The sequence below is a fragment of the Camelus dromedarius genome, chromosome 11, assembly GCF_036321535.1.
Source record: "Camelus dromedarius isolate mCamDro1 chromosome 11, mCamDro1.pat, whole genome shotgun sequence".
Taxonomy (NCBI): Eukaryota; Metazoa; Chordata; class Mammalia; order Artiodactyla; family Camelidae; genus Camelus; species Camelus dromedarius.
In genome coordinates, this window is record NC_087446.1 from 35728677 (window position 1) to 35842750 (window position 114074).

The 114074-nt window shown below is 38.4% G+C and overlaps 1 protein-coding gene and 1 non-coding gene across 6 annotated transcripts; one reads left to right on the top strand and one right to left on the bottom strand.

Moving 5' to 3' along the window:
* Window positions 1-27833: 27833 nt before the first annotated feature.
* On the top strand, window positions 27834-111076 carry MYBPC1 (myosin binding protein C1). Of its 5 annotated transcripts, none has more exons than XM_064491638.1 (38): window positions 27834-28092; window positions 44654-44695; window positions 47135-47176; window positions 47600-47641; window positions 48065-48106; window positions 48526-48567; window positions 48987-49028; window positions 49448-49489; window positions 50306-50347; window positions 56405-56443; window positions 56961-56996; window positions 58783-58896; window positions 61048-61196; window positions 61509-61626; window positions 63135-63186; window positions 65291-65347; window positions 70616-70782; window positions 71789-71921; window positions 73413-73537; window positions 74491-74596; window positions 75534-75700; window positions 77204-77366; window positions 78448-78554; window positions 78878-79011; window positions 84751-84910; window positions 85974-86078; window positions 86872-87060; window positions 87931-88065; window positions 92181-92348; window positions 94981-95069; window positions 97919-98114; window positions 100521-100660; window positions 103769-103928; window positions 104393-104529; window positions 106150-106336; window positions 108003-108070; window positions 109519-109561; window positions 110829-111076. In XM_064491638.1, the coding sequence occupies exons 1-36, from the start codon at window positions 28068-28070 to the stop codon at window positions 108065-108067; spliced, it is 3759 nt and encodes a 1252-aa protein (XP_064347708.1). In that variant the 5' UTR covers window positions 27834-28067; the 3' UTR covers window positions 108068-108070; window positions 109519-109561; window positions 110829-111076. The 5 variants fall into 5 exon arrangements, with proteins under 5 accessions (XP_064347708.1, XP_064347709.1, XP_064347710.1 ...); XM_064491639.1 differs by having other exon boundaries at window positions 108003-108061; window positions 110829-111075; XM_064491640.1 differs by lacking the exon at window positions 49448-49489.
* TRNAV-AAC (transfer RNA valine (anticodon AAC)) lies at window positions 55722-55794 on the bottom strand. Its single transcript has one exon. It is a non-coding gene; the product is annotated as a tRNA-Val (tRNA).
* Window positions 111077-114074: the final 2998 nt, after the last annotated feature.

Sequence of the window (114074 nt, forward strand, 5' to 3'; positions counted from 1 at the left end):
ATCTCCACTTCTCTTCTTTTGCTCCTTTCCACCTTCGCCACCACGTCATTCATGCCAAAAGTTTATTCATCTCACTAGTAGTCTTATACAAAACCCAACCACTAGCAAGAAGAGAAGGAAGAGGCCATAAACGTAGTGTAAGACTGTGGACCAGGGCTGTCCAATTGAAATAGAATGAAAGCCAGGGATATAACTGAAAATTTTCTCATAGCCACATGAATAAAGTAAAAAATAAATCAACAAAACTAATTTTAATCATATCTTATTAAAACTTGTGTATCCAAAATATTTAAATGTGCAATCATTAGAAAAATTGTTAAGGAGACATTTTATATACTTTATACTAAGGCTTTGAAATCTGGCGTGCAAGATGTACACTTACAGCACATCTCAGTTCTCACTGGCCACATTTCATGTGCTCAACAGCCACATGGGCCAGTGACACCGTACTGGGCAGTGCAGGTGTGGGCTCTGCACTCAAGACTAGGATTACACTAGGGGGTGTAATATTCGGAAGGTTACATAATCTCTGTGCTTCAGTTTTCTCATGTATAAACTGGGGGAAGTGTTAGTTCCTACCTCATTTAGTATTGGATTTAATGGGGAGTAAATAAACACTTAAGGCATTGCCTGATGCGAAGTTGGTGATTAGTAAATGTTAGCTCTTACAGTCGTCAGATATATGACGTTTTGCCACATCCTAATAGATCAAAGCTGTCTTTCAGTAAGGTCTTACTCTGGGCTTTCTAAATCAGGACTGTATGTCTGATATCTTGCAATGATGAAATCAGATGCCACTTCAGAATTCCTACCTCACTTCAAACAAAGATTTTCAGGGAGAGTTTGGTCCCAGAGCTGTGTTTTCTCAAAGCTGGATAACCTGTAATTTCACAAACTTCTTTAATAAGTTTTCCAATATAGTCGTTTAAAATTTTCCAAATAGGCGGTATCATATTTTTATTAGGAGGTAAAATTAGGTTCACAGCTATAAAATTATCCCAGCTTGCTTTTTGATGATCTCTTAAGAGATTGAAACCATGCTTCACTACAGTAAGATAGCTCTTGTCTTCTTGAAACTATAGCTCACAGCCACAAATCCACGTTAACATCACAGGATGCATTTCAGCGCGTAAGCACCATGATATATAAGCTGTTCTTTGGGCACTTGTATGATACCTTTTGAATAAACAATGGAGTAATTTCACAATACTTGTTTTGGGCCACTTTAAAAATACAGATCTTCCTCGACTTATGATGGAGTTATGTCTCGGTAAACCCGTTGTAATTTGAAAATATTTAAGTCAAAAATGCATTTAACGCAGAATATTGTATCTTAGCCTAGCCTAACTTAAATGTGCTCAGCACGGTTGCATTAGCCTACAGCTGGGCAAAATCATCTAACACACAAAGCCTATTTAATAATAGGGTGTTGAATCTTAAGTAATCCATTGAATACTGTACCAACAGTGAAAAACAGAATGGTGGTCTGGGTACAGAATGGCCTTTCAGTGTATTGGTAACCACACGATCATGTGGCTGATTGGGAGCTGCAGCTCCCTCCCGCTGCCCAGCATCGTGAGAGAGTATCTTACTGCAATTGAGACAGGGAAAAGATCACAATTTAAAATTCAAAGTACGGTTTCTACTGAATGCCTGTTGCTTTTGCACTGTCATAAAGCAGAAAAATCTTTAAGTCTGGCCATTGTAAGTTGAGGACCGTCTGCATATCTTAAAGGTTTCCACATCTCTCATTCTTTCATTTATTTATATATTCCTCATTCATTCATTTATTCAAGTGTTTATTCAACAAATATGCATTGAGGGCTCACTCTGAGCCAGAAACTTGGCTAGTTACTGAAGGGGTGATGGTAAGCAGAACACACAGTCCCTGCCCCTGCAAGCTTACAATCTAGTGAAGGAGAAAGACATTAATCAAATAATCATGCAAATAGATTTGCCAACTGGTATGATGACTATTAAGGAGGGGAAAAATTGCTTTGAGAGTCTATGAGGAAGGAATTTGATTTGTCAGGGAAGTATTCCCCAAGGAAGTGCTGATGGGGCTGAGGGCTGGAGTAGAAAGAGTTAACCAGGTGGAGAGGGAGGGAACTCTATTCCAATCAGAGGGAACAGCATGAACAGAAGTCCTGAGGAGGCAGGGGAATGGTGATGGGGAGAGATGGAAAGAGAGCTGTGGGTCTGACACAGAGGGAGGGGAGGCAGGCCGAGGTTGAGCTGGAGAAGTAGGCAGAACCAAACATTGCGGTTCTTAATGGCCACATTAAGGATTTTATATTTACGTGAAGAGCTTGGGAAGTTGTCATTGGGACCCCAAAACTTGGGGATGCTTTTCTTTGCTGGGTCAAACCCCTCTTTAATTCTTTGTAATTCTGATGAAATGAAAATGTCAGACTGGGATTTCAAAATGTAGAATAGATAAACAAGATTATACTGTATAGCACAGGGAAATATATACAAGATCTTATGGTAGCTCACAGCGAAAAAAAAATGTGACAATGAATATATGTATGTTCATGTATAACTGAAAAATTGTGCTCTACAGTGGAATTTGACACAACATTGTAAAATGACTATAATTCAAAAAAAATGTTAAGAAAAGAAAATGTCAGGCCACCAAGAGCAGGTGAAGGGCTATTCATGTCCTTTATTCCCATCAAGTGCAACCCAAAACAACAGCCAGTCCTCTCTTAAGCTGCTCTTCAGTTTTCCAACCAATTCTGAGGCTCCGCCTTTGTGTTTTACTCATAGTGTTTGGGAGAACAGCCAATAGAGGAATTTTGGCCACAGCTTAGAGGTAAATCCCTGAAAAGACCAACTGTTCCAGAAAAGGAAGTGAAGCTCTTACATAATTTAAGTCAAACCGATGGGTCTCAATTCTGGGTAGGAGGCAAAGAGGAAAGACATGATCAGATTTGCCTGTTGCAAAGGTAACTAGATACAATATGAAAAACGGTTAAAGGAAGTTAAGTGAGGATGCAGGGAGACAAGAAAAACTGTTGCTGTCATGATAATGTTATGACAGAGGTGATGTTAAGAGGTGATGTTTAATGCGAAGGCAAGTAGATGGAGGGTTGGGGTTAGCGGTCCCACAAAGAAGGTTGGGGTGCCAGAAGTAAGGAATGGATGCTAAGCTAACAAAACAAAAAGCCCAAGGATTTCCATTATGGGGTCTGTGGGAGAAGGCATAAGCATGACCCCCGTTGCCCCGAATGCTACTGCACCGCTGGGTCCCGGGTGAGTAGGTTATTGTTTCTGGGTTACATTTAATGATAGGTTTTATTTTCTTCAGCCTGGTTCAAGGAACATTATTTGTAATGCATTTTAACTTGCTAGTTTTGCAGGATGCTGACTCCTAGAAATTGTCATTTGTTGATAACATTGGGTCGCAAGATCAGCAAGAGACCACTCAGATATTATTTAGTTACCAAGTCTCTAACTAGCTTCATGTGATTTAAAGTGACCTTGGCCATTTGCTTTTATTTCATTTTTGACTTCTGGGTTTCCTGAATCTGCATTGTGCGTCGACTGCAGGTGCCTTTCCAGCTTGCACTCTCCACCTCCCTGTATAGTGTGAGATGGGAATTTGGAGATCTTCTAATTCTCTCTGCATGGCTTTGATTAATTTTTCTCTTAATTATTCTGGTATTGTAATTTGTAACTCATTGGAGAGAGACAAGAGATACTAGTTCCATCTGAAAGGTCATGATTTTAAAGTAGCTCAGGCTAACCGAACTCAGAAATTGAGTTTGAAGAAAGTGTCTTCATGGCTTAAAAGTAAAAGTTGCAGCTACTGCTTCAGTGTGAGATTCCAGGAGGGACAATGTTAGATGGTGCACTGGTCTATACTTTTTGCAAGAGAGGCTTGAGTTGACATCTAACACATACTTGGGTTGACCTGCACCCTAACATGGAAAGGAATCTCTGTCCAGAGCATCAGTAACACCAAGTGGAAAATTTAGTTAACTTGAATATGATTTCCCAACACAGTTCTATGCTTCAAGCAGACTTTTTTCGAGATATACATGCCCCTCCTTTAAAACAAACAAAACAAGGTAAACACCATATTGATTTCTTCCTTTTATTTAAACCTCCATCCTCGTAAGGTCCAACATTTTGAGTTCATTATAAAATGTTTTTCAAGTCACCTCTGCAAAGTCCTATAACAGAGTCCTGAAAATATCGCTAGGATAACAGCACAGTTCCTTCTCCAGGCAGAGTGACTACACAACCCTCTGTCTGAGTTTCCTCGTCTCTCAAGGAGAGTAACAACACATTGTGTCTGAATAGAATAGTTCCTATATATAGTAATCACTCAAAAAGTGTTAGTGATATTTTGTTATGATTATCAATACTACTATTATAAATGCTGCGTGACTGGTAGGAGACATTCCTGGCCCAGCATTCTCTTGAGATGATATCAGAGAGGGAGTGAATTGGTATTTGAGGGCTCCTGATCTGTCCAGGATGGATGAATGTGTTACAGTGTCCTTTCTGTCCTCACTTGAGACTCATGTGAACTTTAATCTCTGCTCTTATGATTTTCTAGGGCACACAGAGTCACCAAGTGGGCAGAAGTTTCCTTGAGATTCTAACCACTTGCTATTTAAACCTATGGATACAAAAAATGATACCCTCCAACCTTATGAGGAGCCCAACTTATCCAATTTGTTATCCATCTCAGTACCATAATACAAACTAAAGCAAAGGTGGCATGGCCATGGTAGGGTAAGTGACATGGTTGGTGTGACACAGTACCATCTCATGAAACAGGCCCTGCTTGGCTTCTATTGAAGAGGGTGATGTTCTGTTGGAGTTCAGCAGGTGCTCTGGTTGGCTGGGTGGGTCCGTGGATGTGAGTTTTGGTGTATTTGTGGGAGAGGGTGAGCTACGAGCGTCCTTCTACTCCGCCATCTTGGCCCTTCCTCCCCCTGCTCAACTTCTAGTTTGGAGAATGTTGGGCCATGTTATTCCTAGGTTGCATCGAAACCCCTGCCCCTTGCCCCTCACATGGGATGTGATTTATACCTGGCTGAAAGCACAATGGTTGATTCTGTTTGAGCCTGAATCTGCCCTCTGAAGATGGCTTATGGCCACAGATCTCCTGTCTGGGGTGCTGAAAGAGCTCATGATTTGCCCAGTGGGTGCTGTACTAAAGGTGTCCCAACTTTATAACCTTGATGGTTGCTTCAAGGCAGAATTTTGTAAATCTGTCTTGCTGCACATGTAACCATAGAGATAGACTTCTTGGCTTCAGGAAGACAAGCCAATTCACAGATTCCCTTTACCTATACTGAATTGATTCCCCATTCCTGTCCCAGGTTCCTGCTTCCAAGAGTAATCCTTTCATGTTATTCCCATGAATTAAGTATGGCTAGAGATGGGTCAAAGAGCTTCAGGTAAAATTCAGATTAATTTTGAAGTAAGGAGTGATTGTGATGGAATCATTCCTTTCAGCAGCTAGTGTTATATTTCTATATGTTATAGGAAAGTGTTCTGTACAAATGTCAATCCTACAGATCCAGGGGCAGGACATAAGGTGGACCTAACCAATCGGGAGATATTTTTCATGCCATCTCAAAGTAACTCACAGATGCCTGACAGCTGCAGCTGTCCGGGCCCCTCGCGATGGCATTGCTCTATGACTCAGAGGGATGTTTATGCCAGAGAATGCTGCCACTGCAACACTACCCCAGCGATGCCCCAGGAGAAAATAATTTGAAGCAGTGAGTGAGAGAGGAAGGTCCTTGAGCAGATTTAGTCAAACCCAGCCTCAGATCTGAGTGCAAACAGTGACATATGGAGAGGTGGAAAATGCATGGACTTTGGTGTTAGATAGACCTGGGCACTTGATATTCGATCAGTCAGACATTTACCCAGTTATTCGCTTATTCAGCTAATATTTATTGAGGATCTTCTATGTGCCAGACACTGTGCAAGATGCTGGGATATAATGATAAGCAGGACTGACTACGTAATTTGTGGGGCCAGTGCAAACAGAAGTGCAAGCCCCTTGGTTCAGAAAGTACTAAGATTCAGCATGGCAACAGCAGAGTATTAAACCAAGCAGGAGGACTGGGCGTGGGGCCTGGGGCAACTGCACTACGGAAGCCAGTCGTCATGATAGGCCGTAGAAGACAAGAGGCTTTGTGCTCATGGAGCTGAATTTCCGGGGACAAATTCTTTAATCACACCAATTAATCTAAAATCCTGACCCTAAAAGGACCATTGAAGAACATGAGCACAGGGCAGTGACTACCTCTCAGAGGGAGTATCTTAGCTTCGGTTGCCACAGTGCAATACCATGGACTGAGTGGCTTAAACTTCAGGGATTTATTTCCTTACAGTTTGGCAGCTGGAAGGTCAAGATCAGGATGCCAGCATGGCCTTCCCAGACTGCAGATGACCTTCTTCTTTGTGTCTTCACGTGGCAGACAGAGTGAGCACTGGCCTATCTTCCTCTTCTTATCTGAGGGCACTCATCCCATCACGGGGTCCCCACCCTCCTGATCTGATTACCTCCCACTGGCCGCATCTCCAAATACCATCACATTGGAGATGAGAACTTCAAGATACGAATTTAGGGGGAGACAGAAACATATGTCCATATAAGGGGGATTTAATTGGTCAAGGAGACCAGGAAAGACTTCCCCAAGGGAATGACACTTAGGATAAGCTTTGAAGGATGACTGGGCATTAACTAGCCAAAATGAGAGATGCTCTTTGAGGGACTCCAACATTCCAAAGCCCAGTGGACAGTAATGAGCCTGCAAAGGAGAAAGAGCAGAAAATGTCAACACAGGAGAAAAACAGGAGAGGCTTGAGTCATGGGAGCCAAGGGAAGGAAGTGTTTCGGGAAGCACAGAAAATCTACATGGGTGACCCTGGCAGGTGGTCTCATTTAACACTCCCGAAGTTTTAATGGGATTCCTGAAACACATCATTTTTATTCCTTCCTAGTAATTAATTGTCTCTACCCAAAAGCAGGTGCATCTTTACCCAGACAGGTGATCCACTTCTCAATCTTGGTGCATATTTCAGACAGGGAAGCTAAGGCCTAGAGAGTGAAATAATGATCTTCCAGGGACAGACATGTGCATACACATGGTGTGAAGCCACCAGGCACCACTTCCAATTACACCCCCATCACCTCACCCTCCACCTCATTCACTAGACCCCACCTTCACTGTGCTTTCAGTGCTGGGTTATAGCACAGTTTCTCCCACTCCATGACTTTTGTGATGCTGTTGCTCTGCTTGGAACACTCCTCCATTTCCACCTTCAGGCGTAGTTCATGACTCTTATTACTCATTTTTCTGACCTCAGTTTACTAATACTTACTTTAAGAGCCTCCTGCCCCCAAACTAAAATGTATGCCCCCTGTTTTTTCCCTTTCATGTCATCACCCATATAATATGTAAATAACAAGTACAAAATAGAATTCTCCTTATAGCTGTCCTTTTCTTGGTACCATTTATGCATCTAACTTGCTAATGAAGGCGCCTTGTTTTACCATCAACTCCTGGCAGGCAGGGACTGTGCCTGCGTTCCCTGCTGCATGTATACAAATCACCTGGCACGTTGAAGTTACTAAATGAATGAGTGTAGAAACGTGTTGGCCAAAAGCCAAGGGAGCCCAGTGATGCTCTTGTCCAAGCCTGACTTAGGAAAATGTTCTTAAAGATTTAAGCCTCATTTACAGTCATTTCTAAATTCCACTGTTACCATAGCAACCCACTATCAAAAGGGGAGTTTTCTGAAGCTTGTGCTCTGTCTCTTCATTGAGGGTGTGTGTGTGTGTGTGTGTGTGTGTGTGTGTGTGTGTGTGTAGAGGGGAGGCCTTATAGTCCATCAAACAGGATGTGACAGTCAAGAGCAACTTTGTTCTCTGAGAGCTCCTAGAACCCAGAATTTGCATATCCGTAGGTTGGATTCCTAACTTCGTGAAGGGGATGAGGCAGGTCTGGGGAAAGGAGTATAAACACTGAGGATTGATTATGGAGATATGTCCGTTTAGACACATCCACGCCAGACTCCTAACAAAGGATGGGAAAGGGAGCAGATTCCAAGTTTGCTGCCCGTCTGACACGCCTGAATATCGGGCCTCCTTGTGAACAGTGCTGGGCACTGCCGCATTTGTCTTCTGCACCCTGTGCTTGCTGATGCTCTTCAACCAATTCTGAAGCAGAGAAGTGGAAAACCCTATGACAAAGCTCATGTGGGGAAGAATCTTGGGTATTTTATTCCCCAGAGTTTATCCAGCAGTTCACACCATGCCTGGCTAAAAGTAGATACTCCCAAAGGAAGCAGTAATAGAGAGGTAGAAGAGAGACAGGAAGGTCAGTAAAGGCACGTGTGATTGAGCACCTGAGACTGGCCTTCTGGGAAGGTCTGGAGATTGAATCAAATGCATCTCAAAATTGTCTCCCTCCCCCAGAGGGGAGGAAGCTAGGGTATTTATCCTCCAATTCCCAACCATTTGGCCTGCCATTAGGTGAAGATGACTCCTGCAGGCATGTATGGGAATGGCGAGTGCCCAGGGGACGTGAATGGGCACCTACAAGGTCTGCTAGAGAGAGAGAATAAAGCAGAGTGCAAAAATGAAGAGGAGAAGATGGGCACAACTCTGTGTGTGTGTGTGTGTGTAGATTAATGAGATCTATTAATAAAAATTTTTAAAAATTAATAGAAACACCTCACAGTCAACCCCCCCACACAACTCTTCTATCTGAAATAAGCACTTCTACATTTATCAAATTATGAAGATTGTTACTTTTCAGCCATGAATTTTGAAATAGAGCAACACTTTATAAAATATTTATAAATAAAAGTGGATTCATAGAAGAGAAAATTTCTAAAGGGCTAATATAATAAATATATGAAAAGACATTCCACCTTACTGGTAATCAGGGAAATGCATATTAAAATAAGGAGATAACATTTTGGGGGGAAATTATTTGGGAAAATATTAAAAAGATGAATAATATCCAATGTTGACAAGGACATGGGGGAATGGAACTTGTCATACATTGCTGTTAGGAATTTGAGTTACATTTGGGGAAAGAAATGCAGTAATATACATTAAAATTACAAAACATGTGTACCCTATTGTTCTTTCTGGAGTCTCTCCTGAGTAAATAAAGGCACCAGAATATGAAGATATTTCTAAAAGGATATTAACTGCAGCATTGTTTGGGCAAAAATATCAATTCCATTAAAATGGAAATAATGGAAAATTTGTGGTATATCCATACTAGTAAAAATAATGAATTACTGCTGTATGAGTTGGCTTTGAGTGATAGTCATATTGTGAAATTAACAAATTGCATTGTAATGTGTGTATTTCAAACCATTGGTGTACAAAAAAAAAAAAGAAAAAGGAAAAAAGCATATGTACAAATAAAGCTGTATGAGACAGAAAATGGTATCTAAGGATGTACTTCAATTGCTATCATTCGATTACCTTGAGGTTGAGGTGGATGCCGTGGTGAGATTTGCAGTGGAGAGAGTATTGCGGGTGTGAATGTTTGTTTTTGAACGTTGTTTTCCATTGTATTGTTTGGCCTGTAGCGCAAAAACACAAACAAACAAAAAAGCAGGTATTTCTTTTGAGGTTTGAAAAGAAAATCAGATAGACTAAAGAAAAAACCCTCAGTGCTGATGAGACTATGGAGAAGCTGTTATGTTCACAGATAATTGGGGGCCTTAGGAATCAGTGGAATCATTATGGAAAGGTTCAGAGCAGCATAAACACGGGCCCTAAAATGGATGAGACTCACCATGGGAATATAACCCAAAGAAATAGCAACCTCTCTTCTCACATGATCTTCCTTCTTCTTTTTTTTTTTTTTTTTTAAAAAGGTAACAAATTTTTGTTCAGGTGCCCTATAGAAAACCCACATGGCCCCAAATTAGGGAGTTAATAAACAAACCGTAATGTACTAAGTCTATTGCAGTAGAATAGTAAAGGCCAGAACTAAGTATTTGCTGGGTCTGTGTTTGCGTTCCAGCTGTGCGGCTTGCTGGCAGCGTGACTTTAATAAGCATGTCACTTAACATCCTTGAGCTCTAGTTCCTTCATCTTGAGATGGAGATAACAATAGTATCTAACTCAGATCTGCTCTGAGGGTGAGATAAGATGTGCATGTCAAATGATGACTACTACTACTCAGTGACTTATAAAATGAATGAGTGAATGAATAGATAAATGGAGAACTCTGTATGGGACACTGCAAGTGCAAAAGTAGAATGGGACATGAGTGCTTTGTATTACTTACGTAAAAATTATTTACACAATGATTAAAATCAAAAGGTCAAAACTTTTATAAGTTTAGTAGTTGGTATTTTAACAGGGAATTATTTGCCTCTTTGATTTTTATTGTTCTTTAGCTGTCAAGTTGGTTAATTATGTAAGAGCTTAAATACATATATAATATTGCAAGTAAATCCAAGAAACAAAATTACTTAGCGGGGGCTCTTATTTGACAATAAAATAATGTTTTCTGGTGTGTGGGACGAAAGTTTATTATATCTGTCCCCACGACGGTTTACACACACACATGTCCCAGAATATCCTCATCGTCCCCAGGCTGCTCATCGAGCTTGTGGCTGGCAGTTGAAGTCTTACCAAAATACAGAGTCTTCTAGGATGTCTTGCCAGAAAGCCCAAGGTCTTGGCTGGCAGAGGCATCTGGAGCAGATTCACTTAGATGGAGATCAGAAAGCATGGAACACCCAGATATTGTGTACTTACAAAAACTCTATGAGCCTGGTTTAAACTAGAAGAAGCAGCCCAAGTCCTTAGCAGGGTGGATAAGGCCCCTCTGAGTCTGGCCCGGCCCCCTTGTTAGTTTCCATCCCAGGCGCTGCGCAGGGCCCCGCCCTGCACTCTTGCACCACCAGCCTCTTGCTAGTCCCTGAACGTGGCGTGATGTACATGCCCCCATGCCCTTGTCTCGGCTGTTTTCTCTGTTAAGAATGTCCTTCACACCCTTCAAGTTCCTCTGGAAAAATTTCCCCGATCATCCTCTTCTCTTTTTCCATAGAAGGTGAAACCACTGTCTGCTGTCCACAGCATTGGGTACATTTCTCCACCAGAGCACCTACCATCCTGTACTGTAGCTATTTGGTTCTATACTATGACACCCTCAGCCAGGCTGGCATCCCTACCCATTTTTCCGCCCTGCACGGTCACTAGTAAAGAGCGGGCATCCAAACCTGCTTGTTGACAAAATGAGGAATGAAAACGGGAAGAGAATTGCTTACTCAGTGATATCCAAGGACCATTTAATTCAGCACCTCACTATTACACAACCAACTGTAACAGAATTAAGTACAAACCTAGGTCATGTTCAGATACCACCCAAAGGGTCCTAGTTATAGGAAGTACAAAAATAACTATGAAAATAATTTCAGCTAATTAAAAAATTTTTTTCACCTGATTTTACCTCTGCCTTCCATGAGCTCAAACATGCTCAAAATATACACCACTTGTCTATTTCTTTTCTTTCATTCTCTCTTTTCCTCTTTTCCTTCCTATCTATTTCATTCATACAACAAATTTTGACCAAGTACCCAGTATGTACTTAGCGTCATGACACAAGCATTAATAAGGTGTAATTCCTGCAGGATTTAGATTTAGAATCTTGGTGCTATAGCTTAACAGTAGAATAAACTTTGGGGAAAACAATCTCTCTGAGCCACACGTTTCTCATCTTTTGAATTGACAGCTTTTCTTCCACCAAGCAAGAATTCTTCCTCTTTAAGGCTGTGGGAAGAAAGAGGATTCTCCTTGGCAGGAAAGGGAGCAAAGGAAAGTTGTGGATACTCTTACATGACTTTTTTTTTTGGTCCCATCACAAGCATGTTTGGCAACCTGCAGAAAAGAATGTGCCAGAGTCAAATGTGAGAGATGAACCAAATTAGGAGTGGAAAGGCACATGAAAGAAATAGCAACAGGTGGGTTAGCCAGAATGGAAAGGAGAAAGGGGTGACCCAGCCATCTTTATAAAGTATCTTTTCTGATATTGGATGTTACTAGTGTGACAGAATTTACACAGTTGAGGAGTGAATTCTACCTATGGCTATAAAGTAATCTAAAGTCTTTGGAGAAAAATGGTATTGCTTAAATATTTAAGCGCCATGTGTGAACATGAATTATTGGGGAATCAAACTGGGAACAAACACATCACTGGATTGTGCTAGAACATATGAGCAGATCTGACTGTGCTCAAAACATGGTCAAATGGGGTGGAGAAAATGAGAGACCAAGTGTGTGAGTTAGCTTATGTTTTCTCCAAGAGTCAGAATATGGGCTTGGAGCCTGACAACCTGAAGTCAGATCTCCTCTTTACCACTTACTAGCTGTGCAACCTTGAGCAAGACACAGAAACTTTTATTCCAGAGTTTTTTCATCTGTAAAACAAGGATAAGAATACCACCTACCACATAGAATTGTTGCAGTTGATGAATAGTAACCAGGAGTGTATTACATTAGCCCACTTGACGTGAGAGTTGAGAATAGTTTTCTTATTGTACGCCTTTTGATAAAACAGAAATTGAGCATTATAATTAAATCTTAATGGGATGAGGAAAGAAAGTGAAGCGGCTGGGAGAAACTCGCATTTGGCTAAGTAGTTACTAGCGTGGATAATACAGTCATAATATATTACCAGCAAACAGAGTACTGCAGGGTTTTGGCCAGGTATCCACTGACATCGTTAACACTTTGTATCTCAGAAGTTAAAACCGAACCCCAGGAGTAAGGCAGTTTGAGCCTATATTTATAACTGTCCTGGAAGTCTGTAGCTGAGATGAAAGGTCGTTACTTAATTTGGCATATTCGTCAAGTTCAGGCTAATGGAAGGAAGGGGTGGAAGACTTCAGCTAGCTGGCCCTGATCTAAGACAGGGCTTGGGATCGACGTCTTAACTTGTCACAGAGATGTTTTCCAGAGTGGATACTGAGTAATGTCGAACTTGGAAAGAAGTTAATATTATCCAAGTAACCATAGTGTGAGTTGTTTATTCTTTTCTAAAAAGTGTTTTTGTCTGTATTATTTAAAGCTTATTCTTCTGTCTCTGTCATAGGAAAGGCTTGACGGCTTCAGTAGTCCTGAATTGCTTATCTGTAAGGGACACTGACTTTGGCCCTGTCTTCTTGGTATTGCTGTTCTTCCTTTTCTAAATTCAACTCCCACCAGGGCAGTGCTATGAGGAGAAAGTTGGCTAAAACCAAGTGTAACTAGAGTTATGAAGATTTTTTTTTTTTTTACAATAGCTGTCACCAACTATATCAGATGCCCACTCCGTGTTTCATCAGTCCTATCAAATATTCTTTTAAGCTGACGATTATCAATGCAGTGAGAAAGCAGGGCTAATCATGGGTATGGGGATGCTATGACTTTTTAGGAGAAAGGCAGACCAAGAGAATGGAAAAGGCCTCATGCACAGTTGGGGTTTTTCACAGTTGCTTCAGATTCTGGGCACTTGAAACACTTTACTCCCCTCTGCAATAGGATAAGGCCAGGAGGAGTTCTTTGTTCAGGGTTCAAGTACTCTTGTGACCATCCCAAAATAACTCTGAGTGTAATACAGTAGGCCTCACGTAGCTAAACCCTCAAGTCTTTGACCTGTCATCATTGTCACCCCAATCGTTCTTTCCTCCTTTCTGAGGCAAGCCAGGCACTTGAATAAAATTTTCCGTCAACACTCAGAGTTGCATAAACCCCTTCTTTTTGCTTTTCCAAATCCACTAGGAGTCTCCCTGTCAGTTAAAGAGAAAAGTACATCAGCCGGACTTACCAAGCCCTTCTCTTCTAAACAGGTTTTCCTAGTGGCTTATACTGTTCTTTACTTGGATTTGAATCAGATGAAGTCCATCTTCCCAGTTGGTTTCATTTCAGCAAAGGATCTTATTTTCCTAATTCATCAGGTTTTGCAAGAATTGTGACGTTTTCAACCAGCCCTTTAATCATGGGGCCACGCGTGCCACCATTTAGCATGCATTTATTCCATCAGCCAAGTTATTGTGCTGAGTTGAGCATTAAAGAAATCTGATCATTTCCTTGGTCTCTATTTTGGAAGATGCTGGAGTTTTAGCCTTGGTGACAGCATGAAAACAATACTTAAAGTAGGTTAACAAAGAGAAGGGGTTGAGATGAGCGGGTAAAACTACAAATGTTTTGTTTTAAATTACCTCCAGATGCAGCTGGGGAATGAAAAAGAGTGTCTTTTAAACTAAGAGTTTCTAGAGTTTTTGTAATGCGACACAGAAAAGCAGTACCTAAAATATATATGTGAACAGAACAGTGTGAAATTGACACCAAAAGGAAGAAAATATACCAATAACATCAAATACTTGGATAATGGAATTGCAGGTGATTTTTTTCTTTTGTTTATGTGTGGAGTTTTACCCCCTCTTCATTTATATTTAATGTAATATAGTTAATCAGACTCCAATAACCAGCACTTGGTTCATTTTCTTAGTAATTACAAACAGTGCCACAGTAAACATCCTTTTACATAATCTTTATCATCTTGTACATGAAGTTCTGTAGAGTTAATTTTTAGAAGTGGAAGTTTCTACATTAAGCTGGGGAATGGGTTAGAGAGTGAACTTACCATGACCACAGGATGATGAGTTGTATATCCAACAACCAGGACACTGCATTGTCTGAAAAGACACAAAGTTTTGTTGGAAAAATGGAAAAGTTTTCAGTTTCTTCACCAGTAGATGGCACCTAATCTTCCTTTATATTGAGTAAAATCCCCCCTAACTTCAGTGCATTCCCAGCGTGTCACTGAGCCTGCACTAACAAAGCAATGATCACATCACGTACAAATGCCCCTGTCTCATTCCACTTATCCCATGTTTGTATTGTTCTGGTTCCAGGACTCTGAGACTTTAAGCCTGAGGCTCTAACTTGAGCAGGAAGAGTTTATTTTGGGATGAAGAATCTTCCCCCATAGGAGAGGGCCTATCAACCAGTGTCTCTGTTTCTTGGTCTTTTGAAACTGGGAAGTTCTAGAAGAGAAAACATTTTCTAAATCTGCAGAATTATCTCTTTCAGAAAATATCAGACTCATGTGTTGTTAGGATTTACTTAGTTTGTAGAGGGGAACACAGAGTTGTAGGGACATTGAGGGGTCATGATGAGAGCGATTTCAGTCAATAATTGCTTAGGAAAATGACCCTGTAAATCTTTGTAAGTATGTAGAGTTGATAAGGCAAATATATACAAAGTATCCATTTCATCAAACTTATAAATACACATGTTTAAAATGGCCAGAGAGGAACGAACAGTGAACCATAATTTTTAAAAATGTGATGACACATCATTTTGTTTTGTGTAGGTGTCAGTTTTCTTTAAAATAAAAATACCCAAAAAGCTCAGGGTAAAGGTTTAATATTTTCCTTTTTTAAAAAATTGTAAACATTTTTCCAACTAAAAATACATGACTTTGAATAAACTTTTAAGAAAAATACAGGAGAGAACTGGAAACTTGTGACTTGCCTTTTCTATAAATATAGAAATGTCCTAACAGAGTTCTTGTCTCTCTTAAAGAATGATACAAGCACACAAGATTTTCTCAGACTAGATAAGAAAGAAGAGCTTTTGGATTTGGTAGGAAAAGAAAAATACCGGTTATGATACATGTGGCCAGTTGGGCCATGAGCACTGTGAAAATCCCACTTTGGGCTCTCTGGGAACCGTTTTATACTATGATGCATAGCGTTTGCTTATCATCACGATAACTTGCAAAAATGTAGTCCTTAAAAAACATCCAGATCTTCTGCTTCCCCTTCTCCCTTTTCCTTTTCAAGCCCAGATGGAGAATGTAAAGATAGGATCTTTCTTAAAAGAATATTTCATAAACAGTTAGGTGGTATGGACCAGTAAAATTTAAGAATATCTTTCTTTTGTTCTAAGTTAGCTGAACATATCATTAGTTGACCCCCTTCCCCCAGAATATTTTGATATTGATATTGAGGGAAAAAATAAGTGGTAATTTTCAACTTAAAAAGCTATGTAATATAAAATTATTTGTTCCATATCTATGCAATATTCTTTTTTAGCTACAACATTGTTTTTAAATCTTCCTGTCCAGCCTATGTATGATACACCAAATTCTATCTTAGCCTAACTTGAATTTTTAAAGGAAAGGCAGATGATAACTCTGGTAGGTAATGGAGAAGAAAACTGTTTTTTTTTTTTATGTGGCTTATGAACAGAATATAACCTTTTATACTCAGCTCAGCATTAAGCTTTATAAAAATGATCACAAAACTGTTCACTGCAAGGTTCCTTTTCTATCTTTCCTGGTGGATTCAGTGAAGATTATTAGGTCATTGGCTACTTGACAAGATGCTGAAGTGTCAGTGAGCATTCTCAAATGAAAGAATAAGCCTTTTGAAATTGTAATGTTAGGGAATGAGGTGGTTCTCTAGTTATAGTGACCCTTCAGAAATACCTCCGTTGTATAAAGTCAGCTGCGCCTATAGGAATCCTTCCTCTGGACCAATTGACTACATTATTCAGTCCTCAAAAGTCTGACTGTGGAGGAGACCTGTGGTGACAATCTTGGCTTCACGTTTTAATCACCTGGGGGAACATTAGTAAAAAAAAAAAAAAAAAAAAAAGTACTGATGCTCAGCCCCATCTCTCCCAACCCAATTAAATCTGAATGTGGGTCTGGACAAGGCAGTGAAAGCCCTGATATGGGTATTTTTTCAAAGTTCCCCCGATTTTGATGTGTATCAAGATTACAAACTGCCTGTCTAAATCTAAAAGAAATTTTCCATTTCAAATTCCCGAAGCAACTTAACAGCATCTGGTTAGAATTTGAAGGGTTTTTTTCCTTCCTTCCTTAGAAGGGGACAACTGGACTGTGCTAATGATATAACCAAGACAGTTGGGGAGAGAAGAGAATGTGACTTATGTAAAGGCCCAAAGATACCCGCAGAAATTATTTAAAGGAAGTGAACTTTTCTCGCTGAGGGTGCTTCATGGCTATTGTTATGACATTGTGCTTGCCAGGATCTTTTTCTACTTTTAGAGAAAATTTCCTAAGAAAGGATGAAGCTGGACTGTTGGCTTCTCCAGTATCTTGTCCTATCCTCCATTTAGTAAGCTCCGGAGATTTTGAGCCTGTGAAACTTCCAAGAGGAGAACATTTCCGGTCCATGTTCTCCTAGTCCTCCTACTTTGGGTCATGGGGAAGCATTTTATCATTACTTCTCAGCTTTTCATGGCTGATGAGCATGAGAAGCAGTGCGCCATGGCAGTTGAGGGTGGGCATGGGAGACGTACCACCCAGGTTCAAATTCTGAATCTTTTACTTCCTAAATATTTTTTCTTCTTTTTTTTTTTTTTGTGGTGGTAGGGGTAATTGTGCTTATTTATTTATTTTTTATGGAGGCACTGGGGATTGAACCCAGGACCTTCTGCATGTTAAGCACTGCACTCTACCACTAAGCTATACCACCCCCCACTAAATATTTCTATATTTGGACAAATTACTCAATTTCTCTGAAGCTTGTTTTTCTCATCTATGAAATGATGATGTTAATTTTCAGGGGTATTGTAAGAATGAAATGCAATAATGAATGCAGAATGTAAAGATGAAATGAAATCGTGGACGCAAAATACTCAACATACTGCTTGACTCAGAGTCAGTAGTCAAGAAATAATAGATATTATTATCTTAACTATCTTTATCTGTCTCCACTTGACTGACTGGCAAAATTAAGCACCCCTCTTTACTCCCACTAAAAAAACATACTGACCGATGACCCTAGCACCCTGGAATACTCTTAAGCACACAGGCTTACTTCTCCTACCAGTCGAGTTATAGTCTTATCAAGAGTATTATTTGTTCCCAAACCTGTTAATGCTAGTTATACTTGTTATTGGAATTTAATTAAATACTAAGTAAACAGGTGAAATATGAACATGGAGAGTTGCTTCTATAAAAACTAGGTTGAATGCCTAAATAAACTCAAATTGCAAAAAAAAAAAAAAAAAGTAGATGTGGTGAAACAACTAACTGTAACAGATTTAGAATGGTAAAAATCTAGAAGAGTTATAGGCATGGTTTGATTTTGAAATGACTTTAAGTTTCGACTTGGCTTTTGAGAAACAAATATTGGAAGTCACATGGTTGTCATTTATGTGATAATGAGAGGAACCTCTAAGCAGCATGTGTAATAAAGAAAAAGACTTGGTCTTACATCAAAAGATTGGTGATTGAATGTACACTTGCAGAATTTTCATTAAAAATATTGAGACATATATTTTTTTCAATTATCAGACCTTAATCTACCATCTCATCATGTTGGATAAAGACCCTTTACTGAATCATTTTCCAAAGATTTCCCACTAGGAGAAAAGGAGAACAGGTGATTTTGTTTCCTCAGGGCAACCTCTTTCCAGTTAAAATTAGTATGAGATGGACAAGAAATTTTTTTCTCTTGTTTTTGTATGTTTACTACCCCCAAATTTAAACATAAGAATATTATAATGAACCTCCATTCTATAGGTAGAATGATCCATTATCCAGGTTCAACAGGATCTAGATTGTGTAGGCAGCATCTAGACTGAGAAGGAGAACATTACAACTTTTACCTGCATGGATTACCTATGCCTATTTTGTTCTTCATAAGATGGGCGTGTATAGATGTTCTCTCTGCGTCTAGTAGCTTTTGTTTAGCATTAAGTTTGTGAGATTTATCCATGTCATTTCTTCTAATTCCTATCTAATATTCCCTTGTGTGAATATATCACAATTTATCCATCATAGTGTTGATGAGCAATTGGATTGTTTGCAGTTTTTTGATATTGTGAATATTGCTGTTATTTATCGTATGTGCCTAAGGATACATTTCTGCTGGGCTGCAACGAGTGGAATTGCTGGGTCATATTCAGCTTTTGTAAATGGTACTGAGCATTTTTTCCCAGTTCGTTGTCCTAGGATCCATTTTAAAATACTTGCTTTACGGTATCAGCCCGGGAGGTTCAGACAGCACATGAGGATCAGAAGAATCTTTGTGGCAAAGTTCTTAATCTAAGAAGCTCTTGGACAGCAGGTCTGAACCTCCTCTTTCTTTAAGAACTTTCTGGAGAAAATTTTAAATTCCCTAACTGAGGTTAAAAAACAGACCCAAATTTCACGAGAGATGGCTGAGGTCCTGTGTAGAGGATCCAGGATGACATGCTAACTGTAGGATTCTTAAAATGCTATTGGAGGTTTAGGTCATTTATGAAAAATAAGTTTGGGATGTGACTCTGTAGATCCTCTACTTTGGAATATATCCCAGGAGGCAAGTTGTACACAAGCAAAGATATATGAATGTAACAGGAGACTTGACCTATGTTGCAATTATGATAATCTCCCTTTCTCCTTGAGAGGGGAAATGACCACAGTATTATGGTAGAAATTGACTTAGTAGAGCTTGGAGGATGGTGGGGTCAATGAGGAGTCAAATTTTTTGTCTTGGATGACTGGGTTAATGGTGGAGTTATTAACTGTGATAAAGAATATGGGAGAAGCAACAGCCATGCTGTGTGGCTCAGGCAACTTGAACTCTAAGAAGTCTTTCTATGTTGGTGAGGACACTCTTCTTCAACCAATGAAAGAAATCATTTCTGGCTTCTTAAATAGTTTCTTGGTGTCACCATCAAGTTGTACTGAAACAAAAATGGCATGAGCAACAGTGAGCTCTAGTCCACTGGGTGATATTAATCACGTTTTACTCTCTGTTGTAGTCCTAGCTCATGTAGTCATGCTATTGATACATCCCTCAAAGTTAACACACTGAGACTCTTTTTGTAGAAATTTCTCCTTCATCATCAGTAGGTGGACACTTTGTGTGGACTTGGCTAAATGGTCACTGCATTTTCCTCATTTTCCTAGAGCCCTTAAAAATGTAGCATTACACTGATCGATGGGTTTAGCGTAGACAGGAAACCTCCTTGCCACCTTCCATTTCATGCAAAGGGAGCAATAAACATCTCAGGATTGGAAGACATGTGTTTTCAAAGGAAAGATATTCACCTAAATTTATTTGAGGAAGTACAGTTTAATGGTTAGGACCTTGGATTTTTGGGAGACATACCTGCTTTCAAATACTGGCTCTACCTCTTACTGTGAGCTTTGGAAAATTATCTAATCTCCTTGTACCTCAGTTTCCTGGTCTTAAAATGGGGCTAGAAATGCAGCGTTTTATGAGTATGAAAGAAGATAATACATGTAAAATGCTTAGCAGAATGCCTGGGACACTGTAGATGCTTACTAAGTGATGATGGTGACTTCCCTGAATTTTCTAGGAGTCAGAGGAGGGAAGAAGCACACCTTCAACCAGAGAGGAAAATGAGGGCACTGTGCGACAGCAGCAATCATCGTCAGAGCAGCTGAGCGGGACCAGAGTCTTTTTCAAACCAAGGCACAGGGCAGAAAATAAATCTGAGCCGCAGAATCCCATCTCAGAGGCCCCAGCGCTGCAAATAGCAGCTGCAGCTGCAGACCAAGGGCTGGCCTTTACATGTCCACAGTGTGAAAAGACTCACAGTGATCTTTTCCATCACACCCACCCGGAGCCAGCACTCACACATAGGAGTAAACTCTGAATATTTAGCAGCCATTTTTAGTAGCGTATGGCAGACTCACTGATGATACAGAGGATGTATATGGGAAGTAGGGCTTGGTAAATTTTCTGTACTGATTAGATGTTCTCACATGTGCTATAGATGATTCTGGATTGTTTAGCTGCCAGTAATAACGCCTTCCATCTGTGGAACATGTGTCATGTCCAGACACTGGGCCAAGGACTTCACGTGTGTTAGCTCATTTAATCATCCTCCATCTCTGTGGAGCAGAAATGATTATTGTCCCAGCCTAGATCTTGAAATGGGACCAGTGAAAGATGAGGAAACTAAGGCTCAGAAGGTTAAATCATTTACCCAAGATATAAACCCAACTGTGTCCGACTCCAGTGTCTCATTTGTTAAAACTTTGCTGTGTGGTTTTGAAATGACAGTGTTATCTTGCTCATAAATTATTTCATGTGTTTATTTCTTTTTACCTCAAATAGTCCCCCCATGAGGAGGGGCACGGTGCCAGAATTGCTTATTTTGTATCTCCAGGTTTTCAATATATGGTAGGAAGTGAATAGAGACTTATTGATGGATTCCAGACAATGTTATGATGGAAGGGGGGAATGGGAGAAATTGGTCAGATCCCACTGATACAACCTCAAAGTTACTTTTTAAAAAAAGACGACTTACCTCTCAACCCATATACATTCTTTTTTCAGCTACAAATTACTAAGTGCCTGCTGCAAGTTACAGAGATGATTGAGATGAGATGCTACATCCAGAATTCCAAAGTTTACACTAAGTTCTGCAAATTCAAATGCCCACCTAAGCTAGGCTCTTTTTGTTTGTTGGTTGATTTTATAACCCAGTGGCTTTTTTTTTTTTCTTTTAAGGAGGTACTGGCGATTGAACCTGGGACCTTGTGCACACTAATGCATGCACTACACCACTGAGCTATTCCCACTCCCTAAGCTACGCTCTTAACACATGAATGAAGTGGCCCGAGAAGCAAACTGGGGTGATTCTTGCTGAGCTCCAGCTTCTTGCTTCTACTTGGACTCATCATTCTTGAAATGAAGAATAAAGCAACCCATTTTCTTTTTTATTTCCAGGAGAAGCCCAAAATTCATGTTCTAAATGATTTTTTTATTTTTTATATGAAGCAGGTGTGGAGGGGGCAGGCAAAATTCATTTGCAAACTGGGTTTAGCTCACAGGCTACCAGGTTGAGATCTCTGGTTTAAATAGATGCGTAGGTGAGGACAATAGTGGGTAGATAAGACTGTAGTTACCATACAAGGAGTATATATTGTATATGGAGAAGTCAGAGGTAATTAGCTGTATCATTAGGAAAGACTTTGTGGAGGAAGTCATCTTTGAGTTTATCCTTCGAAACTGCATCAGCTTTGGAACCACCATGGTGGGAGGAAATGCTTCAGCTGCAAGAAATAGTTGGAGCCAAGACCTGCAGACGGGAAATCATGGGTCAAGGTCAGGGACCTCTGGGTTACACTGTATTTTGTGGTTTTTTGTTTTTGTTTTTCTTTTCTTTTCTTTTCTTTTCTTTTCTTTTCTTTTCTTTTCTTTTCTTTTCTTTTCTTTTCTTTCTTTCTTTCTTTCTTTCTTTCTTTCTTTCTTTCTTTCTTTCTTTCTTCTCTTTCTTCTCTTTCTTTCTTTCTTTCTTTCTTTCTTTCTTTCTTTCTTTTTCTTACTGAAAATAAATTTATTGTACATATAACTGATAGTCATCAGAATTCAGAAAATTTGTGTTTTTCCTATAAACACTCTAAGTGTGGAGAAGATATAGAGGCTGAAAATTGTTAGGGTCCATAAATTAAAAGAGATTTTGAAGCAACGGAACTCCCAGTGATTGTAGCCTATTGCATGGTGTGTGGTAGGACATGAAGCTTAAAAGAACATCTGAGTCTTGGAAAAGATCCAGCAAAGGCACCAGGACTAATTTGGGAGATGAAGGGTATGTCTTATGAGGAGAGGCTTAAAAGGCTTAACATGCTTCAGCTTTAAAATAAGGCGGGTGAGCAGAGTTCTATTGATAGCCTGCAAGGCTTCCAGTATGAACTTGTACATGGTGTGAGAGAAAATTCAAAGTCGTACTAAGGAATGTCAAGAAGGCGGGTTGCTTTCTTTTTCATCTCAAGAATGATGAGTCCAGGAACATTTTGTGCAAGAAAGTTTTTAAAAGTAGAATGGATTTCCATAGAGTATTGGGGGTGGGGGAACATCTTCCAATTATATCACCATCCACTCACTAAAGTGCTAAATTTAAAGATCATTTATTCATAGTATCAATTTATAATGTGGGTAGAAACATCACTGTCTTGGTAGCTGCAAGTGCATATAGAATAAACTTGAGACACACATAGAAATGGGGTGTGGGGTAGGGGAGAATTCACTTAGCCATCACTTACTTAGAGATTCACCAAACCTTCACCACCTTCATCACTTGTACCTTCTTATTTCACATACAGTGAAGTGGTTTATGGCTGGAGGAAGTGGTAGACCTACGAATGCCAGTAATAATTCTGTGGGATCAGGCTTCAAATTTTAAATCACTTGATAACCTGCTTTCTTTTGTATTTTGACTAATTTCATTTTGGAGCCTGGACTTATGCTCTTAAGACTTAGTTAAAGCAAAACAAAACAAAATCTCCACCTAATATGCAGGGGGTAAAAATGGAAGAAAATATAACAATTTTAGCAATTTTTATCTCTAATTGGTTAAATTTTTAACATTTAATATACATTGTAGCTTCAGAAGTAGAACTCAGGATCAAAGCCAGAGATGGGTTCTGAAAGTCGTTCACACAGAATTACTGAGGATGTCAGAGGGGACTGGCTCACCAAGGGAGAGGATGTATACAGAGAGAGAGGTCCAGGAGCAGAATCTGGGGAAAGCTCCCCCACCCCCGCCTCTGGCTAAGGGCCCCGGCAAAGGGAAAGACGGAAAGCAGGGGGGGAGGCAGGGTCTGTCTACTGCCATTTAGATCTATGAGCCCTGTCCTCCTAATTACTTGTCAGTCGTCTAAACAGAGCCCTTTGGCTATTTTGTTCACGTCTTTTGCTATGGATTGAATTGTGTCCCCACCCCCAAATTCATGTGTTGAACCCTAACCCCCAATGTGGTGGTATTTGGAGATGAAGCCTTTGGGAGATAATTAGGTTTAGATGAGATCATGAGGGTGGAATCTTCATAATGGGATTAGTGCCCTTAGAAGAAGTATCACCAGAGAGCTTCCTCTCTGTCTCTCTCTGCCATGTGAGGACATAACGAGAAAGCAGCCACCTACCAACCAAGAAGGGAGTTCTCACCAGAACCTGACCACCCTGGCACCCTGATCTCAGACTTCTAGCCTCAGAACTGCGAGAAATAAGTTTCTGTTAAGTTTATAGTGTTTTGTTACAGATCCCAAGCTAATGCACCTTCAAAAAGATTTTTGGATAATCTTTACACGTATTTAAATTGATATTTTATGTTTACTATCATGTTTAAATAGCTGCAAAGAATGTAATTTCCAGCCTTTTGTAAAAGTTGACATTAAAAGTAAAACTGGAACCTCACTATTTTAAATTTCTCCCATAGAATACAAATGTCATAGTAATAGATACCCACCATAGTATGTTTTTTTCATTTTTCAGTTTTATTAGGTAGAATTGTTACAATTTGACTGCACATATACAATATATTGCATGTAAATACATATACAATATACTGCACATATTTTTTAATTTACATATATGTACTGGTCATTGTTTCCAAGAACAGTTTAGAGCTTTAGCTTTTTAAACTTACATAGTTACCAGAGGAATAAAGCCAACCACAAAATAAGAATCAACAGAATGCAGTAATCCAATTATAAAGGACAGTCAAATGTGCTTATACATATTCAAGAAATTAATCATCTAAGTTATAAATTATAAGTAGTTCATTTGTGTCCTTTTTTTTAGATTCCACATATAAAAGCTGTCATATGGCATTATTCTTTCTCTTTCCAGCCCACTTCACTTAGAATGATGATCTCCAGGTCCATCTATGTTGCTGCAAATGGCATTATTTTATTCTTTTTTTATGGCTGAGTAGTATTCCATTGTATATATATACCACACCTTTATCCAGTCATCTGTTGATGGATATTTGGGTTGCTTCCATGTCTTAGCTACAGTGAATAGTGCTGCTATGAACATTGAGGTGCATGTGTCTTTTTGAATTATGTTTTTCTCCAGGTATGCTACAAAGCTATATACTGTTTTGATTACTGTAGTAAGCCCAGGAGTGGGATTGCTGGATCACAGGGTAGTCTATTTTTAGTTTTCTAAGGCACCTCTGTACTGTCCTCCATAGTGGTTGTACCAGTTTACATTCCCACCAACAGTGTAGGAGGGTTCCCTTTTCTCTACACCCTCTCTAGCATTTATTGTTTGTAGACCTTTTAATGATGGCCATTCTGACTGGTGTGAGGTGATACCTCATTGTAGTTTTGATTTGAATTTCTCTAATAATTAGTGATGCTGAGCAACCATTCCATAGGTTGTCTTTTTGTTTTGTTTATGGTTTCCTTTTCTGTACAAAAGCTTGTAAGTTTAATTTAAAGGTCTCATTTGTTTATTTTTGCTTTTATCTTCATTACTCAAGGAGATGAATTCAAAAAATATTGCTGGGGTGGTGGGGGTATAGCTCAGTGGGCAAGGTCCTGCGTTCAAGCCCCAGTACCTCCATTATAAATAAATAAGTAAGTAAGTAAATAAATAAATAAATCTTTAAAATTAAAAAAGTTACTGCGATTTACATCAAAGAGTGTTCTTTCTGCCTATGTTTTCCTCTAGGAGTTTTATAGTATCTGGTCTTACATTTAGGTCTTTATTTTGAATTTATTTTTGTAGGTTATGTGTTCTTAATACAATCCTGGGAAAATTACACATGTCTACTTATTATTCTGATTTAAAATCTTACTTTAACCATCTAATACAGGCCATAGCCATTTATCCCAGAATTTGTCCATACTTATAATTGCTCCAATAATGTTTTGTCTTTTCAAAATCAAGTCTTTAATTACCCAAAAGTTCCTTGGGTCATAAAATATTTTCTCCATGGGTTGCAATATTTCCTGGCACATGTTCACTTCAGTAAAATGATCAGTGTATTAAAAACCCAACAGAGTGCCTGCAGAAGCCAGTGACAGTGTGGCACCTCTTTTGTGGCATGTGTGAAATGTGCCCATCACTGTATAAACATTCTTCCGTAACATGACACTTTGCCCTTACGTCCTTTTCTTATGTGGTATTCAGTGTGCTGGGAATGCTGAAAAAAACATTCCTTTTTTAGGGACTAGTCATACAGAATCACAATGTTAAAACTGGAAGAGGCTTCAGAGGTCATTTTTAAGCCCCTCATTTTACACAAAAGGGTACTGAGGCCCAGAAAGGCCACTTGGCTTTCTTCAAGTAACTCAGCCTGTTAATGATAGGTCCAGAAATAAAACTCAAGAGCCTGACTTCAAGCTCTAGACTCTTTAATTTATCTCATCTATTAATTGATACTCTCATAGTGGACTCAATGAAAAGAAATTGTTTTTTTCCTTTCAAGGCACATCTAACTTCATATTACCTTATGCTGTTTTCTGGCTGATATTTTAGCTATTTAGCCTCTTAAGAGCAAAAGAATATTTTAGACAGTAAAACAATGTGCTCTGTAGCACAATGTGGTTGAGAAAAGGCTTTCTTTGTAGAAGATGTCCACCGACCTTCTTGCCTGGCTTTCCTCTCCCTCCCTCCCAAATAACTAAAGTATGATGCCATTGAGTTCTAGGTTGAGTTTCCATCCTTATATGAAAAGTTAACTTGGCACAGAGTTTGGTAGAGCTAAGTCTGACCAGCTGTGCTGTCAGCCGCAAGGGAAATTAAATGAGACAGTGTGGCTGGTTCAGCAGAAATCAGTCAAAGTCTCTGGAAAACACTTACCTATAAAGGAATATAAGTTGCCATCTTTTCACATAAATTAATTTTAGTCCTGGTCTCTGAGGGGTCATGCATATGAACAAAGAAAGTAAGATGTCTTTTTTAAAGACAATTTTATCTTTTTGTTTCTTTCTTTTTTTTTTTTTATAATGGGGGAGGGTAATTTTAGGTTTGTTTGTTTACGAACAGAAGTACTGGGGATTGAACCCATGACTTTGCACATGCTAGGTATGCACTCTACCACTGAGCTATAGCCTGCTCTGGTGTCTTTTTTAGTTCGAGCACTTGGTAGTCCATATCTCTTCATCAGTTCCATGAGAGTTTGGGGAGAAAGTGGCCAAATCTGGCAGTTTACCAACATCTTGTCAGATTTGTGTGTGTTTGCCATCTTGAAACAAAACAATGGCTACTGGTCTAGCAGACATTCTTTGCCCATGCCCATATATTTTTAAGTGTACAATTCAGTGTTTATTAATATATTCACAAAGGTTTACATCCATTATCACTACCCAATTACAAAGCTCTTCCGTCATTCCCAAAAGAAACTTCATATCCACTAGCAGTCATTCCCAACCCCACATTCCCTCAGCCCTTGGCAACCACTAATTGATTTTCTGACTCTGTGGATTTGCCTGTCTTGGGTATTTCATATAAATATAATCATGCAATATGTGGTCTTTTGTGTCAGGCATCTTTCACTTAGCATAATGTTCTCAAGCTTCCTGCATATTGTAGCATGTGTCAATTCTTCATTCTTTTATATACACTGTAATTTTTTTAAAGGACATTTCTTGAAAAAAGGTAAATGCTAAGTATGCCTTAATAGAAATCTTTGCTATTCTTGGCAGAGAAAATGAGACAAGATGTTCAACATAGAAATTTGGCTTGACAAATTAGTATTAATACAGTAATTAAAAATAAGACAAAAATGTAAACCCAATAAGTAAAGAACTGACAAAAATAAAAAGCTAATGGGAGTATAACATTATCATCAATATAGAGACTTTTCTTTATAATCTTAGTGAAAATTAAGGTACATGTTAAATTAGTATATTATGATTTTTTAATTGGATTTCACTTAATTTTTTATCAGGCACACTTGTTACATTTCTGAGTTGACATACACCTCTGTCAGACGAAAGTGAAGAGCAAGAAGGAGCACGAGGCTGCAGCTGAAATTAGAAAGTTAGAGGTGTTCTCACAGCCACATGAGATGGACAGAAGATTCCTTTCAGTAGGCGAGAGAGCGGAGTGCAGACAACAGATGTGAGAAAGGTCCTCATAGCTGTCAAGTTCCAGCATCCTTGTGCTGAAGAAGGGGTGGTGCCAACACGACTGATGTTCAGAGGGAATATAAAAGCCCTGGACTTCTCCCCAACTGCTTGTCACACTGACCTGCACCATCTCTCGACTGCTCGTGGGGTTTCTGTCAACTAGTCCTGGAGGGGAGCAGACTCTTTGGAGAATAACATTTTACTGTGACCATGCCAGAACCCACCAAGAAAGAGGGTAAGACTCTAGATCTTTTCGTTGTACTTTTTAAAGCATGTTTGGTTAGGCATTTTCAAACAAATATCCAATTTCTTAAATAGACTATAAAGTAATAGAATCAGTGTGATTTAAGGAAAAGATCTTTTAGAGTAAACAGACCAGAGGGAAAATATAGGAAGAGTATAACCAATTGACAAATATCTGATAATGATCGTTTATGAAGGAATATTGATGAAAATGATCAAATTATAACTTTATCATTCAATTGCAAGGGATCTTTGAAGTGTAATTTGATGTTAATTGCTTATGATGAGCAGATTGCATTTTCAAGTGTATTTTCTTAGGTTCAATCACACATTTTTTCCATTTGTGGGGGGTGGGGTGGGAGGGGCTTGGAATGCTTTCTTAAATGGTTAATATGATCAAGATTTCAAGAAAGAATTTGTAACAGTACTTCCAGATTTGCTATGTTTTTTTCATGGAAAGACATTTAAAATATGCAGATGCAGGTATTTTTTGCTTTTAATAGTGTGGAGCTTCATTATTTATGTGACATTGTTAAATTCTTACATGGAAAGAGAACTAAACACCTGGGTGAGAGAGAGAATCTTTGGATATCCCTGGTAGATTGTGTTCTTGAATGAGCTTTTTTGTAGATAATTTCATAATATGTTTATAGCCTTTTAAATATAATTAAGCTGAAAGTATGAAAATATTCTTCACTAGAAGAAATTTTTATTCAGTAGTTTCTCCTTTCTATAAAAAGTCAATATTTTAAAACTACTAATTAATAACATAAATTGGAATTTGAAATTACTAAAATAACTAATGAAAAACATAAATTAACAACATAAGTATATTGAGTTTAATTTTTAATGGAAACATTTTAAAAAATAGTTCATTCATATTAGTTTTCATTTCATTCATGCTTACTGAATCTTTATTCTTTTGCTTCTGCAAATAAAACAAGAAAACCAACCAAATAAACAAAATAACCAAACAAAAACCCCTAAACATTAGCAGGGAACCAGGAAACATAAAAATGATATTCAGGTTTTTTTCCCTTTTCATTCTTAAAAATGCTTTTAACCATTATTTTGAAGAAGTTTGAAAAAGATGCTAGATGTTAAATCAAAGCTGAAATACTAACCAAATTATCAAAAGTTTTTGAAATATATTTTCTTTATGTAATTAAGTAACCAGTGTTGACAGGCTGTAGTGATCAGTTTACGGGTTGGCTTTACTTAGCGGTGGAGGGCATTGATGGATGAAGTCTTCCGCCCAAAATAACCACACCAAATGCATGCATTAATATGGGAACTTAATCCTGACTACCAGGCAATGAGTCCAGCCCCTGCTAAAGTGTCTTATTTATAATGCAAATGATTTACATGTGTATTAAGTGTCCTTTTTATTTGATCTGTCACTTGACTAGCCTCTTCAAGGCTTATTTGGATGAAATGCATTCTGTGTTTCCTGACTGAGGACAGAATACTGCTTTAATTATCCTGCATTTAGTCGATGAATTTGCATGTGTTATTTTAAAGCACACTGGAAAGTGACAGAAAAGCTGAGACACTAATAAGTAAGATGACTGTGCCTATAAATCTAGTTATTCTGATTGCTAGATGTGATAAACTTTTACTTTTTGTCTGACAACTCAATCTGATCCATTCTACTTGTAAAGACAATGAAATTTTAGAGCTACAAAGAGGAAAATATATCTTTAACTTGAGCCTCCTCCAAAAAAATCCATATATATATTTTTTTCTTTTTAAATAAATCAACATACATATACCAAAGTCCTAATGATCATCTTTTGCTCTAAAAGCACTGTTGGTATTCTGTGTAGGAGTTTCCCCCACCCAGGACAGTAATTTTATACTCAGATTCTTTGGTTAGTTTAAATATGGATGGTGGGGAATAGAAATAAAAAGAGGGTTACTGATACATTTAAAATCCTTTGCGGAAGTATAGGGATTTTTTTGTTGTTTCCTTACCAGCAGAACTGATTCTTAAAGGAACTGCACCTTGAAGAATTTTCCTAGTGAAAGCACTGCATTTTAATATTGTTTACATCAGAAGAGTAAGGAGTTTGGCAATTCAGGAACTATTTCTGGTCCTTGTACATTCTCCTACTGATTTCATTTTTACTGGGGTTGGTTTTGTTTCACATAAGCACCCCTCTGAAAGAAAGCCTTAAGAATAAAACATGCCACCAAACCAATTCTTCAGAGTCATTTCAAATTCTCTGCAGAAACATTCCCCATAAATAGGTCTTCTTACACCTCTTCCTTAGCTGCGAGAATCATGCCCAAGAAGAACATGACCACTTGCTGTGAATCTTGATAATCTACATTGGCTGGTTGGGCCCTCCTAGGATCCAGGAGGACCTAGCAACTCTTCAAGAGGCTGAGTTTTCAGCACCTGAAGGTGCAAGAGATGCCTCTGTCCTCCCAACCTACAGTGGCCTAACTCTGGGAGCTTTATGTTGGCTCTTGGGAGAGCTGGTCCTTCCAAGGAGAAGGGAGAGTGACAGGTGTAACTTTGGCCCTCAAGGAGGAACTCTAATGGAAGTAATTAATCAAGAGTCCTTGCTTAGACCCTTCAAAATAGTCTGGATGGCTCAGCAACCCCTTTCCAAGGAAGAAAGCATTATTTTTAAGGAATAACCACTTCCCATTGTCCTCCTCTTCACCTTCATCTGTTATACATTTATGCACTGGAGAAACACTATTCGTACAGTCAGTTCCAGAGGAAAGACCTGTCTTACGCTTTGGATTGATGCAGAACTTGAGGCCCAGTAAAATTAAGTGGCTCTAATCAAATAGCAAGAAAGGCTGTGGAAGAAAGCTTCAGATTTGTGGGAATCTCCCAGGATGTCTGGCTGCTACATTCATTTATGTATCAGCTATTAATTGAGCACTTACTATGAGTTAGTCACTGGGATTTCAGAGATAAATACAACATGGTCTCTGTTCTAAAAACTCTTATGGTTAATTGCCCCTCGATCCTACTGAGTAAAGAAAATCATCTTTCACTGGAATTTTCTCTTTTCTTGTCAAAAATTTTATCAACATGAATTAGAAAATTGCAATAGCCATTCTCCTGAGGTAGAATCTCTAATAGTTTAAAAATACTGTTCATGTCATTTTTGCCTAGAAATCATTTCTTAAGAATTTTATCTCTGTGGTATGTGATGATTAAAACCACAAAGCCTGGTTCGTTAATATACTCAGACAACTGTTAACTGTCAGAGTCTACAGAACCTAGAAAAATTCTCTTCTAAAACACCAAGTTCAGGCCTTAATGTGAATTTCAGTTTTTGTTCTGTGATATATCAGGCCCTATTATAATTTATGTACTTAATTTGTAGGGAAAAAGGCAAAAGTTCCTCCTAGGTGCTTGTGTGTCATTCAGAAAACCTTGGGAGAGTCACTGTAGCTCTCTCATCTTTCATGTAAGATCTCTTCTTAAAAACTCAGCAGGAGGGCATAGCTCAGTGGTAGAGTGCATGCTTAGCATGCATGAGGTCCCATGTTTAATCCCCAGTTCCTCCATTAAAATAAATAAATAAATAAATAAACGTAAGTACCTGCCCCCCCCCCCCCAATTCCTAAAATCTTCTTGAAAACTCAAACACATGGGAAAACAACTCCATTTTGGATCATAATTTTAAGGGGCCATTCTGATAGCTCCAGGAATCAAAAGTACAGCCTTGTTGTTACAGATTCTTTTGCTGTATCAACAGACAATGTCTATCTATTCTATCTTGGCCTATTTTAATAGGAAGAGGTGGGGACATGGTAACGGAGAATAACTTTTTTACTCCATAAGAGTTTTTCCTTTGCTATGTCTTTCTTGGTCCCTAGAGATTTCACTCCATTTTAAAGCGCTGCTGAGCCCCAAACCTATCTGAATGTAGAGCCGTATTCATCCTCTTTGCCCACTTCCCAGCGTCTCTCATGGCTTAGTCATCATCAGAAAAGGAACCCGGGTAATGGGAAGCCTCCCTCTCAGATTTACTTTTTGACCTTCAGTTTCCACCTGCATGAGACTGGATGGCCTCTTTCAAACACCAAAATAAACTTGTCTTTGGAGATGTCATCTTTCATATAGAATATTATTACCCTTCCCTCAAACTGGGGGAAAGTTCATTTGTAGGAAGGAAGCAAAAGAATGGGAGAAGAGGAGGAGGTAGTTTATTGGTGGCAATACTTTATTTTCCTCCAAACTCTGAGTGGTTCCTTTAGGCCACATTGAAGATTTGGATGAAGAATAAAGCATTCATGTGAATGAATGCCACCGTGTTTTTCCCCCTGAAAAAAAACTTTGCCAGGCTGTGCTGGAGATACATGATATAGATCTGAATTCTCTGCTGTAAAGAAGGAACACTTTCTTTCAGGCTAATGGACACTGGAGGGGCTTAATCCTTGGCAAAATCATTCTTTTTCAGTAGCCTGCTTTTATGACTGTCGGACTGCACCTGTTAGGAAGATAAAGGATTGGCCAATTCTTTCCTCTCAAGCGCCCTAAATATATCGCTTTAAAAACACTTTGGAAAAACAAGTTGTATCCTTGCTTCTCATCCAGTAAGTCTGAAGAAGGCTGCCCCAGGCTTTGCAAAGAGCATGGGTGAGGGAGTTCCTGAAATGAACCAAGGTCACGAACAGGCTCTTGGGCTGGTCTGAGAGACCCAAGAGAAAGGGAAATGGGAATTTTCCCTTTGTTCTCTCAACGGCTCACTTTATTTTGGCCCGAGATGTGGCCTTGAAACATTTTATTTTAGGTTCCTTACAGACACACAATTCACAGACTTTCCTTATTTACAGCAATTTCAGAGTATCCCTGGATTGGACATGTACGTCAGAATAAACTGCCCAGGCTGAAGTCACTTTAAAGAAATGCTTGGGTACAAAAATCAATAAACTTTTTTTTTTAAAACTTGCGCAAATATGAAACCATGTTTTTGCAATCTTTTGTAAACACATAGATGCTTTTTTTTTTTTTTTTTTTTTGAGAGTTGTGGGAAGAGGTTGCTGTGAAAAGAAGCAGTGGTGGTGTTTTTACAGCCCTAGAAAGCAATTTTGTTATTTTTACTTCAATTTCTTATGATTGTTTAATTTAAAATTTCTGTTTCAGCTCTTCATGGTCAGACAGAAGAATTTTTATTATAGTTAATAATTACTATTTTTATCTGCACTCCTCCCTAATTAGTCTATGAAACCTATACTATGAGACACAAAATACTCTTGGCAGCCCATGACTTCTGTGGTAATTCTAGACCTCATCTCTAGACATACTTGGGTGTGTTGGATAATAAAGAATGGGATTAAAGCTCTAGCGATCAAAAATAAGCAGAAAACTTTTAAGTTCATTTGTGTACCTGAGAGGATACGGCCACATCTTTTATTTATTTATTTTTATTTTTCTTATTAGTTCTTGATGGGAACAGATGTATTTTCTGGAGTCCTTAGTTTGTTCAGAATATTGCACCCTGGGGAAACCCAATAAATACACAGAAAGGTTGTTGTTGAAATTCCCTGTTTTGAGTTAGGTAATCATGAAGTGTCTATTGCTTTTTGAAGAGCAGTTTCCTAACATTTGAAAGCATAGTGATTAAGGACAATGAAACTATGAAAAAGAAGAAAAGACTTTATCACTGAATTTCCTACATGTATACAAATTGTCTCCTAACAGGAGAGAACAGGGCATCTGTCCCCAAAGCTTTTTACAAAGACACTTCCCAGATTTCAAAGTGACAAGGCGATACTGTGGCCCCCAGGTCTCTCCATGGATGGACCCAGTTATAATTTATAAAGAGTACATTTGTTTGGACAGCCACAGAGCTAGACAAGCCAAATTTCAGGATGTTCCCATGCACGGGGCAGATGATTTACATACTTTTATACGCATTTCCAGAGTAAAGTTTTAGATTTCATCAGATTGGGGCGTGAGGTAGCTGATTTGGCAAAGGAAAAGACCAGGATCACTTAATCACATGCTTAGTTTTCTCTCTAAAATGAGTTCCCAAAAAGCTAATTGTAATCTGACTTTCATTATGCCTTTCAAGTTTGAAATCCACTTTGATAAGACTTTTGCCCTTTTATTCTTCCTTAGGACTTTTTTTAATGGGCCAATTTGGCACATCAATACAATATCTAAAATTATATTTAATAGTATGTCAGATGTTTGATCTTATAATTTTGTGCTATTTATTTTTTGACTTGCATGCTAGACATTTACAAGAACTTGGGCTAAAAATTTTTCTTTTTCTCCAAAATCATCCAGTTCTTCCTCTAAACAGCATCAGATCTCTTGTTAAGTTCCTCAGGAATTCTTTGCTTATATCAGGTAATAGCTTTTGCCTTCTATGAAATTTTATACAACTTGCAGCAGAATATTCTGCTTATAACTAAAAAGTCACCTATTTATATAAAATTCTACAATTTAATTTCTCTTTTTTTTGGTTAGATGTCTTTAGAATTGTTCTGCATAAAGTATGTATTTTGACCTTTTCCTTATGTATATTAAGTAATATTTGTTATTAAACACAGTAACATAAACAAAGTATACTCTTCACAGTACATTTGAAGCAGTTCAAATTCCAGCTGCACCCTGTACTGAGTTACACTTCAGATGCTTCAGCTTTTTCATCTGTTAAATGTGAATAGTAATAGTACCTAACTCACTAATTTTTTGTAAGAATTAAATGAGATAAATCAGATAAGCCCAGAACAAATTCTAACATGTAATAAGAACTCAAGTCTTTCCCTTCTAAAGCAGCAAATCTTGTCTGGTATAAGGTGTTAACTGCCTCACATTTAATGTAAACTTTCAGGGCATTTCTGCCAACACATAGCAACCACTGTCCACCTCCTTACCTTGTGTTCACATATACAGCACATTCCAAGACAGCTGCTGTTGTTATCATAACCATCATGGCCACCACCGTGAGTATTTCCTTTTTTAGAAATTTGTGGTGAAACATCTTAGCTTTTATGCATGGAGGTTCTGCTCAAATAAGAAGCCCACACTTCAGAGCCTCTGTTGTGTTGCTGCTGAAATGTGTTGTGTCCAGCTGGGGGTCCCCAGTTGTTAGCTAGACGGTAGTAGCCAGTTGTTTATTCACTGCTCCATTGTGGGGTCATGGCCTTTACCACTGAGATGAAAGAGTCACCCTACACAGTTGAATGTGTAACTCTATCCACCACCAAGGGTTATAAGGGTTGGGGGTGTGGGACATTAAGATTTCTCTTCCCACCAGGGGTGCTACTGGCAGGTGGGGTCTTCCTCTGGTCTGAACATTTCTGAGATAATCACATAAAGAACTCTCCATGACCACATATGGATGTGGTGGGTGATTGATTGAGTGACTGTGTTTACTGCTGTGGAATTTTATTTTTATGACCCCACCTGGCATCAGGCCTGTCCTTCCTCTATTTTTAAAAAGTCACCCAATGTGAGGCCCAGCAATGGCTTGGGGCAAGGCCTGTAAGGGATTTATTCTGATAACCCTACAACCACAGAAGAATGATGTGATTGTAGGGATGGTCTGCCTAGTGGCAGACCCCCACGAAAGGCATAAAAAGGGACTAAAGGGAGAAATTGTTAACCATTCAAATCACTTTTGTAATAATTACCTTTTGACTTGTGCTAAATTTTTTAACTTCAATTTGGATAAAGCTTCCACATCACTGCCCCCACTATGCCACTCCAATCTCCATTTGAGTCTTCCTTTTAAACATGGTACGAATAATGATAAAGAAACTAGCCCTCAGGTCTTAGCAAAGGACGACATTTTCATCCAGCCCCATGTTAAAAGGAGTGAGAACCATTTGTTGCTGTGTAATAATAACCAGATCTGAATCTTCCTGTGTGGAATGACATCTTAAGTTAAAAATATGTGTAATTAGAACGATAGAAGAACAAATTGACTACGAAAGGGAAAAAACCCTGTGAATTCAGGGAATTTCCATCAGGCTAAATCATGAGTCATTGAAAGTTTGTATACTAGATGCACAATTCAGCCTCCTCTATTCAGAACCTTAGAATACAGTCTTTGGTGATATTTGCCCATAGTAAATAAATACAGATTAAGTTGATTGAATCAAATTCTGAGTAGCTGGATTCTCTAGATAACTAAGAGTTCATTTTATTCTTGAATCTTATTATTTCAATTTGTTTGGATATAAATATGCCTAAAGTGTAATATATTACTCCTTGTTTCTAAAAACATAGTATGGTGGATATAATTTAACTTTGCCATAAATTATAGATATCCATTATCATACCATGTGATATATCCCAAGAACCTAAATTATTTGTCTTTTTGTTAAATGAGTCCCTTTTGTAGTTCGAATTTGAGTCTAATTTTTGATGGCTTTCCTGTTTCATCCCTTGCCAGAAAGCTGCTGTCTTCTTTAATTACTCTTACCCGTCAGTATGTGAAGCTGCCCCCTTCTCTTCCCTCTGTTGTTGGCTTTGGACCCCAGCCAGGTCAATAATCTAGCTGAGAAAGGCTACACTGCAGAGCTGCAAGCAGGGTGCCAACAGTACCACATTTAAGGAGGCACTCATTCTCCGGGTTGTGCAAATGCAGGGTCCACACCTGTGTGTCAGTGCCTCCTTAAGTGTTGTTCCCTGGGCACCTGGCCCACATCACCCTACTTCCAGTTCCAGGGCTGAGGACCGGGTTGATGGGGGGCGGTTGGTTCTCTTGGGGATAAAGCACTTGAGTTCTTAGTGTGTGAGTTGGAGGAGCTTGAGACAATTCATTTTCTTTTTCAGAAACCCTTACAATTTTTTGGTCAGCAGCTGTTATCTGGAGGTTGCTAGGTAGCTGAATTCCAAATAGGGGAGGTGGTACTAGACAGTATTGTCCTTTTGTCTCTATTATTCTGCACATAGGAAAACAAGTTACTGTCCCGCCTCCCCGAATCAGTCTATGGCTTTTATTTTGCCTGCTTCATTTTTATTAAGCAAGGTTATAGATTTTTCCTAAATGAGGCATATGATGTGAGTTTTTAAGTGCACACACACAAAATAATTTTTAAGAAGACTTACCATAATTTTAAATGAATCTCAAATGTTTCAGTCTCAGATCCATTGGCACTCAAAAATTATTGAAAAAACTAAAAAGTGTTTCTGTGCCTCCTACCTATCAATATTTACTATATTTGACATTAAAATGGATAAATTTTTAAAACATAAGAATACAAAGCTCATGTTCTATTAGCTGTCAGAGCATTGATGTCATCACACATTATATTTCCTCTGGAAAATGCCACTGTGTGTTTGTGAGAGAATGTAAGTGAAAAAGGAATATAATGTCATAGCATTATTATGAAAATAGTTTTGACCTTATGGACTCCTCAGAAGGGTCTCAGGGGCCCTTGCGAATCCCAGCTCATACTTTGAGGATCTCTGTTATAAGTCAACATAGAATTGCCTCAATTAAACATGTTGTAATCAAAAAAAAAAAAAAAAGAGTGAAAGAAAGTTGCCTCTAAAAATGTGTGTAATTCCCCCTTAAATCCCAATGTGGAAAATATCTGGACCTATAGCTTATAATAAATAGAATAAGGGACAAAATAAGTATATAACTGTGAAAACATTAAATTACACGTTAATTTATGTCCAGAAAACTTTCTCTCTGTTACATAAGCAATATGGTCAGTACAAATGCACTGTCATTTGTGTTTGCTAATTTTCTGGTGACACTTACAATTCATATACTCAAAACCTGTCTAAGCACTATGAATGTCCCCATGCAAACAGTATTTTTTATTAAAGCAGTTTCCACCGTGCCGTTGTCTAGGCACATGAGATACAGGCTGCGGCGACATGTACACAGTGCCGGGCCTCACTAGCAACAGGAGATACACCTGACAGTTTTTATTGCATATTTAATCTAAAAGGGAAGATAATTTGCTATATTATCAAAAGTTAACAAATTAGGAGTTAGCCAGATAAGGCCTCATTCACCATGATGTTTACAATACATAAAGCGTTCACATATTTTATTTCAAACAAAGAATTTGACTTTGAGGATAAGAAATAATAATTAGGAATAATGTACAGTTTTTCCCTGTACCCCAGATTACCAGTGGATGGTTTTTAATGCAATTGTTTTATCAAAACAACGTATAATCCTATGACTTAGCGACAACTGTTACCATGTTCTCCCTATGTTTTCTATGCCTGTATAACATACTCATATGACATCACTGTGCTCTCCGTGCTATTAAAAGTCTGGATTAAATTGCACACGAGGGTGCATAAAATAATTTTAAGTAGTCAATAATGTATTCTTTGAGCAAATGAGCCTATTCAGGAGAGAACTGAATTGTTTAAGTCACTTTGGTGTATAAGCACATACAGAGAGAGAGGGGCAGATCAATGCCTCTTAGAACTTAAAATTTTTTTCCCCTTTAATTTACTGACCATGGAACCCTTGATCATTGAAAATAGAAATGGACTGCATTGGAGAGAGCCAACCATTTATGGAGTTACTGGGTTCCTAGTCTCTCAGCAGAGCACAAAGTCCACATATGGGCTGTCTATTTCATTGCTGCCACCAGTGCCCGTCAATTAGAATGGCCTGGCACTCGCTGTGCAGGCCTGCCATTGGTGGCATACCTGTGCTTTTTACAGTAGGTGGTCATAGGAAAAATCCACCATAAATAGATCAAGCCCTTTGAAAGCATTTCAGTGCTGCAGAGGGAAAGAGCCTATCTGTGAATTAGAAAGGATCAAAGCACAGCCGCCCTTGCTGAAGAGGGAGGAGTTAGCTTTAGTTGCTGGTTCAGAACCCAGTTAATTTTTATGATGTCCTTGAAAATATTTCCTTGGGCTTAATTTTTCAGAGTGTCCTGATTTTTTTTTTAATTCAAAGAGAAGGTTTTAAAATGGCACCTTATGTATAGTATCTCTTCTTCCTCAGTCCATCCTGTTGGTCTGTTTTCTAATAGAGACAATGGGAAGGATGGATGAAGGGGACAAAAAGCCAACTTTGGTCACTGGGCAGAAAATTCCCATGGAACTTGCTCTTTGGTTTTTGAATAAGCAGAAGTATAGCAGAACTTCACCTCAGTAGATACCTGTTTGCCCTAAATCTAAAGGCCAGGTGCCTCCTGGCAGTTACAACATGGCAAAGCAAGTTGACAGTGGAGTTGGCGTGGTTGGCTGGGGGTTACTTGGTAAGAAATCTAGCCCAGATTTTGAAAAAGGGGAATCCTTAGAAAGACAAGGGGTGTTTTGAGGGCCAAAACTCTAGCCCTACTTGCTCTCTCGAAATGGAAGGTGTGTTGACAGTAACAAGAGATCTAAATGATGGGTTTGGCGAGTGCCTGGGAGCATTCTGCCAGCAGGAGGTCACTAATGGGGGACATAGTGTTCCCTGCGGGTAAGGCAGACGAGGAAAGCTGCCCTTGGAGTGCCAGGGGACGGTTCTTGATTTCTTGGCAGCGAGGAGAAGGGGCTTTTGTGTGAGGAGGAGCAGCCTGCCAGTCAACTATATTTATAGAGCACCTGCTGTGCAGAATTTGAAAAGGAGGAGGAGACAGGCCTTGTCCTCAAGAGGCTTGTGATCAAAGAGAGAAGTTCCCATGTCCTGTAAACCCTTTGCCATTCACAGTCACATTTGAAACTGGAGAGGATTTGATGATATTTAGGGCACAGTCTGAGCCTTCTTGTTCGAAGTGTGGGTTCTGGACCTACAACATCAGCATCACTAGGGAGCCTGTTAGAAAGGCAGAATCTGGGACAAATTCTGGGACCCCCAGAGTCAGAATCTGCACTGGACCAAATCCCTAGATGATTCACAGGTGCATAGCAGTTTCAGAGGCACTACAGGGGCTGTGGAGGTGGTGAGTCTCGAATGTTTTGAGAGAGCAAAGCCCCCTGGTGTGGTGACTACACTGATAGACGGGGGCAGTTAATGGACCCATGAGATTCTTAAACACAGGCATCTCATCTTAGCCTCTTTTATGAACCCCATCCTTGTCAAATTCCTAATGGGCGTTCAATGAATTCTGGTTGCGTGGGTGTTTCCTCCGATAGTCCCCATTCAGTGGGGTATTGTGGAAGTTGCTGTGAAAGAATTATTGTTGTAGAGGCAGCTAATGAATTTGGGGAACAGGTATACAATTTCTAGAGGCGTGGGCAAAGCTGGGCATGACAGAGCCTGTCAGAGACAAACGTAGAGTCAGAGTAAGATGCCTGAGCAGGACTTTTAAGGCAAAGACTGCGGGGGTGGATACCTTGAGGCTCTGAGACTTTCCTGCAGGGGGTTCATTTTCAGTCTAAGTCCCGTGCTGCTTGGGCTTCACCACTCCTGGGCCCCCTCTCTCCAGGTTTAGCACAGCTGGAATTCTTTGTTTCAAATGCCTTGAAAACTATTTAGAGTTCATCTTTTTATACCTTTGGTCCCACGAGGATTGATTGATCAATTGATTTACATTGTATAAACTCTATAATGCAAGTAAAACTCATCAAAATCAATTATCATTACCTTTTGACAGGAGGAGAGTGAGGGGCCCACCTCCTCTGTTCAGTTCTCAGAGGCTTCCTTAGCCCCCACCCCCAGCTCCAAGCATGTTCCAACATGACACATCCCACAGACCTAGAAATAAGGCAAATCCTAGCAGGTGACCTGTGAGGAAAGACGTGAGTATCATTCTCCCAGGTGTGTCAGAGTGAAATCATGGTAACAGTGATGAAACCATGAAAAGAAAGAGAAAGCTTATAGGATGTCTACCCCATTCCGTGCCTCTGAGGACTCATTCACTCATTCATTCCTGCCAACAATGCTTGATATAGCTTCTGCTATTATGTCCATTGCAGATACGAGGAGATCAGGGCACCTGCCACTCCCCGTTCCTTAGCTCAACAGCCGCATGATGCTATGTGGCCATGACAGTAAGACCAGTGAATTCAGCAGGAAGAATGCAGCAAGATCTCTGGAAAATCCATCCACCCACTGCTGCCTCCATAGGGGGAGGAGTTGGGAAGGGAGGTGCAGCCCTGCCTGCCCAGGCCAGGTTCCCAGTCAGGCCCACCTGGGCCGGAGACTGGCTCCACCCTTCGTGGGCTATGGAACCTTGCAGGGTCTCAGTTCCCATCTGCAAAATGGGGATAATGAGAGTACTGACTTTATAAAGTCGGAAGGATTATAAAAGCGAATATATATTGGGTCCTGCGTGCAGTGGGGGCCAATACACCATTGTTATTTATTTATTCCTTCAGTGGCTGTAAAGCGATAGAGTTCCTATGATTTTAAGAAGGAAGCGTTCTGGCTCTACCTATTCACCAGGCAGGCTTGCATTTTCCTACTTCTACTTGCCACAACCATCCTAAAAGTGTCCCAGCAGTAATATCCTATAGTATTTCTGTAGTTCTGACTATCTGATGCAGTTGGCCGTTGATGATGGATGTTCTGTGCATTTGCTGGAAGTTGAACTAAGCCCTTTAAATTCTCACTTTGGCTTGATTTGGGGGCTGGCTGTTACGTTGAACACTGGAGCTACAGATACGATGGAAATGAAGAATTCACATCCAGGGCACTTTGACAGTTTCTGTGTCCAGGAAGGTTCTCTTTTATTTAATTGATTAAAATTCACCCCTGGCCTTACTTTCCAAACAGGATTTTAAGCAACCACAACTTCCCTTAGAAAATAGGCCTTTGTTTACACAGATGCTGGGAAAGCGTGGCCAATTTGATAGTCCATATGCAATCACCATAGAAGCCCTTCTTAATTCTTTCTCATCAATTCATTCTGCATATAATGTGTTTGCAGCAATAAAATGTGGTACCAGGGAGATAGGAAAAGAATGAAAGATCCCCGTTTTTGTTCAGTTGGGAGGGACAAGAAACACAAATATATGGAGACAACTGGAAAATAATTTTAAAATAATTAGTGAATAAAAAGGTGTATTATGATGTGGTCCTGAATGCCAAGAGAATAAGGGAGGGGAACAGAATGGAATAATCAGCTCTGGAAGTCTTAAGAGAAATGTCAAAAAAAAACAGACCAAGCTTGCCAAAGAATGTTAACAGTTATTTCTATAAATCACAGGGCTCTGTCTACATGCCAAGGACTGTGCTCTGCATTTTACATAGGATTGGCTCCCTAAGAGATCATTTATCTTAGTAGTTTTATTTCACAGATGACACCAGGACTGACAAAGATTAAAGATTTGTCCCCAAATATACAGCTCATAAGGCCTAGAGTCGAACTAGGTCTGTCTGACACAGCCACATGAAAAGGGAAAACAAAAGGTCTGTTCGGGAGAAGATTATCACTCTTCCCAGTGAAAGGTCAGAAGGTAAAAAGAGAAGCCAGCTCTAGAGCAGAGGGGCCACTGGGGTGCAGTAAGGAGAGAGGGAGGGAAGAGGTGCCCGCCGACATTGACTTTGACCGTTAACTTGAAGAGCGCAGAACTGACCAAGTAGATAGCAGAAACCCTCTTGGGTTGAATAACAGAACGACACACAGTGGTGGTGTAAGCAAACCTGCAGCTGTGGGACAAAGAGATTGGAAGGCAGAGAAACTTGTCTTAAAGGGAGCCATGAAGAGGCTCATGGGCATTGGATGACAATGGCCCCATCCAAAAGACAGAGTGTCAAAGAAACTGGCTCCTCACTCTCTGTGTTCTGATATCCATGTGCTGCAACAGCTCACCCCAAGCCGAGAAGTCAATGTTAGATTTTCATTTCTGCACTCAGATCTCTGAAAATAAAATGCTTTGAGGGTTTCATCTCCTCGTGGACACTGGCAGGAAAGATACTTTCCATGACGTGGTGGACATGAAAGCGTTTCTGGTGTGTCATCTAGGGGACACTTGTGCTTTCACTGTATGTTCAAACCACATCACATCCTGCCAGTCTGTAAGGTGATACCTCTTTTCTCCTTTGGTTATATTTTCTTCCTCATTAGTAATGAGTATATTAATACTTGTTTGTGGTCATCTGAATGAAAATACAGTAATCGTGTGTTTTTAAACAATAAACTGGAGTTTATATCCAGCACCAAAAATTAGTGATGAAAGAAGACGTTGCTAAGGGGGTAGGAAGGGATAAATGGGGAGTTTGAGATTTGGAGATACTAACTACTGTATATAAAGTAGATAAACAACAAGTTTCTTCTGTATAGCACAGGGAACTATATTCAATACCTTGTAGTAACCTATAATGAAAAAGAAAAAAATATATGCATGGTACATGCATGACTGAACTGTGATGCTGCACACCAGAAACTGACACAGCATTGCAAGCTGACTATACTTCAATAATAATAATAATAATTTTTTAAAAGAAGACGACATTGCTGTTCGGGGCAGCCCTGCATCTCTCCTCTCTTGATTTCTGTTGCAGTGCGTGCTGTTTCTCCTGCCTCATCCCAGCCTGCCCAGACTAAAGTGGGCTGCTTGGTCTGCACACAGGGATGACTCTGGGGCTAAACTGCTGTTCGTGAAGTATTGGCCTCTTTGCTTGGAAAGAGCTGCTTGTGGGAAACTGTGGAAAATCCTAGATCTGGACAGAGATAAGGCTCCGGGGATCTCACAATGTGCCTATAATACAAAAACTTTTCTTTGATATTTATCAAACAGAAAATAAAAACAGATCCCCTTCATTAATGGCCTCTCCCTGGCCAGAAGTAGGAGCGGCTGGTTCACATACTCGTCACTGATTCCCGTTCTGGGGCATCTGTGGGGGTTCAGCAGGGGAAATTCTATGCCCATGGGTTATGGGATATGCCTTTAGCTGCTTGGACATAGGATATTCTTTCCTAGAAGCTTCTTTAACAGACCTCACTGCCAGACTGCTCCATAATTTTGGATATCCAAAGGCAGGTATGAAACCTCAAAACCAGAGCTCTGATAATTTTAGACAAATGTAGGTAAAAATCGACTCCAGGCATATGAACGTCCAGAAATGACCGTGAGACTGGGAGTGGGGTTGATTCTGTTTCCCAGAGAACAGCGGTTTGCCTTGTGATCAAACGAAGCACTGCAAAGCCTGAGGACTTCGGTCTCACCATCATTCAGAATGTATGTCTCAGGAGGGCAGGATAATGTCGGAGATGCTGCAGTGCCCTTGCTGTCTGGGGCAAGTGGGCTATCATTTACAGGTACCTTGGGCTCTAAGGGACATGCTTGGCACTCTCCGTGTCTTATCTCATCCTCACAGCAATCCTGTGCATATGAGATAGGTGTCGCTGTGTCCTTCCTTCCAGGAAGGGAAACAGGCTCAGTGCTATTAAACACCCTGCCTGCCGCCTAAGCAGGTGGACAAACACTTGGAAGGACACGTGGACCCCATTGGACCCGTGCTCTGTCCATCACTACACTGCTCCCTCTCCTGGAAATCTCTATATCTTCAGACCACATTTAGATCCTCACTTCACACCATATACCAAAAGACAGTGGTTCTTGGGTTGATGCCTTTCCTGCTCCACTGCTCTTGTCAGCCCAGGGAAGACGGCCGCCTGGAGTTGAGCACAGCCTGGGGCTGTGGAAAATAGCTTTTCTCTGGGACAAACGAGACTAACATTTCCATCATCCTTTTCATTTCTAGAAAATGAAGTGCTGGCCCCAGCCCCAGCTTCACCCCCAGAAGGTGAGTAAAAACATTGTTTTCTGTGTGTGGGCTATAAATACAGAACATCCATCCCATCATCATTTGTCCTCCATTGAAGCTGTGAGCTAAAGCTCATCTCCTGTGGAGAAGTTGTCTAACCACCGTGGTGACAGGTTTGTGATAATAACAATACGTTGTGTTTATGTAACTTTCTTCTAAGTTAATCTGATTTGGATGGCACATAGGATACTTATAAAACCTTTGAAGTTCTCCAAAAATGATTGTTACGCCCATATTTTAACATTGTGGAGGCTGAAGGATTTGCAGTGTTTTTTTCACAAAGAACAAATGGCAGACAAAGCCTACCTTGTTCTTGGGAGAGTGGGGTCACCGTGCCTTAGTCCTGGAAGATGAGCACCCCTTTCCTTACTTGAACGAAGTCACCATCCAGCACCTCCAGAAACTCCTAGGGGAGTTCTGAGGCTCAACACCAGTCAACTTCTCCAGCCCTTAGCACCCTGCTGTCCAGCAGATGGCAACAAAAAACAAGCAATAACAAGTTCCAGCACACTCCTTGACAGGTAGAGGTGGTACCCAGCAACACACACAGGTGAAGTATGTTCTTACGTCCACAAACACCTAAGGAAGAGAACAGAATTGGGAGCATGGCAAGCCCAAGTGGAGTGTCCAGACTATTTGTCTGCCCAGCCAAATGGCCCCCAGCATGGAGGCAACCAGAATTCTGTGCATTTTCCCATGAAGACCCCAAAGTGCTCTCTCTCATCACTCTTCTCCTTGAACCAGATGAGAAACTCATATCCATTCAAGAATTATTCATGAGATGTTTACCGTATGCACAACTCTGCCCTAACCCTTCATTATTTTATTTTTATTTTTTAATTGAAGTATAGTCAGTTACAGTGTGTCAGTTTCTGGTGTACAGCATAATGTTTCATTCATACATATACTCACGTTCATATTCATAATGGTTCAGTCACATATATACATATATATGTTCATTTTCATATTCTTTTTCATTATAGGTTACTACAAGATTTTGAATATAGTTCTCTGTGCTAAACAGAAGAAATTTGTTTTTTATCTGTTTTATATGTAGTAGTTAATATTCACAAATCTCAAACACCTGATTTATCCCTTCTCACCCCCTTCTCCCAACCCCAGTAACCATAAGTTTGTTTACTCTGTCTGCTCTAACCCTTCAGAAGGATACAGGGCTATCCATCAAATACTTATTGATAGCTAGGTGCAAATGCACCATCCCAGAGGTAGTGCAAAACCTCTAGCAGAAAATGTTTCCTTGTATTCAAGTTGCTTACAGCCAAATAGAAAATAAAATAAAGCCCAGAGAACAATGAAATAAGATATAACCACTATTCTGAACCATCAGACAATCCTTTAAGAACCTCCCAAGACAATATGTTATTTAAGGCAGGTTCCGTTAATTGATCATGTGGTGCAAAGCCAGGGGGTGGGAAGTCACTGTAGACCAGCCTGGCCAATGTGAAAGCAGGAACTGAATGATGCTTCAGTTGCTGGTGATATTTTTTTGCATGGGAATTTATAAGGGGATATAAAACTCTTCTGCTCTGGAGATTATTTTCAGGAGGGTGGTTTGAGAAATCTAGCTGCTCAGAGGAGCTCTTGGTCCAGCTAAGAATACAAGATTCACACAGTCCAAACCCTTACATAGTATGGAGGAGTATCTCTGTGTGTTTTAAATAGATGAAACAGGCTCAGGGCTGTCTTAGTTCAAACAGGGGCAAGCTCAAATTTAGTTTTGTTTCAGTCTGTGTTAAATGTGTGACATTCTTCTGAAGAGCTGCTTCTTCGTTATGTTTCCTTCTTGCACATACAGACTTATTTTTGCCAGCACTGAGTACACCGAGAACCTGCAGGCATTACAGACATAACCTTTCCCTTCTGTTCTTCAGATCAGCAGCTGTCACTGGGCCACTATAAAGTTTCCCTTGTCATGCCATATTTCATATTCATTGTATAATACTGACGTCCTGTTCCTAAAACAAGTCTCCTCCCAAACTCTGCTAAAACTGTCCTTACTAGTTAACTACACAGGTTGAACTTCCTTAAAGACTGTCTCTTGTTGGGGTCTACAATGAAGTGACCCACATTTTATACTGACTTTCACACTGGCATGTTATAACGTGGTCCCAGCATAGCTAAGTATGTCTTAACAAAATCTGTATTGCATCTCTGTATATACTTTTTCCCAAAATGATCAGCTTTATCAGCTACTTATACTAAAAGTTGGATGTGACTCTACATTATGATTCCCAAATTCATAATTCATGTCTAGCATAATAAATGAGTATGTAGCATCACTGATGATCTGTTCTGTTGTCATTAATTTCTTCTCTCCCCCCTCCCCACCATTGCTTACCATGCAATAAAGCATTTTTTAAAGATATTTTTTAAAATGTGCTTGTACTTTTCACACAGAACCAAAAAAAGAGAAGGAGGCTGGAACTGCAACAATAACAGGTAAGTTGGTAGGAGGGAGAGTGAGCCTGAATTCAACAAAGTTAGAAGCAGAAAGATTTTATACCCACATTTTATATTATGTGATATACTATATATATCACATTTTCCACACCCACCTGTTATAACGTGGCCCCAGCATAGCTAAATATATTTTAACAAGACCTGTATTGCATGTTTCTATGTATGCTTTTTCCCAAAATGATCAGATTTATTAACTGTTTTTACTGAAAGTTGAATGTGACTCTACATTATGATTCCCAAATTCATAATTCATGTCTAGCATAATAAATGAGTATGTAGCATCACTGATGATCTGTTCTGTTGTCATTAATTTCTTCTCTCCCCCCTCCCCACCATTGCTTACCATGCAATAAAGCATTTTTTTAAAGATTTTTTAAAAATATGCTTGTACTTTTCACACAGAACCAAAAAAAGAGAAGGAGGCCAGAACTGCACCAGCAGCAGGTAAGTTGGTAGGAGGGAGAGTGAGCCTGAATTCAACAAAGTTAGAAGCAGAAAGATTTTATAACCACATTTTATATTATGTGATATACTATATATATCACATTTTCCACACCCACCTGTTATAACGTGGCCCCAGCATAGCTAAATATATTTTAACAAGACCTGTATTGCATGTTTCTATGTATGCTTTTTCCCAAAATGATCAGCTTTATCAGCTACTTATACTAAAAGTTGGATGTGACTCTACATTATGATTCCCAAATTCATAATTCATGTCTAGCATAATAAATGAGTATGTAGCATCACTGATGATCTGTTCTGTTGTCATTAATTTCTTCTCTCCACCTTCCCCACCATTGCTTACCATGCAATAAAGCATTTTTTAAAGATATTTTTTAAAATGTGCTTGTACTTTTCACACAGAACCAAAAAAAGAGAAGGAGGCCGGAACTGCACCAGCAGCAGGTAAGTTGGTAGGAGGGAGAGTGAGCCTGAATTCAACAAAGTTAGAAGCAGAAAGATTTTATACTCACATTTTATATTATGTGATATACTATATATATCACATTTTTCACACCCACTTGTTATAACGTGGTCCCAGCATAGCAAAGTGTGTTTTAACAAGACCTATATTGCGTGTTTCTATGTATGCTTTTTCCCAAAATGATCAGATTTATTAACTGTTTTTACTGAAAGTTGAATGTGACTCTACATTATGATTCCCAAATTCATAATTCATGTCTAGCATAATAAATGAGTATGTAGCATCACTGATGATCTGTTCTGTTGTCATTAATTTCTTCTCTCCACCCTCCCCCCATTGCTCACCACACAAGAAAACACTTTAAGATATTTTTTAAAATGTGCTTGTACTTTTCACACAGAACCAAAAAAAGAGAAGGAGGCCGGAACTGCACCAGCAGCAGGTAAGTTGGTAGGAGGGAGAGTGAAGCTGAATTCAACAAAGTTAGAAGCAGAAAGATTTTATACCCACATTTTATATTATGTGATATACTATATATATCACATTTTTCACACCCACTTGTTATAACGTGGTCCCAGCATAGCAAAGTGTGTTTTAACAAGACCTATATTGCGTGTTTCTATGTATGCTTTTTCCCAAAATGATCAGATTTATTAACTGTTTTTACTGAAAGTTGAATGTGACTCTACATTATGATTCCCAAATTCATAATTCATGTCTAGCATAATAAATGAGTATGTAGCATCACTGATGATCTGTTCTGTTGTCATTAATTTCTTCTCTCCACCCTCCCCGCATTGCTCACTACACAAGAAAACACTTTAAGATATTTTTTAAAATGTGCTTGTACTTTTCACACAGAACCAAAAAAAGAGAAGGAGGCCGGAACTGCACCAGCAGCAGGTAAGTTGGTAGGAGGGAGAGTGAAGCTGAATTCAACAAAGTTAGAAGCAGAAAGATTTTATACCCACATTTTATATTATGTGATATACTATATATATCACATTTTTCACACCCACTTGTTATAACGTGGTCCCAGCATAGCAAAGTGTGTTTTAACAAGACCTATATTGCGTGTTTCTATGTATGCTTTTTCCCAAAATGATCAGATTTATTAACTGTTTTTACTGAAAGTTGAATGTGACTCTACATTATGATTCCCAAATTCATAATTCATGTCTAGCGTAATAAATGAGTATGTAGCATCACTGATGATCTGTTCTGTTGTCATTAATTTCTTCTCTCCACCCTCCCCGCATTGCTCACCACACAAGAAAACACTTTAAGATATTTTTTAAAATGTGCTTGTACTTTTCACACAGAACCAAAAAAAGAGAAGGAGGCCGGAACTGCACCAGCAAAAGGTGAGTTGGTGGGAGGGAGAGTGAAGCTGAATTCAACAAAGTTAGAAGCAGAAAGGTCGGTAATGATTGCCACAGAGGCCACATAGAATTTGTCTTCATTAGCTTACCAAGATTCAGATGTCTATTCATCAGTCAAAAAAAAAAGAGAGAATTCCTGGCTGAAACAGTTCTTTTCTCACATATACCTGAAGTGAGACACCATTTGTAGGAAATAAACTAGTATGATTCTAAACAGACAGAGCTGCAAACCAGAAGGTCTCTACTGAGAACAGCTGATGATACGGCTCTGGTATTGCATTTATTGCCACTCAACTCACCGAAGAAGATTAATATGTGCACCAAAATATTTTCTTTCAAACTACTGTACAATCACAGATTTTATACCCTATAATATAATCTAGAAGCCCAAACTATTGGAACCTTTACATGGGTCCAACTTCCTTAAAGACTCTGTCCCTTGTTGGGGTCTACAGTGAAGTGACCCGCATTTTACACTTACTTTCACACTGGCATGTTATAACGTGGTCCCAGCATAGCTAGGTGTATTTTGACAAGATCTGCATCACATGTTTCTATGTACACTTTTCTCCAAAATGATCAGATTTATTAACTGCTTTTATTAGAAATTGTGAGTTTATGTATTATGATTCCCAAATTCATAATTCATGTCTAGCATAATAAATGAGTATGTAGCATCATTGATGATCTGTTCTGTTGTCATTAATTTCTTCTCTCCCCCTCCCCCGCATTGCTCACCACACAAGAAAACACTTTCTTTAAGATACTTTTAAAAATGTGCTTGTACTTTCCACACAGAACCAAAAAAAGAGAAGGAGGCCAGAACTGCACCAGCAAAAGGTGAGTTGGTGGGAGGGAGAGTGAAGCTGAATTCAACAAAGTTAGAAGCAGAAAGAGGTCGGTAATGATTGCCATGAGGGCCTCACAGAATTTCTCTACATTATCTTTCATCATTGTGGTTTAGAGTTTTTCCTTTGCATCTTATCTGCACAACTCGATCAGCATTAATGACGAATTAGTGCTTTGATCAGTTTTCATCACACACATTTTTAAAAGAAAAACAGTGATAAAAATATCACAAGCACTTGTTGAGATGCCAGCAAATTCATTTCCAAGTTCCCATATGCATATGAAGGAAAAGAGGTGTCTGGTCTTCCTGGAATGACACCAGTTTGGAAAATTATCTTGATTACCCAGATTTTTTTTAATTGAATGTTTTCATGATACTGTGCAAGCTGTTCCAGATTTTTCTAGTAATTTTGAAAACTAGCATCTCATTTTATAACACTATGTATTCATGTAGATTTATACGATGGTTTATATAGAGGGACAATACAACCTTTAGCAAACATCCCGTTAATCTTTATTGAATTGAAAACATTTATTTCTGTACTATTATTCTATTTTTACTTTATACAGAGATAGTCCAGTTTTAGAAAATGACTAATCTTTATTATATACTGCTGTGGACTCATGAAATATGAATTCCTTTGTCTCCCCGTGGGGAAGTCATTGTCATTACTGACCATTTGTCTTAAGAAGCATTAGGCTTCTACAGAAGAAAGTTTTCACAGAGGTAGACTTGATAATTTTGCTTTGTATGTTTGCTATCGTCATTCACCTTTTACTTGTGCAATGAATAATATAGTTTAAATTTTGGAATAACCCATTATTTCCTACAATAAAACTTCTTTTTCTGGGCAGCACTCAAAAGCATGTTAAGTATCTCTTTGTTCTTACTGTCATATTTTATTACCTAATTCCTATGATATTATTGTCCCCTATACATTAGTAAAATACTTTTTTTTCTTTCTTTCAGTACATTGGACCACTTTTCTGCAGCTAACTTGAACTTAAGGCTCTCATAAATGAACACACAATGTTAGTACATTCACTTTGTGTTTGACCTTCAGTGGCTCCCATGGATAGTGACATGAATGCTAATCCTGGCCACACAGGTCACAATCTGAAGGTTATTTGCTTATGGCATGCAGACAGTGCAAACTCCTAGAACTCTTTCCATTAGATGGGTTCAAGGAGGTTGGGACATCTGGCTGAAGTTAATGTAACATTATTCTTTCCAGGGCCGATGGCATACACCTCTGTTTCCAAATTTGGAAAGGTGCTTGGACCAGGCTGTAAGGCTCAACCAACAGAGCAGATGATGTAATCCCAGAAGGCAAGCTGTCAAAGTTTAAACAAAGTCTGTGCCTGACCCTTACTCCGAAAAGTCACATTATACTTGTATGCTTAAATGAGAAAATGTCTTTCTGTAAGTTAAAATCAACCAACCATCCAACCAGTCTACCAGTCAACAAAAACTCTTTATGCGGAAGACAATGTGATGAAAGAGCAAGGCCAGATGAGCAAAAAGGGCGTCCTGAAATTAGTAGCATTTTTTTTTCTGACTTTTGCAGAAGTTAAGCAAGGTCATGGCCACATGCAATCATGTGCCCAGGTCCATAAATTGCTGTGTCTGTATTTGCTCTACGTGTCAGGAAGCAAATCAATTTAGGATAGAAAGTGACATCCCTAAATAAAGAAGGTAGGTGGTGGAAGTTCTTCCTAAATATACAATCCTCTTCAACCATTACTCACTTTCATCAAGGACAGGGAAACTTCAAAGAAAATGCCTAAGTTAGGAGGAGACACAATAATCATTGCTATATGCATAGCCCTGGTTGAGAAAGAAGTCTTGCAGGAGCATAAACAAGATTGACAGCTGCAACAGACCTGTCCCCCAGCTTATACTAGAATCCCTGTCTCTCACCCTCTCCCAGCCCCCAGCCTAACTGTTTTTTAACCATTCAACTCAGGTGTCACTCCTCTTGTGTATCTTTCCCCTCACCATCCTAACTCACTTTCACTCCCCCTTCTTCCCCCTGATTCCTTTTGGACTGATTGCCTCTGTCCTTAAATCACTCTTTTCTCCACTTAATCACGTATTCATGGTTCACTCCTTTTCCTAACAGGTTGTAAGCTTTGTGATGGTCAGGCACAGTGTCTTAACACCTCTTTGGGCTCCTCATCTCATTTCTTCCAGCATCTGGCAGAGAGCTGCAGATGGCAGTCCCCTAATAAATACCTGTAGAATGAATGAACGACTGAATTACCATGCTGGCTTAGCTGCTGATCGTATGGACAATGGTAACCTAGATAGATTTTTATTTCCATTTGCTGGGCAGGAGGATGAACATCCCATGCATAATCTTAGTCGGTGAGGTTTGGAATGAGATGCCAGTGGTATGCGTTATGTGTGCTCAACCTCAGAACAGATGGATGACCTAAGACCAGCTCACTTAAAGCTATTGAAAACTGTCATGCCTAGATAATAGAACATTTTCAGCACTTTATTTAGTGCTCTATCTCATTAGCTGAAGTATATTCGATTAATAGCTCCAAACTCTGACTATTAACAGCATCATAGCAATGTAGCCTTAATATCTTTCCCAGATTACCAGGATCATCCTGTGACAGCCTGGAAATGTTCCAAAAAAAATTTTTTGTAGCCACAGAATGTTGTTTGGTTCTGATACCAATCTTATAAGTAGTGTTTGTGGTTAGATTTGCTAACTTTTCACATTTACTAAGAGTCTCTGTCTGGTAAACAGCTGATTTCCCAGGAAGGGGTTTATTATTTTTTTGCTTGTTTGTCTGCCTCTGGACTTGGCCATCCAGGTGTCCTGCTCTCTAACACTGCCCAATTTGTCTTGGAATTGAAATGATGGAGATGACAATAAAGAAATGGGTTTAACTAAACAGAAACTTAGAATTTAGATGTAAATATCTCTTTCAGAGTGATCATCCTGGGGAGATAACATCCTTGTAAAAATAAAGCTGCCATGGCTTAGAATTCTTGCAGAATAATCACAGGTAGCAAATCAATGGAAAGTGAAGTACAGATATTTTTCTGTATCTTCAGTGGGCCCAAAGATCTGCCTTGTATTCTAATGTGCATTTATTCATCTCAAGTATTCAGTGAGTGTTGACCGTGTGCCAGGTGCGGGTTGGGGCACTGGGTCCTGTCCTGGAGTCAACTTTAGGGGGCTTTAGTGGGGAGAACAACCCTTAGCAGAGGACAGTGGATTTCAGCTTTGGAAGCAGACAGTTGTCACGGAGGGCCATGTGTGGAGAATAATGTGGGTACTCAAGTGGGATCATACTTTTGTTTTTGATGAACCAACATTGTCTGTGTGAACCTAGGGTAATGAGAGTGAGTCTCTTCTGTGCCCTAACAATGGGCCCTGGGGGAAGTTTTAAAACTGGCCCTATGGGTAGTTCCACATGTATCAGCCACGTTAGAACCAGAAATGACTTTGAAGATCAGTACTCATTTTAATGCCTAAGTTCTGATATATATTTTTTAATTTCTAATTTTGTGTCTTATGAATGTATAGTCTGTATATTTTTTGGTAAGTCCAAATGGGATTGTACTGACACTTTATTTTTCTTCCAGAAAAAATTAACTGCTTTTGATAATTGCTGCAACAGAAGTAAAAACTTTCTTTTTCCAGGTGTTATCATTAATACCACAAACTATCATGAGCAAACCCTGTACCTATTAAAGATCTCATAACTTGAGATGAAAAGTCTCTTTTCACATTAATGTGGTTGTCAGATGAGGAAGTGAATCAACAGAAGTTCCAGCAAATTTTTCCTGAGTGATTTTTTTTAATTAAAAGAATAAGTAATTTTTTTCATCATCTAGGTCCCTTTACATCTACAATAACATTATCTTGGTGGTGCTTACCTGCATGCCAGAATATTTTGGAACCATTTTACCTTTAGGTATCAGACATCAACCATCCACTAAAATGTCTCTGTTCTTTATGTATTCTAACTACATGATTTCTTTGTAATGAACTTAGTTAAAAATTAATATCACTATACGTCTCAATTTTAAGACACAGCCATTATAAAATGAAACATTGATTTAATGATTTGGGGGAGAAAAAACTCATTAAATAAACATTTATTATAAGATGAATCCTGATTTCAGAAGCATCAAAGCGTTAAGGCATGTGTCTTATTCAGAAAACATGATAAATTAATCGAATGCCTCAAAACATGATGAGTTAATGTTAGCTGTCGATGTTACTGCTTTCCGTCTGTGGTAGTTGTTGCTGTTGTTATTTTGGTAACATATGCCAGTATTTACTGCAACTGATTACCCTGTTTGAGGAATCCATAAATTCATCCAAATCAAACAAGGTATTGTATCAGTTAACTGAGGTTTGTTTACAGTGTATTTTAACTTTATATGCTTTTATTCTAAAATCTCAACCCTTGTCCCAAGTTTGCATATTTAAAAATTAATTTAAAAAGGCAATTTAAATCAACCATAGGTAGAAGTTATTTTATGCCCACGAGAGCTTGGAGAATTATAGGAATGTGCGCATTCTACCATCTCTGGAGTTCTCTCCTCACATGCCAGATATCATTCATGTGGAACCCTCCCCTACCCGCCGCAAAAAAAAAATTCAGGCTTGTAATGAGACCAACTTCGCTCTCCTCTTTCCAGGCGGTCTTTGCTGGGAACTTCAGTGTTGAAAGAATCATTTTTATGGTTTTACAAATGATATTTTCCCATGACTTAAAGACACAAAATTCTACTTTGGTTAATTTCCTTTCTATGTCATTAGGGAAAATAGCTCGGTCGCTCTCAGTCTGTGGTGTCATGTAGGTCATGTGCTAAAAGCCAAAAACAGATGTTTAAGTTTTCATCATTGCAGTTGCTTTTAAACAGAAAACAAGAAACTATGACTTATATATTATATTTTTTGTTTTGTTTGAAAATGTTCTTTATCTGTTGCCATGCCTTCTCATATGTGTCTTGTTGGATTCGGCACAACCTGAAAAGATTAGGCTATTCAATTTCCCCTCTAGCAGGAGAACCTGTTGTTTCATGGTAAATAAGAACAATTAAACCTTTCATTCTCATCCAGCTCAACCAAATTCAGTCAGGCAACTTTTCAAGAATTTTGGGTCAGGATCCCAACATCTTAACATTTCCCCATCAAAAGGGATTCTAGAACCAAAGCTACTTTTACAAGATGAGAAACAGTAAATGTTGCCCCTTGTTAACTGTATTTTCCAGCACTTTTCAGTAAATTTGAAAATGTGTATACAATGACTACAAAATTGCCCATTAAGAAGTTTTTTAGTTTTTGTGGGGAGGGCAGGGGGAGGTAATTAGGTTTATTTATTTATCTAGTGGAGGTACTGGGGATTGAACCCAGGACCTCATGCATGTTAGGCATGCACTCTACCACTGAGCTACACCCTCCCCTCTGCCCAGTGAGAAGTAATTGCTGTTTGGAGATAATGTGGGATCATCTAGAGTATCATTTTATGATTCTAAGAAGCACTGCTTTAATATGTTATGCCTTAATCATCTATAATAATTGTATACATCCCCCAAATAGTCTTAACATTTAGTGGACTTTGAAACTATGCACCCATCAAATTTTTGCTTAAAAAATGATCAGATATGCTTTTCTGTCTATGTCCAGATGCATGTGGTATATGAATTATGTTGTCATTGACTTTACCAACAAAGTAAGAACTAGGAAACCACCTCCATTGTTGATTTCATAAACCTTAGATTTTTAGTATTACTTTTTTCCTAGCTTACAAACACATAAAACGTTTGCACAGAGTACCATTGTTAAAGCCATTTTCATTGGGATTACCCAACTCCCTCACCCTTTCATTTATTTTTCTCTTTTGCCTGGAGTACTCAAGTTTAATCTTTCAGGTGCCAAGTCTTCTAAGGCTTACTCATCAGTTGAAAGTGTTTTGTGTAGTTTCTCTTCTTCTTTTCCAGATTTCTCTCTTCTCAGGAGACTCAAGATGAAGTCCTTTTCTCCTTGACTTTTTATTCCTTTCTTATTTCAGATGAAGAGGAAGCCACCCCGCCTAGTGCCCTGCCTCCAGGTTAGGATGGTTCCAACCCCTTCCCCTACTTTGCAATTTATTATTAATTGACAGTAAAGAAAATGAAACAGCAGAGCACCTTGATGAAACAGTGCTCAGAGCGGGGGACCCAGGTCTTGCCGGTGCCAAAGAGGGAAAATGTTGGCTTTAATGGTAATTTTTTTAATGTGAGAAACTTTAAAAAAAGACTTTTCTTTGTGAAATAAATGAGTATTAACTCTTGGGTATACATTTTAGGGGCAAAAAAAGGTTTGTCTTTCATTTCCAGCTATCTGCTCTTCTCCCCTTTTCCTTAGATATTTGGATTCTTTTATTTTATCATTTTTTAAAATAAGACACACTTTTTACAGATGTTTTCATAGTTGAAGCTCTGCTGATTTTCCATCCAAGCCAACTTCTAGTTTTTTTTCTCCCCATCATCAAAAGAGACAGGATTTGGGGTACCCAGGAAGGTTGAAGTCAGTGCTCCATTTTCTCCCCCTCCCCCTTGTATCATCCAATCACGCTTTCCTTTCAGGTTTGGGTAGTCGGGCCCTGGAAAGAAAGGATTCAGGTGAGCACACGACTGAAGCAAGGCGTCCCGACCCTACCCTAATATAGTAATCACTAATGACCTCATTTCTTGAAGCTGTATTTGATTCTAATCTTGGTTTTTTTCTGTTTGTAGCTTTTATTGCAATCTTCTATTACATTTCTCTGACTAGAAAACTAATGTATTGAGAAACAATTAATTTTGCATGATGCATACACACACGCACACATAAATTCAGGAATCTAGTCACATGTACTACAGGTTGGTTTGTTTTATTATCACTATCATGTTAAACATGTGGCAAATACACAGAGATTAAGAGACTTTTAAAATCGCCGTTTCTGAGATGCATTGACATTGACATCAGATAATAATTTGTGCTTTTATAGAAATTTACATGCAGTCAATAGAACACCTCCAAATGCACCCTGTTGTAGCTACAATTCTGTGAGGTGATTTATTTATTCATTCAACAAATATGTGTGAGGGCCTCTTGTGGGCCAGCCATTTTTGCAGGTACTTACAGATATAGAAATGAACAAAACCAAAAAAATCCCTGCCCTTGTGTTCCAAACATTAGTGGCCACTATTCACTTAGTACTGTTTGTCTTGGGGGGGGGGTGTAACTAGGTTTATTTATTTGTTTATTTAATGGAGGTACCAGGGATTGAACCTAGGACCTCGTGCATGCTAAGCATGTACTCTACCACTGAGCTATATCCTCCCTTCTACACTAGTACTATTAATATTACATATACACACAACATAAAATTTTAACATCAACTTGGGTATTGTTTTAAAATTGTATAATCACGTGACTACATTGGCTTAATTTCATTGTGAAAATGGTGGTCTCCTGTGGGTAAAATTACTAAGCATGATTGAGACATGAAACTAAAATAACTAAATCCACATTTTCTCCTTTTCAAGAAACATTAACAGGTAGAGAGTTGGCAGCCCATGCATTTTTTTTCCAGTTATTAAGTGGCTGAAACTGAACTCTTCATTCAGCTCTCAGAAGGGCTACCTATGGTTCTCTCTCCTTGCCTCCTCACTGGAGTTGACTGCTGATTAATACAACCTAAGCACCTGGAGTGCAAACTAAAAAATGCAAAATAAACTTTATTTCCAGCTTGTCTGTCTTCATGGAAAAGCCTCCAAGAGTTTATTTTTCTTTCTATGTTTCTAGTTTTTCCCCTTTTTTTCAGGATGCTCCTAGAATTCTTGAAATGTGTGCCTGCGGGTCCCGACCTGTTACTTGTCAGACTATGGCCACATCTGTACAACCCTAATAGAATTGTCTAATCATACAACACTGAGGAATCTAGAAATACGAGGCCAGGCATAGCTGTTTGACCTTTCCCACTTGACCAGCAAACTGACCCATCCCTTTAGTCTTTTCCAACTTTGTTGTTGCACAGATACGGCCTTTTAGTCAGTCCCCTGGAAAAACACTGGGTGCCACTTTCATATCCTTCCCACCATTATCAGGGGACAGGCAGTTTGGGGAAACAAAGGAAACTTGGCTGCCAGGAGAGAAGAACAACCTTTCTGAAAAGTGTGGCTATTTCTAGGAATTAGAAAAGTTTCCTTTATCCCAACATGGAAGAGATATCCCTGTATGAATGGGAATCCATCACTCTCTACTGATGGCTGTGGGGGAGGTGGTTGGAAAGAATGATGTGATGTTTATCCAGGTTTATTAGACAAAGAGAAGCTTCAGCATTGACGAGAAAAACAGACTCAGGTAAGTCTGCCTAAGAAGAACTTGGCCCTGAAATGATCCTTTCCTTCTTTTGCTCGTTAGAGTGGTCTATCGGTGAACCACCTGCAGGGGAGGAACAAGACAAGCAGCAGAATGCCAACTCTCAGCTGTCCACCCTGCTTGTGGAAAAGCCTCAGTCTGGAACAGTGAAAGTTGGTGAGTGTTAAGCATTAAATCCTGTTTTTTTTTTTTTCAAAATAAAGATGAAATTCACATAACATAAAATTAACCTTGTTAAAGGGAATAATCAATAGCTATTAGTACACTCAACATAGTGCAACCAAGTTCCGAAATATTTCCATCACCCCAAACAGAAACCTTATCTCCCATTAAGCAGTTATCCCCCATTCTCCCTCCCCTAATCCCTGGTAACCACTAACCTGCTCTATGAATTCCCCCATTCTGAATATTTAATGGAATCACACAATATGTGACCTTTTGTGTCTGGCTTCCTTCACTTAGCATAATGTTTTCAATGTCTACCCAAGTTGTAGCATTAATCAGTACTTCATTCCTTTTTATGGCTGAATGATCTTCTATTGTATTAATATACTAAATCCTGCCTTTTATAACCTGAAGAAGTGAATGATAGCTATTATTTTCGTGACCTGTGGCACGTAGTAATTGAGTGCCTGGACCCTCCAGCCAGAGTGGGTTCAAATCAGTTTCCTTATCTGTAAAATGGGGATAATAATACCTGTGAAGTACTTTAAACAGTGCCTGGCACATTTTAAAGCTCTGAGCCAGTTTCTGCTGTTGTTATGACACACCTCATTCCATAGGATGATTATAAGTCTGCATATATGCTGGATCATAATATGTAGTATCTCAGAGAAAGCTGGTCAGATAGATAGTTCAACTTTGAAGACAGTCATTCCAAAAATATTGATTACACACTTACTGTTTTAGACACTGTGCTAAATACTGAGTAAAATCATGAGCACTCTGAACTTATAGTCTGACTGAGAGGAGCAAACTAGAAGAAATTAAACAAACAGATCCTCACAAAAGCCAAGTGCCTTGCAGGAAATAAACAGGGTGGTAAGCTAGAGGATGACCAGGGGGTCCAGGAATTTTAACTAAATGAATTTTTATAAGTAATATATTGTGATCAGAGCCAGTCTTTGACCCTTACCAAATACTATGCAAATGAACACACAGGTGACTGCATTCTGAAATTCTTTCAGGTCTAGAATATAGAGGCACACTGCATGTGACTGGAAACATTTACTCCCCTCGTGTTTCTGGGAGACATCAAGATGCTGGGCTGGACACGGCTAGAATTTTGATGTCCTTTGGGTCTAATGAGTCAATACAAACAGATAAGAGAGTTTACTTTAAAAAGATGAATTTTATTTAGTCATATTCTTATAATTCCAGACTTGCCATCATCTTGCCTAATAAAAAGGACAGAAAAATATAGATGCATGATTAGTATTTTTTTCAATTTTATTTCACTTTTTCATATGCAGGCATACCCTGAAGATATTGTGGATTTGGTTCCGGACCACCACAATAAAGTAAAAATCACAATAAAGCAAATCCCAAGAATTTTTTGGTCTCCCAGTTCATATGAAAGTTATGCTGAGAGGGGATAGGTGGATTGGTGAATTTTAAAAAAAAGTTATGTTTGCACTACTCTGCAGTCTATTAAGTATGTAGTAGTGTTATATCTAAAAAATGTACACATATTGATTAAAAATACTTTATTGCTAAAAAATACTAACCGTTATCTAAGCTAACCATTCACCTTTGGTGAATCCTAATCTTTTTGTAATGGTAAGATTAAAGATCACTGACCACATATCACTATAACAAATATAATAATAATGAAAAAGTTTGAAATATTATGATTACCAAAATGAGACACAGAAACATGAAGTGAGCAAATGCTGTTGGAAAACTGACGCCAGTAGACTTGCTCAGTGCAGGATTGCCACAAACCTTCAATTTGTAGGAAAAAATGCAGTATCTTCCAAGCACAATAAAGCAAAGTATAATAAGTGAGGTACGTCTGTATATTTTATTTTGTACATATAACATTTGTTTGATTTCCAAACAAAAATTATTTCCACTGATTTCCCCATTGCTCTTTTTTCTGATCCATAAACCTCAAAAGCAGAAGTTGGAGTATCCTAAGAACTACAGTACTCATTTAAAAAGTCAAGGCCATTTCGTTGTTCAATTCCAGTGGTACCAGTCACATCACAATCTATGCAGTATAGTCCTGTGTAACTCCTTCTGACCAAAAGCAAAACAAATGGCAGTTTTTAAACCACAGTCTGAATTACTTGTGCTTTTTTCTAGGTGAAAATATCACCTTTATAGCCAAAGTCAAGGCCGAAGATCTTCTCAAAAAGCCTACTATCAAATGGTTCAAAGGGAAATGGATGGACCTGGCCAGCAAAGCTGGGAAGCACCTCCAGCTGAAGGAGACCTTCGAAAGGCATAGTCGGGTATGGCCCTGATCTCCTGCCACAGGGGCTCAGCTAACTCATTCCTTCTGTGACCTGCGTAAAATGTCATTTTTCACATTCGGCTTTGAGAGACTTCAGTCCCAGAAAATCCTCTGGAGTTACCATTCCTAGTATTTATACTCCAGTGTGGTTGCCCTGCTGTGCCCACGGTATTGCACTGACCCCTCCTATAGTGAGAACAGTGTACTGGACTCCCCAGATATAGACATATCTTTAAGCTAATGAGGAGGAATTTGGACCTCTTTCTGTCAGCAAGGTAGGGCTGAAATGTGTCTGTGCATTTTATTGCAGGTGTACACATTCGAGATGCAGATCATCCAGGCCAAAGAGAACTTTGCAGGAAACTACAGATGCGAGGTCACCTACAAGGATAAGTTTGACAGCTGTTCATTCGATCTTGAAGTACTCGGTAAGAGAGACTTCTAGTCTGGATAAGTGTGACTTTGTGTTTTTAATGGGTTGTGCTGGGATAGAGGAGAATCAGGCCATTTATTACTACGAGATTTTGAAAATAAAGTTTCCTTTGATACTGTGTGTTGCTGATTGTGGTAGTCTCAGTAAGCCCACTGAATTTTTGTTATGAGGCAATTTAAAAATAGAATTTAAGGGACTTTATTGTTAAATATCTCTTGTCCATGCTCTCTGTATTCCTTTAATCTCTCAGATAAGGGCTGATGCTTTTTTTTCTTTTTTTTCACTGCTACTGAATGTAACTGTCTCACTGGGTCCTCTTATTCCTACTCAGGTTTAGGGGTATGTTGATGTGGGATGAGGATGTCAGGATACCCAGGTAGAAGGGAGGATTTCTCTTATAAGGACTAATGTCAGCTATGGAAGTTCTTCATCCATTTGTTCTGTGTACTGCCAAGAGTGAATTTCATATGAGTAAATTAAAGGTATATATGTAGATTGGGGGAAGAGTAAAACTTCTATAAGTATACAAAGGAAAAGTTGACTTGGCAGCAAAGATCATAAACTTAAGCTGAATCCAAAGTGTGATGTAGCTACAAAAGACAAAGCTGATGTAATTTACAACGGGAGCATTACAGATGTTATAGGATCTAGGTTTGGAAAGTGATACTGCTCTCTGCAACATGCTGCTTGTTCCACATATGAAGTAATGCCTTTGGCCATGGACACCATGCCTCCACTGGGATCCCTGCTGGATTAGGGTAACCAGGAGGATGAAGGGTCCAGGAACTAAGCCCTAGTCAGCTTGAATGTGGAGGTGATGGAGTTAAGGCATTTATGACTCATTGTATACAGGGGAAGGGCTGTCACACAGAACAAAGAAAAGGCCATTTTCTGTGCCCTCTAGAAGAGTTTAAGCAGATTAGAACCAGAAGGTGGAAACTATGAGGAGGTGAATTTTATCTTAACATTAGCACGAGCTCCTTCACTAAAGCTGTGTAGACACAGCAGAAGTCTGTGAGAGCCCCAGTCCAGAGTCACCCTGCAGAGGCTGGGGGACCTTCAGTGGAGGTGCTGTGGAGATTTCTTTATTAAGTGGGAATCTGGTCCTGAGTGTTGCTTCTTCAACCTGGCCATGCATCTCCAAGAATCACCTGAGGGGCTGCTGAAGAATACTGATTTCTGGGTGTCCAAGCCTAATCTGGTGAATCAAAATCTCCATCAGGGAGCTAAGAAGCTGATATTTTTTTAGCTCTTTAGGTGATTGTAATGGGCAGGCAGGTGGAACGGCAACTGGATACGGTGACTCCTGATGTCCCTTCACTGATTATGTGTGAGGGAAGATGGGGTATGATATCTCAGCAGCTCAGCCGACCAGGAGGAGAGCCATCCCCCCTCCACCTGGCATTTCTTCCATCTGAAGAATCCCCACAGCCTGGAAAGGAACTAAACCTCAAACTGCCTTCTTAATGGGTATTTATTTTATTGTTTTCTTTCCTTTCAAAGAATCTACTGGGACTACTCCAAACATTGACATCAGATCTGCTTTCAAGAGAAGGTAACTTCAAGAGGGGAATTGAGGTAGCTTTTGTTTATCACATGAAAGCAGAGGATTTTCAAAACACACATTCCCTTCCTCCACATTCTATATTCCAAATGAGATCAACTCTTTTCACTGAAGTCAAACATACTATGTGTTCAAAAGTTAGTGTTCTAGAGAAGCCATGGATTTAATGCCAAATCAAGTATGTACTGGTCATTTTTTAGAATATTCTTGTCATAGTGACACTCCCATTTTGCAAATTTCACAGCTGCCTTATGAAGACACACTTTTTTTCTATTCATAAGTGGCTTCTTCCTTAATTGCATTATTTTCTACCAAATGGCCCAGAAAGATATATTACAATACACATCTCATACAGTATCAATTAAGCAGTATAGAAAACTTATATTGCTTTTTATTTAGAGATCACTTATGGAGCTACTAAACCACGTGCCCAGAAAACCACAATTAAGTAGTTGCTTACTGGTTAGCACTATTTAAATATTGGATTATTCCTAAATAAAAGATCACTGAGTCTGCTGGAATAAAGAACACTGTAGAAAGGCAAAATATAGACAGTTACTTGATTTCTTTTGCAGCTGCCAAGGCTGAAAAATCAGAGGGTTAAGGAAGAAAGGTGAAAAAAAAGATCTGGTCTATGAGAAATGTAACTAGCCTCTTCCTGCCATTATTTCACCCTCTGTACTTAATTCTTCCAAAATATAAATTCATTAATGAGAGAGATTGTTTTGTTCTTCTTAACATTGACTCCACGTACAGTTTTGTTGAATAAGGAAAGTCACCTTATCTATCATATCATAAAACAATGATTTAGTCTGTTAATAAAAGACATAATTCCTTCCTGAATTATGAATAAGTGAAAATTGTAATTACTTTAAAAATATATGTAATATTTCCTGATAAGTCTTATTATATTTTTTAAAGTCATAATTTTCAAATTCTCTTACTTTCCTTCCTCTTTCCCATCATCCCATGTTCAGCAAATGCACAGTAGGTCTAAAACTATGCTCATCCTCTGTATTCAGTATACCTTAAGAGAGGGAGACATAAGTGCTAAGTTTTAAGCTGTAAGAGAATAGAAATGTGTTTATGTCAGAAGGTCTTCTCCAAATGCTTGCTATTAAAGAAAATTTCAAAGCACATTATTTGAGTTCAATGCTTATAACTTACATGTTATACACACTGTTTTTAAACCCGCAGACTCTTTTCTTAGAAACCATACTAACATTTGTAAAGAGCAGGAAACAAAATCTTCATTAGAAAATTAAACATGTAAGTAAATATGTAGTGCCATTTAAATGTCAGTTCCATAGCTTCTATTTAGAATTTACATGAAATCATGAAGGCGGCTGCATGCCTAATTTAAGATGCATTTCTCTGTAGGAAAGCATTTAAAAAAAAAAAAACTCCTAGTAAAGGGCTTATCAATCATTCTAAGACAGATTTTTGGTAAATATATTTTAAAAGGTATAAATATTAACCAGAAAAGGAAAAGCTTGTCATGATTTCCCTTTAAAAGAGAAAGGAATGCATCTTTTTAAAAAACTCTGCACTAGCTCCATTTTTATGCTATGTTGGTATCACATTATCTGATTCATCTACTGATGGACACAAAGAGGTTACCTTTGAATATAATCTTCGTACTTATATATTTGGCATGGTACACTTCATCCTCCAAGCCAATCTCTGTCTGACATGAATAACAGAGATCAGCAAAAGTCCTTTGCTTTTTACACAGGTATATTCCCAGAGCCCCCAACTTGCAAACACAAAGTACTTTGTGTTTCTTGGCTTAAGTGCATTTGTGTTACTCTGTTTTAACACAAATCCAAGCAGTTTTATATATGCAATCCACAAAAATACGTCTTCTGAAATCATAGAGTAACACATGCTCCTCGTGTTTACTTTTCCACAAGTACATACTCCAACACTTAAAAATGTCACTTGTGTGAAAAGAAATTGTTTGTGTTGATTTAGTCCCATGACTTGTGTGCTGGTACAAAATTGCATATACGTTACAAGTAGAGTGTTTGGGGGAAATGGTTGTGTATGTGTCTCAGCATTAAACACAGATTTGCTTTTCTTTTGTTAATGACAGTGGAGAAGGTCAAGACGATGCAGGGGAACTTGACTTTAGTGGTCTCCTGAAACGTAGGTGAGAACCAAGTGATGGAGAAGTCAAGTTTACAGTGGATGTTTTTCAAAGAATTTCTCATTTCTTAGAATGTGTTTTGCTTATAGAATACTGTAACAGTCAACTAAGAAAGACAGAGAAACAATTGTGTACTAATCTGTTAAAGATTTTAGCTGATGCTTTTTCTTTTTAAATGTTTCATGAGTCTTCATATATTTTCTTAGTTGGGGATGAGGAAATTTGAAAACTGAGACAGAAGACTTAAATACCTAATCACCTCTGATTTCTCTCCTGATTTCTATTATTTCAGTCATGATTCCTTGTCATGATTGAATAAATAAAGCCTCCATTCTTCTGCTTTTGATATTTGAAGGAAAAAATCAACTTCACAATTTGGGTAGAAGTCTCTTCAGGTATGTATATATTTTAAAAGGTAGACCTGCTTTAATATAGTATTTATAATTTACTGTATTTCATCAAATCTAAGACACTATTCATGTTAATATATACCTGAATTTTATAAATCACTAAGCAATGAAAAAAAATTACTCCAGATAGTTTGCTATGACACACTGTTGCTGATAAGGTACATCCTTATTTTGGAGATGTTTAAAGTGTCCCAAAAATGTGCATATAGTAGTAGTAATATAGTAGTAAAATGGAAATAAGTGGTATTATCACTCACTCATCCTTAACATTGTTCTTTCTTGCAATAAAATTTATACATTTTTATTATGGATATTTAGCACATAACCATTTTATAGGATTTCTGCCCATATATTTGCATATACATAATCATATACTACATTTTTTGCATGTCAAATATAAAGTTATACATGTCTAGATATTTGCTACAGTGCAGAAGCAACAAACAGAAAATGACTTCTGCTGGGATTGTGTTTATCTACCAAACTTGTGAATAAACAGTAAAACTGTCATTCTAAATTAATATATAATATTGATATCAGGTTACATTTAGCTTTTTAGGTTCACTTTTTATTAATTTTTCTGCTTTCTTTGGGTCCTATAGAGACGTAAGTACAGATGTGCTTTACAACAAATTATAAGTAGTAATAAATAGGGCTTGTGTTCATTCTCAGTTTAGTTGGATGGCTTTATTCAAGTCCCTATAAATTTTTCATTTAGTTCTAAACACTTGGTTTGAGAATAGAGATACTGACAGGTGCCATTTATTAATAACCATATAGATATTAGCCAATTAATAGACTTTGGCAATATCGAAAACATGTTTCCTTTTTTTGAGACTTCAAATGATCATTAGTCTCAATATTTTTTAATTCCCAAAATTTATTTAAAGCAGTAGGATATGAAGATAACTAAGTGAGCCTCACTTTTCCTTGTTCTGCAGGTGATAAACCAAAGACCAGAGATGTTGAGTGACTTACCCCAAGTCACACAGCTAGTTAGAGGCAGAGCAAGGACGTAAATCCACGTTTCCCTTTCCTGAGTCAGCTAATTTCCTGTGACTCCACATGAGAAATCCCACTCTGAATCTTGCCTTGGAAGTTGGCACCTCAATTTTTAACACAAATTGCCACTTTAGGAAGACAAGAGAGCTCCCCCCGCCCCACAATCATTTACTCAACCAGGAAAATAGTAAATGCTTTCTTTGTATAGAATATAATGCTAGGTGATGTGAGAAAAAGAAACCCAGTGCCTTCCAGCACCTGGCATACAGAAAAGGGTAAATACACATTTGTGGAAAGGAAAAGGTAATGGTTAAAACATGGAGTCTCAACCCTTCCATTTACTAATTACATGATTTTGGTCAAATTATATACATATTCTCTGAGATTTGTTTTCCATATCTGTAAATTTGGAGAATAAAAACAACTTAAGAGAATTATTGTGGGAATTAAATGTAAAGGACTTGGTTTATAGTAGGTGTCAAATAAATATTCAATGCCCTGCAAAATGTGACATTTTCCCTTGAAGAGATATTAGCAAAGAGACAAAATACACACACACATAAATCACTCAATAAATATGTGATACAGTAGATTATAAAATGCCATGCTCTGATTAAAAAGGAAAAAGGACAAACTAGTTCTATCAGTAGTTTGGAGAATAAAAATAATCTGATTAATGCTCAAAATGACTAAAGAAGAAAATTATTAGAAGAATAACGGGTAGCCAGCCTGTCTCCAGTTCTCATTTTTTTTACATCCCCTAATTATGATTTTGACTCATAGATTGTTGTTAACATAAGACTATATTCATTTACCATACTATACTAATCCAGCAGTATAACTTTAGAAATCATTGTGTTTTTCTACTAATTTGTGAATTGCATGTGTTTTCATTGTGGTAATGACATGTGGTTACCATTTCTACTCCTCCAATAGTGTGTGGCAAAACCCCTATCAGAATAAATACCATTATGACCAACATCTCCATACAACAAAAGATTTCCCTGCCCTGAACAAAGCCAGCATATTTCAAATAGATATTAGCTACATCAGAGCAAATCTTTCGGGCAGTATCTTGCTATGGAATTTGACCTATATAAATACTTGAAAGTCTTATTCTACATAAAATTTCTATAACTGCTTTGTACTTCACTAGGATCATCAAGTTATAGAAATCTTGATGTAGATGAAAGTACTATGACCGTTATATAGGTCTGTCCCAACGCTTGGAAAGGAATCTGTGGTGCCTATAGACATTTGGATTTTTCTTCCTACTGGGACTTAATGTAGCCGTGCAGATAGGGTCATGTGCAGACACCATGGTAAGTAAAGATAAGTTCTGTGTAAGTTAAGGAAATGCTACAGGTGGGAGCCTTGACCTCACATTCCAGTACAAAATGATGAATTCTCCTTGCAATCTGGGATTCAGCTAAGTGATGGAGAGGAAAGGAAGGAATATCCAAAAGGCCACTGGTGCTTGTATATAAAATTTGTTCAGATTAAGGATGTGGTGTGGGGGTAAGAGGCTATAGCTCAGTGGTAGAGTGTGTGCTTAGCATGCATGAGGTCCTGGGGACCTCTATTAAAATAAATAAATCTAATTAAATAAATAAACCTAATTACCTACCCTTCCAAACAAACAAAAACAAATGGTTTAAAAAAAAAAGATTAAGGATGTGGTTGAGTGGGGGTGTATTTTGGTGTTTTAATGGAAAAAATGGTAAGGATCTGAGGTTTTATGAATCTACCAACAAAACTGATGTAAGAAATTACACCGAAAATGATGATCTTTATTACTGGCTTCCTTTGTATAAACATTCACCTCATAGCTAAGTATGTCTCAATGTTTGATTTGTGCCCCTTGTTAGCTATTTTAATCTAATCTGAGATCTTTAAATCTTTTTACCAGTGTCAGGAGGGTACTTGGAAATGTGTATGTAATTCTTCTTGGTTGAAATACAAATTGAACACAATATAGTATGGCATAATTTTACAACTTAGGGGCTGTATTAGGCTAGAATATGACAAAAAATAGAGTATTAATAAAGTGGATTGAGGGAAGACCCACAGAGAATATAGACATATGTACATGCATACACATTTTAATTGCAATTCTCCAAGACTTCCTACAAAATATTTAAAGGGTGTATTTGATATTTAGACTGCTTTCAGGCAGTAGATTCAGTAGACTGAGCAAATTATTACCAATACTCCAACTTCAGGATAATTTTCTTAAGCTTTTCACTTTCCCCATGTTAATAGAGGGTGTAGTTATCATTTCAGTGAAATGAAGATAATAGTTGTATCTTGAGTTTTTAAGAGGCACATTTTCCTAATGGTGTTGTTAGTCCTTCCCACAAAGGTTACGATGGACCAATGACCTCTCACTTCCTTCCATTTTCCAGGAGATATGCCTCAGCATCCTCCTCTACTGGGCAAAAGACTTACATGACAATGGAAATTAGATATGCAGAAGTCATCCTTGCCTAATGCCACCCCTCTAGATTCATATTTATATTCTCCTCCCCTTCCTATTATTACAACTCAGTACTTCCTCAAGACATTCGGAAACAGGTGTAATTAATGTGACAGTGAAAACATATGTAAGCCATTATTTGCTAATATGATAGCATGAATCTGTTTTCACACTGATGTTTAAGATGTGTTGACCAGTTTTCCTGGAAAATCATATCCAAATCAGCATTATTCACAGTAAGTAGTCACTGTACCATTTCCACATTCACCTGATAAAAGTAGTTAAATAAGCTTACACAAAATTGGGACTATTAAGCCCTTGAAGGAAATCAGTTTATATCATATTTTGCACTTATACTAAGGCCCTTTCCCTGAAGAGTGTTTATTCCTGAGTTTGGGTTCATGTTTTTAGTTTTAAAATAAGGACAGACAAGTGTATGTACTTTTTATCGTATGTATATATATTAGTTATATATGTTCTTTAGTTGGTGATCAAAATTTAGGGTCATAATTTTGATAATTGTACTAAGAAGTTACTTTCACTTTGTTCATGGAACACTTAATGACTTGCTTTATAGTTTCACATTTATATTTTTATATTTCATACCCAACCTGCTTCCAGAAATGTTCCAGACATTACTTTAAGATGAAATATGAGAGAATTTTGGGTCTCCTTCTCCTTTTACTCTGACAACTTAGAAAAAAAAGTTTTTCTTCTAAAAAGCGTTATGTATCCACAAATCATGTGAAAAATAACTGTACCAAACACACACACCCTTTGTCACAGTTTCAAATACTTTTTTTGTATTAAAAAAGCAAAAAAATGGTTAATGTACACATTTACTAATACGGTAGGAAAAATGGTATTTGCAAAATCCAAACGTTTGAAATACTGTATTTATACCATCTCCATATGTAGATAGGGTATGCACACCAATGAAGGTAGAAAGAATATTTTTCTTTCATAGACCAATATTTAAATCTTCTAGTTCTTAATCCTTATTTCAATACCTATATCCTAGATGAAAACTGACCTTAAATTCCTCAAAAATCTCACCTCATATTTAGACTTTCAAATGGGAAATAAGTAAAAAATATTTTCAGGCTATTTCCTGATATCCTTATCTCCCCCTAATACTGTGATTTTTAACTAGGAAAACAAGAGCGAAATAACATATCTGATCTTTAACTATCTGGAAGTTTCCCTGAGACTTCAGGCAAAGCAGCTTTTGTTTGTTTGTTTGTTTGTTTCTCAGCTTGAAGTACTCAGGCTTTAAACAGAGATTTTAGCACTGCAAAAACTCTCGGTACCAGACTCCGACCTCCGTTGTCTTTAAGGGCCAGTAGTCAGCTACTAAACTGGGTAATGGTTCTCCCCGGTTAGGGAGGTGAAGCAGCAAGAGGAACAACCCGAGGTAGACGTGTGGGAGCTGCTGAAGAATGCGAAGCCCAGCGAATACGAGAAGATCGCCTTCCAGTACGGCATCACTGACCTGCGCGGGATGCTCAGGCGGCTCAAGCGCATGCGCAGAGTGGAAAAGAAGAGCGCAGGTGAGCCCGCCCGGGGGGCGTGGCAGGGGGACCGTGTCCTGTGCTGGCGAAAGATCTGACTGGAAACCCGATCCCATAATCCTTCCTGTTTCCTCCTGAGTTTGGGGTGGGACTGGGTGGGGTTTCGTTTGCGGGGTTTACTCTTCTCTTGGTTAACTTGGCCCCGCACGAGACTGGCTAAGCGAGTAGCAGACAGCTGCTGAAGATTTAAGGTAACAGAAAGTACATTATAGTGCCATACGCAACGAATAATGGAATATTAAATATTCCAGCTATTACTGGGAATTTCTCAGAGGCCCCTTTATCCTCCGCATCTCTCCCGCACTCTCAAATTCTTAATTCTTTTTGGGCAGAGTAGATTGTATGTCTCTTTGTTTTACTGTTACATTTTTCCACGCATTCGATGGGGCACACGGAATTCACTTCTCACACTCGATAAGGTATCAGTTTTTAAAAATGCCAATATTTGGGCAGGTTTCCACAGTCCAAAAACATTGATAAGCCTACTATTTCAGTTAGTCAAAGGCATTCAATTTAGGCTCACGAGACATTGAAATTATCTCAAATTCTATGATTAAAAAAACCTACCTGTGACATAGAAGTGCAAAGATAATGCCAATGATCATGCCAGTGGTCATGCCAATGATCCTGAAAGTAATCATATTAGGAGAATAAGTATGTTCTTCAAGTACAAATTTCATTTGAATGCTTTGTATTATATATCCCCTGAAGAATTAAGACTATCATTGTTAAAGCCTTTTCAATAATTCTTTTTTTTATGTTTCTCCCCAAAACATGTGGGTTCTCTTCAAATTTTTAAACCATCTTATTGTTTATAAATTGACACAATTCTAAAATATAAGGGATAATTTGGAAGGTTCCTAATTTTTTTTTCTTCAGTCTCAATTTCTCATTTAGTCTTAGGTTCACATACATGTATTTACTATCTAAATTCATAGCATATGTATATGCATATTAACATAGTTTTACTTCTTCTCTCTCCCAGCTTTTGCAAGAATTCTTGATCCTGCATATCAGATTGATAAAGGAGGCAGGGTAAGATTTGTTGTGGAACTGGCAGATCCAAAGTTGGAGGTGAAATGGTATAAAAATGGTCAAGAAATTCGACCCAGTACAAAGTAAGTGAGATTTGTAAATAATCAGTGGTTACTATAAAAAAAAATTCAAAAAGTAGTTTGATTTAATGTTGTGTGAATAAAAGCACTTTTTAGTTATGTCTTTTTAATGCAAAATCATATGGAGGGACAGCGAAAAGTTTTCGTATATTTTGAAACTGTCAAAATGATAGCACTGTATAAATTAAATCTTATTTTGTGTTTTAATTTATACAAACTATTTCAGGTGATTTCTAGTTATGGTTTTGTGTCACTATAGGTTATATGTGACAATTTCAGAGCATTGCCAAACCTCCCCCAGTTTTTTAAAAATAAAATTTGGAAAAAATTTGAAATATATATTTCATATACCAGCTGGCAATCAGACCTTATAATTAGATAACTTTTGTTTTTCAGCATAGCATCTAAAGCCTGTGTTTTGTTGTTTCTTGACCCTTTCCCAGATGAAGGAGACAGACTAACCCCTGATATCTGATGGTATCACTAGTCTATTATGAAACTACTGTACAAAGATCCTTCTCAGCCTGAGATTTTCAACTCCAGTATATTTTTTAAGTTAACAGGAGCCACATGCATCTTTATAAAAGATTTTAATCCTGAAATCTGTTACTTCTGTAATACAATTAGGTGATTTCCAATTTCTTAATGCACTCATACTCTCAGAGAGGCTTTGTATCTTAATCTCTTGAAGGCAGCCTGAATTCACCAAAAGCATAATTTTACTTGTTTATCTTTATCTAGAAAATGTTTGTCTAGTGTTTTGTTTGTAAAATCCTCAATTTTCCCAAATAGAACTTTTTCTCTAGTCTGTTATAATACCCTAATATACCCATCCATAATCTAGGTCACAGGTAATCAAATTTTGCAGTCTTCTCGGCTTTTAGTTTTTTATTTCAAATACTCAAGCTCTTTCTTGGTAGATGGTAACTGTGATATGATAACACTAGTTCTTGAGTTCATTTAAGAGAATATCACATTCTGTAGAATTACTGTCTATATTGGTGATAAAGGTCTTATTATTGTTTACATTGTATAATCACTTATCCACTGTGTATCACTGTGCTAGCAAGGAGTGGAATTAGTGAGTCAGTGGAAAAGATCATCTCTGTCCCTCTATAAAGTAGATGAATTGATCATCTTTTTTAGTGTACAGAGTTTAAAATCTCAGCCAACCCTATTTGCCAACAATAGATTAAAAATTGTTCGATGGTAAATATGTAAGTATTGATTTCTATTTGAAATAAAAACAGTATATAAAAGAAAATAACACAAATAATATGTGTAAATATGCGTCTGTATTACATTGTGTGTTAGAAAGATAGAAATTTTTCTCATGTTTGATGTTCATTAAACTGTATAAGGTATGACTACATGAATGGCAAATCAAAATGATTATTTCTGTTTTGAACATTGCTGAATTATAAGCCATATTTGCTGGCAATAAAGAATAGAATCAAACTCACAGGCTGTTTATCTTCCTCCTGTTTAAAACAGATACATCTTTGAACATAAAGGATGTGAAAGAATCATGTTCATCAATAACTGTTCACTAACAGATGATGCAGAGTATTATGTGACAGCTGGTGATGAGAAGTGTTCCACTGAGCTCTTTGTGAGAGGTAAAGTGATCTCTTACTATAGTCATCAAGAGCCAATGGCTCTCCTCTCAGGGCTAAGAATTAACATGGAAGTCAAACTGTGAGCTCTTGAGCTCCAGAGCAGAGATAGTAGAACCTCTAGAAATGGTTTGCTTGGGTGTTAGATGGCTACGCTAAAACGTCTCTACACTAGCAGTTATTGTGCGTCCTCATTAATCTTCAGGCTTCTTGAAGATTGGAAAAACAGAGGGGAGGAAAAAAAGCATTGAGTAAAAATGCCTTGTGGTCTTGGCTCAGGCAGTATTTTGCAATATAATTATTCGAGTTATAACTTCTGATACCTAACAGAGTTTCCTGGATAATCCTCTTTTCACATACTCAGCTGATCACAAATAGATTTCTCTTGAAACAGCTTTGCCAGTGATTGGCACTGAGAGCACTCACTGAAGACCGTCATTTACTAAGACATTGTGAAAAGAGCTGGAGGGTGTCGACGAAGCCATGAGTCACTTTGCTTATGAGGCCCTCTGATTAAAGCAAGTCTGCAGTATTGTACATCAGCTATACTTTAGTTTAGAAAAAAAATTTTAAAGACAACTCAGCAATCTTCATCATCCATCTAGTACCAGAATCAAAGAATTTTAGTATTGGTTATAGGTTCTCCACCAGAAATGTCTACCATCTGGTGTCTTATTTGCCAAAAGAATGATATTTGATGTATTTGGCCTACTGTCTGAAACAATAATTTTTCTGATTTGAAGAATTGGGAAAATTGGGAAAAAATTGGGAAAACTTACCCAGAGTTGTCAGCTATCTGTTTTGCCCAGAAAAATCATTAAAAACCCACTTACTGTTCACCACCATCTAACCATAGCTCTGTGCTTATTGTTGATTTTCATCTGTGAACAAACTCAGGGTCACAAGACAAGTTTTTGGACATTTAATAATTCTGATTTTCCCTTTTTTCACACCAGAGCCTCCAGTTATGGTGACCAAACAGCTGGAAGATACGAAGGCTTATTGTGGGGAGAGAGTGGAATTAGAATGTGAGGTGTCTGAAGATGATGCCAATGTAAAATGGTAAATAGCTTTCCTGAGGTCTGTGTATTTTTAATAGACCAAAAAAAAAAAAAAAAAAAGAAAATACCTTCATAGTCTGGAGAACTGGAAATTGCTTTTCTACCTATGAAAAGAATCTCAACCTCATTCATGTTAGCAGGAATGATAACTAAAACTACATTAAGATACTGGTTTTTTTTTTCACCTATTAAACTGAAAAAAAAAAGATCCAGAAATCTATATTGGTAAGGATGTAGGGAAGTCAGCACTTACTAATAAATGGATGGTTCAAGGTTCCCTGGGTCTATTTGACTCCAAAGCCCACGGATGCTCTGTGTCAAGCTTACTCTCACTCTACCATACTGGCCACTTATGTGGAAAAGTAAACTTTTTTTCTTTTCATTTTATTCCTAGTCACTTTATTGTTATAGTACCTTGGAAAAATATTTCAGACTGAGAAACACCAGTTACTTTAAAGTAATTTTTTAAAAAAATAAAAAGCATATTTTGGGGTCAGAAGAAAAGTGTTTTCTCAAGTTCTTTGTGAGTAACCTCAAAATTAAAGGCTAGAAGATTCCAAATCTTAAAATGAAATGCTTTGTTGAGAGATATAGTAAAGTATGCAGCAGGAATCTCTAGTAGTCGGTACAGAATAGATTGTTCATTCTAACCTAGAATCATAGCTATCTTTAAAATGCATTAAAATGTTATTCTTACTAGGGTGCATCAGAGCCCAAACGTGGGTAATATCCACTCTTAGCATCTTTATCTGATTGATCTTGAATGGAAAGAGGGGGCTTATGTTTTTTAATGTGGTTTTTCAGACAATATTTGCTACAATATTAATCCAGTGATTGATTCATACATTCTTTAATTCAACAAAAAGTTCTTGAGTGTCTGGTATCTGTCTGCTGAAGGGTCTTCTATAAAGTTTCTTAAATAATTTATTTTAACTCAGGTTTAAGAATGGTGAGGAAATCATCCCTGGTCCACGATCAAGATACTTCATTAAAGTTGAGGGCAAAAAACACATTTTGGTCATAGAAGGAGCAACAAAGGCTGATACTGCAGAATATTCTGTAATGACAACTGGAGGACAGTCATCTGCTAAGCTCAATGTTGACTGTAAGTGAGTCTTTCTTGGATGTCTTCCAAGTTGTTTTACTGATGGTGTTGCGTTTATTAACTCAGTTTTAGGAAAATTTCGATCTGTTTAATTTCTACTTGTGGCAGTTTTAAATTTTAAATTATGTAAAATTAGATTTCATTCTAGCTGAGTATCTATGTCATATCAATCAGAGACTGAGAAAAGAACTGATCGCTCAGTTTAATAGTAGAGTACCCATATTGGGAAGGAAGTATAAAAATCTCCTGCCAGAGAAGGTACCCAAATGGTTAAGAAATATTTTAATCTGGAAACCATATAAATAGGTGATAAATACTTAGATGTGTCCTCTGTTTGCTTAATCCATGGGTGAACTTGCTGTCTATCATTAAATAAACATTCTGCCATCACATTTTAGGGGGGATGTTACTCAGTCTAATAGTCCTCAGTTGAGAACACTGTAAGGGCTCATTTGCTAATTAGAGGCATCAGAGAATTCATGTACTTCCCCAAATGCCCCCTAATGGTAGTTGGTTCTTAATGGCAGAGTCTGTCCTTTCCAGTTAGCCATGAAAATTAAAATAGTAAATTTCACAAGAAGATTGATAATACATACAGAGTAGAAATACTGCTTTCTTCCTTCTTTCTTAGCCCAGTTGCCATTTATATTATCATTGAATTATTCAGAAGTAATCTCAGTACACTCCTTATGTTTCATGGAATGACGTCCATTTTAGTGTAAGATCAAAAGTTTTTTCAGCTGTAGGCAGATTCTTAACTGATGTTTTTATCCATTGAAAGCAATTACAGCCTTACGGAAAACACACATCCTACTTGATAGTCAGTCCTTCTATAATGTAATGTATGCATTTCTAAAAATCACTTATGCTGTATGAAGTCATGCAGTAAAAAACCATAGGGCTAATGAGGAAAGTGGGGTTAAGGACACAACACTCAAAAAGTTTGTCAGGGACACATTTAAAAAAAAATGATAAGAATGTAATAGTGAACAGTAGCACAGTTTTATACATGTTAATGGTTAATAAATACTACAATAAATATGGCACTTTACCTTGAAAAGGACCTGAAATTTACTTGTAGAAGTGGTATCAGTAGTGTTGCAGCTTGTGAGCTATTGTGGAGTGGTAAAAGGAGGTTGTTTAAAATTGGATGGATAATTGTAATCTTTGATATGCACAGGTGGCTCATTTGAGATGGGCGAACTGAAGTAGCTGGTAGCTGTTTGAGGTGTATGTGTGTGTCTTGTGCCACCCAATCTGGCTCAGTTCAGCTGGGTGCAGTTTTCTGGATTCACCTAGTCTTTGCCGTGAATAAAATCATGCACAAACATGAAATTTGTGTGACTGCTCTAATTGTCTCCTAATATATCAATTGCATTGGAACACATTATTATTTTCCAAACAAGTGTTATAGTGAAACTGACTATACTGTTGTGAAATGACATCATCTTGGCCTGTCTGGAATTTGGATTTGGCTCTTATAACCATCTCTTATTTCTGTAGTAAAACCTCTGAAGGTATTGACACCTCTGACTGATCAGACTGTAAATCTTGGAAAAGAAATCTGCTTGAAGTGTGAAATCTCTGAAAATATATCAGGAAAATGGACTAAAAATGGCCTACCTGTTCAGGAGACTGACCGTCTAAAAGTTGTTCACAAAGGAAGGTAAGCAAACTAGGGCAATCTCAAAGTGAGGATGGGTCCCCATTTTCACTTCTTCTGCTTCCTAAGTTACACGATTGATGTTGGAGAGTAGTCAGAGAGAGAGGATCTATTTCTGGTTCTTTGCTTCTGAATAGCAAGAGTATGTGATTGCTCTGTTGTGTGTCATGTCATACCTGTCATCCTGTACCTGCACCTTTTACGGTAAGGTGCTGTGTTATTTCAAAACCCACTGACTGGGTCTTTCCATCTATACATGAGGTTAGAGGAATGCTACTGGATTTTAACTGAAGAACTGGTCAAACTGGATTAACTGTCCTTAATAAGTGTTACATGACCTTTCCACAACTTTTTTTTTGTAGGGGTGCATAATATCCTAGAATCTAACAAAGATGTAAGGCAGGGATTCTTGAACTTGAATCCGTGGATTCTTAGGAGATTGTGAATGAACTTCAGGGGCCCCTATATGTCCTCTGAAATTGTAAGCAAATTCTGTGCATACAAAAATACTTGCTTTTCTCCAGAGAGAGGAGCCGTAGTGTCCATCAGATATGTACTGGTTCATGATGCCAATAAAGTTAAGAGCCAGTGCTCTTATGTAAGTATTTTATAATAACTATAAATGAAGCATAATCTTTAAAATTGTGGATCATTGTGCTGTACATCTGAAACTTATATAATATTGTACATCCAATAAACGTCAATTAAAACAAAAAGAACTATTGCTCTTAGGTTTGCATAAAAAGCCAAAGTCAAGGTTATTCTTGGTAATTCTTGAATATTAAAGTATGGCATTAGAGACATGTTATCTTTTATCCTTTTTTAAGCTAGGAGATTAAAAAAGGCACAAGAAAATTTTACATAATAAGCAGGCTGTATTTGTAGAGATAATTTCATATAACCCCAAATAAATATTGAATGTGGATCTACAAGTAGGATAATTAAGCCTTCACTGTATTCTTGCCCTCTCTCCAGGCTGCACTAAACAAGTTAATCAGATAAAACCAGATGTCTCCTCAGTTTGGATGCTACACAGTATTAATCTTTGCAAAGTCTTAGAAATATGTTTTTTTCATTTCCTTAGAATCCACAAATTAGTGATAGCCAATGCTCTCACTGAGGATGAAGGTGATTATGTATTTACACCAGATGCCTACAATATTACCGTGCCTGCCAAAGTTCATGTTGTTGGTGAGTAGATAAAAGAAAGCATTGCAGAATTGTGTTCTTGTTTTTCTGCTTTTACTTACCTTGGATTTGTATCCAAATGTGATATTTAAAGAAAAAATACATGAATTGGTATTAACCACTAATCATAATAGTTGATTCTTAAGAAATCTTATAATGAAATAGTTTTTCAAGGTCTCAGGCACCCACTCCTGAGACTCCTCTTATATCCTTTTTGACCAGGTAAAATGTTGGTTACTACCAGTGTTTAACACTAGCCAAATACTAGCCCAGATATTCACATGGAAATAACTGTCTGATAACAAAAACCGTGTTTAATATTCCAGATCCTCCTAAGATCATCCTGGATGGTCTCGATGCTGACAATACAGTGACAGTAATTGCAGGAAGCAAGCTTCGTCTAGAGATTCCCATCTCTGGAGAACCACCTCCTAAAGCCCTTTGGAGTCGATCAGATAAGGTTTGCTCTATACACACACACCCCTACTTGCACACACACAACACACACACTGCCCACCCCACTCCCTGCCCTCCATTAATGAGATGAAGGAAGAAGGCAAATTAATGTACAGTAAAGGTGTAATTCCTTTAATAAAGAAAAGTCACAGATTTTCAGGCAAATATAACAACTATTCATTTACTTTTCACATTTCTGACCACCTACTATGTAACTAGGGCACGTTATTATGTACGGTGAAGGAGATCCCACTTTTCATTCTAATGGGTGTTGGGGAAAGGACTGGAAGAAAAATAGACAATGAATTATTAAATAAATAAAGGAACAAAATCACTTTAGATAGTATTAAGTGCTATGAAGGTTTAAAAATAAACAGGGTAATGTAATTAGCAAGTGACTGCAAGATGCATGACAACAGCCTTTATGAATGACAATGAGGAGCCCATTGTGTGAAGATCAAAGCAGAGATTTCCAGGTGATATCAACGCAAGTGCAAAGAATGAGAGGAGACAGTGAACTTGACGTGTTGGCGGTACAGAAAGAAAGCTAGTGTGGCTGGGGCAGAGGGAGTGAGGAGGAAAAGAATAAATAAGGTTGGAGTGGTGGTGTAGTGCCAGCTCAGTTAAAGCTCTGCAGCTTCCTATATAAAGTGGTTCAGGGGCAGTAAAACTATTCCATATGATATTATAATTATAAAAATGTGTCATTATAGATTTGTCAAAACCCATAAGATGTACAACACCAACAATGAACCCTAATGTAAACCATGGACTTTTGATAATACTGATGTGTCAGTGTGGGGTTCATCAGTTATAGCACATGTACCACTCTGGTGGGGGGTGTCAGTAGTGGGGAAGATTGTGCATGTGTGGTGTGGGGCAGGGGTTATATGAGAACTCTTTGTATTTTTCCATTCAGTTTTGCAGGGAACTCAGCTGCTCTGAAAAAATAATTTATTTTTTTAAAAAAGTTGGGAAGTGTTTCCTCCTTTTCTGTTTTCTGGAGGAAAAAAGGAGAGCATTATTGAGCAATGGAACAACTTCAGGCAGTCAAATCTATGTATAATTGGAGTCCCCAGGAGGGAGACAGAAAATTATTAAAAAAAATAATGGCCCCCAAATTTTCCAAATTTGATAAAAACTATAAAATCTCAGATACAAGAAGCTCATTAAAACCCAAGCGTAAGGAACCTTAAGAAAAGTACACCAAGACCCATTATCAAATTGCTTAAGAAAAAAATCTTAAAAGTAGGCAGAGAAAAAAAGTCACATTAAATCTACAAGAACAAAGGCAAGGATGACGGCAGATCTCTCTGGAAGCAAGGCAGGTGAGAAGACAGAGGAGCAACAGGTTTAAAGGAAAGAAACTGTCAACCTAGAATTCTATACAAAGTAGAAATAATTTTAAAAAATGAAGGCAAAATAAAACTATTTTCAGATATACAAAAGTTGAAGGAGGTCATCTCCAGCAGATCTGTACTACAAGAAATTCTAAGAAATCCTAAAGTCAGAAGGACATGATACCAAGATGAAAACATTTTCACAAAGAAACTAAGAGTGTCAGAAATGGTAACTACTACATCAATAAACATACAAGAATTTTTCCTTATTATTTAAATATTTTTAAAAGATAATCCATGGTTTAAACAAAAACAGTAACAGTACACTGTGGGGCTTCTATTATAAGTGTCAGTAAAATCTACAGCAATGAAAACATAAGGCCAAGAGGGGAGAAACAGAAGTAAGGATTGGAGATGGACATACGCTATTGTAAGTTTCTTTTGCTGCATATGAAGCATTATAATATCACATGAAGGTAGACTATCCTGTAAACCCTAAAGGAACCACTAAAATAATAAAGAGCTATAGCTAATAAGCCAACAAAGGACATAAAATAGAAGCACAAAAAACATTGATCCAAAAAGACAGAGAGGCACAAAGAACAGATGGGACAAGAAGAAAACAAATAGCAAGGTGACAGAACTGCAAAGAAAAATAGATAAATCAGAGATTTCAGTACTCTTCTCTCAATAGTTGGTAGAACAAGAAGACAGACAATCTAAGGATATACAAAATTTGAGCAATGTTAGAAACTATCTTGATGTAGTTGACAGTTATAGAACACTCCACTGAACAAAGCAGAATGGGCATTATTTTAAAATACTTGTGGAAAATTTACCAGACCATAAATAAGTCTCAGTAAATGTAAAAGGATTCAAGTCATGCAAGGTATGTTCTCCGACCACAATGGAATTAGACAACGATAACAGAAAGAATTGGAAATTTTCCAAATATTTAGAAACTAAGTAACTTAAAAAAAAAAAACTAACAGATTAAAGAAGAAATCAGAAGGGAAATTAGCAAATATTTATGAGCATACCATATATCAAAATTTGTGAAATGCCACTTAATCAATACTGAATAGCCTTATGTCTATTAAATAAATGGAGTTTGTAGTTTAAAATCTTTCACAAAGAAATTTCCAGGTTTAGATGGCTTTATTGGAGAGTTCTACCAAACATTTAAGAAAAAAATAATACAAAATCAACACAAACTCTTCCAGAAAATTGGAGAAGAAATAATAAGAATACTTCCCAATACAATCTTAAAGGCCAGTATTACCTTTATAGCAAAATCAGAAAAAAGATATTACAAGAAGAGAAAATTACAAATCATTATCACTCATGAACAAAGAGGAAAAAGTTCTGAACAGAATTTAGCAAACCAAATCCAAAAATATATAAAAGGAGTAATAAATTATATCCACATAGGGTTTATCTCAGGAATGCAGAGGTAGGCTTAACATTTAAAAGTAAGTTAATGTAATTCACCATACTAACAAACCAGAGGAAAAAATGTGATCATCTCAATAGACAGAAAAACATTTGACAAAATTCAACATCCATTCCTAATAAAAATTTCTTAGCAACCTAGGAAGTGAGAGGAACTTCCTCAACATGATAAAAGACAGCCATGAAAATCCTGCAACTATCATCCTACTTAACGGTAGAAGATTGACTGCTTCCCTCTAAGACCAGAAACAAGGGGGAGAAGATGTTCACTCTCACCATTTCTGTTCAGCATTGTACTGGTGGTTCTAGCCAGCGCAACCAACAAGAACAAGAAATAAAAGGCATCCATTTTGGAAAGGAAGAAGGAGAACTCTTCATTTGCAGATAACGTAATCACTGATGTAGGAAATCCAATGTAATCTTCAAAAAAATCAGCTAGAACAAATAACAACAGTACCCTTATTTGTAATGTTCAAAAGCTAAAAACAACACAAATTCCATCAGTAAGTGAATGGATAAATTGTAGGAAATTCATACAAGGGAATGCTACTCAGTGATAAAAAGGAAGAATTGTTGATATGTGCAACACCTTGGATGAGTCTCAAGATAATTATGCTGAGTGAAAGAAGCTGGACCAAAAAAAGAGTGTTTTTAAAAAAAAAGTTAAAAAATCTGACCCAGGAATCCTGCTCCTGGGCATATATCCAGAAGGAACCCTACTTCAAAATGACGCCTGCACCCCAGTGTTCATAGCAGCACTATTTAGAATAGCCAAGACGTGGGAACAGCCTAAATGTCCATCAACAGATGACTGGATAAAGACGCTGTGGTATATTTATACAATGGAATACTACTCAGCCATAAAAACCAACAACATAACGCCATTTGCAGCAACATAGATGTTCCTGGAGAATTTCATTCTAAGTGAAGTAAGCCAGAAAGAGAAAGAAAAATACCATATGAGATCGCTCTTATGTGGAATCTAAAAAAAAATAAAATAAAGCATAAATACAAAACAGAAACAGACTCATAGACATAGAATACAAACTTGTGGTTGCCAAGGGGGTGGAGGGTGGGAAGGGATAGACAGGATTTCAAAATTGTAGAATAGATAAACAAGATTATACTGTACAGCACAGGGAAATACACACAAGATCTTATGGTAGCTCACAGAGAAAAAAATGTGACTATATATATGTTCATGTATAACTGAAAAATTGTGCTTTACAATGGAATTTGACACAACATTGTAAAATGATTATAAATCAATAAAAAATGTTAAAAAAAAAAAAAGCTGACAATACCAAATGCCAGCAAAGGTATAGAACAATTAAACTCTCATACATTGCTGGTGGGAATGCAAAATGGGACATCCACTTTGGAAAACAATTTGGTGGGTTTTTATAATGTTGAATATACACTTGCCATACAACTCTACAATGCTGTTCCTAGATAATTTACCCAAAAGAAATAAAATACATGTCCACACAAAAACATTTACAGGAATGTTTATAGCAGCTTTATTTATAATTGTCAAAACTTGGAAACACCTCAGAAGTCCAGTTGTATAAGCATACGGTTTGTATATATAGAAACCAAACACACATGGAATGTGCAATGGAATGCTACTCATCCAGTGAAAGGAGTGTACTAGTAATACATGCAGCAACACGGATCAATCTAAAAAACATCATGCTAAGGGAAAAAATATACACTCAGAAAATTACATACTGTTTGATTCCCGTTATGTGACATTCTGGGAAAGGGGAAAACAAAAGGGGCAAATAACAGACCAGTAGTTGCCAGGGTCTGGGGTGTGGGGTTAGTAGGTTGAATACCAAGGATCATGGGACACTGTCAGAGGTGATCTTGATTATGGTGGTGGTTACACAATCACATATATTTGATAAAATTTGTAGAACTATATATCTGAAAAGTGTGAATTTTACTATAGGTAAATTATAGCAAACAAACAAAATAAAATATGGAAAACTGAAAAGGATAGTGTAACACCACCCTAAGTAAATATTTTTCTTTTTGCATAAAAAAAAAAAGCAGAACATCTTTTATAATCTTAAGATTAAGATTTGGCCAATAGGAAATTTTGTTCTATTGTAAACCAAGAATTACAAAAACCATTTCAAGGATTCTTACTGTTGTCACAATCTTAGGTTGTTAAAGACTTATAAGGCCTAATCCAGGAGTAGAGTTAACAATAGTTAGTGGTAAATTACCAAGTTTCTAAATTACCTTGACCTTCTCTGTTTTTCCTCTTTGTATATTGGCTGTCCATTGTGTCATAGAAGACATGGCCTGGAAATCAGAAAAACGTGATGCTACTTTAAATTTCTGGTTTAAGGAAGAAGGAACGGAAGAAGTGAAGGAGAAGGAGGAGAAAAAAAGAAAGAAAATATAATAGAAGTCTCAACCTCAGTCTGTCTTTACTTTGGGAATTAGATGTTCATTTTTTGGTGTCCATTTGGAAGGAAAAATCCATATTCAACTTGTATGGAAGGTTGGCACTGCAGCCTCCTTCAACCCCTTGCAGTATTTTTAAATTACCAAGACATCTAAGGAAATGAACAAATCATTATTTAGTTTCTGATACGAGTTTAAGTAGTTCTAATTCTCGTTCAAAGAAACTCCTCTCCTAGGATGACACCTCTGCGCTCATATTTTTGGTCCTCCGACTTTCTTGTCAGGGAGTTAACCGTCAGTGAACTTTGGAGTCAGATCTCAGTTCTACCACTTCTTAGCCAGGCAGCCTGGGGCCACAGTTTTCTCATGTGTAAAATGGGATGGCAATGCCTTTGTCCTTGGAGTTGGTGGAGGACTAAACTTAGAACACAGATTTCAGGCATTAGCATCATGCTCAGCTGAAGTTTTGAGGCGCTCTGGGGTCGTTGTTTTGTCTGTGTGGGTTGGGCCACATTGTGCTCCTTTTCCTGTAGGCTATCATGGAGGGCAGTGGCCGAATAAGAGCAGAATCCTACCCTGGCAGCAGCACTCTGGTTATTGACGTAGCAGAAAGAGACGACTCTGGTGTTTACAACATCAGTCTGAAAAATGAAGCTGGGGAAGCAAATGCAAACATCAAGATTAAAGTTGTGGGTAAGTCCTCTGAGTCAACAAGCTTCTACAATCAAGCTGACAGGTCTAGATCCAGGGTAGACTTTGTGAGCCCTTGGTTCACTCAGCTTTTCTGGGAAGCCAACAAAGAAACACACGGTTTAGCTCTATTTTACAGATCACCGCCTTTCTTTTTCCCTTTGCCACTTTGCTTGTCTGTCTTTCTCTTTTCTTTCCTTGTTTTTCCTTTTCCTTTCCTCCTCTTTCTTTTTCTTTCTCTTCTTTTTTCTTGCCTAGAGGACTAATTGCAGGAATGCGTAGCTAAAGTTAGCCATTTGGGGTTGCTGTCATTAGCTCTCCATTATTCCTTTCCAGTGCCCTAAATCACTAAAACACAATTGCTAAATGATTTCCAACATCACACTCATTGTAGAGGAATAAGATCTGCTTTGGTCCTTAGACAGCCAGCTAAGTACACCTAATTCTGAAACCAAGTGAAATGAGTCTGGCAGATTACTCCTGTTCCCAGGTCTCATAATCTCTTCGTCTCACTTCAGTTTTCCTTCAGAAACATTTCAAATTGACCAAAAACTAAGGTCACTTTACTAGGTGCTGAACTGTATTTGTAAGACATGATACCTTGCTTTGGGTTGGATTTCTACCAGTCACCATCATGAATCTTCCAGCTGATTAAAAATTGACAATAATTAGCTCTTGATTCAGTTCTGCTGGGAGTTCACTTTGTAGTTAAAAAACAAAAGCAAAAACAAAATCACATCCAATATTTAGGCAATAATTTCTTAATTGCCATTTTCAAGGTAAAGAGCAAGAGTCTTGGGTTTCATGTGGTTCTCTAATGTGACACTGGTTGGAAGGATCTGGAGACATTATTTTTCTTTTGATTGGGCTCACCTCCTCTGAGTCCATATGGAGCATGACTTTGTGCCCACATTAGTTACCAAGTGCATTTTAGTAAACATAGAAAAGTAACCAGAAATAACGTCCCTTCTAGGATTATCACCAAAAAGCATATTTTCCAATTAACATTTTCCTTTCTGCTCTCGCTCACTCAATTTTATTTTATTTTATTTTTTGTTTGCTACAGACATCCCTGATCCTCCAGTGGCACCGAGTGTGACAGATGTGGGAGATGACTGGTGCATCATGAACTGGGAGCCTCCTGTCTACGATGGCGGGTCCCCAATCTTAGGTAGCTGCATGCTGGTCAGTCTGTGGAACTGCTAGTGGAGTTGGTGTCCTCTTCATGCACATTAGTACAAAGCACATTTTAAAGGACTGCATTTACAAGAAAACCTTTAAATACCCATTCAAATTGAAATATATCTGGGGATTCTCTATAAATACTTGAGATTTAAATAACTTTAATGAATATCATCTAACTGCCTGTTCTCTTTTTTGTTTGACATTTACATTCAATATCTAACTTTGTGACAACCCTAAGTCTAACTTTGTTCTAGTAAGCAAATGCCTAGTTCCATAGAGTTATGTCTATGAAAAAATTTCTTTTAGAGTTAAATACTGAGAAGAATTTGCTTCCCCTGTGAAACAAGAATTTTTTCTACTTGCTAATAATGAAATTCGCAAAACTGGTTATTTCCCCTTTCTTACCTACATTGCTGGGACCCACAGCCACATCTATTGCTCATATAGAGTGACTGTGTACATTTCTATGGCCTACATATCTGTGATCTGTTTTTCTCTCTTCTCTTCCTAGTACAATTAAAAAAAAATAACAGGACTCTTATTTTTACATATATGCTATGATGTTAATATTGATATTCCTTATATTCCCACTCTCAAACAACTGATAGAATAAGATGAGTTAAAAAAAATACATACATACATACATACATACATACATACATGACTATTTCCCTTAGAGTGCTGAGAATTTAGGAAGTTTTAAGAATTCTAATATCTGACAAAGTTAATTTTGGAGACCAAGGGAAAAAACCTCAGTTTCCATTTTGTGCCACCTGCAGGATACTTCATTGAGAGGAAAAAGAAACAAAGCTCCAGATGGATGAGGCTGAATTTTGATCTCTGCAAAGAAACCACCTTTGAGCCCAAGAAGATGATTGAAGGTGTGGCCTACGAGGTCCGCATCTTTGCTGTCAATGCCGTTGGCATCTCCAAGCCCAGTATGCCTTCCAAGCCTTTTGTTCCATTGGGTGAGTCAAGAGAGGCGTGTCTTCGTCATGCAAATTATTGCCCCAGATTGTGACTGCTTCCTTCCATCGTCTAACTGGAACAGACCTGGGAGCTTCTTAGAATGGTGGATGAGCAGGAATTTAGAAGTGGCTATGGGCAGTTTTCTAAGAAATTAAAAGACAACATGATCGAGTTGAATGCCTTCATAATGTAGGCCCTGGAATTTATTTCCACAATTCCAAGAACAGCTGCAGGTGGCTCCAGGTGCCACTGCCCACTGAAAACATGTAGCTGAGCCTGTTGACACAGGCCGGCTCCCATTTGTCCTTCTCAAGGTGTCACCCAGCACCATGGTGTAAACACTGTAACTACAACAAACTGAGATCAATTCAACAAAACTCTCCTGAAAACGATTGTCTTTGCTGTACAATCACACCTTAAATGTCACCTATTGAACCAAAAAAGTTCAGTAAAGGCAAGAAACAGAAGATAAGATGTCTCCACGATTTTATAGTCATGAAGTATGCTTTTCAATAGAAAGAAGATTTAGTACAAGAGTTTGCACTTTCAAGTTAAAAAGTCATGGGAAATTTACTCTAGATCATTAGATCTCAAACTTTGACTTTTTCCACTTCCTTGGGCCTCCCGGCCTCCCACACCAGCCTCACAAATGGAGGGGAAGTGTGGCAGCATTTCTAAAATATTTTCCATGTCTGGCAGATCCTTTCTTTATACACAGCATAGGCTCAAGGAGTCTTCACTGAATTTTATTAAGATGTGGGGCTTCTGTGTATGTTTTTATTTCTATCCTAGTTCATTTTATCACAGTTCCTCTGTCATAATTCTACAGTTAATAATTTCTTCTTTTTCCCTTTCTTTTATCTCTGAAGCTGTAACCAGCCCTCCTACTCTTCTCACTGTTGACTCTGTAACTGACACCACTGTCACAATGAAGTGGCGACCCCCAGACCACATCGGTGCGGCAGGTTTAGATGGCTATGTGCTAGAGTATTGCTTTGAAGGAAGTAAGTACAACTTACTTAAAACGAATACCATCATCAATAGGTGAGCTATGCCCCCCTTTCTTTTGTCTCTTTCTTGGGAACTCATCTCCTTCCTACTGAAAATGACAAAAAGGCAAAGGTCATCTTTCTAAGATAAATAAAAATTTAGCCTTTCTTTGATACTTGATGCTAACAAATTGAGATCTCAAAAATACCCTAGCTAGGTTCCCAGATTGGACAACACAGCTGATCCAAAACATAGGAGGAAGGGATTCTGACAAAACTTCAGAGACTCCCACTTCTTGAATTGGTGGAATTAAAATGAACCAAAGCAAAATAAAAGTCTAGTTAGCGAGTTGGAAATTCTAAACTCTGTACTGATCAGAGATTAGCTGCCAACAGCGCTGCCTATTTCTGGGTATAAGAGAGACTATATATTTGACTATCTAGTGATGATTGCCTGCCTTCTTAAAGGAAAAAAAATAATAATCAAGGACAATTTTCAGTGTTTAATGGAATCAGCATTAAATCCCTGAGGGTGTAAGAAATAGATTCAACACGTGGCAGTAACTTGTCTCAAGACATGTGTGTATAAAAATTTAATGACAAATTTAAAAGGGGAAGAAAAACAGGGGAAAAAATCGCTGATAGAAATAATAGAAAAACAGAAAATGATACAAGAAAGTATGGGCCAGAGTGTACCTAAAACCAAAAAAGATTTGCAATCCACTGGAAGGCTCTTGTGTTTTTTGATTTCTTACTTGTCGTGATGTGGAAATGAGTGAATAAAACGGCACCAGCTCTGGACTTGGGCTCCGCTCTAGAATTCTGGATGATGGTAGGTAAACCATCCGCCAGGGAGGCTTGTTCTTATTTCCACAAATGATCGGCCAGGACTTGACATCTAAGAAAACTCTTTGGACCCCAAACTTTAATGTGGATCATAACGTAAAGGCAAGAGTGACTGCAGAGCACATTTGGGAAACCAAGAATATGAACATCTCCCCAGAAGGAAAACCTCTATGGAGAAGAAACTTCTTATGAAGAGAAAACTGCAGAAAAAGAAGTCCCAGGGCCCTGGGTGGGGCCTCCATGGAAATGACCACCGTTGGTCGGGAGGGTAGAAGTGGAGGGGGGAATAAAACATCCTGGTAACACTCGGTTCCACTCACGTCCACTCCCTGTTAGAGTGAGCGATTTTTCCAGGGCTTAGAAAGCCACTAAGCAGAACCAGTCGGGGCATTATAAGACAGTTCCCAGAGTTATCCCCGTGTCGGAGGGGGGCACTGTCACTAAGGCAACAGATGAATTCTTGAGCACTTGAGAATATGGTTTATTCCCTTTCTATTCCCCTTCCCCCATTTCAAAAAATCACGCTCTCTTATTTATACCACCCGGCCAGCAGAGTCCCCCCAATCTCAGGTGTGATGTGGCTGCTGAACACGAATCTTTTGTGTATGTATGAAACAGAGCAAATTCTTTACTCTTTTCTTTCTGATAGGTTTAAAAAGTAAGAAGATACAGCAAAATGATAAATGGCTGTCATTTTGATGTTACCCACCTTAGATAAAATACAACGAAGTGTATTTTACATAATTTTGTGTGTGGTCTGTGTAGATATATATGTATACCCATATATACATATATATAGATACACAGTCATTATTATGTATATATTTTGCCACGTAACGTTTTGGAATTAGCTTTCTATGGAAGTTCTTTCATAACGTGTATATCTTTCTTCTTGCAGTCTTTTCTTACTTCCTTTATGTGGCTGCCCTAGTCTTCATTCTCTTTTAATGGCTGTTGTCCTCCAGACTAATTTTCTGTAGTGTTTAATGCTTTTACATACGTCAGGTTTTATTCTGTAAGAGAGTTCTTTCTTTTATAAGATCGTGTGTTGGTTTGGACTCTGCCTTTCTCTTGGTTTTTATTTTATTTTGTAATGCCTGCATCATTTTACTCTTCTTTGTTTTCTTTCTTCTCTCAGTTCTTTCTTTTCTTTCTTAAAAATTCTCCTCATGTATTAAATAACTTTCATGTTCCTTTACCATTCCCCCGGTCACCAGTTTCTTTCTGTTTCCCTCAAGCAGTTCAAATGTGATGGGATGTTTTTGTTTCTCTCTGGTCTTGTTTCGTCCTGTTTTCTCTTGAAATTTTCTCCTATCCTAATTCTTCATTCTTTCATGCACGTTTTCTCAGTCTCCTGTTTCACTTTCTCATCAACTGTCTCTTGGTTATGAAAATACCAACATAGTAGCTCCCAAGCCCACCATTGGCTTACAGATGTATCTCTTTTTCAAAGTTCTAAGTAATTTTTATCCTCCACATGCCCTCCTAGCCACCAGGATATTCTGGCTTGCTGCTCCTTCTCCCTCATACCCCTAGAAGGGTTGCAATAACAGAGAGGAGAAGGTTTCAAGGGAGGCCAGTTCAGTCCCCACTCCTCTGCTGTGTTCCTGATAACCTAGATGGTCATCATCCCACACCAGTGGAGTCCACCCACAAACACTCTGTGAGCCAGCAATGGCCCCTCCACCCACGCGGAAGGTGGGAACCCAGGTCAGCTTAATTTGCTTGACCAAGAGCTTGTCATGGCAACAAGGGGCTGCCTCCTGGGCTGCTGGGCCAGTTTCCATTTCCAATGGAGAACATTTTCATTTCCTGGTAAGACAGAGCTGGCCTTACCACAAGTGCCCTCACCTCCAGACTCTGATGTGTGAGCCCCACAGTGGGAGAACTGTGTTCCTGGGGGACCCACAGGACCCTCTCGGGCTGAGGTGGCAGGGACAGGAGCAAGGGTAGACTGTTCCGCTGCGTGCTGCTCCCCTGTGGAGTCCAGGACCTGCTCCTCCTTTCTCTTCAGGGTCTTTCTTTGTTCTTCTCTACCTCTTGTTCCCACAGCTGAAGGAGCCCCAGTCTCTTTTCTCCTCCTCTTCTCTGTGGCAGGTGCCTCAGGGCAAAAAAAACAGTCTGAACAGAGCAGGCTGTGCCCCTCCTGAGGAATCCCCCCTCCTCTAATGTGTTTGGTCTCTTCCGTCACTGTCCTGAAGACAAGTATCTTTGCATACTTTGCATACTTTACTAACAGAGAATGCTGACTACTGATACGATATTCTTCTGGTGTGAAAGTGGGTGTCTGTAATTAATTTTAATGACGGATTCTCAAAGGTACATCAGCAAAACAGTCTGATGAAAATGGGGAGGCTGCATATGATCTACCAGGTAAAGTATTCTGTGAAAGCTCTCAACCTTTCTTACTGTCTGCTAAAGTTTCTGAGAAGGTTTCATGACTGAGCATGACGTCCACCCACCACCCACACACAGAAAGGCCCTTAGAGACGGAGGGGGAGGGCGGGAAGGGAGTTAATAATGTGGGATCCAAGCCTTCTTTTTGTTCCCTGTGGGCATAATAATGCATAAAAACTTTTAGAACCTGAAATGTCTGTAAAACCTGGATGCTGGGTTTAAATTTTCTTGATATAGGTACAGCTACCAAAAGTGTTTTTAAAAAATTAGAAGTTTTGATGGAGGTGAAAGACTGTGCCAGTTCCTTATGAGGTCGTGGCTTCTGAGCTGTGTTTCCTCTTTGCCGTGGTTAAAAGCTTCTTTTCTCCATATGTGGAGCATGATCAGATTTCCCATGCTCACAGTTGTGTCTTACAGTAATAAGCCAGCCAGGATAAAACAGATTATATGACTATAAAGGTCAGTGTCTCTCATTCATAAGAACAGCATTTTCCTGTTTTTCTGAACTTAAACATGTATAGATGATTAGCTATCATGGTTACATCAACTGTAAAAATACACTTTGTAAACTGAATTGGAATAAATTTGTTTAAAATTCCTGGGACATTTACTGTTGTTCAGGATGCTCTAGTATCCTGAGTAAGGTTTTTCAGAAATAGCAGAATCTGATTATCATTCTTCCTCTTATTTACATTAGCCATTCTAGGCCATTTTTCATTTAAATATGAAAAATGCCGAGCCATATAGTCTGAGTCCAGACCAAAATCATATTCCCTCGAAATGATTTAATTTTGAGCAAAATACTGATTTGGAATCGACTGTTCAACAGGATGATTTCTTTCACTAACTATCACTCCCCCTTCTTTTCTTTTTTTAATGGAATTTAGCTGATGACTGGATAGTGGCAAACACAGAACTGATCGAGAAGACCAAGTTCACCATCACAGGTCTGCCAACGGACGCAAGGATCTTTGTGCGGGTGAAGGCTGTGAATGCCGCCGGCGCCAGCGAGCCCAAGTACTACTCGCAGCCCATCCTCGTGAAGGAAATCATAGGTGGGGGCAAGGCTTTCGAAACTTTGTTCCCATTTCACATGGTTTGCTTCTTTTATTTTAACCTCTTTCTCAAAACCTACTATTTTGTTGACATTCTTTTGATATTAATATCTCCTCCTGGGAGTTAGCAATTTTACAAAATAGCCCTTTACTGGTGTAGGAAGTCAGCTTGTGGCTTATAACGTGGTATGAGGAACAAAGAACCTCACCAGGTTCCGACAGTGGACAGAGAGAGAGAGAGAGAGAGAGAAAAGCTAGCGCAGACAATCTGTACAGCAGCAAAATGGCTCCGATGGATCTGTGAAGTCAAAACCATTTTCACAATAATATGAACACATTGTTTTCCCTTTTTTGTATTTGACATCTGCACTGATGATGTAAAAGCAATGGTGTGTAAAACTGCTGATGCCTTAATCCACACCACCAAATTGTCTCATCCTTCCTGTCTTCCTCACCACCATGCACTCGCAATTAAAATAAAAGGGCCAGTTTTGCCTTGGAGTGTTCTTGACGAGGCATAAAAATTATTAATGCCTTTAAACCTTGGTTCTTGAGTACCCTTTCTCCCCACAGAGTCTGTGACAATGAAATGCAAAGCTCTTTGCTCTATACCACGGTACAGTGGTCATCTCCAGGAAAAGCGCTTGTGCAACTGAGTTAGAGGCTGAACTAGTGACCTTTTTCTATGAAACTCCATTGTTCCTTGAAAGAAGGATAGAGTGACAAACTGGCTAGTCAGACTTGGGCATTTGGCAGACGTATTCTAGAAAATGAATGGAATGAACCTGTCACTTCATGGAAAACAACTTACAGTATTTGTTGTCATCTTGTCAATGAAAAATACAAGCTTTAAAGAAAAAATCAGAATTTTGGAAAACGGATATCCACCATCATGGACTTGACAGCTTTCCAAGGCTTAGAAACTTTTTCAATGGACTAGGTGGTGATATTAATTAATCTAATTTTTTGATATCAAATAATACAATGTTTCAACCTTTGGAAGATCTGCATAATTCAGTGAAGCAGTATTTTCCAAATGACCAGTGCATGTTTAAAAATCATGTATGTGTAAAAGATACATTCAAAATGGAAGATGGACCAATGGATTTTAATATACAGAGTCTAAAAAGTTCATAGAAGGTTTCAGATTCCACATTGCAGCTAACCCTTAAGACATTACATTTTATTGTGTTTTAGTGTAGAATCAAAGAGGAATACCCACAATTGTCTGTAAGGTTTATTAAAATATTCCTCCTGTCTGTGTGAAGCCAAATTTTTTCCATGTGCCTCAGCCCATACAGCTTATTGCAGCAGACTAATGGCAGAAACAAATATGAGAGTTCAGCTGTCCTCTATTAAATCAGACACTAAAGAGATTTGCCTAATTAATAAAGTAATGCTAGTCAAATCGCAAATTTTCGTTGATGTAAAATATGGTTCCTTTCATTAAAATGTCATTTATGTTGTTATTTTTCAATCAATAAGTACATAAATATTTCAACATTTCTTGGTTTTAATTTCTAATATGGTAAATACTATAGATACAGTCCATGTAATCAAAAGCTTTTCGGGGCTTTTGATTATTTTTAAGAGTGTAATGGGATACTAAAACCAACCTGTGATTAGATGCTGTGATCATTCTGATTTTACAGAATAGACTGGGGCCAGATCTACTGTCTGATGTAGAACTCAAACCCAGATCTCTCTGACTCCACCGTCCATGCTTCTCAGCAGAGCGTAAGCCCTCGAGGCTGGCCCCAGGTTCTAATCCTGGCTGTGTCACCTTGGGCAAGTTGCCTCAACCCCTGTGCTGTAGTTTCTTTATTGCAAAGTAGAAGCAGTACCTGTGTCATAAGGCAGCTGTGAGGTTTAAATTGGTCCCTTCATGAAAAGCATTTGTCCCAGTGTCTGTTACATACTGAGCACTCAAGTGGTAAGACCTGTGTCTTGTAAGACTCAAGTGTCGTCCCTGTGAGCTATGAGCCTTGACGCTGCTTCTGCTGGGTCTACACCCACATGTTCTAGGATCTTCATGGTGTTTAATGAATGGACATTAATATACAGTGGGCTAGGACTGCCTATTACATGCTTCACCATAGCCATACAGGGAGAAATTTACCCTCAAATTCTAACATAATTACAAAAATAACAAGTACTAGGTGCTAAAGCTTTTTTTTTTTTTTTTCTGGTGAGGAGAAATGGGCTGTCCTGCCAGCTAATGTGGGGCTTGTGGATCTTTTGTGGAATGTTCACTGGAGAATATACTCAGTGTTAGAAATTATGAACTCTATATATATATGTATATTAGGTTATAATATATAAAGTCCTAAGAGAAAATTTAGTGTTTTTCTATAAAGTTGCTTTAGGCTTATAATAAAAATAGGAAGTTGCAGTAAAATGAAGGAGGTCAAGGGTAAATCTCGTTGAGTCAAACTGTTAAAACCTCTCTTCTAGAAGGAAACGTTTGGAACCAGAGTTACTGTATATAATCTGTTAGTGGCCCATATAAGATTTTACTGCCAAGTCATGCACACAGGGAGATCCTGGGGAGTGTCATGCCAAATACGCTTATGTGAGGCTGTCTCCAGTGTACTGTACTGACTCAAAATTATGCTCTTCCACTCTCACTCAGAGGCTCCAAAGATTCGCATCCCAAGGCACCTGAAGCAAACCTATATCCGCAGAGTTGGAGAAGCCATCAATCTGGTCATACCTTTCCAGGTAATAACTCAAGGTCGCTTATTTTCTCTTCCCAGCCCTGGAGTGTTTAAGTTGACAGGGAGGTACTCCAGCACTTAAGTTTATGATTCAGGATTTCCTCAGGGGAAGAGTAGGAAATAATGAAAGTGATTCAGAAAGTGATTAAACAACCTCCTGCTTTTTTTTTTTTTTTTTTTGAGTAAAAGTAGATTTATTTGGAGAGATGTACACAAGGGCCGGGTGGGGGTGCAGTTGGTGGTTAAAGTAAAGGTCGATACACGCTCCAAAGACAGAGTGCCAGCCATCTGTAAAGGCAAGGGAGAGGGTGACCACAAGGGTTCAGTGGTAGAATTCTCGCCTGCCTCGCTTTAGAAGTAGAGAAATCTATACAACTCTCATAGATTTTCCTTCTGCATGAGATGAATTGTTTAAAGCACAGGGACTACAATGGGACAGAGGGTAAACATCAAGGAGACGCCGAAACAAGAAGTGCTTGAAGATTCTTTCTGGTCCTGTCCATCTGTAAAAGTCATCTTCCTTTTAGGCGAAGCTCTTGGCATAACATTCAGGAAAACAACATGTGCTTATTGCAACATGTGCAATTATTTCTCACAATTACCCCAAATCCGCACTAAATCCCAGTAAGAGGGATAACTGAAATTGAAAATCTTGATGCTGCTAACTGAAATATGTAAACATTGTTAAATCATTGCTCTCACAAAAGAATCTGTTATTTATAAGATTAACTAGGCTTCTCATACAATAATCAGTTTTGGTTTCACACACACACATAGCACCATCACCTCCTTACTCCTTTGACTCCTTGTAGTGCTGTTCAGTAGAACTTTCTGTGATGATAGAAATGTTCTGTACATGCAATGTCCAGTATGGTAGCCAGCAGCCAAGTGTGGCTATTGAGCACTTGAAAGGTGCGGCTAGGAGCTAGTGTGTCACTAGAGAAATGAATTTTTAATCTTCCTTAATTTTAATTCATTTGAATTTGAATGGCCACGTTTTATGGCTTATTATATCAGCATAGGCTTAGAACTAGAATTTAGGTCTCTGCACATGTTTGAACACATACACCCCTCCTCCACACACACAGAACTTGTTCAAACCCAGACTCCCGGGAAACCTAACCTAAGGGGACGGCTGTTCAGACCATCCTCATTGCACTTGGCACCCACGCCTCAGTCTTCCACGTACACAGTGAGTGAAATCAGAATGAAAGCCAAGGAGGATGCGAGTGGGAACACAGCAGAGGAGGAAGAAGATGTTTTGACAAGGTTCTTCCCACTTCTCTCCTCCCACAGCCTCAGATAAAACCAGGAGTTGGCACAAGGCAGACATTCAGGACCCAGTCCCAGACTGGACTGGGGCTGAATCAGCCCTCTAGTTTCCATGTCATGTCAACCGCTAGAGCTGATCCCAGTTCCCATATCTTGGAAGTCTGTGTCTTCAGCTTCTGTCACTGAATCTGGGAGAGAAAAGAGCATGAGAACAGGGACCTCATGGATGTAACATCACAGGGGTTGTTCAGCTAGCAGGAAGGGGATGAGACTGGTGCATCATGTTTGTATATTTACCTAACCTCTGGAGCTCTCAAACGTTGTCTCATTTGATCCTCAGAAACACCTTGTGAGACAGGAAGGGCAGATTTCCTCAACAGCTCCCACCCCTGCCGAGAAGGGATGAAACTGACATTCAGAGAAGTTAAGTGACTTGCCCAAAGTCACACAGCAAGTAAATGGTAATGCCCTGAGCAGACTCTGTGTCTCCAGACACTGAGTCTAGTGCTTTTCTCACCCTGTATGTTATCAGAGAACTCAATTCCACCCCTACTCCATAGCTCATAGTACATTGTACATTCAGAGGAAAAAGATCTGGCACTATTTTTCCCATCTTTAACAGTATTGTTCTCAGCTTCCCATGTGCACATCTGAGCACCCCCAACCATTCTTCAAGCCCTGTGGCCAGGGGTTTGATATGTGTCTCCCACATCCCTTAGCAGAACCTAGCATCAAGCCACGTTGGGAGCCCATAAGAAGGCTGTGCCTGACCCAACTGAGTTAATGCTTAGTTCCTGTCTGCAGGCTGAGCCTGGGTGCTTAGGAATCCTAGGAAGTCCCTTTGTAACATAAATGGAAACTCATGTCCTTGAATGAGATTGTAATATCTCCAAGTCTGCTCTTAAAGAATAGTTTCGGCTGTTAGAACAGAGAGACGATTACAGACAAGTCTGAAACGAGCAACACAGTAGAGTGGAATAAAAATCATTAACATGTAGATGACATTAATAAAACACATATGCAGCGGGCAGAAACTTTCTAAGAACATCAGTCTTGATAACCACCCTGTTAGATTTGCACTATCATTCTCATTTTACAGATTGGGAAACTGAGGCAGAGAGTTTAAGTAACTTGCCCAAAGTCGCACGGCTATAAGTGCTAGAGTCAGGAACCAAATACAGATTCTAGGGCCCCAGGGCCCAGGTTCTTCACCACAAGGCTGTGTTGTGCAGGCTTGGGAGCTGAAGAGACCTGACTGGAAAATCAGCTTCCAGCGCTTAGCTGCAAGGCCTTGGGCGAGTCCTGTGATGCCTTTATAAAAAAAAAAAAAAAGAAGATAGTGATACTTGATGTGACGATTAAGGGAAACTGTAACTAGCACATACATAATGTAGTGCCTTGCGTACAGAATGCAGTCAGCGGGTGATGGTGAGTATTCTGTTGCTGCTGTAACCGCCCATCAGACTGCTTTCCAACCTTATAGAATGAGTACCACTACCCATTTTTGTAACGCCAAAAAGAAAATTGGAAACAATCTGATCCCCTCCCTGCCTCTACGTTTTTTGTCTTTTTTTTTTTAAGGGAAAACCAAGACCAGAATTAACTTGGAAGAAGGATGGTGCTGAAATTGATAAGAATCAGATAAACATTCGCAATTCTGAGACCGATACAATCGTATTCATCAGAAAAGCAGAGAGGAGCCACTCCGGGAAATATGATCTGCAGGTCAAAGTGGAAAAATTCGTGGAAACTGCATCCATCGATATCCAGGTTGTTGGTAGGTTTGGAGGAAGGAATGAGAACATTCTGTCAATACAGTACGAGGACAAATTGTTCTTGTTGATAAGGCAAGAGTCAGAATTTTTGTGAGCCTGGCTCTACAGAAATTCTTTTTTTAGAATTAAAAAAAAGATAAATTGGTAAGACTGGTTAGCATTTTAGAATAACTTTTCTCTGACTAAAAGGACTAATCATAAGAGACTGAGGCCATATATGTTGAAGAAAATTAACGTACATACTTTCTAGTGAAAACCGTCTGCACTGCTTTACAACTGTTTTCTCTTACTCTATTTCCCAACTCTTCATTGCTAAAACCAGTTCCTGTGTTGAATTCTTGCACTAAAATAGGTGGGGAGGAGATAGCTCAGTGGTAGAGTACCTACCTAGCATGCACAAGGTCCTGAGTTCAGTCCCCAGTACCTCCACTAAAATAAACAAATCTAATTACCTCCCCCTCCAAAAAATAAAATGTCTTTAAAAAATTAAAATTAAAAAAATTGTAGATTCCAGATATAGTTTAACAAGTTTCTTACTACATTTAAAGTTTGCTAATAATAAAGTTAATGGAGAATGAAGAATTTTTATGGAATGTAAGAACAGTGTACCTGAACAAAGTTAAGTAGTAAAGGCTGAATTTTGGTTGGTCCTGCAGGGTTGGTTGGATACATACCTATCCAAATCGGGTTAGTCCTTCCTCCAGTCCAGAGTCAGGGAAACAGAGGGAGGATCTCTTATAAGGAGACCCTTCTAGGCTGAACTGTTGTATAATTACTGCAATGTCAAGAAATAAATTTAAGAGCAGAGTTAGGAGAAGTCTAGTCTCCAGTCATTTTTATTATTACATTTTAGCAAATATGCTAGAACTAGAGGTTCTCTCACCAAAGGAGCAGCTTTCTGTGGCGAATCTTCCCTTGGGTGAAAGTTTGCATCCTTGAAACTAAGCCCTCTTTTCCCACTGGCTAAACCATCTTGATTTTTGTTAAGTTGAGGGGAGTATTGAGGATGCTTTGTGTGCCCTTGGGTTTGGCCTGGCCCCATGTTGATGGAAGCCCTCATAGTCAGGTCTAGAAGAGCCTTGCCCTCTGAAATGCTGGGAAGGACTTTTTTCCCCCTCTTTTGCCATGTAGTTACTTTACCAGCTAGTTAAAAGTACCTGACACATTACTCACACACAAAGTGTTCAAGAAAAAGTAACAATTATTACCCTGCTTATAGTATTAGTCCTAAATATATGTGTCTGCCATGACTGTAAAAATCTAGCAATACCATTTACTGTTAGGGAGCAAGTGTTTGAAAAGTCAACGTGAACTTGGAAGACAAAGCAGACTTGGGCTGCAGTTGGGAGACTGGACTGGGAAAGGATGGCTGTCTGCAGGACAAGCTGGTGAAAACAGGAGATAGAAAACTGATTATAGAAACTTGTCATTGCAAATTGTAGAAAGACAGGGAGGATTATCACCGTGGTTTCCCCCTGGAGCCCATGAAGACTGCTTGATAAATCTTGTGTGAAAGAGAGAAAAACATTACCAGAAAGCACTCTGGTATTTACTCTCTTCAGTCTGACATTTCATATAGAAATAATTATCATTGCATTTTAAGACCTGAAAAATCTTCAAGACAAAAAGGTGCTTGCACTGCAAAGGATAACAGATGTGAAATTTCTCTTCAAAAAAGTAAGAAATACTATGTAAATGCATCGTATGATTATTGTCCTTCCTTTTACCTCTGTGCATGATGGGTTTTTTGGGGAGGGTGGGGAATGAACCTCCCAATGAAGACTTGGTTTTCTTGACTTTTGGCCTTTCTGAACATTACTACAATTTATTGGAAGGTTGTAGGTCACAGAAATTCGTGGTGTAGAAAATAAAATGAGGAAAGACTTTATTTCCACATTAATGCATTTTACTTACATAAAATGGAAACACTTGATAAATACAGATGAATCTCAGAAGGAGAGATAGCAGAGGAAACAAGTTTTTCTCCCTCCCGTGCAACAGAGGACCCCACTGAGGCTGTGGGCTTCAGGGCCCCTCACCACAAGCTGGGGCTGCTCAGCCCAGTGGGCTCTGAGAGCTGAGGTCCAGCATCAGCTGACCTTTCCCATTAGGCAGGGTCGCCTTGTGGTTCATCGCCAGTAGCCTGCTCCTGGAGGGATGGTTAATGAGGTTGGGAGTTTCATTTAAATTTTCTTTTCAAAATCCTTTTCTTCCTAGGCAAATACAAGTCAAGGGTTTCCAGATAAGCTTAGCTGGAGTGCTTTCCACTTCTCTGCAGTTTTTAAGAATGCAAAAGAAATGTGGGTAGAGATGCAGGGAGGAAAGGGCATTTTAAAATATCCTCCTGGAACAAGGTCTAGATTGGGTGGAAAGTGACCTTACAGTGATACCATGAATTCATCCTACAGACCGTCCAGGTCCACCCCAAGTTGTGAAGATTGATGATGTCTGGGGAGAGAACGTTGCTCTATCATGGACACCACCAAGGGATGATGGAAACGCTGCCATTACAGGGTACACGATCCAGAAGGCTGACAAGAAGAGCATGGTAAGATCCACCTTTCTCTGGCTTAGCAGCCGCAAAATCACATGAGGTCCTCTGTGGTGAGGAACCCAGGAGTGTCACGGAGGAGTGATGTGGCACCATGGAAAGGATACGGCCTTGGGAGCCACAGAGAGTTTGACTTGAATTTCCACTTAAGACCACATATATAAATGGACAGTCACTTAGCCTCTTCAATGTCCATTTCCTTCATCTGTGAAATAGGGACACTAATGTTTACTTTATTTATTTATCAAAAGGCTAAAACAATATAAAGCAACTGATAAAATGATCAATAGAATTTCAGTAAATTCATTTATTCAACAAACATTTACTCACTCTGGATTAACTCAGATCTGCACCCATGCAACTTTTTCTCCTTGTAAAATAAATGTTAGATAGCATGGACTTATGTCTCAAAAAATAAAAAAGACATGTGTTAGAAGAGAAAGATTCTGAAGGGAATGGCATAGGAAAGAGCTTAGAATGTCCAAGAAGCAACTCAGTTGGAGTATGAATTATTATTATCCGTATTTTATAAATGAGGAAACTGAGGCACAAAAGGATAGATGACTTGCTGGATATCACCGGATATTAAATGTTAAAGTCTAGGCCTTTCTGAATCAGAATCCATCCACTACACCTACCACTGCCTTACCTGTAAGTCAATGAATGAATAAATTGATGTTTGGACACAGAATGGCATGAAGCCACTTTTCATTCTCATAGGAAGAATAAAATATCATACTGAATGATGCTGATAGGAAGTGTTTAGGCATTTATATGAGTAAATTCCAGTTAAGACTTAGGTTATAAGATTACATTGGATTAATAAAAGGGAAGAAGGTTGGAAAGAGCAGTCTAAGCAACAGGAATGGAGTTCAAGCCTTGCCTTTCCGTAAACTATTCCTGGCATGTCTTTCTTTCCCCTGTGTAGATGTTCAGTGACAAAATCAGATTTGGCATTTAAAGAAATGTCTTTCAGCCAAACCTGGATAGCTTGAGCGCTAGATCAATGGATGTACTGAACATCTTGGATTTCTTTGGCAATGAGGGCTCTTCTTCGGACCTTGGTCCAGATACTGGCAGTGAATCCAGGGCTACCACATTTTCACCAGGTGACCCCCCCATTCTCCCATCCCCACCATACTGCCTGGCACTTGTCTTCTTAAATATCTAGTCAAGTCCAGGTGAGCCAGGACTTTCCTGCTGCTTCATGTATCTGAGATCTGCTTGCTGGCGGGGGAGTATCCCCAACCCCTGTGTCTGTTGCGTTTCAACAGGGGCAGACCTACAGACCAGAAGATCTCACTCTGCCCAGTGTATTTTCCAGAAAGTCACCACACCACTGTCTCATTATGGCTACAGTTGCTGTTTTTCACTTAAAGTCCTGTTTATGTTTTCCGTAAACATTGTTTTCGTTATATGTGTGGACACACTGACTTATATACTCATTTCCTATGTGTTGAGCACTGTTCTAGCTGCTGGATCAAAAAAAAAAAAAAAAAAGACAGCTCCTGCTCTTGAAGCACTTAACATCTAAGCAGACATAAAACAATGTAATAAATGTTGAAATAAAGGTTTGCAGAAAGTGCTTTGGAAATAAAGGAAGGCATGACTGCAGTTGTCTCGTGTCTTTAAAAAAACCCAAAATACAGAGATGATGATGGCCCCTTAAACTTGTGAGGAAAATCCTTTTCCTTTATGACCCTTTTGTTAGCAAATGTATTTTCTCAGTGGTCTTAAATATATGGAGTACAATGTGATTTTTTACTGGTGGCACGATAAACTCTGAAGCCACTATTTTTCTTGATGTGGTGAGGGAAAAGTTGAAAAAATAAGAATAGAGTTTTGGCTCATTTATGCATTCATTCAGGTATATGATGAACATTTATTTTGTGTATGGTACCTACTGTGTACCAGGTGCTGTGATAAGGCACTGGAGATACTAGGGGTGAGAAGAAAAGTCCATTTTTACCATCATTGTGTATACATTCCAGTGAGGGACGTAGAGAGTAAAGTAAAATAGTAAGTATATGATGTGATGTAAGGTAGCAAGTGCTGTGAAGAAAACTTAGCCAGGTTAGGGTGGAAAAGTGTGACCAAAGTGGAGTAGAAGGAAGATAAACAGTGAGGGAGGAGGTAATATCTGAGCAAAGAATGGAAAGAACCTACGTTAATAATATTAGGGAAATTGAGTGATGTTAACTTATCTCTAGTGATTTAGCATCATCTATCCCTCAGAATAAATAAGTTGGCAATAAAAGTCCATAATTATACTTAGTTATATAAAAGATAAATAGGTAGGTAGGTAGATGACAGACACCGTACAGTTATGAGGAAAATATAAAGGTAGTAGTTGACATTGTCCACAGAAATAATCAATAACCAATCTATGCTAAGAATAGAGGAGAATTTTATTCCAGCTAAACTGAGGGCTGTAGCCCCGGAGAGAGCTTCTCAGATAGGTCTGAGGAACTCTTCCAAAAAAGGATAGTTTTCAGCAAAGCTTTATATTTTGCCAGAACAAAGAACCTCAGACATGTCAGGGGTACATTCCTTCAAGTTTTCAAAAAAAGACAGATCAGCACATACACAGCGAGTCAGTATGGCCTTGGCACCTGGGAAGGGAGCCTCATCCTGGAAAGAGTGCTATCATTGATGTCCCAGGAAGGGAGGCATTTCTCTGCATCTTCAACACAGGCATTCTTTACTTCTAGACAATACTCCTTTCTCTTTAAATGGTTAAAGTGATGTACAATATATGTTTAATAAGCCACAAAATAGGCTGTTCTAGTTAGCATAAATTTTAAGTTAAATCATGTATAAGCCAGAATGACTTCCCTGTACCACAATATGTGAACATTTCTTCCATCAACATCGAGGGTATATGAATCTAACGTGTAATGAAGATTAATTTACTTAGTCAAGTGTAAATCAATTGTAAAGTACTAAACAAATTAAATATACATCACTGTTACTTTGAATATAAAAATTAGTGCTTTTTTTTTCTTTTAGTTAATGAAACATCCCTGTTATTTATTCTAATCAACAGGTAAAGTAGTTGTGTATTTTAAAGTGATTTTCCTCAAAGGATCATTTTTTTTTTCCCAGGAGTGGTTCACTGTCATTGAGCATTATCACCGAACTAATGCCACCATCTCCGAACTGGTCATAGGAAACGAATATTACTTTCGGGTCTTTTCTGAAAACATGTGCGGCCTCAGTGAGGATGCCACAATGACTAAAGAGAGCGCCGTGATTGCCAAGGATGGTGAGTTGGAAGTGGGCTGGACATCTGGAAACCTTGGTTTTCAGTGACAAGACGGAGGAAATGGAAAGAAAAAGAGATGTGGTAAAAGGAAATAAGGATATGATAAATACACACTTAAAATTATGGTAGGAGAAGCTGGATTCCATCCCTGTCATTTCATTTCCTCATAAACCACTGTCCTTCAAGCCCTTTCTCGTTATGCTCACATTAAAACACACGTTGAGCAAAATACTCAGACACTGAATTCTTCCCAATATTTGCTTCAGTTTCAGATGACCCTTCTGACTTTCTGTCCCATGAGTGATTGGCTGTACGTTGGTCGCCCTCAGAATGAATGCCCTGTGGCTTTCACTTGTGTTTTTACATGTTTTTCTAAGCTCAGGGAAGTTTTAATCAAGAGTAAAGCATGCCAAGAATAATATATTCTCAGGCCAATTTATATATTTCTAATGCTTGTTTTTAAGGTAAAATCTACAAAAATCCAGTGTATGAAGACTTTGATTTCACAGAGGCACCCATGTTTACTCAGCCTTTGGTCAACACCTACGCTATAGCTGGTTACAATGCCACCCTGAACTGCAGCGTGAGAGGAAATCCTAAGGTACCATTTTTTTTAGCACATTAGTTAAATTAAGAATTAACCCCAAAGTCCCTCTTTTGTATTTGCCATGCTATAACTAGAAGCAGACCTTCTAACTGCTATCGGTGTCTTTTTCTGGGATACGGAGGAGGGTGCAGGGTAGTGGTCGTGAATAATTATACTATTTAAATGTATGAAAATGTTTATATTTCTTTACTGACTAAGGGATTCTAAGGAAAAAACCAAACCACCTATTTTGAAAAGAACTGAGAGATAAGGAAACAAGTAATATGATGTCACCTGAAAAATTAGGTGCTAATATTGATGCATCGAGTTTTCTGTAATAGTGTAAAGCAAATGATGATACTGTAACACAAGGCAGCATACAAAATGTGCTGTGATAAGGGCACAGGGTACCAGGAAGGGAGAGGTTGCATTTGGTTGAAGAGCTTTACAAAGGTTTCATGTTGTTGGCACTTGAAAAGAGCAACAAATGAATGAATGTTGCCCATAGGGCTGTCTGCCCCTGTTTGGCACTGAGGGAAAGTGCCCTAGAATTTGGAAAAATTGCAAACAGCAGTATTTTTTCTGCATGTACCATAAGCAGATATCGAGAAGTCAAAAGGGGAAGCCAGGCTGAGGATTGGAGGAAGCTGCTGAATCCATATTTAATTGGAGGTGATGTTGGTACTTTCCAAGTGGGAATGACCAGGAGGCAGAGAAGAGCATTGCGGAGCTTGGGAGAAAGACGAGGGCTGTGACTCTTGTTTTGGGTGACTCAAGCCTGGGGATGCTACATTCCATCCCTTGAAGTTGAAGCTCTAAACAGGAATATCATTGAGGAAAGAGAATAGCGAAGCGAAACATCAAGGACCAAGGTGTGAGCCTCAGGGAATGCTCCCATTTGAAAGGCGGGAGGAGGGAAAGGATGTGTGAAGGAGACTGAGAAGTGCTGTCTCTTGGGTCTGAGCAAGACAAAATCATATAAGAGATGGAAGAGAGTGTGGAGGGTGTGCATTTACAGAAGGAGGAGAAGGCAGTATGAAAGAGGAGTGTAGAATCTGTGGTATTAGCTGTAGTTTAGAGGTCAAGGAGAATGGAATGACCTGCCCAGGCGGTTGGATCATTATTGATCTGGGATTCTCTGATTGGGGTAGATCCATCCATTGCCACTGGATGATGAAAACAGATGTCAGAAGAGAGGCTGAATGGTGAGGAGGCATAAAGCAGCCTGTAAAGAATTAGAAAAAAATGTCAGGAAAAAGAAGTAGAGAAAATCGGGGCGGGTGGTGACACCTTACGGGGATTCTCTGAAAACCACTGAGCAGCATACACTCTCTAGGATGAGTAAACCTCATGGACCTGTATATCAAATTTAAACATAACTGAATCTGTTTGGGAAGATTGCCTCCGGGCTGTCCCCTGAACAAATCCGGCTTGCTTCTGCAGAACTGTTCATTTGCTTTCTTGTCAAGCATTAAGTAGAATTTGTTTTGAGAGAAACAAGTGCTCAAGTTGTGGATTTCCTAGATGTAGCATTTTCTTTCTAAGCCATGCTTTAAAATTCTGTCACTGGCTTTGATGGTCTATCATTAGACTAAGTACAGGTATTGTTTTGACCTAATTTGCTTCAATCTTCAGCCCAAAATTACCTGGATGAAAAACAAGGTTGCTATTGTGGATGACCCAAGGTACAGGATGTTCAGCAACCAAGGGGTCTGTACTTTGGAGATTCGCAAGCCCAGCCCCTATGATGGAGGCACTTACTGCTGCAAAGCAGTCAACAACCTTGGGACAGTGGAGATTGAATGCAAACTGGAAGTGAAAGGTATGATATCCCAGATCTCATGTAGACAGAAATGAAAGGAAATAATTTAATCATTGTCCTTCCTGCAAAATCCAAATTGCTTGCCAACATTCCTGGGGTGGTGAAGGAAGAGGGGAAAGATTTGGGGAGAGTAGACATTTTCACATTCTGCTTTCACTCTGATTTATTTGTGTTGCTACTTGATTATTTAAGTAGACTTACTTTTATCTCTTGCAATTCTTGTTAACTAAAGGAATATTGATTTCAATGGATTGTGGTATGCGCATAGCATAGTGACAGTGTATAAAGTCAAGAGGGTATTATGTTGGTGATGTAATCCATCTTAATAGATAAATAGAAGCCTAGTGTAAAAACTCATCTAATGAAACTACAATAAAGGAATTTACACTATTTTAAATTAGTTTACTATTTTTGTGAAACTTTCTATATATAAAGTTTGCTAATTTAGTGTTTAATATTACACATGCAGAATTTAGCATACACATATTATAACCTGTTCCTTTTAAAATCTCACGGGAGAATGTCCATTTATAGGTATGCATTTCATTTATGCTAGTTTTCAGAGGTGTTGCAACTAATGTAAACCAAGAAAACACAAAGATTTATGTGGTAGAAAAATCTCAGTATAATTGTCATCTTAATCAATTTTCATATTAATTGAGTGTAATTTTTATACTGAAGTGTTTTTTTTTTTTTTGAGCAAAAAAACCTACTTTGGGACACCATGAAAACTCCTACAGCTGAGTCACTGTTATGAGATAATAGGTTACATGATCCTAATGTCTTTTCTCTCATTCTTACTGTATTATATTGCCAACTTGTGATAACCAAAATCCTTATTTTTCCTACCTCTCTATAATGAAGAAATTATAATCTAAAATCAGAAAGATACCTTTGTAAATATCTATTTTAGAAAAAACACAGTAAATGCTTAGGGTATTTATGTAACAAAAACAACAACAACAATAAAAGAGATTTTCAGTCCTAACTCTAGTGTAAATATAGTAGAGAAACTTCTTGAAAATTTTTTTCCTTCTATAACTTTAAAAACCCAGTATTGTTTCTTTTATGATTTTTTTCATCCTCAGATAGTATAGTATAGTAGATTCATGATTGATAGGAAAATTTTTTTTCATTTTTTGCCTCTCAAATATAAAGCATTTAACATTCTTAGAAAATTTCAAACCTTACTATTATGCCTATAGTAAGAGCTCTTATTAGTTCTAAGTTATTGTTGGTATTTGTTTCAACATCTAAAATAAAAAACAAAAAATGAAAACCCAGTACCACTTCTGTGTGCTTTGAAAATAACTGAATGTTGCCAATGATAGAAAATAATGATTTCATAAATGGTTCAATATTTGGGGCCCTCCATGTAAGTGAATAATGTTACACATATTAGTGATATATTCTTTATAGTAATTGTATAGTAAATTGTATAGTAACTGAATTCAATAACACAAATAACATATTCTGGTACATAAGTTCATAAGTTATCAACTGAAATATTGGTATGAGCTTTTGGTTCCAAAAGTAAAGCCAAGATTGTTTATCATTAGATTGTTATCTGAAAATAGGTGACTTGAATCAAGTTAAGCTGTGAAAAAAAGGTAAGACTGTCAACCGAGAATAAATAAATACTGGTGCAAATATTCTAATTCTGCAGTGATATATCAAGGAGTAAATACCCCTGGACAACCAGTCTTCCTGGAGGGGCAGCAACAGGTTTAAAAAGTTCATATCCCACTGGATATTTCTTCTTTCTGTTCCATTCCTCTTACATGAAATCGCACTTTGCATGTAAAGCTTGTCTTTCTCATTTGCTTTTAATTGTATTTCTTAGCAGCTCATGGCATACAGTGGTTATGCCATGAACAAGGAAGGCCAAATTATTCAAGGATACTAGGTCACATAGGAACTAAGTTTCGTGAGAAAACTAAGTACCGTACCACAGGTCCCCATAAATAAAACCAGAAACTCATATTTGAAGATGACCTCATTTTAGATATGACTATCAAAATTTGAGAATCAATGGTATTTCTTTGGTATCTTCATTTTCAAGTGTAGAGAGAGATGTTCTTCCTTTAAGTTAGTCTCCAGTGTAGGTTTATTAGACTCATGTTGAAATTCAGAAAACTGAACATTTTTAAATTGTGAAGTTATAGAAAAACTGTTATGGGCATTTTTGATGGGGAGATGACCCAACTTAAAAACATTTGAAATATTTGGTTCTAATATTTGGAAACTTTCCTATTTAAGATTTTCCAATGAAAAATTCACTAGTAGACTATCTATAACCCATATATCTGTTGAATATTTTTGGTATTTTCATGGGACCAAGATAATTTCATATATTCATGCACTTACAAGACAATTCTGGGCCCCATAACTAAATATATTGAGTGATGACTGAGTCTTACAGTCTATGTATGATTCACCCCCATCTGGAAGAGTGAATTTAGAAGGTCTTTGGGGTTGGGTTGACAACCTGATGTCAATGCTAATGACATAGACTTATGCCCAAGTTTATAGTATATATTCAGTATAGTATCTCTGAATTCCCAGAGATAATGTCAGCTTTCAAAAGAGGAAAGAATTAGGACTCTCTCTATAGTTTTTAGGGTATCTGTTAGAGTCACTTTCTAGCCTGTTTGTTTAAGCCTTGTGTTTATTTAGGTCAGTCATATACTGTCAGTTTAGAATATAATATTATAGAATATGCCGGTCTAATTTTTATATCCACTTGATAATTTTGCCTTTTAGAATTTCAACATATATATATGTATACTAATGCTTTGTCTATTGTCCATGTTTTTCTTTTGTTGAAAAACAAAATATATATATGTTGTAGGGTTTGTTTGGTTTTTTTTTTCAGCTAATGGTTTGGAAGCTCTTACCATAATTATTCACTGTAGAGTCCAGTGGGCTCTGCCACCTGTTCAGGCAAAGTGGTTGTGCATATTAATAAATGTTTTACCAATTAATGATCCTTTTGAAGTGACTGGATCCCTTCCCTTCCTTCCATGCGCTTCTATTTTCCTGTATTTTTCACCTGACTAAGGATTAATGAAATCACCTCATCATAATCATGACCATAATTTCATCCAGCAAGTACTCCTTTTGGTCTTAGCACTTCATTAATGCTTACAACGTCTCTCTCTCTTTCTCTCTCTTTTCCTTAGTTGTAGCACAGTAAGGATTTTTGAATGTGTATTATCATCTAAGGTAAGCTTTCATATGGTTTTGGCATATGAAGCTTATGACTGTCATAAGCCATACAAAGCCTGTGGAGTATGGCATGATTTTCATTATGTAATCCAATGAAAATAGACTCTTTAAGATCTCTAACGTGGTAGTTCTAATGTGTATTTCAGCATCTTGCACTAACAGCTAGTACTTACTCATCACAACAAGCTCCTGTTGACATGAAGCAAGTTGTTGAATGCAGTAGAGCATGAACGAAAGCATTTAATGTAGATGAAAATGAGTGGTACTCAAGCATTCTGAATGCTTTGCATCAAGGAATGGACATGTACATACGTGGCATCATTTCTACCAATATGTGACTTGAATTTTTTTTTAAAAAAAAGGAGAATGACTTTCTCAAATTTGCATTTAAGAAATTTTAAGAATGTTCAAATGGCATGCTGTTTTTGTCTGGACGTGAATTTATTAGCAAGTAGTGAAACACTTCTCTAAAGGACCATGAATTTTTCTGGTTTCATGGGTTCTCTTGTGAAGGGTACTTTTATTTTTTAAATATAACTCAGAACCACAGAAGGTAAGTATAAAATGTTAGTAGGTGTTTTTCTTACCTTGGACAGGTTTTACTATTTTTTTTCCTTTAAAAAATTTTTTATTGATGTATATTGATGTACAATACTATATAAGTTTCAGGAGTACAACATAGTGATTCAGAGTTTTTAAAGGTTATACTCCATTTGTAGTTATTATAAAACAGACTTTACTATTTTTAACAAAATATTTTCAATTTTTGCACATTTGACAAAAGTTCAAGGAGTAGTCCCTTTTTGTTTTTCTTTTCCGGTGTCCTTGCATCGGAACTCTTTGAACTTAATTAAAAAGAACATTAACAAAGGAAACAGTGCTTCTGCTGATTCATAACATGATTTGCATTGATTCGGCCATTCAGTCAGAACACTTAAATTGTCTGTAGAAGAACCTCAGAATCTCTCAAAGAGCAATAAATACTTTCCCACCAGTTAGGAATTTAAACTAAGACTGAGTAACAGTGGGGAACAAAGAAAGGCTATGGGTCTGCGGGGAACATGTTTTTCCTTCTAGATGCCAAGTGCTTTAGATTCAAATGTACTAAACCCGGGAGATTTCCAAGTAGAGACTGAATGAATCTTTGTAACTAACTGGAACATAATTAGTCACATTTCCAGGCAGCTAGTCAAGAAGTATTATTTCAGGGATTTTTCACGTGTAGACGGTTTTGACTTTGCTTTTTCCTTCTCGTCCTTTCTAGGTGGTCTTTCCTTCTGCAGGCTCCTCTTGCAAGGTGTGCCTCCTAACATTATTGATTCATATTTGAGAGACTTGCAATCAAGCAATCCCGAGGAATAAGGGCCCAGGCACTGCCTCTGCACTCTACTGCTTTGAAATCTGGTTGCCATGAGAAAGCATTTTCTGTGTTTCCACCAGGCTCCCAAGTGTGATCGCTTTCTTTCCTCCTAATGTTGAAGAAAAAAAAAATGTTTGCACAGATTGCTTAATTAAAAATTGCAAACAAAATCTCATTTGAAGTTAGCTTTTTGATCATTGTTGTCTGTGCTTGGTCACTGTATTTCCCCAGAAAAGCAAGCTAGAGAATAAGCAAAAATAGTTACTTTATTTTAAAATAATAGGCTCTAAATGATTTTTCCCCCCAGAGTAAAGAAACAGTACAATACACCATAATAGAATCTTGAAAATCCATCTTTCTCTTGATCTAAGAGATTTTTTCAAAGCAAAAAAGAGTTGTTTATTTCACACAACCTGGCTTAACACCAGTGGACCTGTGTGTGCCCTTTTCCCAATTTAATTCACTGCAAGACTTTTTAAAAGTCTTTCAGACAAGTTTTCTCAACAGAAGGGAAAATGTATTCTATAAATGGTACAATAAATCTGAAGTGTTTATGATGAAATGACAGTATTTGTTTATGTGTTTGGGGTTACATGATCAGGCAGAACTGAGGACAAAGGCTGGGAGCCAGGATGCTACCAAAGTCAGGCCTGACCCAAATCATGTCTGTGGCACAGCATGCTGGCCGAGTCTACCAGACTTCCTGCCAAAACAGCTAGTCACAGTGATGGAGAGTGGTTGTAGACTCCAGAGCAGTTACAGATTTAGAGTTTGTTGATGGCATCCATTCAGATTGATGGAAAATCTAGAAGCTGAGAAACATTTGTACAAGCCTGTAATCTTTTCAGCAACATCCTTCACTCTTTCTGTTGTTACAGAGAAAGTTTCAGTTCAGGGAGTGGAGTAGCTGTGTGAGTAGGGTACATCATCATTGCTTTCTCTCTTACCTTCCTCCCTTTCATTCTTTTGGTGTTTTGTTATTCTAGGAGCTAAATACATTGTGACCTGTAAGTAGACTACAGCGTCCTGGGACAGCATTTTAAAATATCTGCTCTGTTTCCTTTCCAGATTAAAGCTGGGAAGATGTGATGGTGGTCAGGCACCTGGGTTGATGTGGGGCTCATGAAGGGAAGGAGTGGATGATGCAGGTAGTTGCGGTACTTTGGGGACCAACAAGGGAAAACTCGAGGTCTTGTTCAAAGTCCTGGTGTATGTGTTATTATCAATGTATATAGATCACACTAAGATGGAGTACAGGACATGCCACATGATTTTACTTTTCTAAATCAAATTAAATATGACTCTGAGCTCCCCACCAGCCAGGGAGACTGAGAAATTCTCTGTCCTGCTTCGGGGTCCTACCTCAGGCTCTGGATCAACCAGAATCTTTCCTGGTGCCTAGAAAATGGAGAGAAGGAAAGGCCTCTGGTTTTCAGGCTACACTGGTGACTGCGGAGCAGCCCGTGGTCCAAGCCAGTATAGTCCAGCCAAAGACAGGTGACTCTGAAGCTTTCTTGACAAGCGTGGACCTGGAGTCTTCCAACCTCCAAGGCCAGAGCATGGCTGTTTACCTGCTACTTTTAAAGATGTTTTTGTGGGAAGACTGGACAGTTCTACCACTTACTATTAGCCTTGGACTTGGGCAAGAGGGACCACTACACTCTGGCCCTCCTGTAACCATTATCTCCCTCCGCAAGGCAGAGAGGCCATGGAGCTTAGGGGATGTGCCATGGAGCTTAGGGGATGTACCTTTGGGTACAGTCTACAGGAAGGGGGCTTCCTGTAGACTGTACCCAAGTCTACTTTTAGGGACCTGTGGGCCTTCTCCCTGGGTCCAAACCCCCAAGGAAGAATCATGTGACCAGTATATACACCCTGAAGCCCAACGGGTGGCTTAGAGGCACCTGTTTGCAGTTAAGGGGATGTAACTAGAGCTTGTGCAAGAGGCGGGGCATCCACACACATGCACCTGAGACCCCTCATGGTTTGGGGCAAGAGGAAGCAGGGTGGGAAGCACAGGGAGACCCAGGACTGGCAGTGAGCCACAATATTCTGGCAAGTATCTCTGAAGAATCTGGTAATTCTGTATTCAAATCTGGCCTTCCATGTCCTTATGAAGGTATCCCCATAAAAATTCGAGGATGCAACTATTTTATTAACCTTCTATTAGCTTGGTTTATAACTTAAAAATGTCTATGTATATAAGCCATGAAAGTGAGGGGTCATCGGCCCCCAACCACCTCTGTTCCCTTTCCTCCCCATCCTCCACCATCTAACATTGCTCTCACCACTCCATCACCGCTTCCTTCTCCTTGCTCACCAAACTCCAGGCCTGACCCTCCATCTGCTTCCTCACTTAATTCCTTTCAATGGAATTCTAGAAATACAAATTTAGCCTCTTTTTCCTAGGAGTAGAGAGTAAGGAAGAAGAAAACAAGATCGTCCTCTTCCCAACTCTCCGTATAACATTACTTGATTCTAAATTGAACTCTACATTTGTTTTATTTCCTTATTTTAGCTGGGTCACTAATTACCATCCTTGTACCAAAGATTCAGCTGATTGGTATGGGTAGGTATTTATAAAATCCTTTGTAATTAAACTTTGATAACTTAGAATGGACTGGAGAAGCAAACCCACTAATGGAATGACCAGTTCTCCTGATGCTGTCACCACCCTCTTAAATTCAGTTGATGATCTCTGTCTGTCCCCAGACGCCCTGGCTTGCACAACCTCTGGCCTAGCTGAATATTTTTCTTCTATCTGGAGTAGATTACTAGGGACAGAATTCCAGGGAGGCAGCAAGGCAGTTAAACACTCCCCGAGGGGTCACTCAGTGTGACTTGGGGCACTGGCTGACTCACATCTTTAAAGGCAAAAACCTTGCACTCAGGTGCATAATTGACCATAACTTCTTTTTCTTCCAAGAAATAGCTTTAGAGAGACTCTTTCTGTTCTTTGTAGATAAACACACAGGCAAGAGATTCCCTCCTTCCAGTATTCTACTCTCACCTTCATCCTAGTCTTGGAGACCAAAGAAAACATCTTTAAGATATCATACACCAATTTAAGAATCTTGGCTCAAATTTTTTTTTAGGTTAATGAAAAAAAAGAAAAAAAAATAATTATCCAGACTTTGTAAGGCACCCTCT

Bases quoted from the DNA above. Each gene is read 5' to 3' on its own strand.
- MYBPC1 (XM_064491638.1), top strand. From the start codon at position 28,068: ATGCCAGAACCCACCAAGAAAGAGG. The intron at 48,107-48,525 runs GTAAGTTGGTAG...CTTTTCACACAG, and splicing joins CGGAACTGCACCAGCAGCAG to AACCAAAAAAAGAGAAGGAG. The intron at 70,783-71,788 runs GTGAGCCCGCCC...TCTCTCTCCCAG, and splicing joins AGTGGAAAAGAAGAGCGCAG to CTTTTGCAAGAATTCTTGAT.